Source organism: Oncorhynchus mykiss, chromosome 13 (genome assembly GCF_013265735.2).
Source record: "Oncorhynchus mykiss isolate Arlee chromosome 13, USDA_OmykA_1.1, whole genome shotgun sequence".
NCBI lineage: Eukaryota > Metazoa > Chordata > Actinopteri > Salmoniformes > Salmonidae > Oncorhynchus > Oncorhynchus mykiss.
Genome location: NC_048577.1, coordinates 7,309,530 through 7,453,708, shown reverse-complemented (window position 1 = coordinate 7,453,708; position 144,179 = coordinate 7,309,530). Strand labels below are relative to the sequence as shown.

General features: G+C 42.3%; 3 protein-coding genes and 2 long non-coding RNA genes across 8 annotated transcripts in view; all 5 read left to right on the top strand.

The window, feature by feature from the left end:
• The window catches only part of LOC118938174, a 53,164-nt gene extending 43,072 nt beyond the window's left edge, over positions 1–10,092 (top strand). Inside the window, exons 1-15 of one of the 4 annotated variants that reach the window (XM_036940075.1) lie at positions 506–791; positions 1,030–1,374; positions 1,542–1,760; positions 1,888–2,220; positions 2,964–3,206; positions 3,437–3,538; positions 3,629–3,847; positions 3,960–4,286; positions 4,381–4,668; positions 5,264–5,527; positions 5,635–5,781; positions 6,005–6,095; positions 6,270–6,324; positions 6,420–6,655; positions 9,485–10,092. In XM_036940075.1, coding sequence (XP_036795970.1) covers positions 737–791; positions 1,030–1,374; positions 1,542–1,760; positions 1,888–2,220; positions 2,964–3,206; positions 3,437–3,538; positions 3,629–3,847; positions 3,960–4,286; positions 4,381–4,668; positions 5,264–5,527; positions 5,635–5,781; positions 6,005–6,095; positions 6,270–6,324; positions 6,420–6,655; positions 9,485–9,566 — 3,006 coding nt within the window. In that variant the 5' untranslated portion in view covers positions 506–736 and the 3' untranslated portion in view covers positions 9,567–10,092. Of the gene's footprint in view, positions 1–505; positions 792–1,029; positions 1,375–1,541; positions 1,761–1,887; positions 2,221–2,963; positions 3,207–3,436; positions 3,539–3,628; positions 3,848–3,959; positions 4,287–4,380; positions 4,669–5,263; positions 5,528–5,634; positions 5,782–6,004; positions 6,096–6,269; positions 6,325–6,419; positions 6,656–9,484 lie in introns of those variants that run through there. The other 3 variants (XM_036940074.1, XM_036940077.1, XM_036940076.1) reach the window with 3 other exon arrangements.
• Positions 10,093–17,606: 7,514 nt separating this feature from the next.
• On the top strand, positions 17,607–19,223 carry LOC118938180. Its single transcript, XR_005035432.1, has 3 exons — positions 17,607–18,610; positions 18,753–18,830; positions 19,088–19,223. It is a non-coding gene; the product is annotated as an uncharacterized LOC118938180 (long non-coding RNA).
• Positions 19,224–30,681: 11,458 nt separating this feature from the next.
• LOC118938520 lies at positions 30,682–40,283 on the top strand. Its single transcript, XM_036942565.1, has 12 exons — positions 30,682–30,845; positions 31,123–31,467; positions 34,860–35,081; positions 35,219–35,551; positions 36,524–36,766; positions 36,997–37,098; positions 37,189–37,407; positions 37,520–37,852; positions 37,947–38,234; positions 39,629–39,719; positions 39,894–39,948; positions 40,044–40,283. The coding sequence occupies exons 1-12, from the start codon at positions 30,791–30,793 to the stop codon at positions 40,281–40,283; spliced, it is 2,526 nt and encodes an 841-aa protein (XP_036798460.1). The 5' UTR covers positions 30,682–30,790.
• A 9,667-nt stretch (positions 40,284–49,950) lies between these two features.
• LOC110519431 (B-cell receptor CD22) lies at positions 49,951–137,395 on the top strand. Its single transcript, XM_036940079.1, has 13 exons — positions 49,951–50,494; positions 59,887–59,964; positions 132,476–132,823; positions 133,007–133,234; positions 133,394–133,738; positions 133,849–134,058; positions 134,209–134,475; positions 134,715–134,978; positions 135,087–135,350; positions 135,517–135,607; positions 135,713–135,767; positions 135,851–136,086; positions 137,235–137,395. The coding sequence occupies exons 2-13, from the start codon at positions 59,910–59,912 to the stop codon at positions 137,338–137,340; spliced, it is 2,469 nt and encodes an 822-aa protein (XP_036795974.1). The 5' UTR covers positions 49,951–50,494; positions 59,887–59,909; the 3' UTR covers positions 137,341–137,395.
• On the top strand, positions 112,029–112,633 carry LOC118938181. The gene is made up of 3 exons (XR_005035433.1): positions 112,029–112,121; positions 112,215–112,254; positions 112,376–112,633. It is a non-coding gene; the product is annotated as an uncharacterized LOC118938181 (long non-coding RNA).
• Positions 137,396–144,179: the final 6,784 nt, after the last annotated feature.

Below are 144,179 nucleotides of genomic sequence, written 5' to 3'. Positions count from 1 at the left end.
ACTGGCTGTTTAGCCTCACAGCTTGAGGATAGGTGCTATCATTGAACCTGGTGGTCAGTCTTTAGTCACTGGCTGTTTAGCCTCACAGCTTGGGGATAGGTGCTATCATTGAACCTGGTGGTCAGTCTTTAGTCACTGGCTGTTTAGCCTCACAGCTTGGGGATAGGTGCTATCATTGAACCTGGTGGTCAGTCTTTAGTCACTGGCTGTTTAGCCTCACAGCTTGAGGATAGGTGCTGTCATTGAACCTGGTGGTCAGTCTTTAGGCTGCTGTACAGATTGATGGACTGTAGAGGTTTGAACATTTATCCTTCTATATATGGGGTTCTGAGAATAAAACAGCTTCAGAACAATCAATGTAGAAATATGTGTTTACAGTTCAATAAGTGATTGTTGTTGTTGTTGTTGTTTACAATGATGATGATGACTACTGTATATATTAGGAATTTATTTTTGCATCATGTCAGTTTAAGTAGACAGACGTAGACAGACATGCAACACATCACACACATTACAAACATACATAGTGCAGTAGACTTACAGACAGACAGTATTCACATAGACAACCATTTAGCACAATACAACACAACACAATATGAGCCTGGTTCATTTTCAGTAATGAGGCCCTGTACCCCCATTTACAGTTTATACTTCTATGTATCAGGTGGAGTTATTCACCAGCTATAGAGTGAGTTGTTGTTTATGTTTCTAAGACTGCAGAGTGGGAGATGCAACAATGGCCTTGAGAACAGCAGGAAGTGTGTTGGTGGTCCTTCTCTGGTCTGTGACAGGTATGGTCTCATTCATAACTTATATGTTTGTCAATCTACAGACATGTGTATTACATTTGCTTGTGTTCTGTTAGGCATCTCCACTTCATTTTAAATAGTTGTGTTTCACACCTCACTGAGTGATGACTATCTGTGGTTTCCAATATGGCAACAAAGTGTGGACAAACCCTACCTTCAGTGTGAGCCAGAATACCTTGTCCTAATTCTGATACCATTGTGATGTCTAACTGTGTTTCAGTGGTACTGGGTCAGGATGGCTGGAGTGTTACATACACCACTCAGAGTATCTGTACCTTGAAGGGGTCAACAGTGGAGCTGACCTGTTCTTATACATATCCCAGAGGTAAAGTCACAACAACCTTCTGGTTCACTAAAATGGAGGCTGGTATAGAACCTGAAGATCTAGGTCAGGACCCAGAGTATGCAGGTCGTCTGGAGTATCATGGGGTTAAGAAGAAAGACTGTACCCTGAGAATCACAGACCTGAGAGAGAGAGACTCAGCTACATACAGGTTCAGATTATTAACAGATCAAGAAGGAGGGAAATATTCTGGAAGTCCTGGAGTCACTCTGTCTGTCACAGGTACAGTTAGTTACATTCAATATAGTTAAACTGTTGAATTCCATTTAGTTCAGGAAAATTGTCTTGGTTTGTGTTTCTGTCTGTATAACATAGGATTTCTTCCATCTTTGTATTAGAATGATAAATCAGTGATAAAGGGATTTACAGTGATATTGTTTTTTCTCCAGGTCTTCAGGTGAAGGTGACTGGTGGACATCAGGATAAGACACTGACCTGTAGCACCACCTGTACTCTGACTGACAACCCCACCTACATCTGGTACAAGAACGGACAACATCGAGATGAGAGCACCTCCCCCCAGTACAAATACTCAGTCTCCAATGACTATGATGCCAGTTATTCCTGTGCTGTAAAAGGCCATGAGGACCTTCACTCTCCTGCAGTGTGTGAGTGTTCATTTAATACATTATACTGTGTGTTGGTTTCACTATGAGAACTTGAGAGCTTTGAGCATCTCTAGAAAGAACAGAGAACACAATCCAATTGACCTCTTGTTATGTCACTGTGTTTCAGGTGTTCAGGGTCAGAGCTGCAGCAGAGTGAATTACACCAAGAGGAGAATCTGTGTCTTGAAGGGGTCAACAGTGGACATATCCTGTACTTATGTTGGTTATGATTACATCACATCAACATTCTGGTTTAGAAGTGATAAGTCGACCCCTGAAGACCTAACCACTGACCCAGGGTATGCAGGTCGTGTGGAGTACACTGGAACATACAGAGGTCCCTTCACCCTGAGAATCACAGATCTGAGAGAGGAGGACTCAGCTGAGTATCGCTTCACTTTTAAAACATACAGCATTGAATGGGGTCATAGTTTCCCAGGAACAACTCTGACTGTCACAGGTAATACTACACTTACAGAACATGATGATATACTGGTAATACTACACTTACAGAACATGATGATATACTGGTAATACTACACTTACAGAACATTATGATATACTGGTAATACTACACTTACAGAACATTATGATATACTGGTAATACTACACTTACAGAACATTATGATATACTGTTAATACTACACTTACAGAACATTATGATATACTGGTAATACTACACTTACAGAACATTATGATATACTGGTAATACTACACTTACATAACATTATGATATACTGGTAATACTACACTTACAGAACATGATGATATACTGGTAATACTACACTTCCAGAACATTATGATATACTGGTAATACTACACTTACAGAACATTATGATATACTGGTAATACTACACTTACAGAACATGATGATATACTGGTAATACTACACTTACAGAATGTTATGATATACTGGTTATACTACACTTACAGAACATGATGATATACTGGTAATACTACACTTACAGAACATTATGATATACTGGTAATACTACACTTACAGAACATTATGACATACTGGTAATACTACACTTCCAGAACATGATGATATACTGGTAATACTACACTTACAGAACATTATGATATACTGGTAATACTACACTTACATAACATTATGATATACTGTCACTACTTTATGTCTAGTTGTAGTAGGTTGAAATGATGAGGTTTGTTTTTTTATGTTGTTATTCTCTCTTCATTCAGACCTGCAGGTGAAGGTGACTCCTGGCACAGTGACAGAAGGATCATGGGTTATACTGACGTGTAGCACCACCTGTACTCTGACTGACAACCCCAACCCCACCTACATCTGGTACAAGAATGGAGAAGAGCTATTTTCTGACTCCTCTCCCGAGTATCAATACTCAGTCAGTAGAGGAGGTTCTGACAACTACTCCTGTGCCTTAAGAGGCCATGACAAACTTAGCTCTCCTGAAGTCACAGTGGGTGAGTTACCTCCAGAGTTTTACCTCCAGAGATTTCCTCTCTTATGGTAAACAGACTTGATATTTTCAGTCAATTCAGATTACTGATTTATAAGTAACTATAGCTCATTACTATCTAACATGTTAGTCATACTGAGAATCATACAAATAAGCTAATACCATCACCTTCTTCACCATCACTGTCATGATCATCATCATCATCATCATCATGTGCTTCATCATTTGTTCCAGATACTTCTTCTCTGAACTGCTTGAGTGTGACCTACACCAGTATAAGCATCTGTTCCTTGATACCATCCGTGGACCTGCCTTGCACTGCCATATATCCCACAGGTTTGACTGTGTTATCTTTAAGTCTGGTAGAGTCATTTTGTCAACTACAGAAGGAAACCAGAAAGTGTGTTTTTATATGCTCTCATTCAGACCTGCAGGTGAAGGTGACTCCTGACACAAAGGCAGGGAAGAGGACACTGACCTGTAGCACCACCTGTACTCTGACTGACAACCCCACCTACATCTGGGACAGGAACGGACAGTGTCTTGCTTGGCTCACTTCCCAACAACACTCTGTCTGGAGTTCTGAAACAGAGAGTTACTCCTGTGCTGTTAAAGGCCATGAGGATCTCCGCTCTCCTGCAGTGTGTGAGTCTGGATTCTATTGGGATAATTTGTAGCTAACCTTTCTTTATAACAAAGTAAGGCAACTTTCTAACTTCAAGGTATATCTGAACAAAACTATTTCATGTATTTTCAGGTGTTCAGGGTCACAACTGCTGGAGGGTGACTTACACCAAGAGGAGAATCTGTGTCTTGAAGGGCTCCACAGTGGACATATCCTGCTCTTACACTCATCCCACTAGTTATATAGAACAAGGTTCATTCTGGTTTACACAGAAAGACCCTGTAGATGTCAGGTCATATCCAGAGTATGCAGGTCGTGTGGAGTACAATAGAGAGAACCACCACACCATGACAATAACACACCTGACAGAGAAGGACTCGGCTGAATACAAATTCAGATTAATAACAACAGATGAGGGGAGATTTTCTGTCCTTCCTGGTGTGATGTTGACTGTCACAGGTAATACTTCACCTACAGTTATTACTGTAATAGGACAAGTCTAATCACATGACAAGCATGTCTGGAGTCAAATATGACTGATGTTTCCTCTTAGATATCCTGTTGGAGATGGATCCTACGTCTGTGTCAGAGGGGGAGAGAGTCACACTGAGATGTAGAACCCAATGTACAGTCGGTCTCAACCCCAACTACATCTGGTACAAGAACGGACAAAGTCTGACCAACCCAATCACCAGTTATAACAGCCTGATCCTAGACCCAGTCACCAGTTATAACAGCCTGATCCTAGACCCAGTCAGCAGTGAGGATGCAGGGAACTACTCCTGTGCTGTAGAAGGCTTAGAGAGAATCCTCTCTCCAGAAGAGACTCTCACTGTCAGATGTGAGTACATGGGGTGTTGATATATCTACAGTGAAAGTCATTGATATCATCTCTGTAATATATGGTTCTACATGTCAGTGTAATATACTAATCTCTACTAATTTACATCATCGCTCTAATACATGGTTCTACATGTCAGTGTAATATACTAATCTCTACTAATTTACATCATCTCTGTAATACATGGTTCTACATGTCAGTGTAATATACTAATCTATACTAATTTACATCATCTGTGTAATACATGGTTCTACATGTCAGTGTAATATACTAATCTCTACTAATTTACATCATCTCTCTAATACATGGTTCTACATGTCAGTGTAATATACTAATCTCTACTAATTTACATCATCTCTCTAATACATGGTTCTACAGTCAGTGTAATATACTAATCTCTGCTAATTTACATCATCTCTGTAATACATTGTTCTACATGTCAGTGTAATATACTAATCTATACAATTTTACATAATCTCTGTAATACATGGTTCTACATGTCAGTGTAATATACTAATCTATACTAATTTACATAATCTCTTGCTTACTTACATGGTATATGAGTTCTTATTTGTTCTGTCATCTTCAACACCAGATGGCCCAAAGAACACCTCAGTTTCAGTCAGTCCCTCTGGTGAAATAGTGGAGGGCAGTTCAGTGACTCTGACCTGCAGCAGTGATGCCAACCCACCTGTGCAGAGTTACACCTGGTACAAGAAGAACGTAACCTCACCAAAAGCATCAGGACAGAGTTACAGCATCACTAACATCATCTCTGAGGACAGAGGAGAATATTACTGTGAGACTGGGAATAAATATGGACGTCTCAACTCTTCTTCTGTGTCTGTGGACGTTCAGTGTAAGTTCACCTAACTTCATCTTTAATCAGAGGATCACATTTAAATTCATATTTCAATAACAAGTAAAACACTATTTAATACACTGTTGTTACATATTGTCCACCAGACGGCCCAAACTTAGCCTCACCAAAAGCATCAGGACAGAGTTACAGCATCACTAACATCATCTCTGAGGACAGAGGAGAATATTACTGTGAGGCCCAGAATAGAAGAGGATCTATGAACTCTACAGCTCTGATGATCATTGTAGCAGGTAAAGTTACATCTTCAATACAAATTGACAGGTTTCAAGCTGATCTTAATCATTGTGTTTTGACTGATTACACTTTGGTTTATAATTATGTGTTGTCTTATGATGTCACAAGTTTTATAAGAACCCAAAGTATTTACACGTATTGTGTTGATATTCTATAATGGGTTCAATTTTAGATTATAAGAGCATGACATGTACTCATATCATCCATATTTTATTACAGGGAAACAAATATCAGTTCTGACTGCAGCTGTAGGAATCATTGTTGTTGTTCTGGTTCTCATCCTCTGTCTCTCTGGACTCATGTGGTTCAGGTGAGTGAGATGCCATATTTTTTTAATATAATTTCACTTTAGTCATTGTAAATTTGAATTTGTTCTTAACTGACTTGCCTAGTTAAATAAAGGTTAAATAAAAATAAATAATAGTAACTTAATTTATTAATTGATTGATTGATATCTTCATACATTCATTCATTTACAAAACAGGAAGAAGAACTCCACATCCACCTCCAACACAAGAGACACAGCAGATGATGGACAGGTGAGTCTGTTGGAATCAGAAGGTGACTGTGATGACTGTGTATTCTTTGTGGAACATTTCCACTCCTCATGTTGTCTGTTCTTTCTTTCCATCAGGGAGACACTAGTCCAGTGTATGACAATGTCTCAAACATGGCCATGACCCCTACTGCAGCACAGACAGAGTCCACATACGACCAGGATGATGTTCACTACGCCAGCGTCCACTTCTCTCACTCCAAAAACCAGGAAGTGCCTCTGTACTCCACCGTCCAGCTGCATCAACCACAGAAACAGGACCAAGATGACCAATACGCTGCTGTGAAATTCAACCTCCCCTGTTCTGCCACCCAGTGAGCATATTCTGCCATTACAGCAACATGGAGTCAATACTAGAACATTGTGAACACATAGCATTAAAGGAGAAGTTTGTTTACATCCAAATCTGGATGGGGGATGGAAAGTTGAATCTCATTTACTGCATTTCTACACAATTAAAACACTTTTAAATGGTCTTTGGAAAACAGAAAAAAAGCAAAAATGACCCCAGCCATTGGCTGATGGGGGTTATCTCACCTCAGTTCATTATCACCTTGGCTGCTGAGGGTTATCTCACCTCAGTCCATTATCACCTTGGCTGCTGAGGGTTATCTCACCTCAGTCCCATTATCACCTTGGCTGCTGAGGGTTAACTCACCTCAGTCCATTATCACCTTGGCTGCTTTAATTCACCTCAGTCCATCTACAAACACATAACCTATTAGCTATTCAGTTGTAATGTTATACACCTGAAAGGGAGGAAATATGGAAATGATTCACAGTGACACACTAATCAGAGAATAAATAAAAACATGTGACATTTTTAGAACTGTATTGTTTACATGTTGATAGTATTATAATGTAGAACTATAGGGAAGATCCCTGTGGAGACGTTTATATTGAAACATGTATTTTTTTTATGTTCCTAAAGTGTTTGATTAGATTAGTACAGATTTTCACAGGGGACCCCACATTGGGCCCTGACCCCAAGTTTGGGAACCACTGTAAAAACCTCTCTCTCTGCTTGCTTCCTCTCTCTCTCGGTCTCCTCTACTTCTACCTGCATTGCAGCCTGCCTCAGCCTCTCCACTGAGCCCCACATCACTGTCTGTCTCAGTAGCCTGTTCTCTGTAAAGGACTTAGTAGTGTATGGTTTGCTCCTGCTGAGGTAGGCTCCTTTTAAAGTAAGCGTCTTACTACATCCTTCTAGCTGGCTAACATGCTGACCATACCGGACACGTCCTTCTAGCTGGCTAACATGCTGACCAGACCGGACACGTCCTTCTAGCTGGCTAACATGCTGACCAGACCGGACACGTCCTTCTAGCTGGCTAACATGCTGACCAGACCGGACACGTCCTTCTAGCTGGCTAACATGCTGACCAGACCGGACACGTCCTTCTAGCTGGCTAACATGCTGACCAGACCGGACACGTCCTTCTAGCTGGCTAACATGCTGACCAGACCGGACACGTCCTTCTAGCTGGCTAACATGCTGACCAGACCGGACACGTCGTGTGCGCGAGCGTCACAAAATAAATGTAGAAATTCATGTTATTAAATTATAGCACCCACACTGCTCCCGCACGCCAAGGAGCATCTGCTCATTGGTTTATAGAAGCAGGTACCCACGTGCCATCTCATTGGTTATACCCACGTGGGTGATTGAAAGACAACTTTTTTGCCGGTCTTCGTGGTAATACTATGAAAGTTTAGATGCGATCACCATATAAGTTCACAGATGAAAAGGCCTGGAAGGAGGAGAGATGACTAGAAATGATTCAGTTGGCCGTTTATGTGTGGATTAATTGTCGGAGTAGAGGACCTTGTGCATTTCAGGTAAAATAACAACTCAATGTTTATATCCCAGGACAAATTATCTAGCAACAGCAAGCTAGCTAAATAGGACAATTTGGTAGCGAACGGGAAGCTCACTAGCCAAATTGCCATACACGTTTAATGCTTTTCGACCTGTCCCCAAATTATTGTCATTTGTTTTGATATTTTAACCTGCGTGTCGTGATCGCGTTTGGTGTAGGTGGAGAAAAAAAATGTATGCACGATAGCGCACGATGGCGCAAAGCCGGTTTGGGTTCCGTGTAAGTAATTTTAACCAGACCCCTTCAATGTTATTGCAATAGAAATGTCTGCTGGCAGCTATGCCCCCGACCTGACTGAGATGTCTATGAGGGACCAGTTTGTGCACTCATTCTCCGAGAGTGATGTTTTTGTTTGGTGGATGTCTGTAGAAGCGACAGGAGTTGAGAGATAGACAAAAAAAATCCCTTTTGTTCGGCATCTCGCAAACAGATTGTCAGCAGGGCTATCTGCTAGTTGGGGTATTTAGTTTCACGTCTCCCTCGGCCTGTTCAGCGAGAAGGGGAATTAGATATTTGAGAGAATGGTGAATATGCTGCTGAAAAGCAAATCAGGGAGGAAGATCCAGGGGAAGCAGGCAAACAAAACGAACGAACCACAGTTAATGATTCCTCTCGTTCACAAAGAGGCAGGAGTGATTAGTCAGATCAAGAAAATAAGCTTTGAACAACACTGGGAGCAATATTTAGATGTTCATTTCTTAATTTTCATTTATTCATAATACATTTTCTTTATTGTGTACAGTATATGTATTAGGCTATTATTATTATTTTCAAAACAAACATCAGGTGTCCTCATATGTAGTTACGGACATGTGCTCATTGGAGGAGTAGACAATGATGATGTCATCAATAATGCATAATCTGCATTAAGGTAATTCATGCCTCAACAACAGAAACAGGACCAGGATTTGCAATAAGCTGTTGTGAAATGTAACCACCTCACTGCTGCCCCCCTGTGACCATATTCTGCATTAAGGTCATTCATATGCTGCTGCTTATTGTAGGGGATGTCATCAATACGCAAAACAGTTGACCCCTAGTGACTACTAGTGATGTAATTTCCTTTATCTACCAACCCAACAATGGACATCTCAAGACAATTACCATGACATGACTATAATGAGGGAGTGATGAGTTCCAAATGGCACTCTATTCACTATTTAGTGCACTACTTTTGACTGAGCCCTATAGGCCCTGATCAAACGTAGTGCACTATAAAGGGTATAGGGTTCCTTTGTTTCATTTCTGTTTCTCTCTCCTCAGACCAGCAGCAGCACAAGCAGCTGAGGTGGATGCCTCTGAGATCTACAGTACAGTCAACAAACCCAGAACCAAGAAGACTTGAACATAACAAACCCAGAACCAAGAAGACCTGAACACAAAGGCCCAGAACCACAAACCCAGAACCAGGAAGAACTGAACACAACAATCCCAGAACCAAGAAGACCTGAACACAACAAACCCAGAACCAAGAATACCTGAACACAACAAACCCAGAACCAAGAAGACCTGAACACAAAGGCCCAGAACCACAAACCCAGAACCAGGAAGAACTGAACACAACAAAACCAGAACCAAGAAGACCTGAACACAACAAACCCAGAACCAAGAAGACATGAACACAAAGGCCCAGAACCACAAACCCAGAACCAGGAAGAACTGAACACAACAAAACCAGAACCAATAAGACCTGAACACAACAAACCCAGAAACAAGAAGACCTGAACACAACAAACCCAGAACCAAGAAGACATGAACACAAAGGCCCAGAACCACAAACCCAGAACCAGGAAGAACTGAACACAACAAAACCAGAACCAAGAAGACCTGAACACAACAAACCCAGAAACAAGAAGACATGAACACAACAAGTTTGACAAAAACCTTGTATAAATATAAATATAAATAAAACCTTGTATCGGGGGTTTGTGGTATGTGGCCAATATACCACGGCTAAGGGCTGTATCCAAGTACTCAGTGTTGCGTTGTGCATAAGAACAGCCCTTAGCCATGGTATATTGGCCATATACCACACCTCCTCAGTCCTTATTGCTTAAGTTTATAATAGCAATAACAAACTTCAGGGGTTTGTGGTATATGGACAATATACTGTACCACGGCTAAGGGCTGTTCTTGAGTGAATATGCCGTGGTATATTGACCATATACTGCAATCCCCTGAGGTACCTTATTGCTATTATAAACTGGTTACCAACATAAATTGAACAGTAAACAAGTATTTTTGCATCATACCCGTGGTATATTGTCTGATATACAGTATACACTTCTGAAATGCTGTTTCAGCCAATCAGCATCTAGGACCCAAACCACCCAGTTTATAATAGTATGTAATAATATTTTCCATCCAGCAGACACTTTTATCCAAATTCACTCAGTCATTACAGTCATGTTCAAATACATGTATGGTATGTGTACTCCCAGCAGTGTCACGCTCGTTAAAATGGACGGACCAAGGAACAGCGTGAGTTGGGTTCCACATATTTATTTGCAGTGAAACTTAAACCAAAAACAAGAAACATACAACGACTGTGAACTACGTGGTGCTGAATGCACTCACACAAAACAATATCCCACAAAGCAGGTGGAAACAGGGAACCCTTAAGTATGATCCCCAATTAGAGACAACGAACATCAGCTGCCTCTAATTTGGAACCATACTAAGAGCACCAACATATACATTAAAAGACTAGAACACCACCTAGTCATGCCCTGACCTACAACACCATAGAGAACCAAGGGCTCTCTATGGTCAGGAATTGTCAAGCAGGAATTGACCAATGCACCATGCTGTACAAACTGGCCCACACAGAACTACTCTATTCACACTTAGAGTAGGAGTTCGGATCTAGGGTCAGTTTTGCCTTTTAAACTATGATGAATAAGTAGGACCTTAACATTTTTTTAAAAATTGTAAACATTTCTGATTACAGTATCTTTTTCCCAAAATGTTGTATTTCTGAAGTAGGCAACCTCAAGGTCCAGTTGTATTCTATATAACTATATATGTTTGTATGTTATATTTCTGAAGTAGACAACCTCAAGGTCCAGTTGTATTTTATATAACTATATATGTTTGTATGTTGTATTTCTGAAGTAGACAACCTCAAGGTCCAGTTGTATTCTATATAACTATATATGTTTGTATGTTGTATTTCTGAAGTAGACAACCTCAAGGTCCAGTTGTATTCTATATAACTATATATGATTGTATGTTATATTTCTGTAGTAGACAACCTCAAGGTCCAGTTGTATTCTATATAACTATATATGTTTGTATGTTATATTTCTGAAGTAGACAACCTCAAGGTCCAGTTGTATTCTATATAACTATATATGTTTGTATGTTATATTTCTGAAGTAGACAACCTCAAGGTCCAGTTGTATTCTATATAACTATATATGTTTGTATGTTATATTTCTGAAGTAGACAACCTCAAGGTCCAGTTGTATTCTATATAACTATATATGTTTGTATGTTATATTTCTGAAGTAGACAACCTCAAGGTCCAGTTGTATTCTATATAACTATATATGTTTGTATGTTATATTTCTGAAGTAGACAACCTCAAGGTCCAGTTGTATTCTATATAACTATATATGTTTGTATGTTATATTTCTGAAGTAGACAACCTCAAGGTCCAGTTGTATTCTATATAACTATATATGTTTGTATGTTATATTTCTGAAGTAGACAACCTCAAGGTCCAGTTGTATTCTATATAACTATATATGTTTGTATGTTATATTTCTGAAGTAGACAACCTCAAGGTCCAGTTGTATTCTATATAACTATATATGTTTGTATGTTATATTTCTGAAGTAGACAACCTCAAGGTCCAGTTGTATTCTATATAACTATATATGTTTGTATGTTATATTTCTGAAGTAGACAACCTCAAGGTCCAGTTGTATTCTATATAACTATATATGATTGTATGTTATATTTCTGAAGTAGGCAACCTCAAGGTCCAGTTGTATTCTATATAACTATATATGTTTGTATGTTATATTTCTGAAGTAGACAACCTCAAGGTCCAGTTGTATTCTATATAACTATATATGTTTGTATGTTGTATTTCTGAAACAATCACCAGACTTGTGAGACTATATGCTGTATGAAGCTTAGAACCAGAACGTCATTATATCTGCTTCTATTATATTGTTTTACTTCACATGGTACTATTAGATGATACACGTAGTATAAGTTTGGTATATTTTTTTGTTTTTATGTCCAGGAAAGAGTTCTGCTTGACGCAAGGTTTCTTATCGCTTTTATCAAATGTTGTTGTTTTAAGCTGGTGTGTGAAGTGTGACTTTAATGAATAAACTTCATTGTCATTGTTTTACCTTGTCATAACATTATCTTCAATGGAGACAAAATGGAAAGCTTTCAAAATCACACCTCTTCTACTGTACAGTACATACAGTAACTACAAATAAGACATGTACATTGGTTTGGAGAGCAATAGTGGTTAATTCACCTTCATCACCATCATCATGAATGCACAAAATATACAGACACTTTCAGAAAGAGCAATAGGCGGCAGGTAGCCTAGTGGTTAGAGCATTGGACAAGTAACCGAGAGGTTGAAAGATCGAATCCCTGAGCTGACAAGATAAAAATCTGACGTTCTACCCCTGACAAGGCAGTTAACCCACTGTTCCTAGGCTGTCATTGAAAATAAGAATTTGTTCTAAACTGACATGCCTAGTTAAATAAAGGTAAAAAAATAATAATATCCGACACACAACCAGTTACATTAAATATTATTCATTGTCATTTCTAAAACACACAGACACAATATGACATAACATGAATGTTTGGAGTGTGGAGGGTAATTCAGTCAGCGAGGGCATTCCATTCCAGAACACAGAGATGGAACATTCTGGAATGTTCGATGATTGATAATAATACATCTCATAGTTAACAAATTCAGACCAAGCAGTGAGATTATTGATGCTTTAAAGACTTTTGTTCTTCGAAGAATAACAGTCCACCATTTTGTCCAACTAGTAGTTAGAGAATATAATACATCATTGTTTAGTGAGAATGGGATGTCATATAGAATGAGTGCTATGGTCTCCAACATGGCGTGGCTCTTGACCCCCTAACTGTTCACTGACCTTCCAAGGTAGGTGTCTCTCTTTGGGGACATAGAGGGTTAGAAGGGAGAATGGAGATCCCATGGAGAGGTACCTTTTATCATACTCATACCCAAATAACGTTTGTTTATTTTATTTAACCTTTATTTTAACATGGAGTACATATTGAGAACTAGGTCTCTTTTTCAAATGTGCCCTGTATAATACACCATACATATACACATTATACACTATATACAGTACCATTCAAAAGACACACTTACTCATTCCAGGGTTTTTCTTTATTTGTACTAGTTTTACATTGTAGAATAATAGTGAAGACTAACACATATGGAATCATGTAGTAACCAAAAAAGTGTTAAACAAATCAAAATATATTTAATATTTGAGATTCTTCAAAGTAGCCACCCATCAAGCGCTGTGTGTATCAAGAATGGTCCACCACCCAAAGGACAACTGTGGGAAGCATTGGAGTCAACATGTGCCAGCATCCCTGTGGAATGCTTTCGGCACCTTGTAAGTCCATGCCCTGACAAATTGAGGCTGTTCTGAGGGCAAACGTGGGGGGTGCAACTCATTATTAGGAAGGTGTCCTTAATGTTTTGTACACTCAGTGCATATACACAACATGAACAAAAGTATGTGGACACCTGCTCACAGAACATTTCATTCCAAAATCATGGGCATTAATATGGAATTGTTCCCCCCTTTGCTGCTATAACAGCCTCCAATCTTCTGGGAAGGATTTCCACTAAATGCTGGAACATTTCTGCAGAGACTTGCTTCCATTCAACCACAACAGCATTAGTGAGATTGGCGACTGATGTTGAGCGAATAGGCCTGGTGAAGCGTGATTCAGCCCTCCGGAGAGCGCGATTCCACCACTCCAACTGACGCTTAACAAGGCCTCCGCAGTCTGTAGGGTCGTAGGGAGACTGGGCAGAGGGAGGAGATGGCAGGACTTAGAGAAACGATCCACAACGACCAGGATTGTGGTGTTTCCCTGTGAGGGGAGATTGGTGATGAAATCGACCGATAGGTGCGACCATGGCTGTTGTGGAACGGGTAAGGGGTGTAGCTTACCTCTGGGCAGGTGCCTAGGAGCCTTACACTGGGTGCACACCGAGCAGGAGGAAACATAAACCCTCACGTCATTGGTCAAGGTAGGCCACCAGTACTTCCCACTCAAACAGCGCACCGTCTGACCGATGACTGGATGACCAGTGGAGGGTGACGTGTGGGCCCAGTAGATCAACCGGTCACGGAGAGCAGACAGAATGTACAGACGCCCAGTGGGACACTGGAGGGGAGCGGGCTATGCACGTAACGCCTGTTCAATGTCCGCGTCCAGATCCCATACTACCGGCGCCACCAGGCAGGAGGCCAGGAGTATGGGGGTAGGATCCATGGGCCGCTCCTCTGTGTCATACAGCCGGGACAGTGCCTCTGCCTTCACATTCTGGGAACCTGGTCTGTAGGAAAGGGTGAAAACATGGCCCACCTTGCCTGACGAGGATTCAGTCTCCATGGTGTGGTGGTCCGTCCAGATTTGAAAAGGGTGTTTAACCCCCTCAAGCCAATGTCTACATGCCTTTAACGCCTTGACAACAGCCAACAACTCCCGGTACCCCACATCATAGTTTCGCTCTGCCGGGCTGAGCTTCCTCGAGAAGAAGGCACAGGGGCGGAGCTTCGGTGGCGTGCCCGAGCGCTGAGAAAGCACGGCTCCTATACCAGCCTCGGACTCGTCCACCTCCACTGTGAACGCCAAAGAGGGATCCGGATGGGCCAGCACGGGAGCCGAGGTAAACAGAGCCCTTAGGTGACCAAAAGCCCTGTCCGCCTCAGCCAACCACTGCAAACGTACCCTTTTCTGCAGTGAGGTAATGAGAGTTGCTACCTGGCCAAATCCACAGATAAACCTCCACAGATAAACCCTAGAAACCGCTACACCTCCTTTACCGTGGTGGGAGTCGGCCAATTACGCACGGTTGAAACAAGGTCACTCTCCATCTCCGCCCCTGAGGTGGAAATGCGGTACCCTAGGAAGGAGATGGACTGCTGGAAGAATGACGCAATTTCACGTGTACAACATCTAAAGACATGCATCACTATAGACTGTTCTATTCTCAGTGTATCAGGCTGCTAGAACGGACGAGAAGCATTGTTCAAGTCTCAACAACATGGAACATGACGTTACGTAGTTCAGAATGACACCATTTCATGGGATGGGATGGGGATGCCGATTCTGTTTCATTTCTGTTTCTCTCTTCTCAGAACCACTGCAGCACAAGCAGCTGAGGAGGACTCCTCTGTTCTCTACAGTACAGTCAACAAACCCATAACCAAGAAGACCTGAACACAACAAACCCTGAACCAGGAAGACCTGAACACAACAAACCCAGAACCAAGAGGACCTGAACACAATAAACCCAGAACCAAGAAGACCTGAACACAACACCCAGAACCAAGAAGACCTGAACACAACAAACTCTAAACCAAGAAGACCTGACAAACCCAGAACCAAGAACTGAAAACAACAAACCCAGAACCAAGAAGAACTGAAAACAACAAACCCAGAACCAAGAACCAAGAACTGAAAACAACAAGCCCAGAACCAAGAACTGAAAACAACAAACCCAGAACCAAGAACTGAAAACAACAAACCCAGAACCAAGAAGAACTGAAAACAAACCCAGAACCAATAAAACCTGAACACAACAAACCCAGAACCAAGAAGAACTGAAAACAACAAACCCAGAACCAAGAACCAAGAACTGAAAACAACAAGCCCAGAACCAAGAACTGAAAACAACAAACCCAGAACCAAGAACTGAAAACAACAAACCCAGAACCAAGAAGAACTGAAAACAACAAACCCAGAACCAAGAACCAAGAAATGAAAACAACAAACCCAGAACCAAGAAGACCTGACAAACCCAGAACCAAGAACTGAAAACAAACCCAGAACCAATAAAACCTGAACACAACAAACCCAGAACCAAGAAGAACTGAAAACAACAAACCCAGAACCAAGAACCAAGAACTGAAAACAACAAGCCCAGAACCAAGAACTGAAAACAACAAACCCAGAACCAAGAACTGAAAACAACAAACCCAGAACCAAGAACTGAAAACAACAAACCCAGAACCAAGAACTAAAAACAACAAACCCAGAGCGAAGAAGACCTTGTATATCTGGACCCGTATATTATAACTAAGTGGTATAATTAAGCAATAAGGTCAGAGGCGGTGTGGTATATTGGCCTATATACTGTACCACGGCTAATGACTGTTGTTCTGCACAACGCAGAGTGCCTTGATACAGCCCTTAGCCCTTGACTTTTTCCACATTTTGTTATGTTACAGCCTTATTCTAAAATTGAATAAGTATTTTTTTCCCCCTCATCAATCTACACACAATACCCCATAATGACAAAGCAAAAACAGGTTTTTAGAAAGGTTTGCAAATGGATTAAAAATACAAAATGGAAGTATCACATTACGTAAGTATACAGACCCTTTACTCAGTACTTTGTTTAAGCACCATTGGCAGCGAGTCTTTCTTGGGTATCATGCTACCAGCTTAAAACGTTTTTTTGTAAATTTGGTTGTCTGTTACCCAAATAAATTAAATTCCTTTCTATACACTTTATATATAGTTTGCTAGATGAAAAAAAATATTTGTTTAAATGTTTTTATGACAAAGTTATAGCAAGTTTGCCTCAAAATTCAGGAAGTAGTTCTGCTTGATGCAATGTTTCTTATTACTTTTATCACAACATTACTAATGTGTGACGTGTAAACAAATCATAAAAATGCTGCTGTAATTCAGCGGCAAAGCACCGTATAGTTCACAATCCACTTTGTCCAGAGCAGCTGTGTGATGCACAAAAATGCCAGTTTATGGAAGTCACTTCACTTGAATGTCAGAGGTAACAGAGTTAACTTCTAGCTGGCTAGCTAGCTTTCGGTATCACTGAACAACATCTGCTTCATGTAGCTAACAAGCCAGCTGAGAGAGCTAGTTCACTGAATTCATATGCCAGTCCAACGTCATCTCTTAATAACACAGTATCTTTACATGGTTGGTTTATTCTGTCTACATTTCTTTACATTTTCAAATGTTATTTGACAATTTATTTTGTGTATTTTCATTTGTATCTTTATGCTGCCATTGCTGCCATCTTTTGTTTGAATCCGCCCCTGACTCCGCCCACTTCTTCCCGAAGTGGACCTGACTCCGCCCACTCCTTCCCCGAAGTATACCCGACTCCGCCCACTTCTCCCCCGAAGTAGACCTGACTCCGCCCACTTCTTCGCCGAATTAGACCTGGCTCCGCCCACTTCTTCCCCGAAGTAGACCTGACTCCGCCCACTTCTTCCCCAAAGTAGACCTGACTCCGCCCACTTCTTCCCCAAAGTAGACCTTGTGAGCATCATAGATTTGCATGTTTCGCTCTCTGATCGGATTGTCTGAATTCACTAGTTGAGTGTCAATCACAGAAGAAAAAAAACATTGATGAAAATACATTTTGAGAATATGTGAATCCCTCGTCCGATTCCCTGACCCCTGCCAAAGACATAGAATGTGTATAGGGCAAAGATTAAAGCTTTGCCTGTTCCACTGATATGGATTCAGCTAACAAATATGGAAACTCCAATGTTCACACCAGTCTCATACTTTTAAATCCATGACGGGAAGAGTGAACTTGCACACTTGGGAAAGGGTTGGGAATCGGGACCTCAGTCTCAGGCACCTTATTACCAGTTTGATATTTTGTTATTGATCCAAGTGGATGAGGACATGATTGGGACATATGAAGAGAGACTGGAGGCTGCAGTAATGTTGAGATACCAGTAGGGGGAGCTCTAGTCTAGAACACTGGAACCTTCAGTAGCACTTTGATGGAGATGATGAGGAGTGAGGGGTACATTATGCGAGGAAACACATTCAGAAACCATATAGAACAGTCAACACTTGTTATGGATCTGTATTTAAAGAAAAGACTACATTGGAAATGGGCTGCATTTAGCCCCTTTAAAACATGTAGGCCCATCTCCTCAAATGAAGAAATGTAAATAGCTATGCAGTCTTTAGCAGTACATCCAGTACATCCCTTTCTGACATGCTGTTGATGCATGTGGTTGTCTTAAATCCCTGACTAGGCTACTTTCACAATGTGTCAGTCACTAAAATCACACTTCTTCTTTCTATACACAGCTACGACGATAAGTTGACTCACTGTACAAGATCTTTCACTCTGTAAGTACAGTTGACGAGATCATTAAATATATATATATAAAAAAAATTTTGACACTTTGTGAATATGGAACCTGGACTGTTTTAATGTATCAGGTGGAGTTATTCACCAGCTATAGAGTGAGTTGTTGTTTATGTTTCTAAGAATGCAGGGTGGGAGATGCAACAATGGTCTTGAGAACAGCAGGAAGTGTGTTGGGGGTCTTTGTCTGGTCTGTAGCAGGTATGGTCTCATTCATAATGTTTTAGTAATGTTATCTTAATGTTATTCTGTTGTGTTCAGTGACATCGTCTGTTAGGGGCTTCTTATTTTCTGGAATAGTTGTCTTTTACACCTCACTGAGTAACACTTAGGTCCTTTCTGTGGTTTCCATTCACACTCAGCAAGTAGAGTACGGCAACACAGTGTGGACAAATGCTGTTAGTGTGAGGAAATGGGTCTGTAATGTATAATCACTATAATTTGTGATTGTGTTTCAGTGTTACTGGGTCAGGATAGCAGGAGTGTGACGTACATCACTCAGAGTATCTGTACCTTGAAGGGGTCAACAGTGGAGATGTCCTGCTCTTACACATATCCCAGTGGCTATACAATCACAACAACCTTCTGGTTCACTAAAATGATGATGAGGGGAATCCTGTGACTATGAGTGATGAACCAGACTACACAGGTCCGTTTCCACACCCTGACAATCAGAGATCTGAGAGAGTGTGACTCAGCTATGTACAAGTTCAGCTTTATAACAGATCAGACCGTAAGGAAATATAGTGGTGATCCTGTAGTCACTCTGACTGTCACAGGTACAGTTACATTCAATATAGTTCAACTGTTGGATTTCATTTAGTTCAGGAAAATTATATTGGTTTGTATTTATGTCTGTATAACATAGGATTTCTTCCATCAGTGTCTTAGAGGGAAAACTCAGTGATAAAGGGATTTACAGTGATATTGTTTTTTAGTCACTTTATTTGGATAGTCTGGATAGATGCTCTACAGATGGTCATTCTATCAACACACTTCCTGTTGATAAGTTACTGCTTTTATTTTTTACTGTGTCACAATAGTCTCTTTCTACTATTTTCCCTGTACCTTGACACAGCTCTCTCTCCACAGAGTGTCCATCCTGCCTCTAACTGGGACACACACACCACTGAAAATGACCAGACACTCTGGCAGTAGGTATGTTATAACATATTCATTAATGTGTTTATTTTGTATATAGTATTTGTGTTTGTTTGTGTGAGTGAGTGAGTGGGTGAGTGAGAGAAAGACAGACACAGAGGAGAGAGATGAACACAGAAAGTAGAAGTGAGAGAGAATACTATAGAGCAGTGTGTAAAGTGTTCATACTGTGTTTCCTGTGTCGCTGTCTCTCTGAGTGTGAAAATCCCCCACAGTGACACGTTCACATCTCTTCAGAGAGACGCACAGCACTTCGAATATCAGACCATCCAGGGAAGAGAACCACCACAGAACCTGGACTGATAGAACCACCACAGAACCTGGAGGGAAGAGAACCACCACAGAACCTGGAGGGAAGAGAACCACCACTGAACCTAGACTGAAGAGAATCACCACAGAACCTGGACTGAGAGAACCACCACAGAACCTGCACTAAAGAGAACCATCACAGAACATGGACTGAAGAGAACCACCACAGAACCTGCACTAAAGAGAACCATCACAGAACATGGACTGAAGAGAACCACCACAGAACATGGACTAAAGAGCTATGGCACCAAACCAAAGCCAGACCTTACACCTCTATTCTCTTACTAATATCTTGTTATCATATCTTGAAGGTTCACCCAAATTACAAAATTACACATTGGTTTCCCTTCCCTTTCAGCAGTCTATGAACATGGTGTAACATCAGTCCCTGCTTTGGTTTAGTTTCCCCTGACACTGTTTCCACTTGCTAACGTTTTAGCATTCGTGGCACAAATCCCATTCGTCATGTGACTGATAAGAGGCATTTCTCGCACATCATTTCAAAATCAATCAAAAGTTTTAAAAAATGCGTTGTGAAGCTCAACAAAGTCACTTCCAGATGATTTGAACATGATGTGAGATTGTTAATTTGTGAAATCTTAATATCAGTCCCGTGACTTGAATGAGATTTTTGTAAATGTGGGAGTGTTCGACATTGCAGCCGACTTTATAGGCGAGTCGAGATCTACAAATCACCTTGCATGATGAATAACTACTCAATATTATTTATAGATCATTCAGTCAGTCACAATTTACCCATGATACATCAGTTTTGATGTTCTCGAACACTGTCTGAGTGACTGCGGAAGGAAGCCCTCTCTGCATAAGCTTCTTGGTCCCTGACATAGAGTTGGATAGAAGGTACATCTTGACATCTTTGTCATGATGTCTTCTGTGACAGAATGAGCAGCACCATTGAGGGCTATTTCCATTTTAAAGTAGTTAATATCTTCAACTTCCATAAGTTTAATAACAGTCTTCATACCAACTGAACTGGTGTATTCAATGGCTTAGTCATGCTAAAACAGGCTTTGAAGCAAGTACGCCCTCTACTCAACTCTATTGTCCCTGACAGCTTCAAAGTTGTCAACCAGACTTCAAACCTCACACTCAGTGTCTATTTACATAGACTTCCAGTAAGTTAACTTGCAACACATTTCCCCTTCACTCTGTAAGTATGCTTGACTATATCTTAAAATATGTTTATTTTATCATTTGTTTGTATCCATGAACTTCTGTATCCTGTTATGTGCATGGCGATGCTATTGTAATATATGTTTTGTTTCTCTGTTATGTACAGTATACTCTGTAGATGTATTTCTGTGTGTTTAATCTGATACAGTATTGTACATGGGGTTGCACATATAATATTTTAGCATGGTATTTTAAGGACTCTCAAAGCAATAGATTGTTGTGGAGACTTGTTTGAAAATAGCCTAAAGTAAGATTGAGAGTAACAGAGATTAGGTGTATGCTTCGTAAGAGCTTTAGGAGTAATATTAACATGAGACACAGTGATGGTGGGTTGTGTTTAGGAGTAGTATTAACATGAGACACAGTGATGGTGGGTTGTGTTTAGGAGTAGTATTAACATGAGACACTGTGATGGTGGGTTGTGTTTAGGAGTAGTATTAACATGAGACACAGTGATGGTGGGTTGTGTTTAGGAGTAGTATTAACATGAGACACAGTGATGGTGGGTTGTGTTTAGGAGTAGTATTAACATGAGACACAGTGATGGTGGGTTGTGTTTAGGAGTAGTATTAACATGAGACACAGTGATGGTGGGTTGTGTTTAGGAGTAGTATTAACATGAGACACAGTGATGGTGGGTTGTGTTTAGGAGTAGTATTAACATGAGACACAGTGATGGTGGGTTGTGTTTAGGAGTAGAATTAACATGAGACACAGTGATGGTGGGTTGTGTTTAGGAGTAGTATTAACATGAGACACAGTGATGGTGGGTTGTGTTTAGGAGTAGTATTAACATGAGACACAGTGATGGTGGGTTGTGTTTAGGAGTAGTATTAACATGAGACACAGTGATGGTGGGTTGTGTTTAGGAGTAGTATTAACATGAGACACAGTGATGGTGGGTTGTGTTTAGGAGTTGTATTAACATGAGACACTGTGATGGTGGGTTGTGTTTAGGAGTAGTATTAACATGAGACACAGTGATGGTGGGTTGTGTTTAGGAGTAGTATTAACATGAGACACAGTGAAGGTGGGTTGTGTTTAGGAGTAGTATTAACATGAGACACAGTGATGGTGGGTTGTGTTTAGGAGTAGTATTAACATGAGACACAGTGATGGTGGGTTGTGTTTAGGAGTAGTATTAACATGAGACACAGTGATGGTGGGTTGTGTTTAGGAGTAGTATTAACATGAGACACAGTGATGGTGGGTTGTGTTTAGGAGTAGTATTAACATGAGACACAGTGATGGTGGGTTGTGTTTAGGAGTAGTATTAACATGAGACACAGTGATGGTGGGTTGTGTTTAGGAGTAGAATTAACATGAGACACAGTGATGGTGGGTTGTGTTTAGGAGTAGTATTAACATGAGACACAGTGATGGTGGGTTGTGTTTAGGAGTAGTATTAACATGAGACACAGTGATGGTGGGTTGTGTTTAGGAGTAGTATTAACATGAGACACAGTGATGGTGGGTTGTGTTTAGGAGTAGTATTAACATGAGACACAGTGATGGTGGGTTGTGTTTAGGAGTTGTATTAACATGAGACACTGTGATGGTGGGTTGTGTTTAGGAGTAGTATTAACATGAGACACAGTGATGGTGGGTTGTGTTTAGGAGTAGTATTAACATGAGACACAGTGAAGGTGGGTTGTGTTTAGGAGTAGTATTAACATGAGACACAGTGATGGTGGGTTGTGTTTAGGAGTAGTACTAACATGAGACACAGTGATGGTGGGTTGTGTTTAGGAGTAGTATTAACATGAGACACAGTGATGGTGGGTTGTGTTTAGGAGTAGTATTAACATGAGACACAGTGATGGTGGGTTGTGTTTAGGAGTAGTATTAACATGAGACACAGTGATGGTGGGTTGTGTTTAGGAGTTGTATTAACATGAGACACTGTGATGGTGGGTTGTGTTTAGGAGTAGTATTAACATGAGACAGTGATGGTGGGTTGTGTTTAGGAGTTGTATTAACATGAGACACTGTGATGGTGGGTTGTGTTTAGGAGTAGTATTAACATGAGACACAGTGATGGTGGGTTGTGTTTAGGAGTAGTATTAACATGAGACACAGTGATGGTGGGTTGTGTTTAGGAGTAGTACTAACATGAGACACAGTGATGGTGGGTTGTGTTTAGGAGTAGTACTAACATGAGACACAGTGATGGTGGGTTGTGTTTAGGAGTAGTATTAACATGAGACACAGTGATGGGGGGTTGTGTTTAGGAGTAGTATTAACATGAGACACAGTGATGGTGGGTTGTGTTTAGGAGTAGTATTAACATTAGACACAGTGATGGTGGATTGAAATGCTGACTAAACGGGTCCTTTCCAACAATGCAGAGTTAAAGATAAAAATACAGAGCATTCTGAAAGTATTCAGACCCCTTGACTTTTTCCATATTTTGTTACGTTACAGCCTTATTCTAAAATGGATTCAATTGTTTTTTCTCCCTCATCAATCTACACACAGTACTCCATAATATTTAATGCAAAAACAGTATGTTATACATTTTTGAAAATGTGTAAAAAAAACAGTTTTTGTTTTGTCTTTATGGTTAACTGCCTTGATCAAGGGCAGAACTGCAGAATGGACTACTTTTGCCAGTTCAGGAAGTCAAAACAGCAACCTTTACTGGCCCAACGCTCTTAACCGCTAGGCTACCTGCTGCCCCATAGGTAGGGGTAAAGTGACTAGGCATCAGGATAGATAATAGACGAAGCGAGCATAGAAGTAACTTACTGTAGCTCGTCAGGTGGACTTGTGTCACTGGGCAGCTCGCGGCTGGATTTCCCTTTGTAAGCATAGTAGGATTCAGCCTTAGTCCTGTATTGGCGCGTTTCCGGTTTGATTGCTCATCGGAGGTCATAGCTGAATTTCTTTAACCATCTGGATTAGTGTCCCGTTCCTTGAAAGCGGAAGCTCCAGCCTTGCAGATGTGTGCAGATGTTGCCTGTAATCTATGGCTTCTGGTTGGTACGTCTGTAGGTCACTGTGGTGACAATGTCGGCGATGCACTTATTAATGAAGTGGTGAATGACGTGATCAATTCCTCCATGTTATTGGATGAATCCCGGAATATATTCCAGTCTGTGCTAGTGAACAGTCCTGTAGCTTAGCATCCACCTGATCGGACCACTTCTGTATTGAGCGCATCACTGGTACATCCTGTTTGAGTATTTGCTTGTAGGCAGAAAGCAGGAGGATAAAGATATGTTCTTATTTGCCAAAGGGAGGGCTTTTTATGCATGTGTAGAGTATAGGTGAACAACAGTTTTGTTGCCCCTAGTTGCACAGGTGAGGTTCAAAAAGGAGGAGCACAGGTGAGGTTGAAAAAGAAGGAGCACAGGTGAGGTTGAAAAAGAAGGAGCACAGGTGAGGTTGAAAAAGGAGGAGCACAGGTGAGGTTGAAAAAGGAGGAGCACAGGTGAGGTTGAAAAAGAAGGAGCACAGGTGAGGTTGAAAAAGAAGGAGCACAGGTGAGGTTGAAAAAGGAGGAGCACAGGTGAGGTTGAAAAAGAAGGAGCACAGGTGAGGTTGAAAAGGGAGGAGCACAGGTGAGGTTGAAAAAGGAGGAGCACAGGTGAGGTTCAAAAAGAAGGAGCACAGGTGAGGTTCAAAAAGGAGGAGCACAGGTGAGGTTGAAAAAGGAGGAGCACAGGTGAGGTTGAAAAAGAAGGAGCACAGGTGAGGTTGAAAAAGAAGGAGCACAGGTGAGGTTGAAAAAGGAGGAGCACAGGTGAGGTTGAAAAAGAAGGAGCACAGGTGAGGTTGAAAAAGAAGGAGCACAGGTGAGGTTGAAAAAGGAGGAGCACAGGTGAGGTTGAAAAAGAAGGAGCACAGGTGAGGTTGAAAAGGGAGGAGCACAGGTGAGGTTGAAAAAGGAGGAGCACAGGTGAGGTTCAAAAAGAAGGAGCACAGGTGAGGTTCAAAAAGGAGGAGCACAGGTGAGGTTGAAAAAGGAGGAGCACAGGTGAGGTTGAAAAAGAAGGAGCACAGGTGAGGTTGAAAAAGAAGGAGCACAGGTGAGGTTCAAAAAGGAGGAGCACAGGTGAGGTTGAAAAAGAAGGAGCACAGGTGAGGTTGAAAAAGAAGGAGCACAGGTGAGGTTGAAAAAGAAGGAGCACAGGTGAGGTTGAAAAAGGAGGAGCACAGGTGAGGTTGAAAAAGGAGGAGCACAGGTGAGGTTGAAAAAGGAGGAGCACAGGTGAGGTTCAAAAAGGAGGAGCACAGGTGAGGTTGAAAAAGGAGGAGCACAGGTGAGGTTGAAAAAGGAGGAGCACAGGTGAGGTTGAAAAAGGAGGAGCACAGGTGAGGTTCAAAAAGAAGGAGCACAGGTGAGGTTGAAAAAGAAGGAGCACAGGTGAGGTTGAAAAAGAAGGAGCACAGGTGAGGTTGAAAAAGGAGGAGCACAGGTGAGGTTGAAAAAGGAGGAGCACAGGTGAGGTTGAAAAAGGAGGAGCACAGGTGAGGTTCAAAAAGGAGGAGCACAGGTGAGGTTGAAAAAGGAGGAGCACAGGTGAGGTTCAAAAAGGAGGAGCACAGGTGAGGTTCAAAAAGGAGGAGCACAGGTGAGGTTGAAAAAGAAGGAGCACAGGTGAGGTTCAAAAAGAAGGAGCACAGGTGAGGTTGAAAAAGAAGGAGCACAGGTGAGGTTCAAAAAGAAGGAGCACAGGTGAGGTTGAAAAAGAAGGAGCACAGGTGAGGTTGAAAAAGAAGGAGCACAGGTGAGGTTGAAAAAGGAGGAGCACAGGTGAGGTTGAAAAAGGAGGAGCACAGGTGAGGTTGAAAAAGGAGGAGCACAGGTGAGGTTCAAAAAGGAGGAGCACAGGTGAGGTTCAAAAAGAAGGAGCACAGGTGAGGTTCAAAAAGAAGGAGCACAGGTGAGGTTGAAAAAGAAGGAGCACAGGTGAGGTTGAAAAAGGAGGAGCACAGGTGAGGTTGAAAAAGGAGGAGCACAGGTGAGGTTGAAAAAGGAGGAGCACAGGTGAGGTTCAAAAAGGAGGAGCACAGGTGAGGTTCAAAAAGAAGGAGCACAGGTGAGGTTCAAAAAGGAGGAGCACAGGTGAGGTTGAAAAAGAAGGAGCACAGGTGAGGTTCAAAAAGAAGGAGCACAGGTGAGGTTGAAAAAGAAGGAGCACAGGTGAGGTTGAAAAAGAAGGAGCACAGGTGAGGTTGAAAAAGGAGGAGCACAGGTGAGGTTGAAAAAGGAGGAGCACAGGTGAGGTTGAAAAAGGAGGAGCACAGGTGAGGTTCAAAAAGGAGGAGCACAGGTGAGGTTCAAAAAGAAGGAGCACAGGTGAGGTTCAAAAAGGAGGAGCACAGGTGAGGTTGAAAAAGGAGGAGCACAGGTGAGGTTGAAAAAGGAGGAGCACAGGTGAGGTTGAAAAAGGAGGAGCACAGGTGAGGTTCAAAAAGGAGGAGCACAGGTGAGGTTCAAAAAGGAGGAGCACAGGTGAGGTTCAAAAAGGAGGAGCACAGGTGAGGTTCAAAAAGGAGGAGCACAGGTGAGGTTCAAAAAGGAGGAGCACAGGTGAGGTTGAAAAAGGAGGAGCACAGGTGAGGTTCAAAAAGGAGGAGCACAGGTGAGGTTGAAAAAGGAGGAGCACAGGTGAGGTTGAAAAAGGAGGAGCACAGGTGAGGTTCAAAAAGGAGGAGCACCCTTTTTGGTTCTAGATATAATTATTTTGGGTTCCAGGTAGAACCTTTTTGTGTTCCATGTAGAACCCTCTGTGGAAAGGGTTCTACATGGATTCCAAAAATGTTCTACCTGGAAAGATAAAGGGTTCTTCAAAGTGTTCTCCTATGTGGAGAGCCAAATAGCACCATTTGTTTTCCAAAGTTGCAGACTCGTTGAAGCAGAAATGTTCATCCAAATCAACTTTAGTGATCACTGTTCTGATGTTTAGAAGCTGTTTCGGCCACAGGAAATGATGGCAGAGACATTAAGAACTAAAAAAGTTAAGACTAGCATAAAAAACACAAAATAGTCCACTGCTGCACCATCTCCTTCTATCACCAGCCTCCTCTGCTGTACATAAGGGTCAACAGTGTAACAGAATATGATAGTGGCTAATACTACTATAGACATCAGTGTTTGTGTGCTTAAATGTGACTTGGTCAAGTACTAGCCAGTGTTGTGTTTCATTAGTTTATTATGTTGTTATTGACCCACCATTAATGAGGACATTATTATTAGGTACCAGTACTAAACACAATGGCCAACAGTGGGTGTTTCCCAAATGGCACCCTATTCCCTAAAGAGTGTACTACTTTTAACCAGGGCACATAGGGTGCCATTTGGGACACATTCAGTGTAACAGAATATCACCGTGGCATTATATTACTACCCAAATGTATAAGGACATTGTTTGAAGAGAGGATGGTGCAGTAATGTTGAGATGTCAGTAGGGAAAGCTCTTGTCTAGAACACTGGAACCTTCAGTAGCACTATGATGCAGCTGATGAGGAGTGATGGGTTTTAGTCACATTTTGCCTGTTTTAAAAATGTTGGTCCACTCCTCAACATAAGAAATAAAACTGCTGACTTTCGTCCATTTTCAATTTACACTGAAATGCTTCCTATTCACAAGAGACCTCACCACACATAGAATAATGCAATCCTAAACCACAGTCAAAGTATAGCCGTGTGTGTGTGTGTGTGTGTGTGTGTGTGTGTGTGTGTGTGTGTGTGTGTGTGTGTGTGTGTGTGTGTGTGTGTGTGTGTGTGTGTGTGTGTGTGTGTGTTTGTATGGTTTTACTATCCTTGTGTGGACCAGAAGTCCTGACAAGGACTGTAAAATAAAGTTGGACAAGTGGGTGCATTTCACAGGTCCCCACAAGTAACAAGGCTATTTTTGGTTGAGATTAGGATGAAGAGTTAGGTTTAGAGGTTAAGGTTAGGATTAAGATGAGGGTTAGTGGTTAGGTAAAACATATATTGAATGGGAATAACTGTTTTGGTCCAGGACAGTAACACAACATTTTGTCTGCGTTTGTCATTAGTTTACTCCAATTAGAGGAGAGGAGGTAGGGTAAGGGGAAAATAATAAAGATTCAGATTGTTTAATAGTCACATGCACAGGGTTGCAGGTGTAATTGCAGGGTACAGTGAACGTCTTAGACTTCAACATGCAGGACTAGTGAAATAAAATGATGAAAAATGGAAATGAAAACAACAGAAATAGAACTAGCACTATATAGATAATAACTCTGGCAGTGATGAATAATGACCATTGGGGTGGAGGCTGTAGAGGGGGTGGGGTGGAATGACCATAGGGGGAGCAGCAGCATGATCCTTGGGGTGGAGGCTGTAGAGGGGGTGGGGTGGAATGACCATAGGGGGAGCAGCAGCATGATCCTTGGGGTGGAGGCTGTAGAGGGGGTGGGGTGGAATGACCATAGGGGGAGCAGCAGCATGATCATTGGGGTGGAGGCTGTAGAGGGGGTGGGGTGGAATGACCATAGGGGGAGCAGCAGCATGATCCTTGGGGTGGAGGCTGTAGAGGGGGTGGGGTGGAATGACCATAGGGGGAGCAGCAGCATGACCATTGGGGTGGAGGCTGTAGAGGTGGTGGGGTGGAATGACCATAGGGGGAGCAGCAGCATGATCATTGGGGTGGAGGCAGAGTAAAGACTGTAGAGGGGGTGGGGTGGAATGACCATAGGGGGAGCAGCAGCATGATCCTTGGGGTGGAGGCTGTAGAGGGGGTGGGGTGGAATGACCATAGGGGGAGCAGCAGCATGATCATTGGGGTGGAGGCAGAGTAAAGACTGTAGAGGGGGTGGGGTGGAATGACCATGGGGGGAGCAGCAGCATGACCCTTGGGGTGGAGGCTGTAGAGGGGGTGGGGTGGAATGACCATAGGGGGAGCAGCAGCATGATCATTGAGTGGAAAATATATTTACAAAAAATACATATAAAAACTGAAACGGCCTCTCACTGTCAACTGCGTTTATTTTCAGCAAACTTAACATGTGTCAATATTTCTATGAAGATAACAAGATTCAACAACTGAGACATGAACTGACCAAGTTCCACAGACATGTGACTAACATAAAGGGAATAATGTGTCCCTGAACAAAGAGGGGGTCAAAATCAAAAGTAACAGTCAGTATCTGGTGTGGCCACCAGCTGCATTAAGTACTGCAGTGCATCTCCTCCACATGGACTGCACCAGATTGGCCAGATCTTGCTGTGATATGTTACTTCTCTCTTTCACCAAGGCACCTGCAAGTTCCCAGACATTTCTGGGGGGAATCGCCCTAGCCCTCACCCTTTGTGCCCATAGGCGACGCTGTTGCTGGTGATGTCTGGTGAGGACCTGCCTTACAACAGGCCTACAAGCCCTCAGTCCAGCCTCTCTCAGCCTATTGCGGACAGTCTGAGCACTGATGGAAGGATTGTGCATTCCTGGTGTAACTCGGGCAGTTGTTGTTGCCATCCTTTACCTGTCCTGCAGGTGTGATGTTCGTTTGTACCGATTCTGTTCAGGTGTTGTTACACGTGGTCTGCCACAGCGAGGATGATCAGCTGTCCATCCTGTCTTCCTGTAGCGCTGTCTTAGGCGTCTCACAGTACGGACAATGCAATTTATTGCCCTGGCCACATCTGCAGTCCTCATGCCTCCTTGCAGCATGCCTAAGGCACGTTCACGAGGATGAGCAGGGACCCTGGGCATCTTTCTTTTGGTGTTTTTCAGAGTCAGTAGAAAGGCCTCTTTAGTGTCCTAAGTTTTTGCCGATAGTATGTAAGCTGTTAGTGTCTTACCGACCGTTCCACAGGTACATGTTCATGAATTGTTTATGGTTCATTGAACAACCATAGGAAACAGTGTTGAAACCCTTTACAATGAAGATCTGTGAAGTTATTTGCATTTTTACAAAATATTTTTGGAAGACAGGGTCCTGAAAAAGGGACTTATATGACATATATGATGTATACTGTATATATATATATATATATATATATATTAATATATATTAAATATAATGTATATATATATATTTATATTTGATATATATTGTATATATTTACAAAAAATATAAATAGGGAACTGGAAAAGATTCAGACAATTACATTGATTGAAGCCACAATGTATCTGCAATATTGAAGCTGAACAACCCCCTTAAAATATGTGTTTAATGCCAAGCTTTAGTCAGATCTGTTCAATAAGAGATTGTTGTTGATGATGATGATTACTTTACTGTATCCATTAGGACATTGTTTTGCATCATACATCATGTCATCTTAAATAGACAGATGTAGACAGACATGCAACACATCACACACATTACAGACAGACAGTATTCACATAGACAACCATATAGCACAATACATCACAACACAATACGAGCCTGGTTCATTTTCAGTAATGAGGCCCTGTACCCCATTTACAGTTTATACTTCAATGTATCAGGTGGAGTTATTCACCAGCTATAGAGTGAGTTGTTGTTTATGTTTCTAAGACTGCAGGGTGGGAGATGCAACAATGGCCTTGAGAACAGCAGGAAGTGTGTTGGTGGTCTTTCTCTGGTCTGTAGCAGGTATGGTCTCATTCTTATCTTTTTGTTGCTCTGTTTATCAGTCTACAGACATTTCTAAAAGCATAACCATGTTCATGTTCTACTGTCGACACATTTGGCGTCTCCACTCCATTTTAAACAGTTGTCTTTCTCATCTCACTGAGTGAAGCTTATCTGTGGTTTCCATTCACACTCAACCAAAGAGTATCAATGTCTCAACTATGGAACAAAGTTTTAGTGTGAGTCAAAAGACCTTGAACTTAATGTAACATCCTTGTGATGTCTAACTGTGTTTCAGTGGTACTGGGTCAATATGGCTGGAGTGTTACATACACCACTCAGAGTATCTGTACCTTGAAAGGGTCAACAGTGGAGATGTCCTGCACTTACACATATCCCAGTGGTACAGTCACAACAACCTTCTGGTTCCTAAAAAATAATGCTGAGGGGAATCCTGTTAGTCTGAGTGGTGAGCCAGACTACAAAGGTCGTGTGATGTACCATAGAGATAAGAAGAATGGCCACACCCTGACAATCACAAACCTGAGAGAGAGTGACTCAGCTACGTACAAGTTCAGATTTATAACAGACCAGACCGGAGGGAGATATACTGGCAGTCCTGGAGTCACTCTGTCTGTTACAGGTAACATTCTATATACTGGCAGTCCTGGAGTCACTCTGTCTGTAACAGGTAACATTCTATATACTGGCAGTCCTGGAGTCACTCTGTCTGTAACAGGTAACATTCTATATACTGGCAGTCCTGGAGTCACTCTGTCTGTTACAGGTAACATTCTATATACTGGCAGTCCTGGAGTCACTCTGTCTGTAACAGGTAACATTCTATATACTGGCAGTCCTGGAGTCACTCTGTCTGTCACAGGTAACATTCTATATACTGGCAGTCCTGGAGTCACTCTGTCTGTAACAGGTAACATTCTATATACTGGCAGTCCTGGAGTCACTCTGTCTGTTACAGGTAACATTCTATATACTGGCAGTCCTGGAGTCACTCTGTCTGTAACAGGTAACATTCTATATACTGGCAGTCCTGGAGTCACTCTGTCTGTCACAGGTAACATTCTATATACTGGCAGTCCTGGAGTCACTCTGTCTGTAACAGGTAACATTCTATATACTGGCAGTCCTGGAGTCACTCTGTCTGTAACAGGTAACATTCTATATACTGGCAGTCCTGGAGTCACTCTGTCTGTAACAGGTAACATTCTATATACTGGCAGTCCTGGAGTCACTCTGTCTGTAACAGGTAACATTCTATATACTGGCAGTCCTGGAGTCACTCTGTCTGTAACAGGTAACATTCTATATACTGGCAGTCCTGGAGTCACTCTGTCTGTAACAGGTAACATTCAATATACTGGCAGTCCTCGAGTCACTCTGTCTGTTACAGGTAACATTCTATATACTGGCAGTCCTGGAGTCACTCTGTCTGTTACAGGTAACATTCTATATACTGGCAGTCCTGGAGTCACTCTGTCTGTTACAGGTAACATTCTATATACTGGCAGTCCTGGAGTCACTCTGTCTGTTACAGGTAACATTCTATATACTGGCAGTCCTGGAGTCACTCTGTCTGTCACAGGTAACATTCTATATACTGGCAGTCCTGGAGTCACTCTGTCTGTTACAGGTAACATTCTATATACTGGCAGTCCTGGAGTCACTCTGTCTGTCACAGGTAACATTCTATATACTGGCAGTCCTGGAGTCACTCTGTCTGTCACAGGTAACATTCTATATACTGGCAGTCCTGGAGTCACTCTGTCTGTTACAGGTAACATTCTATATACTGGCAGTCCTGGAGTCACTCTGTCTGTTACAGGTAACATTCTATATACTGGCAGTCCTGGAGTCACTATGTCTGTTACAGGTAACATTCTATATACTGGCAGTCCTGGAGTCACTCTGTCTTTAACAGGTAACATTCTATATACTGGCAGTCCTGGAGTCACTCTGTCTGTAACAGGTAACATTCTATATACTGGCAGTCCTGGAGTCACTCTGTCTGTCACAGGTAACATTCTATATACTGGCAGTCCTGGAGTCACTCTGTCTGTTACAGGTAACATTCTATATACTGGCAGTCCTGGAGTCACTCTGTCTGTAACAGGTAACATTCTATATACTGGCAGTCCTGGAGTCACTCTGTCTGTTATAGGTAACATTCTATATACTGGCAGTCCTGGAGTCACTCTGTCTGTAACAGGTAACATTCTATATACTGGCAGTCCTGGAGTCACTCTGTCTTTAACAGGTAACATTCTATATACTGGCAGTCCTGGAGTCACTCTGTCTGTAACAGGTAACATTCTATATACTGGCAGTCCTGGAGTCACTCGGTCTGTAACAGGTAACATTCTATATACTGGCAGTCCTGGAGTCACTCAGTCTTTAACAGGTAACATTCTATATACTGGCAGTCCTGGAGTCACTCTGTCTGTTACAGGTAACATTCTATATACTGGCAGTCCTGGAGTCACTCTGTCTGTAACAGGTAACATTCTATATACTGGCAGTCCTGGAGTCACTCTGTCTGTAACAGGTAACATTCTATATACTGGCAGTCCTGGAGTCACTCTGTCTGTTACAGGTAACATTCTATATACTGGCAGTCCTGGAGTCACTCTGTCTGTAACAGGTAACATTCTATATACTGGCAGTCCTGGAGTCACTCTGTCTGTAACAGGTAACATTCTATATACTGGCAGTCCTGGAGTCACTCGGTCTGTAACAGGTAACATTCTATATACTGGCAGTCCTGGAGTCACTCTGTCTGTTACAGGTAACATTCTATATACTGGCAGTCCTGGAGTCACTCTGTCTGTAACAGGTAACATTCTATATACTGGCAGTCCTGGAGTCACTCTGTCTTTAACAGGTAACATTCTATATACTGGCAGTCCTGGAGTCACTCTGTCTGTTACAGGTAACATTCTATATACTGGCAGTCCTGGAGTCTCTCTGTCTGTTACAGGTAACATTCTATATACTGGCAGTCCTGGGGTCACTCTGTCTGTAACAGGTAACATTCTATATACTGGCAGTCCTGGAGTCTCTCTGTCTGTTACAGGTAACATTCTATATACTGGCAGTCCTGGAGTCACTCGGTCTGTAACAGGTAACATTCTATATACTGGCAGTCCTGGAGTCACTCTGTCTGTTACAGGTAACATTCTATATACTGGCAGTCCTGGAGTCTCTCTGTCTGTTACAGGTAACATTCTATGTACTGGCAGTCCTGGAGTCACTCTGTCTGTTACAGGTAACATTCTATATACTGGCAGTCCTGGAGTCTCTCTGTCTGTTACAGGTAACATTCTATATGCTGGCAGTCCTGGAGTCACTCTGTCTGTTACAGGTAACATTCTACATACTGGCAGTCCTGGAGTCACTCTGTCTGTTACAGGTAACATTCTATATACTGGCAGTCCTGGAGTCACTCTGTCTGTAACAGGTAACATTCTATATACTGGCAGTCCTGGAGTCACTCTGTCTGTAACAGGTAATATTCTATATACTGGCAGACCTGGAGTCACTCTGTCTGTAACAGGTAACATTCTATATACTGGCAGTCCTGGAGTCACTCTGTCTGTTACAGGTAACATTCTATATACTGGCAGTCCTGAAGTCTCTCTGTCTGTTACAGGTAACATGCTATATACTGGCAGTCCTAGAGTCACTCTGTCTGTCACAGGTAACATTCTATTGTCTGATGTTCTGTTTAATCTTCATTAACCCTTTAGGTCTGGAAATTGTCTTGATTTGTATTAATCTAATAAAATAATGAGCTGGTGCACACCCATATGAAATTATTTAGTGTCGAGGTGCTGACTAACGGAGAATAAACTGGAAGCTGTAACAACAAAGAGAGTCACACTCCATATGTATAACCTCCCAGTCATTTGTTGCTTAAAATACACCAATGTTTCGACATCACCTTCTTCAGGGTAAATGTATTGCATCATGTGACGACACTAGACACCAGGTGATTCAGGTAGATGTTGTCTACTCCAGACCTGCAGGTGAAGGTGACTCCTTATTCACGGATGTCAACATGGAAGAGACTGACCTGTAGCACCACCAGCTGTCCTCTGACTGGTAACCCCACCTACATCTGGTACAAGAACGGACAGGTTGTAACTGAGAACACTTTACCCTACTCAGTCTACCCTAATGCTGTAGACAGCTACTTCTGTGCTGTAAAAGACCATGAGGATCTTCACTCTCCTGCAGTGTGTGAGTGTTTATTTCATTCATATTGTAATACTGTTTAACCTGTGTGTGTTTTGGTTTCACTATGAGAACTTTTAGCATTTCTAGAAAGAACTGAGAATAGAATCCAGTTGACCTCTTGTTATGTCACTGTGTTTCAGGTGTTCAGGGTCAGAGCTGCTACAGAGTGACTTACACCAAGAGGAGAATCTGTGCCCTGAAGGGGTCAACTGTGGACATATCCTGTACTTATGTTGGTTTTTATAACACCACATCATCATTCTGGTTTAGAAGTGATAAGTCGACCCCTGAAGACCTAACCACAGAACCAGGGTATGCAGGTCGTGTGGTGTACACTGGAACATACAGAGGTCCCTTCACCCTGAGAATCACAGATCTGAGAGAGGAGGACTCAGCTGAGTATCGCTTCACTTTTAAAACATACAACTTTGACTGGGGTCATAGTTTCCCAGGAACAACTCTGACTGTCACAGGTAATACTACCCTTACAGAACATTATGATATACTGGTAATACTACACTTACAGAACATTATGATATACTGGTAATACTACCCTTACAGAACATTATGATATACTGGTAATACTACACTTACAGAACATTATGATATACTGGTAATACTACACTTACTGAACATTATGATATACTGGTAATACTACACTTACTGAACATTATGATATATACTGGTAATACTACACTTACAGAACATTATGATATATACTGGTAATACTACACTTACTGAACATTATGATATACTGGTAATACTACACTTACAGAACATTATGATATATACTGGTAATACTACACTTACAGAACATTATGATATACTGGTAATACTACACTTATTGAATATTATGATATATACTGGTAATACTACACTTACAGAACATTATGATATATACTGGTAATACTACACTTACAGAACATTATGATATATACTGGTAATACTACACTTACAGAACATTATGATATATACTGGTAATACTACACTTACAGAACATTATGATATATACTGGTAATACTACACTTACAGAACATTATGATATATACTGGTAATACTACACTTACAGAACATTATGATATATACTGGTAATACTACACTTACAGAACATTATGATATACTGGTAATACTACACTTACAGAACATTATGATATACTGGTAATACTACACTTACATTATGATATATACTGGTAATACTACACTTACAGAACATTATGATATACTGGTAATACTACACTTATTGAATATTATGATATATACTGGTAATACTACACTTACAGAACATTATGATATACTGGTAATACTACACTTACAGAACATTGTGATATACTGGTAATACTACACTTACAGAACATTATGATATACTGTCACTACTTTATCTCTAGTTGTTGGAGGTTGAAATTATGAGGTTTGTTTTTTTATGTTGTTATTCTCTCTTCATTCAGACCTGCAGGTGAATTTGACTCCTGGCACAGTGACAGAAGGATCATGGGTTACACTGACATGTAGCACCACCTGTACTCTAACTGAAATCCCCAACCCCACCTACATCTGGTACATGAACGGAGAATATCTATTTTCTGACTCCTCTTCCCAGTATCAATACTCAGTCAGTAGAGGAGGTTCTGACAGCTACTCCTGTGCCTTAAGAGGCCATGACAAACTCAGCTCTCCTGAAGTCACAGTGGGTGAGTGTTGTGATTTACCTCCAGAGTTTTACCTCCAGAGATTTCATCTCTTATGGTAAACAGACTTGATATTTTCAGTCAATTCAGATTGCTGATTTATAAGTAACTATAGCTCATTACTATCTAACATGTTAGTCATACTGAGAATCATACAAATAAGCTAATATCATCACCATCTTCACCATCACCGTCAACATCATCATCATCATGTGCTTCATCATTTGTTCCAGATACTTCTTCTCTGAGCTGCTTAAGGGTGACCTACACCAGTAGAAGCATTTGTTCCTTGATACCATCCGTGGACCTGCCTTGCACTGCCATATATCCCACAGGTTAGACTGTGTTATCTTTAAGTCTGGTAGAGTCATTTTGTCAACTACAGAAGGAAACCAGAAAGTGTGTTTTTATATGCTCTCATTCAGACCTGCAGGTGAAGGTGACTCCTGACACAAAGGCATGGAAGAGGACACTGACCTGTAGCACCACCTGTACTCTGACTGACAACCCCACCTACATCTGGGACAGGAACGGACAGTCTCTTGCTTGGCTCACTTCCCAACAACACTCTGTCTGGAGTTCTGAAACAGAGAGTTACTCCTGTGCTGTTAAAGGCCATGAGGATCTCCGCTCTCCTGCAGTGTGTGAGTCTGGATTCTATTGGGATAATTTGTAGCTAACCTTTCTTTATAACAAAGTAAGGCAACTTTCTAACTTCAAGGTATATCTGAACAAAACTATTTCATGTATTTTCAGGTGTTCAGGGTCACAACTGCTGGAGGGTGACTTACACCAAGAGGAGAATCTGTGTCTTGAAGGGCTCCACAGTGAACATATCCTGCTCTTACACTCATCCCACTAGTTATATAGAACAAGGTTCATTCTGGTTTACACAGAAACACCCTGTAGATGTCAGGTCATATCCAGAGTCTGCAGGTCGTGTGGAGTACAATAGGAACACAGAGAACCACCACACCATGACAATAACACACCTGACAGAGAAGGACTCGGCTGAATACAAATTCAGATTACTAACGACAGATGAGGGGAGATTTTCTGGCCTTCCTGGTGTGATGTTGACTGTCACAGGTAATACTCCACCTACAGTTATTACTGTAATAGGACAAGTCTAATCACATGACAAGCCAGTCTGGAGTCAAATATGACTGATGTTTCCTCTTAGATATCCTGTTGGAGATGGATCCTACGTCTGTGTCAGAGGGGGAGAGAGTCACACTGAGATGTAGAACCAAATGTACAGTCGGTCTCAACCCCACCTACATCTGGTACAAGAACGGACAAAGTCTGACCAACCCAGTCACCAGTTATAACAGCCTGATCCTAGACCCAGTTACCAGTTATAACAGACTGATCCTAGACCCAGTCAGCAGTGAGGATGCAGGGAACTACTCCTGTGCTGTAGAAGGCCTAGAGAGAATCCTCTCTCCAGAAGAGACTCTCACTGTCAGATGTGAGTACATGGGATGTTGATATATCTACAGTGAAAGTCATTGATATCATCTCTCTAATACATGGTTCTACATGTCAGTGTAATATACTAATCTATACTAATTTACATCATCTCTGTAATACATTGTTCTACATGTCAGTGTAATATACTAATCTATACTAATTTACATCATCTCTGTAATACATGGTTCTACATGTCAGTATAATATACTAATCTCTACTAATTTACATCATCTCTGTAATACATGGTTCTACATGTCAGTGTAATATACTAATCTCTACTAATTTACATCATCTCTGTAATACATGGTTCTACATGTCAGTGTAATATACTAATCTATACTAATTTACATCATCTCTGTAATACATGGTTCTACATGTCAGTGTAATATACTAATCTATATTAATTTACATCATCTCTGTAATACATGGTTCTGCATGTCAGTGTAATATACTAATCTATACTAATTTACATCATCTCTTGCTTCCTTACATGTTATATGAGTTCTTATTTGTTCTGTCATCTTCAACACCAGACGGCCCAAAGAACACCTCAGTGTCAGTCAGTCCCTCTGGTGAAATAGTGGAGGGCAGTTCAGTGACTCTGACCTGCAGCAGTGATGCCAACCCACCTGTGGACAAACACACCTGGTACAAGAAGAACGTAACCTCACCAAAAGCATCAGGACAGAGTTACAGCATCACTAACATCATCTCTGAGGACAGAGGAGAATATTACTGTGAGGCTGAGAATAAATATGGACGTCTCAACTCTTCTTCTGTGTCTGTGGACGTTCAGTGTAAGTTCACCTAACCTCATCTTTTAATCAGAGGATCACATTTAAATTCATATTTCAATCACAAGTAAAACACTATTTAAAACACTGTTGTTACATATTGTCCACCAGACGGCCCAAAGAACACCTCAGTGTCAGTCAGTCCCTCTGGTGAAATAGTGGAGGGCAGTTCAGTGACTCTGACCTGCAGCAGTGATGCCAACCCACCTGTGGACAAATACACCTGGTACAAGAAGAATGTAACCTCACCAAAAGCATCAGGACAGAGTTACAGCATCACTAACATCATCTCTGAGGACAGAGGAGAATATTACTGTGAGGCCCAGAATAGAAGAGGATCTATGAACTCTACAGCTCTGATGATCATTGTAGCAGGTAAAGTTACATCTTCAATACAAATTGACAGGTTTCAAGCTGATCTTAATCATTGTGTTTTGACTGATTACACTTTGGTTTATAATTATGTTTTGGCTTATGATGTCACAAGTTTTATAAGATCCCAAAGTATTAACACCTATTGTGTTGATATTCTGTAATGTGTTAGATTTTAGATTATAAGAACATGACATGTACTCATATCATCCATATTTTATTATAGGGAAACAAATATCAGTTCTGACTGCAGCTGTAGGAATCATTGTTGTTGTTCTGGTTCTCATCCTCTGTCTCTCTGGACTCATGTGGTTCAGGTGAGTGAGATTGCATATTTTTTTAATATAATTTCACTTTAGTCATTGTAAATTTGAATTTGTTCTTAACTGACTTGCCTAGTTAAATAAAGGTTAAATAAAAATAAATAATAGTAACTTAATTTATTAATTGATTGATTGATATCTTCATACATTCATTAATTTACAAAACAGGAAGAAGAACTCCACATCCACCTCCAACACAAGAGACACAGCAGATGATGGACAGGTGAGTCTGTTGGAATCAGAATGTGACTGTGATGACTGTGTATTCTTTGTGGAACATTTCCACTCCTCATGTTGTCTGTTCTTTCTTTCCATCAGGGAGACACTAGTCCAGTGAATGACAATGTCTCAAACATGGCCATGACCCCTACTGCAGCACAGACAGAGTACACATACGACCAGGATGATGTTCACTACGCCAGCGTCCACTTCTCTCACTCCAAAAACCAGGAAGTGCCTCTGTACTCCACCGTCCAGCTGCATCAACCACAGAAACAGGACCAAGATGACCAATACGCTGCTGTGAAATTCAAACTCCCCAGTTCTGCCACCCAGTGAGCATATTCTGCCATTACAGCAACATGGAGTCAATACTAGAACATTGTGAACACATAGCATTAAAGGAGACGTTTGTTTACATCCAAATCTGGATGGGGGGGGGGGGGGGGGGGGGTGGAAAGTTGAATCTCATTTACTGCATTTCTACACAATTAAAACACTTTTAAATGGTATTTGGAAAACAGAAAAAAAGCAAAAATGACCCCAGCCATTATCACCTTGGCTGCTGAGGGTTATCTCACCTCAGTCCATTATCACCTTGGCTGCTGAGGGTTGTGTCACCTCAGTTCATTAGCACCTTGGCTGCTGAGGGTTATCTCACCTCAGTCCATTATCACCTTGGCTGCTGAGGGTTGTCTCACCTCAGTACATTATCGCCTTGGCTGCTGAGGGTTATTTCAGCTCAGTCCATTATCACCTTGGCTGCTGAGGTTTATCTCACATCAGTCCATTATCACCTTGGCTGCTGAGGGTTATCTCACATCAGTCCATTATCACCTTGGCTGCTGAGGGTTATCTCACCTCAGTCCATTATCACCTTGGCTGCTGAGGGTTATCTCACCTCAGTCCATTATCACCTTGGCTGCTGAGGGTTATCTCACCTCAGTCCATTATCACCTTGGCTGCTGAGGGTTATCTCACCTCAGTCCATTATCACCTTGGCTGCTGAGGGTTATCTCACCTCAGTCCATTATCACCTTGGCTGCTGAGGGTTATCTCACCTCAGTCCATTATCACCTTGGCTGCTGAGGGTTATCTCACCTCAGTCCATTATCACCTTGGCTGCTGAGGGTTATCTCACCTCAGTCCATTATCACCTTGGCTGCTGAGGGTTATCTCACCTCAGTCCATTATCACCTTGGCTGCTGAAGGTTAATTCACCTCAGTCCATCTACAAACACATAACCTATTAGCTACACAGTTGTAATGTTATACACCTGAAAGGGAGGAAATATGGAAATTATTCGCAATGACACACTAATCAGAGAAGAAATAAAAACGTGACATTTTTAGAACTGTATTGTATTAATTGTTGATAGTATTATAATGTAGAACTATAGGGAAGAAAGGTGCTGTGGAGATGTTCATATTGAAACATATCTTTATATATATATACAGTGCCTTGCGAAAGTATTCGGCCCCCTTGAACTTTGCGACCTTTTGCCACATTTCAGGCTTCAAACATAAAGATATAAAACTGTATTTTTTTTGTGAAGAATCAACAATAAGTGGGACACAATCATGAAGTGGAACGACATTTATTGGATATTTCAAACTTTTTTAACAAATCAAAAACTGAAATTGGGCGTGCAAAATTATTCAGCCCCCTTAAGTTAATACTTTGTAGCGCCACCTTTTGCTGCGATTACAGCTGTAAGTCGCTTGGGGTATGTCTCTATCAGTTTTGCACATCGAGAGACTGAAATTTTTTCCCATTCCTCCTTGCAAAACAGCTCGAGCTCAGTGAGGTTGGATGGAGAGCATTTGTGAACAGCAGTTTTCAGTTCTTTCCACAGATTCTCGATTGGATTCAGGTCTGGACTTTGACTTGGCCATTCTAACACCTGGATATGTTTATTTTTGAACCATTCCATTGTAGATTTTGCTTTATGTTTTGGATCATTGTCTTGTTGGAAGACAAATCTCCGTCCCAGTCTCAGGTCTTTTGCAGACTCCATCAGGTTTTCTTCCAGAATGGTCCTGTATTTGGCTCCATCCATCTTCCCATCAATTTTAACCATCTTCCCTGTCCCTGCTGAAGAAAAGCAGGCCCAAACCATGATGCTGCCACCACCATGTTTGACAGTGGGTATGGTGTGTTCAGGGTGATGAGCTGTGTTGCTTTTACACCAAACATAACGTTTTGCATTGTTGCCAAAAAGTTCAATTTTGGTTTCATCTGACCAGAGCACCTTCTTCCACATGTTTGGTGTGTCTCCCAGGTGGCTTGTGGCAAACTTTAAACAACACTTTTTATGGATATCTTTAAGAAATGGCTTTCTTCTTGCCACCCCTCCATAAAGGCCAGATTTGTGCAATATACGACTGATTGTTGTCCTATGGACAGAGTCTCCCACCTCATCTGTAGATCTCTGCAGTTCATCCAGAGTGATCATGGGCCTCTTGGCTGCATCTCTGATCAGTCTTCTCCTTGTATGAGCTGAAAGTTCAGAGGGACGGCCAGGTCTTGGTAGATTTGCAGTAGTCTGATACTCCTTCCATTTCAATATTATCGCTTGCACAGTGCTCCTTGGGATGTTTAAAGCTTGGGAAATCTTTTTGTATCCAAATCCGTCTTTAAACTTCTTCACAACAGTATCTCGGACCTACCTGGTGTGTTCCTTGTTCTTCATGATGCTCTCTGCGCTTTAAACGGACCTCTGAGACTATCACAGTGCAGGTGCATTTATACGGAGACTTGATTACACACAGGTGGATTGTATTTATCATCATTAGTCATTTAGGTCAACATTGGATCATCCAGAGATCCTCACTGAACTTCTGGAGAGAGTTTGCTGCACTGAAAGTAAAGGGGCTGAATAATTTTGCACGCCCAATTTTTCAGTTTTTGATTTGTTAAAAAAGTTTGAAATATCCAATAAATGTCGTTCCACTTCATGATTGTGCCCCACTTGTTGTTGATTCTTCACAAAAAAATACAGTTTTATATCTTTATGTTTGAAGCCTGAAATGTGGCAAAAGGTCGCAAAGTTCAAGGGGGCCGAATACTTTCGCAAGGCACTGTATCTCAAGACAATTACCATGACATGACTATAATGAGGGAGTAATGAGTTCCAAATGGCACTCTATTCCCTATTTAGTGCCCTACTTTTGACCGAGCCCTATAGGCCCTGGTCAAACGTAGTGCAATATAAAGGGTATAGAGTTCCTTTGTTTCATTTCTGTTTCTCTCTCCTCAGACTAGCAGCAGCACAAGCAGCTGAGGTGGGTGCATCTGAGATCTACAGTACAGTCAACAAACCCAGAACCAAGAAGACCTGAACACAACAAAACCAGAACCAAGAAGACCTGAACACAACAAACCCAGAAACAAGAAGACATGAACAGAACAAACCCAGAAACAAGAAGACATGAACACAACAAACCCAGAAACAAGAAGACATGAACAGAACAAGTTTGACAAAAACCTTGTATAAATATAAATAAAACCTTGTATCGGGGGTTTGTGGTATGTGGCCAATATACCACGGCTAAGGGCTGTATCCAAGTACTCAGTGTTGCATTGTGCATAAGAACAGCCCTTAGCCATGGTATATTGGCCATATACCACACCTCCTCAGGCCTTATTGCTTAAGTTTATAATAGCAATAACAAACTTCAGGGGTTTGTGGTATATGGACAATATACTGTACCACGGCTAAGGGCTGTTCTTGAGTGAATATGCCGTGGTATATTGACCATATACTGCAATCCCCTGAGGTACCTTATTGCTATTATAAACTGGTTACCAACATAAATTGAACAGTAAACAAGTATTTTTGCATCATACCCGTGGTATATTGTCTGATATACAGTATACACTTCTGAAATGCTGTTTCAGCCAATCAGCATCTAGGACCCAAACCACCCAGTTTATAATAGTATGTGATAATATTTTCCATCCAGCAGACACTTTTATCCAAATTCACTCAGTCATTACAGTCATGTTCAAATACATGTATGGTATGTGTACTCCCAGCAGTGTCACGCTCGTTAAAATGGACGGTCCAAGGCGCAGCGTGAGTTGGGTTCCACATATTTATTTGCAGTGAAACTTAAACCAAAAACAAGAAACATACAACGACTGTGAACTACGTGGTGCTGAATGCACTCACACAAAACAATATCCCACAATGCAGGTTGAAACAGGGAACCCTTAAGTATGATCCCCAATTAGAGACAACGAACATCAGCTGCCTCTAATTTGGAACCATACTAAGAGCACCAACATATACATTAAAAGACTAGAACACCACCTAGTCACGCCCTGACCTACAACACCATAGAGAACCAAGGGCTCTCTATGGTGAGGGCGTGACAAGCAGGAATTGACCCATGCACCATGCTGTACAAACTGGCCCACACAGAACTACTCTATTCACACTTAGAGTAGGAGTTCGGATCTAGGGTCAGTTTTGCCTTTTAAACTATGATGAATAAGTAGGACCTTAACATTTTTTAAAAAATTGTAAACATTTCTGATTACAGTATCTTTTTCCCAAAATGTTGTATTTCTGAAGTAGGCAACCTCAAGGTCCAGTTGTATTCTATATAACTATATATGTTTGTATGTTATATTTCTGAAGTAGACAACCTCAAGGTCCAGTTGTATTCTATATAACTATATATGTTTGTATGTTATATTTCTGAAGTAGACAACCTCAAGGTCCAGTTGTATTCTATATAACTATATATGATTGTATGTTATATTTCTGAAGTAGACAACCTCAAGGTCCAGTTGTATTCTATATAACTATATATGTTTGTATGTTATATTTCTGAAGTAGACAACCTCAAGGTCCAGTTGTATTCTATATAACTATATATGTTTGTATGTTATATTTCTGAAGTAGACAACCTCAAGGTCCAGTTGTATTCTATATAACTATATATGTTTGTATGTTATATTTCTGAAGTAGACAACCTCAAGGTCCAGTTGTATTCTATATAACTATATATGTTTGTATGTTATATTTCTGAAGTAGACAACCTCAAGGTCCAGTTGTATTCTATATAACTATATATGTTTGTATGTTGTATTTCTGAAGTAGACAACCTCAAGGTCCAGTTGTATTCTATATAACTATATATGTTTGTATGTTATATTTCTGAAGTAGACAACCTCAAGGTCCAGTTGTATTCTATATAACTATATATGTTTGTATGTTGTATTTCTGAAGTAGACAACCTCAAGGTCCAGTTGTATTCTATATAACTATATATGTTTGTATGTTATATTTCTGAAGTAGACAACCTCAAGGTCCAGTTGTATTCTATATAACTATATATGTTTGTATGTTATATTTCTGAAACAATCACCAGACTTGTGAGACTATATGCTGTATGAAGCTTAGAACCAGAACGTCATTATATCTGCTTCTATTATATTGTTTTACTTCACATGGTACTATTAGATGATACACGTAGTATAAGTTTGGTAAATTTTTTAGTTTTTATGTCCAGGAAAGAGTTCTGCTTGATGCAAGGTTTCTTATTGCTTTTATCAAATGTTGTTGTTGTTTTAAGCTGGTGTGTGAAGTGTGACTTTAATGAATAAACTTCATCGTCATTGTTTTAACTGTCATGTATTGTCATGTTGTGTCTTGTTTCTGTCCTTTCCCTTCACCCTGTCTCCCTCTGCTGGTCGTTATTAGGTTACCTTTTCTCCCCCTCTTTCCCCCAGCTGTTCCTTGTCTCCTCCTAACTACCTCGTCACCCCTTTTCCCACCTGTTCCCTTTTTCCCTCTGATTAGTCCTCTATATCTCTCTCTGTTTCTGCTCCTGTCTTTGTCGGATTCTTGTTTGTGTTATTCATGCCTGAACCAGACTATCGTCATGTTTGCTGCAACCTTGTCCTGTCCTGTCGGAATCTGCCGGTCCATCTGAGCCTACGTATGTTTTGTTATTAAAGAAGCTCTGTTTTCGTTAATTCGCTTTTGGGTCCTCATTCACGCACCGTAACATTACCTTGTCATAACATTATCTTCAATGGAGACTAAATGGAAAGCTTTCAAAATCACACCTCTTCTACTGTACAGTACATACAGTAACTACAAATAAGAAATGTACATTGGTTTGGAGAGCAATAGTGGTTAATTCACCTTCATCACCGTCATCATGAATGCACAAAATATACACTTTCAGAAGGAGCAATAGGCGACAGGTAGCCTAGTGGTTAGAGCATTGGACCAGTAACCGAGAGGTTGAAAGATCAAATCCCTGAGCTGACAAGATAAAAATCTGACGTTCTACCCCTGACAAGGCAGTTAACCCACTGTTCCTAGGCTGTCATTGAAAGTAAGAATTTGTTCTAAACTGACATGCCTAGTTAAATAAAGGTTAAATAAAAAAATATCCAGCACCTAGACACACAACCAGTTACATTAAATATTATTCATTGTCATTTCTAAAACACACAGACACAATATGACATAACATGGATGTTTGGAGTGTGGAGGGTAATTCAGTCAGCGAGGGCATTCCATTCCAGAACACAGAGATGGAACATTCTGGAATGTTCGATGATTGATAATAATACATCTCACAGTTAACAAATTCAGAACAAGCAGTGAGATTATTGATGGTTTAAAGGCTTTTGTTCTTCGAAGAATAACAGTCCACCATTTTGTCCAACTAGTAGTTAGAGAATATAATACATCATTGTTTAGTGAGAATGAAATACATTGGGATGTCATATGAAATGAGTGCTATGGTCTCCAACATGGCGTAGCTCTTGACCCCCTAACTGTTCACTGACCTTCCAAGGTAGGTGTCTCTCTTTGGGGACATAGAGGGTTAGAAGGGAGAATGGAGATCCCATGGAGAGGTACCTTTTATCATACTCATACCCAAATAACGTTTGTTTATTTTATTTAACCTTTATTTTAACATGGAGTACATATTGAGAACTAGGTCTCTTTTTCAAATGTGCCCTGTATAATACACCATAAATATACACATTATACACTATATACAGTACCATTCAAAAGTTTGGACACACTTACTCATTCCAGGGTTTTTCTTTATTTGTACTAGTTTTACATTGTAGAATAATAGTGAAGACTAACACATATGGAATCATGTAGTAACCAAAAAAGTGTTAAACAAATCAAAATATATTTAATATTTGAGATTCTTCAAAGTAGCCACCCATCAAGCGCTGTGTATATCAAGAATGGTCCACCACCCAAAGGACAACTGTGGGAAGCATTGGAGTCAACATGGGCCAGCATCCCTGTGGAACGCTTTCGGCACCTTGTAAGTCCATGCCCTGACAAATTGAGGCTGTTCTGAGGGCAAAAGTGGGGGGTGCAACTCATTATTAGGAAGGTGTCCTTAATGTTTTGTACACTCAGTATATATACACAACATGAACAAAAGTATGTGGATACCTGCTCACATAACATTTAATTCCAAAATCATGGGCATTAATATGGAGTTGGTCCCCCCTTTGCTGCTATAACAGCCTCCAATCTTCTGGGAAGGATTTCCACTAAATTCTGGAACATTTCTGCAGGGACTTGCTTCCATTCAACCACAACAGCATTAGTGAGATTGACGACTGATGTTGAGCGATTAGGTCTGGTGAAGCGTGATTCAGCCCTCCAGAGAGCGCGATTCAACCACTCCAACTGACGCTTAACAAGGCCTTCGGAGTCTGTAGGGCCGTAGGGAGAATGGGCAGAGGGAGGAGATGGCAGGACTTAGAGAAACAATCCACAACGACCAGGATCGTGGTGTTTCCCTGTGAGGAGGCGAGATTGGTGATGAAATTGACCGACAGGTGCGACCATGGCCGTTGTGGAACGGGTAAGGGGTGTAGCTTACCTCTGGGCAGGTGCCTAGGAGCCTTACACTGGGTTCACCGAGCAGGAGGAAACATAAACCCTCACATCATTGGCCAAGGTAGGCCACCAGTACTTCCCACTCAAACAGCGCATCAAACAACGATTCCTGGATGACCAGAGGAGGGTAGGAGGCCCAGTAGATCAACCGGTCACGGACAGCAGACGGAATGTACAGACGCCCAGCGGGACACTGGAGGGGAGCGGGCTATGCACGTAACGCCTGTTCAATGCCCGCGTCCAGATCCCATACTACCGGCGCCACCAGGCAGGAGGCCAGGAGTATGGGGGTAGGATCCATGGGCCGCTCCTCTGTGTCATACAGCCGGGACAGTGCTTCTGCCTTCACATTCTGGGAACTTGGCCTGTAGGAAAGGGTGAAAACAAAACGGGTAAAAACATGGCCCACCTTGCCTGATGAAGATTCAGTCTCCTCGCTGCCCGGATGAACTCCATGGTGCGGTGGTCCATCCAGATTTGAAAAGGGTGTTTAGCCCCCTCAAGCCAATGTCTCCACGCCTTCAACGCCTTGACAACAGCCAACAACTCCCGGTAGCCCACATCATAGTTTCGCTCTGCCGGGCTGAGCTTCCTCGAGAAGAAGGCACAGGGGCGGAGCTTCGGTGGCGTGCCCGAGCGCTGAGAGAGCACGGCTCCTATACCAGCCTCGGACTCGTCCACCTCCACTGTGAACGCCAAAGAGGGATCCGGATGGGCCAGCACGGGAGCTGAGGTAAACAGAGCCCTTAGGTGACCAAAAGCCCTGTCCGCCTCAGCCAACCACTGCAAACGTACCCATTTCAGCAGTGAGGTAATGGGAGTTGCTACCTGACCAAAACCACAGATAAACCTCCGGTAGTAATTGGAAACCCTAGAAACCGCTGCACCTCCTTTACCGTGGTGGGAGTCGGCCAATTACACACAGCTGAAATCAGGTCACTCTCCTTCTCCACCCCTGAGGTGGAAATGCGGTACCCTAGGAAGGAAACTGACTGCTGGAAGATCGAGCATTTCTCAATTCAGGCAGAGGAAAAACAGCCGGAAGCAACTGCGTCTCAACACTCCTGCCCAAGGGAAAAAAGCAATAGGGCACAAATACACAAAAGGTACAAAATACAGAACCACGGGTACAACAATACCCGGCGCACAACCAGCCTGTAGCGTCACACACGTGACATGGGGGGAACAGACATGGAGGGAACAGAGGATAATATACACTTGGAGTAATAAGGGGATGCAAACCAGGTGTGCGGGAAAACAAGACAAAACAAATGGAGTCGGCAGTCGTGACATCCCCAGTGATACAGACCCTCAGAGAGAGGCTCAACCCTCCAATTATGAGAACTGAAGAGATCCTGGACTGAACAAAACCACAACCGAAATTGGACTGAAGATAACCAAAACAAAACCTGGACTGAAGAGAACCATCACAGAACCTGGACTGAAGAGAACCAAAACAGAATTGGACTGAAGAGCTACAGCATCAAACCAAAGCTAGGCCTCACACCTTTATTCTCATGCTATCATATTGTTACCATATCCAGAACGTTTTCCATAGTTTTAACATTTGAGTTCAGTTGTTCAGTTGCATTAACTTTCCTTGTATTGATAATTATGTAAATTGATGATAAATATATTTTGCTTCTGCTCTTTTTCTGTGCGGTTTTGTCATTTAGATATTTTTTTATTACACAATGTGCTTTTCTCAGTGACTGATACTGATAACATTGACAACAGCTTTTTAATGTGTAAAGTCTTGGACCAAGTTTATCTTGATGTGTTGAAATGATGTACTTGTATTGCTGTCAGACATTATTGAGCAATGGCATTAATGAGAAGGAATATTAATACCGTAATCACACTTTTTTTACATAAAATTATGAATTTCTACCTACTTTAGATAAAGTATGATTCAGTGTAATTTATGCATCATGTTGTAAATAAGCTCAAAGTTTAAGACAATTCATTCAAAATGTTTTTTTTTAAATATTACAGTTTAGCCTGTCATTCTTAAAAATAAGAAAAAGATTTTAAATGTATTCCACAGTTATTATAATATTGTATGACATAATGGCTGTCAAGCATGTAAATGTGTCCGTGTTCGACATTGCAGCCGACTTTAAAGGCGAGTCAAGACTGACTGACCTATGAGTAATCTAAGGTAATTATTTATCATGCAAGCCGATTTGTAGATCAGTCAGTCAGTCAGAATTTACCCGTCACACGTCACAGTTTTGATGCTCTTGAACACAGCGTTGTGTGAATGAGGAAGGAAGCTCTCTCTGAATCAGCATCTTGGTCCCTGACATAGAGTTGGATAGAGGGCACGGCTTTGCATCTTTTCATGATGGGTTCTGTGACAATACCGGCAGCTTAACTGACGGCTCTCTCTATTTTAAAGTAGTACATTTCTTCTTCTTCAACCTCCATGATTTTAATGACAGTCGATAAACAAACTGAAAGGATGCAAACAATGTTATGCCCATGTGCTTAAACAGCCTTGGTAGCTAGTGTGCCTTTTATCCAACTCTATGGTCTTTCACAACTTCCAAGTTGTGTCAACCACAGACCTCATACCTCACAGTCAGTGTCTGTTTCCTCAGACTGACAGATAGTTCATTACAAGACCTCTCTCCCCTTCACCCTGTAAGTATGCTTGACAATATCTTAAAATATGTATAATTTATTATTTGTCTATAGCCATGAACCATAATCCTCTGTTATGGGCATGGCGATGCTATAGGAAATGATGTTGTTTTTGTTTTTCTGTTATGTACAGTTTACTCTGTAGATGTATTTTTGCATATGAATCTGATTGGGAGATATACTGTATAAGTGGTTTCATGTATCAGACTTTTGCATGTTCTTGTGAGGGTTCTGAGAGTAGTAGACTGTGGTGGAGAGGTTTGCATGTTCTTGTGAGGGTTCTGAGAGTAGTAGACTGTGGTGGAGAGGTTTGCATGTTCTTGTGAGGGTTCTGAGAGTAGTAGACTGTGGTGGAGAGGTTTGCATGTTCTTGTGAGGGTTCTGAGAGTGGTAGACTGTGGTGGAGAGGTTTGCATGTTCTTGTGAGGGTTCTGAGAGTGGTAGACTGTGGTGGAGAGGTTTGCATGTTCTTGTGAGGGTTCTAAGAGTAGTAGACTGTGGTGGAGAGGTTTGCATGTTCTTGTGAGGGTTCTGAGAGTGGTAGACTGTGGTGGAGAGGTTTGCATGTTATTTTAAGGGCTCAGACAGTGGTAGATAGTGGATACTTTTTTGAACATTTGATTGAGAGATATATCCTGTACATGTTGCTTATACAGTAATATTTTTGCCTGCAAAATGTGAGCCTAATAAGGTAAGATTCTCACATACACGTGTCGGTTTGAGAAGAGTACATTATAGTGGGGACTGTAAGAGTGATTGAGTGAATGTTTTGTAAAAGGTTTAGGAGTAGAATTAATATGAGACACAGTGATGGTGGGTTGTGTTTAGGAGTAGTATTAACATGAGACAGTGATGGTGGGCTGTGTTTAGGAGTAGTATTAACATGAGACATAATGATAGGTTGTGTTTAGGAGTAGTATTAACATGAGACAGTGATGGTGGGTTGTGTTTAGGAGTAGTATTAACATGAGACACAGTGATGGTGGGTTGTGTTTAGGAGTAGTATTAACATGAGACACAGTGATGGTGGGTTGTGTTTAGGAGTAGTATTAACATGAGACAGTGATGGTGGGTTGTGTTTAGGAGTAGTATTAACATGAGACACAATGATAGTGGGTTGTGTTTAGGAGTAGTATTAACATGAGACAGTGATGGTGGGTTGTGTTTAGGAGTAGTATTAACATGAGACACAGTGATGGTGTAACGGTTTTCTTCGTGAGAAGGAGAGTCGGACCAAAATGCAGCGTGTAGATTGCGATCCATGTTTTAATGAACAAACGTAAAACACGAATCAATACAAACACTACAAAATAAAGAACGTGATGAACGTAACGAAAACCTAAACAGCCTATCTGGTGAAAACACATAGACAGGAACAATCACCCACAAACACACAGTGAAACCCAGGCTACCTAAATATGGTTCCCAATCAGAGACAATGACGAACACCTGCCTCTGATTGAGAACCATATCAGGCCGAACATAGAACTAGACCAAAACATAGAAAAACAAACATAGACTGCCCACCCAACTCACGCCCTGACCATACTAAATAAATACAAAAACAAAGGAAATAGAGGTCAGAACGTGACAGTACCCCCCCCCCAAAGGTGCGGACTCCGGCCGCAAAACCTTGACCTATAGGGGAGGGTCTGGGTGGGCGTCTGTCCGCGGTGGCGGCTCTGGCGCGGGACGCGGACCCCACTTCGCCATTGTCTCAGTCCGCCTTATTGTCCGCCTCCGTGGCTTACTCACCATGCCCACCCCTCTCAATGACCCCACTGGACAGAGGGGCTGCTTGGGACAGAGGGGCAGCTTCTCGGGACAGAGGGACAGCTGCTCGGGACAGAGGGACAGCTGCTCGGGACAGAGGGACAGCTGCTCGGGACAGAGGGACAGCTGCTCGGGACAGAGGGACAGCTGCTCGGGACAGAGGGACAGCTGCTCGGGACAGAGGGACAGCTGCTCCGGGCGGAGGGGCTCTAGCGGCCCCTGGCTGACTGGCGGCACTGGCGGCCCCTGGTTGACTGGCGGCGCTGGCGCTGGGCTGACTGGCGGCACTGGTGGCCCCTGGTTGACTGGCGGCACTGGCGGCCCCTGGCTGACGGGCGGCATTGGCGGCTCCTGGCAGACGGGCGGCGCTGGCGGCGCTGGGCAGACGGGCGGCGCTGGCGGCGCTGGGCAGACGGGCGGCGCTGGCGGCGCTGGGCAGACGGGCGGCGCTGGCGGCGCTGGGCAGACGGGCGGCGCTGGCGGCGCTGGGCAGACGGGCGGCGCTGGCGGCGCTGGGCAGACGGGCGGCGCTGGCGGCGCTGGGCAGACGGGCGGCGCTGGCGGCGCTGGGCAGACGGGCGGCGCTGGGCAGACGGGCGGCGCTGGGCAGACGGGCGGCGCTGGCGGCGCTGGGCAGACGGGCGGCGCTGGCGGCGCTGGGCAGACGGGCGGCGCTGGGCAGACGGGAGGCTCCGATGGCGCCGGGCAGACGCGAAGCTCTGGCAGAGGCGCCGGGCAGACGGGAAGCTCCGGCAGAGGCGCCGGGCAGGCGGGAGGCTCCGGCAGAGGCGCCGGACAGGCGGGAGGCTCCGGGAGGCGGAGAGGCAGAGGCGCTGGGCAGACGGGCGGCGCTGGCGGCGCTGGGCAGACGGGCGGCGCTGGCGGCGCTGGGCAGACGGGCGGCGCTGGCGGCGCTGGGCAGACGGGCGGCGCTGGCGGCGCTGGGCAGACGGGCGGCGCTGGCGGCGCTGGGCAGACGGGCGGCGCTGGGCAGACGGGCGGCGCTGGCGGCGCTGGGCAGACGGGCGGCGCTGGCGGCGCTGGGCAGACGGGCGGCGCTGGCGGCGCTGGGCAGACGGGAGGCTCCGATGGCGCCGGGCAGACGCGAAGCTCTGGCAGAGGCGCCGGGCAGACGGGAAGCTCCGGCAGAGGCGCCGGGCAGGCGGGAGGCTCCGGCAGAGGCGCCGGACAGGCGGGAGGCTCCGGCAGAGGCGCCGGACAGGCGGGAGGCTCCGGCAGAGGCGCCGGACAGGCGGGAGGCTCCGGCAGAGGCGCCGGACAGGCGGGAGGCTCCGGCAGAGGCGCCGGACAGGCGGGAGGCTCCGGCAGCGGCGCCGGACAGGCGGGAGGCTCCGGCAGAGGCGCCGGACAGGCGGGAGGCTCCGGCAGAGGCGCCGGACAGGCGGGAGGCTCCGGCAGAGCTGGAGAGGAGGAAGGCTCTGGACGGATGGGCCGGAGAGACAGCCTGGTACGGGGAGCTGCCACCGGAGGGCGTGACGGATAGACCGGGCCGTGCAGGCGCACTGGAGCTCTTGAGCACCGAGCCTGCCCAACCTTACCCGGTTGAATGGTCCCGGTCGCCCTGCCAGTGCGGCGAGGTGGAATAGCCCGCACTGGGCTATGCAGGCGAACCGGGGACACCGTGCGCAAGGCTGGTGCCATGTAAGCCGGCCCAAGGAGACGCACTGGAGACCAGATGCGTAGAGCCGGCTTCATGGCACTTGGCTCGATGCCCACTCTAGCCCGGCCGATACGCGGAGCTGGAATGTACCGCACCGGGCTGTGCACCCGCACTGGGGACACCGTGCGCTCCACAGCATAACACGGTGCCTGCCCGGTCTCTCTAGCCCCCCGGTAACCACAGGAAGTTGGCTCAGGTCTCCTACCTGGCGTAGCCATACTCCCTGTTAGCCCCCCCCCCAAGAAATTTTTGGGGCTGACTCCCGGGCTTCCATCCACGACGCCGCGCTGCCTCCTCGTACCAGCGCCTCTCCGCTTTCGCCGCCTCCCGTTCTTCCTTGGGGCGGCGATATTCTCCTGGCTGAGCCCAAGGTCCTTTACCGTCTAATTCGTCCTCCCATGTCCATACCTCCTCGCGCTGCTCCTGCTGCTGCTTTCTCCTTTGCCCATTACCACACCGCTTGGTCCTGTTGTGGTGGGTGATTCTGTAACGGTTTTCTTCGTGAGAAGGAGAGTCGGACCAAAATGCAGCGTGTAGATTGCGATCCATGTTTTAATGAACAAACGTAAAACACGAATCAATACAAACACTACAAAATAAAGAACGTGATGAACGTAACGAAAACCTAAACAGCCTATCTGGTGAAAACACATAGACAGGAACAATCACCCACAAACACACAGTGAAACCCAGGCTACCTAAATATGGTTCCCAATCAGAGACAATGACGAACACCTGCCTCTGATTGAGAACCATATCAGGCCGAACATAGAACTAGACCAAAACATAGAAAAACAAACATAGACTGCCCACCCAACTCACGCCCTGACCATACTAAATAAATACAAAAACAAAGGAAATAGAGGTCAGAACGTGACAGATGGTGGGTTGTGTTTAGGAGTAGTATTAACATGAGACACAGTGATGGTGGGTTGTGTTTAGGAGTAGTATTAACATGAGACACAGTGGTAGTGGGATGTGGTTTTGTTGGTAGAGAACACTCAGCATCACATTCCTGTTTTACCTTCCTGTCCTAGATAGACCTATTACAGGCCTCCTGAATCATTAAAATAGTTCTTTACACAGAGATCCTATTAATTTACTAGTTATTTGTTCTAATATGTAAATGCTTCTTTATATGGACATGATAAGCACTTTATATGCACTTTACAGTATCTGGCTAAATTAGACTATATATGGATAACAGGCTTGTCACAACCTGACCATAGTTTGCTTTGTATGTTTCTATGTTTTGGTTGGTCAGGGTGTGATCTGAGTGGGCATTCTATGTTGTGTGTCTAGTTTGTCTGTTTCTGTGTTTGGCCTGATATGGTTCTCAATCAGAGGCAGGTTTTAGTCATTGTCTCTGATTGGGAACCATATTTAGGTCGCCTGTTTGTAGGTTGGGTTTTGTGGGTGATTGTTTCCTGTCTTTGTTGTACAAGATAGGGCTGTTTCGGTTTTTCCACGTCTATTGTTTTGTAGTTTATTCATGTATCGTTTCATTATTAAAGAACCATGAATTATAACCACGCTGCATTTTGGTCCGCCTCTCCTTCCCAGGAGGAATCCCGTAACAAGGCTACATTAGACTATATATGGATAACAGGCTAAATTAGACTATACATGGATAACAGGCTACATTAGACTATATATGGATAACAGGCTACATTAGAATATATATGGATTACAGGCTACACTAGACTATATATGGATAACAGGCTAAATTAGACTATATATATGGATAACAGGCTACATTAGACTATATATGCATAACAGGCTACATTAGAATATATATGGATTACAGGCTACACTAGACTATATATGTATAACAGGCTACATTAGACTATATATGGATAACAGGTTACATTAGACTATATATGGATTACAGGCTACATTAGACTGTAATCTTAGTCGGGCACCACAAAACTGTATTTACAGTGAGGCAAAAAAGTATCATCATAGGTACACTTCAACTATGACAGACAAAATGAGAAAAAAAATCCAGAAAATCACATTGTAGGATTTATAATGAATTAATTTGCAAATTATGGTGGAAAATAAGTATTTGGTCAATAACAAATGTTTATCTCAATACTTTGTTATATACCCTTTATTGGCAATGACAGAGGTCAAACGTTTTCTGTAAGTCTTCACAAGGTTTTCACACACTGTTGCTGGTATTTTGGCCCATTCCTCCATGCAGATCTCCCCTAGAGCAGTGATGTTTTGGGTCTGTTGCAGGGCAACACGGACTTTCAACTCCCTCCAAAGATTTTCTATGGGTTGAGATCTGGAGACTGGCTAGGCCACTCCAGGACCTTGAAATGCTTCTTACGAAGCCACTCCTTCGTTGCCCAGGCGGTGTGTTTGGGATCATTGTCATGCTGAAAGACCCAGCCATATTTCATTTTCGGTGCCCTTGCTAATGGAAGGAGGTTTTCACTCAAATTCTCACAATACATGGCCCCATTCATTCTTTCCTTTACACGGATCAGTCGTCCTGGTCCCTTTGCAGAAAAACAGCCCCAAAGCATGATGTTTCCACCCCCATGCTTCACAGTAGGTATGGTGTTCTTTGGATGCAACTCAGCATTCTTTGTCCTTCAAACACGACGAGTTGAGTTTTTACCAAAGAGTTCTATTTTGGTTTCATCTGACCATATGACATTCTCCCCATCTACTTCTGGATAATCCAAATGCTCTCTAGCAAACTTCAGACGGGCCTGGACATGTACTGGCTTAAGCAGGGGGACACGTCTGGCACTGCAGGATTTGAGTCCCTGGCGGCGGAGTGTGTTACTGATGGTAGGCTTTGTTACTTTGGTCCCAGCTCTCTGCAGGTCATTCCCTAGGTCCCCCCATGTGGTTCTGAGATTTTTGCTCACCGTTCTTGTGATCATTTTGACCCCACGGGGTGAGATCTTGCGTGGAGCCCCAGATCGAGGGAGATTATCAGTGGTCTTGTATGTCTTCCATTTCCTAATAATTGCTCCCACAGTTGATTTCTTCAAATCAAGCTGCTTACCTATTGCAGATTCAGTCTTCCCAGCCTGGTGCAGGTCTACAATTTTGTTTCTGGTGTCCTTTGACAGCGCTTTGGTCTTGGCCATAGTGGAGTTTGGAGTGTGACTGTTTGAGGTTGTGGACAGGTGTCTTTTATACTGATAACAAGTTCAAACAGGTGCCATTAATACAGGTAACGAGTGGAGGACAGAGGAGCCTCTTAAAGAAGAAGTTACAGGTCTGTGAGAGCCAGAAATCTTGCTTGTTTGTAGGTGACCAAATACTTATTTTCCACCATAATTTGCAAATAAATTCATTAAAAATTCTACAATGTGATTTTCAGGATTTTTTTCCCTCATTTTGTCTGTCAGAGTTGAAGTGTACCTATGATGAAAATTACAGGCCTCTCATCTTTTTAAGTGGGAGAACTTGCACAATTGGTGGCTGACTAAATACTTTTTTGCCCCACTGTATAGAGCTGTTATCTTCTGAATAAACTCTTAAAGACCTAGTAATATTTTACATCAATAGCAGTCAATAATAATCGTTCACTTAATTCAGTCTCATCTGAAAGTTGTAAATTCTTGGTTATCTTCACGAACCCTGGCTAAAAAGTTGAATCAGCAATACAAAATTGGGTTTAATTATTTATTTACTAAATACCTAACTAATCACACAGAATTACATATACACATAATGAATCATACCTTGATTACAAATGACGTCATGAAGGAAAACGTCCCTAGCGGGCGGAACAGATATGACAGCTGGTTACACAAAAGACAAGGGCTGGGTTTGAGTGAAAGAGCGGGAAGACTGAGGGACAAAGGTAGAAGCTGTGCTATCGTAAATACAGTATCTTATGCATTCTAAATTATCGCCCATTTGGAAAAGGAAACTGCAATAAATATTTACTCTGAGCTGCACTTCGGTAGGTCGGTGGTAGAAGGAAGGCCGTGTTGCCAAACCGAGTCCTTTGAAGAATGTCTCTGGTGGTCAATTGAATATGTTGTAGTAACATCGTTGTGTGATAGACGAGATACTCTGTCTGTTCCTTCCTAACCCTCGTTTGCAGCTGCGGTTGCTAACTCAACGGCTAGGAGGTATCATTTCTGTAGTGACTAAGAGTTCGCAACCAAAGCTTACACTGGGGTAGGCTTAGTTCTGTAGTTGATATGTTCGTCCTTTTAACGCAGAGGCTGCAGACCTCACGTACTTGGAACAGGAGGTTACATTTTCGTCAAGGGCTTATATAGTGGAGGGAGAAAAGGGGTGTGTTTCATAGTTTACAACCTATGTCTCTTCAAGTGGGCGGGCCACTGAGTCGGGCCTAATTCACTAATGAAAACCCAATTCTGACATTTTAGAAGATAAAATCACATTTCATCCCATCACGAATAGTTTCATATTCAAACATTTAAATTGAACAACAATTCCATGTGAATCCGATAACTCCGATAACTCTGATGTGTAGACTTTCCACTGTAGAGTTTATGTCATCTGATCATTGATGAGAATGTCTCAGATGACAACCGAACTGACATCATATTCATTAAGTACCACCGCATATGTTCAATTGGTCGGATTACCAGAATATAGTTCATTTCCCCCCACCTACTGATGTTCCCAGAATCTCAATGTTAACTAAGTGTTTTCAAATGTAACATCAGTAGGGTAGAGAGGAAAAAGGGGGGAAGAGGTTTTTATGACTGTCATAAACCTACCCCCAGGCAAACGTCATGACAACAGGCTACATTAGACTATTGATGGATATCAGGCTACATTAGACTATACAGTATATGGACAGCAGCAGTCAATACAGCAGACTATGGTAATGATCATACTGATGTCTCTGCTAACTAATGCTACTACCAGTACTGTACACAAGGGTCAACAGTGTAACATAATATGATAGAGGCATGTTGTACTACAGACATCAGTGTTTGTGTGCTTCTATGTGCTTCTATGTGACTTAGTCAAGTAGCCAGTGTTGTGTTTCACCATTCTATCTGATTCCTTTCCAGTTTGTAATGTTGTTATTAGCCCAACATTATTGATGACATTATTATTAGGATGGTGCAGTAATGTTGAGATGCCAGTAGGAGGAGCTCAACTCTAGAACACTGGAACCTTCAGTACCACTTTGATGCAGCTGATGAGGAGTGTAAATCGAATGGGTTTGTAGAATACATCATGGAACTGACCAAATGTAAATGGAACTTTGACCTGTTCCATGTAGTACTCAGAGGGACAAGACAACACATTCTAAGATATTATAAACATTCCATATAGAATAGTCAACATATTGTTAACATGGTTCTGTATTTATATAAAAGTGGAAATGGGGGACATTTTGTCCATTATAGAAATGTAGGACCCAATCTAATACAGTAATCTTCCTTTTCCGATATACTGGTCTGATCGTCTGTCAGTGTGTGTGTGTGTGTGTGTGTGTGTGTGTGTGTGTGTGTGTGTGTGCGTGCATGATAGGAGCTATCATTGAGCCTGGTGATCAGTCTTGGTACAGCTTGACTGACCTGAGGATTGAACATTTTTCCTCCTATTTCAGTGGATCTGATCGGATATGTGTTTACAATACTACAGATCTGTTCAATAAGTTGTTGTTGTTGTTGATGATGATGACTTTACCGTATCCATTAGATAAATGGTTTTCTGCCTCATACATGTCATCTTAAATAGACAGACGTAGACAGACATGCAACACATCACACACATTACATACATAGTGCAATAGACTTACAGACAGACAGTATTCACATAGACAACCATTTAGCACAATACAACACAACACAATATGAGCCTGATTCATTTTCAGTAATGAGGCCCTGTACCCCATTTACAGTTTATACTTCAATGTATTAGGTGGAGTTATTCACCAGCTATAGAGTGAGTTGTTGTTCATGTTTCTAAGACTGCAGGGTGGGAGATGCAACAATGGCCTTGAGAACAGCAGGAAGTGTGTTGGTGGTCTTTCTCTGGTCTGTGACAGGTATGGTCTCATTCATATCTTACATGTTTGTCAATCTACAGACATTTGTAAAATGTTAAAATGACATTTCCGTTTTATTGTTCTGGTGTGTTCTGTTAGGCATCTCAACTTCCCTTTAAATAGTTATCTTTCACAACTCACTGAGTGACGCTTATCTATGGTTTCCATTCATAACTATGGCAACAAAATATTGATTTTATGTAATACCCTTGTGTGACTGTGTTTCAGTGGTACTGGGTCAGAAAGGATGGAGTGTGACTTACACCCCTCAGAGTATCTGTACCTTGAAGGGGTCAACAGTGGAGCTGACCTGCTCTTACACATATCCCAGTGGTAAAGTCAAAACAACACTCTGGTTCACTGAATGGGGGACTGGTAAAGAACCTAACAATCTAGTCCAAGACCCAAAGTATGAAGGTCGCGTGGAGTATCATGGGGATAAGAAGAAAGACTGTACCCTGAAAATCACAGACCTGAGAGAGAGAGACTCAGCTACATACAGGTTCAGATTATTAACAGATCAAGAAGGAGGGAAATATTCTGGAAGTCCTGGAGTCACTCTGTCTGTCACAGGTACAGTAACATTCAATAAAGCGATACTGTTGAATTCCATTTAGTTCAGGAAAAATGGTTTGTATTTATGTCTGTATAACATAGGATTTCTTCCATCTTTGTATTAGAGTGATAAGTCAGTGATAAAAGGATTTACAGTGATATTGTTTTTTCTCCAGGTATTCAGGTGAAGGTGACTGGTGGACATCAGGATAAGACACTGACCTGTAGCACCACCTGTACTCTGACTGACAACCCCACCTACATCTGGTACAAGAACGGACACAAAGTAAAGGAGGACACTTCCAGCCTGTACTCAGGCTCCTTTAGTGATGCAGACAGTTACTCCTGTGCTGTAAAAGGCCATGAGGATCTCCTCTCTCCTGCAGTGTGTGAGTGTGGACTTTTTTATACAAATTTCATATGAATACAGTGTTGTTTCAGGTTGTGAGACTAATGTCCATAAATCCTTGAAACGTTCATCTTCAATAAGAGCGTAAATCTAAAAGTTATTTTGTGGAAAAGTACAATTGTGGAACATGTATGTAATATTTACAACTTACCTAATTTGTTCTCTTTTTAAATCCACTGTCTTTTACATCAGATGGACCAAGGAACACCTCAGTGTCAGTCAGTCCCTCTGGTGAAATAGTGGAGGGCAGTTCAGTGACTCTGACCTGCAGCAGTGATGCCAACCCACCTGTCCAGAGTTACACCTGGTTGTACAGGAAGAATGGAGGTCACTATCAGAGTATCTCCAATCAGAACACAGTACCACATCATGTCTTCAATCAAATCAAGTCATCTGACACTGGAGAGTACTACTGTGAGGCCTGGAATGGGATGAAGACAGGGAGGGCTGAGACTATCAACATCGATGTGAAATTTGAGTAAAATACAGCTCAGTATAGGAATGCTAACGTTGCAAAAACGTAGTATTGAAAAAAAGTAGGCCAGCATCTCCAAATGTGTTATTGTTGATGTTTAGTTCTAGATAGTTCTTAGAGAATTTCATTTTGACATGACATGTGATGTGAAGTTGTAATATAATATAACTACTGTTTTAATGCTCTGGCAAATTTTATTTTACCAGATGGCTCAAAGAACACCTCAGTGTCAGTCAGTCCCTCTGGTGAAATAGTGGAGGGCAGTTCAGTGACTCTGACCTGCAGCAGTGATGCCAACCCACCTGTGGACAAATACACCTGGTACAAGAAGAACGTAACCTCACCAAAAGCATCAGGACAGAGTTACAGCATCACTAACATCATCTCTGAGGACAGAGGAGAATACTACTGTGAGGCCCAGAATACAATAGCATCTAATAACTCTACAACTCTGATGATCATTGTAGCAGGTAAAGTTATATCTTCAATACAAAGCTACATGTTTCAATCTAATCTTAATCAATATACTTTGGATTATTACACCTTAGTTTATATATATGGGGTTATAAGATTCCTTTAACAAGTATTGCATTAATGTCCTGTATTTAAGTATATTTTTAGTATATTATATCATGCAATGTACTCATATCATCTATATTATATTATAGGGAAACAAACCTCAGTTCTGACTGCAGCTGTAGGAATCATAGTTGTTGTTCTGGTTCTCATCCTCTGTTTCTCTGGACTCATGTGGTTCAGGTGAGTGAAAATGCACATTTTTATGTTGTTCATTATTTAAATGTAGCACTCTGTTTTTTTGTTAACTTCATTAATTAATTCATTTATTAATAAATTAATGTGCAAAACAGGAAGAAGGCCTCCAAATCCACCTCTGACACAAGAGACACAGCAGACGATAGACAGGTGAGTCTGTTGGAATCAGAAGATGACTGTGTATTCTTTGTGGAACATATTCTTCCTCATGTTGTCTGTCCACTCTTCCCATCAGGGAGACTCTAGTCCAGTGTATGACAACGTCTCAATCATGGCTATGAGCCCTACAGACAACCCAACAGACAACCAGGATGACATTCACTATGCCAGCGTCCACTTCTCTCACTCCAAAAACCAGGAAGTGCCTCTGTACTCCACCGTCCAACTGTCTCAATCCCAGAAACAGGAAGAAGATGTCCAGTACTCTGCTGTGAAATTCAACCTCCCCAGTGCTGCCACCTGGTGACCATATTCTGCATTAAGGTCATTCATATGCTGCTGCTTATTGTAGGAGATGTCATCAATACGCAAAACAGTTGACCCCTAGTGACTACTAGTGATGTCATTTCCTAACACTTGTCTATTCCCAAAAATACCAACCCAGCAATGGACATCTCAATACAATTACATGTCTATAATGAGGGAGTGATTTGATGATGGTTTTAAGGAAATGTTCCTTGTGTTCCAAATGGCAGCCTATTCCCTATTTAGTGAGCCCCACAGTTCCTTGTCAAAGTAGTGCACTTTAAAAGGTATAGGGTGCCACCATTTGGGACGCAGACTTTGTTTCATTTCTGTTTCTCTGCTTCAGACCCACAGCAACACAAGCATCTGAGTAGAACCCATCTGTTCTCTACAGCACAGTCAACAATTCCAGAACCATGAAGACCGGAACATTACAGAACCAAGAAAACCTGAACAGAACTAACCCCGAACCAAAAAGACCTGAACAGAATTAACCCAGAACCAAGAAGACCTGAATACAACCAACCCAGAACCAAGAAGACCTGAACATTACAAACCCAGAACCAAGAAAACCTGAACAGAACTAACCCGGAACCAAGAAAACCTAAACACAACAAGTTTAACACAAACCTTGTATATCTGGACCCGTATTTTAAAACTAAGTGCTATAATTAAGCAATAAGGTCAGAGGGGGTGTGGTATATTGGCCTATATACTGTACCACGGCTAAGGACTGTTCTTAAGCACGACACAACGCAGAGTTCCTGGATACAGCCCTTAGCTGTGGTATATTGGCCTATATACTGTACCACGGCTAAGGACTGTTCTTAAGCACGACACAACGCAGAGTTCCTGGATACAGCCGTTAGCTGTGGTATATTGGCCTATATACTGTACAACAGCTAAGGACTGTTCTTAAGCACGACACAACGCAGAGTTCCTGGATACAGCCCTTAGCTGTGGTATATTGGCCTATATACTGTACCACGGCTAAGGACTGTTCTTAAGCACGACACAATGCAGAGTTCCTGGATACAGCCCTTAGCTGTGGTATATTGGCCTATATACTGTACCACGGTTAAGGACTGTTCTTAAGCACGACACAACGCAGAGTTCCTGGATAGAGCCCTTAGCTGTGGTATATTGGCCTATATACTGTACCACGGCTAAGGACTGTTCTTAAGCACGACACAACGCAGAGTTCCTGGATACAGCCCTTAGCTGTGGTATATTGGCCTATATACTGTACCACGGTTAAGGACTGTTCTTAAGTACGACACAACACAGAGTTCCTGGATACAGCCATTAGCGGTGGTATATTGGCCATAAACCACAAACCCCCGAGGTGCCTTATTGCTATTATAAACTGGCTACCAACATCAATAGAAAAGTAAAAAAGTAATTTTGCGTCATACCCGTGCTTTATTGTCTGATATACCAACACAATCTCACACTCAATTTGTGCAAATATGAACAAAAACTATTTCAGCAGATTTCATATGTTTTTTTGCGTTTTTGTGTGGATTCATTCATGTGAAAAGACACTCCTTTTTTAGCGATTTAATTTTTAGGAAAATACACACATTTTGTGCGACTTCATTCATAGGAAAATACATTTTTGGCGGCAAACTTTTCAAAATGATCAGAGCAATTGTCACGACTTCTACCGAAGGTAACTCCTCTCCCCAACAATCCATTTTTCCTTTTCTGTTTGTTTTGTCTTTGGTTCTTTTTCACACCTGGTTTCATTTGCGTTAATTTCTGTGTGTATAAGGGTAACCTGTTGCCTGCCTAAGTTTGTGCGGGATTAGTCTTTTTATGTGATGTGCTCGGTGTTATTTGTTTTCACGGTTACGTAAGTGTATATAGTGTCAGAACTGTGTTTGTTCCTCCGTGCGTTTGCACGGGTTCTCTGTTACGAGGGCGTTGTCCTTTTCGATTGTGCCATTCCAGTGTTGGTGGACTGTCTTATTAAAACATGCTTCTCAGGCATTCCTGCTCTCCTGCGCCTGACTCCTACACCTATCACCTAGACGCACCTTATCACAGCAATGCATGATGAGCAATGGTGTTCTACACTGCCTTTTTTTGTCTGATATACAGTACACACTTCTGAAATGTTGTTTCAACCAATCGGCATCCAGGAACCAAACTACCCAGGATCATATCGGTAGTCCCAGCAGTTGGTAGAGCCATGCTAGGGTAGAGTCGTAAATTAGAGTAGGAGTGCTGATCTAGGGTCGGTTTTGCCTTTGAAACTATGATGAACATGAAAAGGAGCTTAAAAAATATATATTTTTCAAGTTAATTATCAAAAAATATATTTACAGCAAACACAATCTGAGTAGAGTAATCTTTGACAATGAAATACTTGAAATATTAAACTTAATTGTTGTTGTTTTTAACTTGTTTTAACAGTATCTGTAGTTGAGAGAAAAAGAAAGCTTTTAAAAAATATCTTTTTTAAATCAACGACCAAAACAATGTGTAAACTACAGAGCCCTGGAGGTGACATTGACTGAGATTTTTATTTTAAACACAAGAAATATAACGTGCTTATGATTTATAAAACGAGTTCACAAATTAATAAACATGCTCCAAAAATATTAAAACGTGTGCGTGAATTTATATGAAACGTGCACATGACTCTGCTAGTTTCTCATGTCTGAAGCAATTCTGGATACGTTTGATGAATGTAGGATAATACAACACATTAGATCTGGTAAAAGATAGTTCAAAGAATGTTTTTTTTGTAATTTTATGTACCATCATCTTTGAAATGCAAGTGAAAGGCCATAATGTATTATTCCAGCCCAGGATCAATTTATGTTTTGGCCACTAGATGGTAGCAATGTATGTGCAAAGTTTTAGACTGGGCAAATGAATCATTGCATTTATCTTCAAATGTTGTATCAAGACTGCCCAAATGTGCCTAACTTGTTTATTAATAACTTATTAAGTTCAAAACTGTGCACTCTCCTCAAACAATAGCATGGTATTATTTCACTGTAATAGCTACTGTAAATTGGACAGTGCAGATAGCTTTCTGCCAATATCAGATATGTCTGTGTCCTGGGAAATGTTCTCATTACCTTCAATCTCATGCTAATCGCATTAGCCTACTTTAGCTCAATCGACCCACCGATCCTGAAGAAGTTTTAAAGCCATCATCAACAGCAGCGTGGAAGAATGGAAGAACAGTCTAGCTTACTACTGTACAGATCCCATTCATTTGCTCTACTAAGTGGAGAGTGACAGTGGTGGCACCTTTCCATCCCTTTCCTGCTCCTTCAGTCATCAAGGTATTTATCTTAGGTCTACTAGCTACATGGCCTGGTTTTGTGGTTGTGTCCATTTGTGTGGCTCTCACTAACTCCATGGTGTTGAATCCACTCAATGGGTAAGTTGTGTCTGTGTGTGTACTGCTTCTGCAAACTTTACATTATGACCATCCAGGCATCCAGCTTAGGATGCTCCTCCATTGTTCATTAATTCACTCACAAACACACAAACACTCAACGTGTACATGGTCATCCACCTGAACTCAACCCTGTTGGTGCTGTCCTCTATTGAGTTGAACATGTCTTTTATTGAAGCTGGGTTGTGTTCATTAGTGCACACATCATAACAAAATGTGTTGCAACGAAGGGAAAAATAAGCGTTTAATATTGCACAAGTTCAGATAGTTTTCTACTTTCTGTTTCTCAGTGTTTCTTCTGTGTTGTGCCTTATGAACATTACCCTGTCCTTTACTGACTTCTTCTCTGTAGTGGCCTGTTGTTGTTATTGTTGTATTGACCATGTTGTCTTCTGTTGATATTTCCCCAGCGGCCTGGCTGCTTTGGGCCGGGCTGTGAGGTGGTGGTGGTGGTCTCTGGGGGCTGGTCTAGGCGGAGAGGTAGAGGCAGGAGGAGCCTGCAGTGGCTGTGGGTGTTGCCCATGTCAAGCCACGCCCGGGGCCTGGCGAGGGCTGAGTAAATAACAGCTGAGCTGGACTGCTCTGCCCTCCCTACAGACTCTGGTAGGAGGCAGCCCAGCAATGGCAACAGACCCAGGAACAGGTGAAGAATGGATGAAGGGGGACGACACACAGAGAGACACACACATGGCTGGGGTACAGTACTGTACAACAAGCAGACTTAACATCCCCTAACTAAACACACACATGGCTGGGGTACAGTACTGTACAACAACAAGCAGACTTAACATCCCCTAACTAAACACACACATGGCTGGGGTACAGTACTGTACAACAACAAGCAGACTTAACATTCCCTAACTAAACACACACATGGCTGGGGTACAGTACTGTTCTACAACAAGCAGACTTAACATCCCCTAACTAAACACACACATGGCTGGGGTACAGTACTGTACAACAACAAGCAGACTTAACATCCCCTAACTAAACACACACATGGCTGGGGTACAGTACTGTACAACAACAAGCAGACTTAACATCCCCTCCCCAAACACACACATGGCTGGGGTACAGTACTGTACAACAACAAGCAGACTTAACATCCCCTAACTAAACACACACATGGCTGGGGTACAGTACTGTACAACAACAAGCAGACTTAACATCCCCTAACTAAACACACACATGGCTGAGGTACAGTACTGTCCAACAACAAGCAGACTTAACATCCCCTAACTAAACACACACATGGCTGGGGTACAGTACTGTACAACAACAAGCAGACTTAACATCCCCTAACTAAACACACACATGGCTGAGGTACAGTACTGTACAACAACAAGCAGACTTAACATCCCCTAACTAAACACACACATGGCTGAGGTACAGTACTGTACAACAACAAGCAGACTTAACATCCCCTAACTAAACACACACATGGCTGGGGTACAGTACTGTACAACAAGCAGACTTAACATCCCCTAACTAAACACACACATGGCTGGGGTACAGTACTGTACAACAACAAGCAGACTTAACATCCCCTCCCCAAACACACACATGGCTGGGGTACAGTACTGTACAACAACAAGCAGACTTAACATCCCCTAACTAAACACACACATGGCTGGGGTACAGTACTGTACAACAACAAGCAGACTTAACATCCCCTAACTAAACACACACATGGCTGAGGTACAGTACTGTCCAACAACAAGCAGACTTAACATCCCCTAACTAAACACACACATGGCTGGGGTACAGTACTGTACAACAACAAGCAGACTTAACATCCCCTAACTAAACACACACATGGCTGAGGTACAGTACTGTACAACAACAAGCAGACTTAACATCCCCTAACTAAACACACACATGGCTGGGGTACAGTACTGTACAACAACAAGCGGACTTAACATCCCCTAACTAAACACACACATGGCTGGGGTACAGTACTGTACAACAACAAGCAGACTTAACATCCCCTAACTAAACACACACATACTTGACTTATTTACACAAGGCTCCATGGGAAATTAAATGTGTAGGCCTATTTGATCAGACCCCCTTTTGAGAAACATGTTAAAGTTGACTATCAGTCTGCAACTACCACAAGACAGTCATATCTTCTCCCTTCCTGTCCTGACTGTGATGTAAGATACCTGCCTTTCAGTCTTCTCTCCCATCTTCTCTACCTTCTCTACCTCTAACCTAATAGAGGTTAGATTAGTAACTGAAGGGGAGTAGAAATGTAATTACACTGTAACAAGCATTGCAGTTCATTGTAATAACTCATAGTTACACAGTAATAACAACATGTAACTGGTGGTAATTGCAGTCTGTAAATACAGAGGTGTAACAATGAATGGTTGTGACCATGCTTGTTTCAAATGTTCAAGTTTGCACTAAATGCACTAATATATTTATTTTTTATATTACTTTATTAAACTTTTATTTAACTAGGCAAGTCAGTTAAGAATACATTATTATTTACAATGATGGCCTACCCCGGCCCAACCCGGGCAAATTCTGCTCGCCCTATGGGATTTCCCAAACACTGCCAGTTGTGTTCAGCCTGGAATCGAAACAGGGTTAGTGCTTCTAGTACTGAGATGCAGTGACTTAGACTCCTGCACCACTCGGGGGCCCCACATTTAGTGTTTTGTTTCTTCTCAGCTTCATTTGATTAAGTAATAACTATCACAAGGTTGTAATCTCTCGTGGACTGATGCGGTGGGTGTCCTGAGATTAGATAGGCTCTAATTACCTACCCGTGAACACACACTCTTCAAAAGTTCCACTCAATGTTGTTGTTAGCACTTGCACCCAAAAAGTGTACCATCTGGGTTAACAGATCAGATACAGTATAAGTCAACCTCACTGACTGGCGTCTACCATGCCATAGTTAGCTAGTTAGCTAGTGTTTAGCTACATTCAGAAGGAACTAATGTATGCTGACATAAGTATATAGCTAGCTAACTAAGGTTAACATGCTAGGTGTGTCTTACATAATACCATTGAGGTACCGATACCCTGTGAACAAGGTTCAGGGAAGATTAGACCATTGAGGCCAGCTAGCTTTAGAGTAGTCATTACAGCATAGCTATTTGCCAGCTTAGGTAGCTAGCTAGTCAATGTAAGAAAACTAGCTAGCTAGCTAGCTAGCTTGATAGCTAATTTCCAAGAACTCAACAGATTGCATGGGAAAGTCTATTCTGTAGATGGTAACTAGCTAGCTAGCATAGTTGGTAGTTGGAAGGGACAAACAGCATAACAGGTAAGAAGCAATTGGAGAGAAGTTTTTAACAGTACAATGGCAGGTTCTTAAAGTAACTGTCCAGTGAAACTCTCACTTTTAAAAGTTAATATTCTGTTAATATTCTGTTTACTGACAATACACTCATACCCAAATCATTTTGTTGACTCATACAATGCTCGTATTTGCGGCTAAACTATATTTTTAAACTCACATCAAACAGACTGTTTAAAAAATGCTTGCTATTTCCTAATAGAATATGATGAAATACTCCTGAGGAGTATGAGCTGGCCAATAAGTGATCTAGAGGAGTATGAGCTGGCCAATAAGTGATCTAGAGGAGTATGAGCTGGCCAATAAGTGGTCTACTGTGATCTAGAGGAGTATGAGCTGGCCAATAAGTGGTCTAGAGGAGTATGAGCTGGCCAATAAGTGGTCTACTGTGATCTAGAGGAGTATGAGCTGGCCGATAAGTGGTCTACTGTGATCTAGAGGAGTATGAGCTGGCCAATAAGTGGTCTACTGTAACTATTCTGTCAGCTAAATAGCCCTCACAGTTAGCATAACTGTAATACAGGATGACAGAACAATTTTACAGGCTGCATAACAAGGCTGCACTACCAGATCCCACCACAGGGACATAGTATTGACAGGCTGCACTACCAGACCCCACCACAGGGACATAGTATAGACAGGCTGCACTACCAGACCCCACCACAGGGACATAGTATAAATGGCCTCCAATACCAGACCCCACCACAGAGGTCATAGTATAGACAGCCTGCACTACCAGACCCCACCACAGGGACATAGTATAGACAGGCTGCAATACCAGACCCCACCACAGGGACATAGTATAGACAGGCTGCACTACCAGACCCCACCACAGGGACATAGTATAAATGGCCTCCAATACCAGACTCCAACACAGAGGTCATAGTATAGACAGGCTGCACTACCAGGCCCCACCACAGGGACATAGTATAGACAGGCTGCACTATCAGACCCCTCCACTGGGACATAGTATAGACAGGCTGCACTACCAGACCCCGCCACAGGGACATAGTTTAGACAGGCTGCACTACCAGACCCCACCACAGGGACATAGTATAGACAGGCTGCACTATCAGACCCCTCCACTGGGACATAGTATAGACAGGCTGCACTACCAGACCCCACCACAGGGACATAGTATAGACAGGCTGCACTACCAGACCCCACCACAGGGACATAGTATATACAGGCTGCACTATCAGACCCCTCCACTGGGACATAGTATAGAGAGGCTGCACTACCAGACCCCACCACAGGGACATAGTATAGACAGGCTGCACTATCAGACCCCTCCACTGGGACATAGTATAGAGAGGCTGCACTACCAGACCCCACCACAGGGACATAGTATAGACAGGCTGCACTACCAGACCCCACCACAGAGGTCATAGTATAGACAGGCTGCACTACCAGACCCCACCACAGGGACATAGTATAGACAGATTGCACTTACCAGACCCCAGCACAGAGGTCATAGTATAGACAGGCTGCACTATCAGACCCCTCCACTGGGACATAGTTTAGACAGGCTGCACTATCAGACCCCACCACAGGGACATAGTATAGACAGGCTGCACTATCAGACCCCTCCACTGGGACATAGTATAGACAGGCTGCAGTACCAGACCCCACCACAGGGACATTGTATAGGCAGGCTGCACTACCAGACCCCACTCCAAGGTGGCATAGCCATTGACTATAGAGGAGTTTGATTTATGATTTACCCAAAATACTACAACAATATAGAAATACATATTGTACATCTAACATTGATTTATTTTGAAGATTAGCTACAACGTAGTTTAGCTCCAAAAATTGTAAATTCGAACGACTCTCTGTTTTTACAAATAATGAGTGAACCTTTTCTTGTAGTTTTGGGACAAATCTATTGGTTTCATTGGACTTTTGGATAATGCTTTTGGCTCATTGTACTTTTGGGACTATGCTATTGGTTCCATTGTAAGTATTTTGGCTGTTCCTGTTGTTTGTCCTGCTGTCCAAAGGGTGGAGCTGGAGAGCACCAGGCTGGTGATCAGGTACCCAGACCGCTAGATGCAGAGAACCCCTCACTCTCCTCAGAGGACCAACCCTATAGGCCTCAACACCTCCTTAGCCTCCCAGTACACCTCCACAGGGTAAGGACATCTGTCCATCTGTCAAAACGTCAACTATCATTTATAAACATATATAAGCATTTATAATGGGTTAATTATGAGTCATTCTGAAGTTTTACCAATCAACTCATATCATACATTTTGATACAGAAAAATGACAGACAAATGACGGATTGTGCCGACGGGAGCAAAGGCATGCGGGTGCAGGTGTTTTCATATGTCCTCCATAGAGATAGATAGAGGACTTTAGTTCCCAAAAAGCCCTTTTTAGCATGGGCAGCGCCATTGAGGACTCTCAGTTTCAAGTGGGACTTCCTATGTGTTAAGGAAGGATCACATAATTCCATCCGGATCATCAGGAGGGATCAGCCAATTAATTATACTCATGAGTAAACATTCCATAACTGCAGGTGGCAGTAAATCACCAACCTTGGCTTTATACCTGTTCAAACAACACACTCCAGGTGGCAGGATGCACCCTTTTAGTTCGTTTACCCACTCATAGAAGTAGTAGAAGAAGAAAATGGACTACTTCAAAATGGAGATGGCCTCAATGGCACTGCTTAGTTCAAACTGCCCGTGAGCTCACTGAAGCAAAAATGGGACAGATACAAAGAGTTCTCTATCATTCTCTATGGTGACATAATGTAGACTATCATCCCTTCTGTACGTGTAATGTTTACTGTTGATTTTTATTGTTTATTTCACTTTTGTATATTATCTACCCCACTTTCTTTGGCAATGTTAACACATGTTTCCCATGCCAATAAAGCCCCTTGAATTGAATTGTAGACCTCTCTCTCTCTCTCTCTCTCTCCCCCCCTCTCTCTCTCTCTCTCTCTCTCTCTCTCTGTCTCTGCCTCTGTCTCTGTCTCTCTCTCTCTGTCTCTCAAGCCTGACCAGAGAAGCCGAGACATGACACCATTGCAACCCTGACCACCGTGCATCAAGGGAGTAAGAGCAGTATGAGGAAGAGCCGAATCATTCATTTTGAAGAAGAGGATGAGGGACTGTGTGATGAGGATAAGGGACAGGAGGCTTGGATAGATGTTGGGTTGTATCACCCCTTTTGTAGTCCTCTGACACACAGACAGAACACTGGACATACAGTATGAGTGTGTGAAGTGTCAGTCAAAATGAAGAGGAGTGCACCTCTGATTTCCGTCCCCCTCTCCCTCGACCTGAGCTGTGAAACATGTTGTCATTGATGTCACATGATCAACATCATCTTTAGACCATATTGTGGACACTGTCTGACCGGCTAATTTACTGACAATTCAAACTTCTGCCTGGACAAGACAATTCAAACTTCTGCCTGGACAAGACAATTCAAACTTCTGCCTGGACAAGAAAATTCAAACTTCTGCCTGGACATGACAATTCAAACTTCTGCCTGGACAAGACAATTCAAACTTCTGCCTGGACATGACAATTCAAACTTCTGCCTGGACATGATCATTCAAACTTCTGCAGGGCAAAACAATGGTTTTATATTGCTGTTTTGTTTGTTTGTTAACCAAGACATACATACAGTTTGTTTGTCTGTTAGCCTAGACATACATAATGTAGACCAACATACAGTTTGTTTGTCTGTTAGCCTAGACATACATAATGTAGACCAACATACAGTTTGTTTGTCTGTTAGCCTAGACATACATAATGTAGACATACATAGAGAATTTGAGTGTGAATTATGTTTTGCATGTGAATCTATGTGTAATATATTTGGATGGTGTTTCATTTATTTAGGGTTAATAATTTTATTTAGGGTTACATGCAGTTTTAAGTGCAGAAAAACAGAATGGGCAGTGCCATTGAGGTCTGTCTCCATTTAAAGTAATTAATTGACTCTTCTCAAATCAAATAAAATCAAATTTTATTTGTCACATACACATGGTTAGCAGATGTTAATGTGAGTGTAGCGAAATGCTTGTGCTTCTAGTTCCGACAATGCAGTAATAACCAACAAGTAATCTAACTAACAATTCCAAAACTACTGTCTTGTACACAGTGTAAGGGGATAAAGAATATGTACATAAGGATATATGAATGAGTGATGGTACAGAGCAGCATAGGCAAGATACAGTAGATGGTATCGAGTACAGTATATACATATGAGATGAGTATGTAAACAAAGTGGCATAGTTAAAGTGGCTAGTGATACATGTATTACATAAGGATACAGTCGATGGTATAGAGTACAGTATATACGTATGCATATGCGATGAATAATGTAGTGTAAGTAACATTATATAAGGTAGCATTGTTTAAAGTGGCTAGTGATATATTTACATCATTTCCCATCAATTCCCATTATTAAAGTGGCTGGAGTTGAGTCAGTGTCAGTGTGTTGGCAGCAGCCACTCAATGTTAGTGGTGGCTGTTTAACAGTCTGATGGCCTTGAGATAGAAGCTGTTTTTCAGTCTCTCGGTCCCAGCTTTGATGCACCTGTACTGACCTCGCCTTCTGGATGATAGCGGGGTGAACAGGCAGTGGCTCGGGTGGTTGATGTCCTTGATGATCTTTATGGCCTTCCTGTGACATCGGGTGGTGTAGGTGTCCTGGAGGGCAGGTAGTTTGCCCCCGGTGATGCGTTGTGCAGACCTCACTACCCTCTGGAGAGCCTTACGGTTGAGGGCGGAGCAGTTGCCGTACCAGGCGGTGATACAGCCCGCCAGGATGCTCTCGATTGTGCATCTGTAGAAGTTTGTGAGTGCTTTTGGTGACAAGCCGAATTTCTTCAGCCTCCTGAGGTTGAAGAGGCGCTGCTGTGCCTTCTTCACAATGCTGTCTGTGTGAGTGGACCAATTCAGTTTGTCTGTGATGTGTATGCCGAGGAACTTAAAACTTGCTACCCTCTCCACTACTGTTCCATCGATGTGGATAGGGGGGTGTTCCCTCTGCTGTTTCCTGAAGTCCACAATCATCTCCTTAGTTTTGTTGACGTTGAGTGTGAGGTTATTTTCCTGACACCACACTCCGAGGGCCCTCACCTCCTCCCTGTAGGCCGTCTCGTCGTTGTTGGTAATCAAGCCTACCACTGTTGTGTCGTCCGCAAACTTGATGATTTAGTTGGAGGCGTGCGTGGCCACGCAGTCGTGGGTGAACAGGGAGTACAGGAGAGGGCTCAGAACGCACCCTTGTGGGGCCCCAGTGTTGAGGATCAGCGGGGAGGAGATGTTGTTGCCTACCCTCACCACCTGGGGGCGGCCCGTCAGGAAGTCCAGTACCCAGTTGCACAGGGCGGGGTCGAGACCCAGGGTCTCGAGCTTGATGACGAGCTTGGAAGGTACTATGGTGTTGAATGCCGAGCTGTAGTCGATGAACAGCATTCTCACATAGGTATTCCTCTTGTCCAGATGGGTTAGGGCAGTGTGCAGTGTGGTTGAGATTGCATCGTCTGTGGACCTATTTGGGCGGTAAGCAAATTGGAGTGGGTCTAGGGTGTCAGGTAGGGTGGAGGTGATATGGTCCTTGACTAGTCTCTCAAAGCACTTCATGATGACGGAAGTGAGTGCTACGGGGCGGTAGTCGTTTAGCTCAGTTACCTTATTTTTCTTGGGAACAGGAACAATGGTGGCCCTCTTGAAGCATGTGGGAACAGCAGACTGGTATAGGGATTGATTGAATATGTCCGTAAACACACCGGCCAGCTGGTCTGCGCATGCTCTGAGGGTGCGGCTGGGGATGCCGTCTGGGCCTGCAGCCTTGCGAGGGTTAACACGTTTAAATGTCTTACTCACCTCGGCTGCAGTGAAGGAGAGACCGCATGTTTTCGTTGCAGGCCGTGTCAGTGGCACTGTATTGTCCTCAAAGCGGGCAAAAAAGTGATTTAGTCTGCCTGGGAGCAGGACATCCTGGTCCGAGACTGGGCTGGATTTCTTCCTGTAGTCCGTGATTGACTGTAGACCCTGCCACATGCCTCTTGTGTCTGAGCCGTTGAATTGAGATTCTACTTTGTCTCTGTACTGACGCTTAGCTTGTTTGATAGCCTTGCGGAGGGAATAGCTGCACTGTTTGTATTCGGTCATGTTACCAGACACCTTGCCCTGATTAAAAGCAGTGGTTCGCGCTTTCAGTTTCACGCGAATGCTGCCATCAATCCACGGTTTCTGGTTAGGGAATGTTTTAATCGTTGCTATGGGAACGACATCTTCAACGCACGTTCTAATGAACTCGCACACCGAATCAGCGTATTCGTCAATGTTGTTATCTGACGCAATACGAAACATCTCCCAGTCCACGTGATGGAAGCAGTCTTGGAGTGTGGAGTCAGCTTGGTCGGACCAGCGTTGGACAGACCTCAGCGTGGGAGCCTCTTGTTTTAGTTTCTGTCTGTAGGCAGGGATCAACAAAATGGAGTCGTGGTCAGCTTTTCCAAAAGGGGGGCGGGGCAGGGCCTTATATGCGTCGCGGAAGTTAGAGTAACAATGATCCAAGATCTTTCCACCCCTGGTTGCGCAATCGATATGCTGATAAAATTTAGGGAGTCTTGTTTTCAGATTAGCCTTGTTAAAATCCCCAGCTACAATGAATGCAGCCTCCGGATAAATCGTTTCCAGTTTGCAGAGAGTTAAATAAAGTTTGTTCAGAGCCATCGATGTGTCTGCTTGGGGGGGGATATATACGGCTGTGATTATAATCGAAGAGAATTCTCTTGGTAGATAATGCGGTCTACATTTGATTGTGAGGAATTCTAAATCAGGTGAACAGAAGGATTTGAGTTCCTGTATGTTTCTTTCATCACACCATGTCACGTTGGCCATGAGGCATACGCCTCCGCCCCTCTTCTTACCAGAAAGATGTTTGTTTCTGTCAGCGAGATGTGTGGAGAAACCCGTTGGCTGCACCGCTTCGGATAGAGTCTCTCCAGTGAGCCATGTTTCAGTGAAGCAACGGACATTACAGTCTCTGATGTCCCTCTGGAATGCTACCCTTGCTCGGATTTCATCAACCTTGTTGTCAAGAGACTGGACATTGGCAAGAAGAATGCTAGGGAGTGGTGCACGGTGTGCCCGTCTCCGGAGTCTGACCAGAAGACCGCCTTGTTTCCCTCTCTTTCGGAGTCGTTTTTTTGGGTCGCTGTATAGGATCCACTCCGTTGTCCTGTTTGTAAGGCAGAACACAGGATCCGCGTCGCGAAAAACATATTCTTGGTCGTACTGATGGTGAGTTGACGCTGATCTTATATTCAGTAGTTCTTCTCGACTGTATGTAATGAAACCTAAGATGACCTGGGGTACTAATGTAAGAAATAACACGTAAAAAAACTAAAAACTGCATAGTTTCCTAGGAACGCGAAGCGAGGCGGCCATCTCTGTCGGCGCCGGAAGTAGCACATATGCTGCAGTTTATTGTAGGAGATGTCATCAATAAGCAAAACAGTTGACCCTTTGTGACCACTATGAAGCCAAACTATGAACCCAACAATGGACATCTCAGGACATTTACTATGACATGTCTATAATGAAGGAGTGACGTGATGATGGTTTTGAGGAACTGTTCTTCTGTTCAAAATGGCACCCTATTCCCTATTTAGTGCACTACTTTAGACATAGGGTGCCACCATTTGGGACGCTGTCTTTGTTTCATTGTTGTTTCTCTCTTCAGACCCGCAGCAGCACAAGCAGCTGAGGAGGACTCCTCTGTTCTCTACAGTACAGTCAATAAACCCTGATCCAAGAAGACCCAACACAACAAACCCAAAACCAAGAAGATCTGAACACAACAAACCCAGAACCAAGAAGACCTGAACAGAAGAAGTTTGACAATAACCTTGTGACTCAGGACCTGTATATTTAAACTAAGTGATAAAATGCCTGTGGAGGTGTGGAATATTGACCATTATAAACTGGGTGGTTTGAGCCGTGAAAGCTGATTGGCTGACCGGCGTGGTATACCAGACCGTATACCATGGGTATTAAAATTTGTATTTACTGGTCTAAGGACATTGGTAACCAGTTTAAAATAAGGCACCTCTATGTTTGTGGTGCATCCAAGCACTCCGAGTTGCATTGTGCATAAGAACAGCCCTGAGCGGTAGTATATTGGCCATATACCACACCTCCTCGGGCCTTATTGCTTAAGTTTATAATGGCAACTTCAGGCACTTCAGGGGTTTGTGTTATATGACCAACATACTGTTCCACGGCTTATTTTAAACTGGTTAACAACATAAATAGAACAGTAAACAAGTCTTTTAACGTCATACCCGTGGTATATTGTCTGATATACAGTATAGACTTCTGAAATGCTGTTTCAGCCAATCAGCATCCAGGGCCAAAACTACCCAGTTTATAACAGTATTTAATAATATATGCCATCTAGTAGACACTTTTATCCAAATTCACACAGTCATTACAGTCATGTTTGAAAACACTTTTCGTATGGGAAGTCCCAGCAGGAATGGAACCCATGGTCCATGCTGTACCAACTGAGCTACAGGACGACTCTATTCACACTTAGAGTAGGAGTTCTGATCTAGGGTCAGTTATGACTTTGAAACAATTATGATTTAGAAAGGGACCTTAACATTTTTTATACTTATTTTTACATTGAAAAATGTTGTATTTCTGACGTAGGAAACCTTGAGTTCCAGTTATATGTTACAGTGCATTCAGAAAGTATTCAGACCCCTTGACTTTTTCCACATGTTGTGATGTTTCAAACTTTTTCTCAAATTGATGAAATAATTCTCTCCTCATCAATCTACACACAAAGCCCCATAATGCTAAAGCAAAAAAGGTTTTTAGACAATTTTGCAAATGTATAAATACAAAAAACTACAATATCACATTTACATAAGTATTCAGATGCTTTAATCAGTACTTTGTCGAAGCACCTTTGGCAGCGATTACAGCCTCGAGTCTTCTTGGGTATGACGCTACAAGCTTGGCACACCTGTTTTTGGGGAGTTTCTCCCATTCTTATCTGCAGATGCTCTCAAGCTTGGTCATGTTGGATGGGGAACGTCACTGAACAGATATATTTAGGTCTCTCCAGAGATGTTCGATCAGGTTCAAGTCCGGGCTCTGGCTGGGCCACTCAAGGACATTGAGATTTCTCCCGAAGCCACTCCTGCTTTGTCTTGGCTGTGTGCTTGTGGTCCTTGTCCTATTGGAAGGTTGAACTGTCACCCCAGTCTGAGGCCCTGAGCCCTCTGGAGCTGGTTTTCCTCAAGGATCTCGCTGCACTTTTCTCCAGTCATATTTCCCTCGATCCTGACTAGTCTCCCAGTCCCTGCCTCTGAAAAATATCCCCTCAGCCTAATGCTGCCAACACCATGCATCACCGTAGGGATGGTGACAGGTTTCCTCCAGACGTGACGCTTGGCATTCAGGCCAAAGAGTTCAATCTTGGTTGCATCAGACCAGATAATCTTGTTTCTCATGGTCTTAGGGTCTTTAGGTAACTTTTGACAAACTCCACGCAGGCTTTCATGTGCCATTGGCTTCATCTGGCCACTCTACCATAAAGGCCTGATTGGTGGAGTGCTGCAGAGATGGCTGTCCTTCTTGAAGGCTCTCCCATACAGTAACTACAAATAAGAGATTTGGGCAATAGTGGTTTATTAATCTTCGTCATCATCATCATCATGTCTGTACAAAATATATACAGACACTTTCAGAAGGAGCGATGTCCAGCACCTAGACACACAACCAGTTACATTAAATATTATTCATTGTCATTTCTAAAACACACAGACACAATATGACATAACATGGATGTTTGGAGTGTGGAGGGTAATTCAGTCAGCGAGGGCATTACATTCTGGAACACTGAGAGATGGAACATTCTGGAATGTCGATGATTGACAATAATACATCTCACAGAATAGATTACATCATTGTTCAGTGAGAATGTGATGTCATATAGAATGAGTGCTCTGGTCTACAACATGGCGTGGCTCTTGACCCCCTAACTGTTGACTGACCTTCCCAGGTACGTTCTCTCTCTTTGGGGACAGAGAGAGCCTATGAGTGGAGGGGAGAGTGGAGATCCCATGGAGAGATCCCTTTAACGCCCCTGACAGCACCACTGAATGTTTTTGGGATAGAACTAGGAGCAGGGGCAGTGGGGGTAAATATGTGTGTCCCTTCTGTTAGGCCACACCCACAGGAAGTGTCACTAAATGACGTTGTTGAACAGATGCATGGACCCTTACAAAGGATAAGAAGCAGTTGGAGAGAAGGTTTAACAGAATAACAGAAGCAGGTCCTGTTGCGACTCTAGAGGCAGTATTTTCATTTTTGGGAAAAAAACGTTCCCGTTTTAAACGGGATATTTTGTCAGGACAAGATGCTAGAATATGCACATAACTGAGAGCTTTGGATAGAAAACACTCTAACGTTTCCAAAACGGTAAAGAGATTGTCTGTGAGTATAACAGAACTGATGTTGCAGGCGAAAGCCTGAGAAAAATCCAATCCGGAAGTGCCTCATATTTTGAAAGCCCTGCGTTCCAATGAGTCCCTATTGAGCTGTGAATGTGCTATCAACCAGCTTACGCTTTCTCCGTATTCCCCAAGGTGTCTACAGCATTGTGACGTAGTTTTACGCATTTATGTTGAAGAATAGCCGTAGCCTACATTGTGTAAGTGGTCACCTGATGGCTCCCAGGGTGACTCTCGAGTAAAATACAGAGGTAGCCATTATTCCAATCGGTCCTACTGAAAAACGAATTGTCCCGACGGATATATTATCGAATAGATATTTGAAAAACACCTTGAGGATTGATTATAAACAACGTTTGCCATGTTTCTGTCGATATTGTGGAGCTAATTTGGAATATTTTTCGCCGTTTTCGTGACGGGCAATTTCTCAGCCAAACGTGAAGAACAAACGGAGCTATTTCGCCTACAAAAAAAATATTTTGGGAAAAAATGAACTTTGGCTATCTACCTGGGAGTCTCGTGAGTGAAAACATCCGAAGTTCATCAAAGGTAAACGATTTAATTTGATTGCTTTTCTGATTTTCGTGACAAGGTTGCCTGCTGCTAGCAGGGCATAATGCTATGCTAGTCTATCAATAAACTTACACAAATGCTTCTCTAGCTTTGGCTGTAAAGGATATTTTGAAAATCTGAGATGACAGGGTGATTAACAAAAGGCAGAGCTGTGTTCCAATATATTTCACTTGTGATTTTCATGAATAGGAATATTTTCTAGGAAGATTTATGTCCGTTGTGTTATGCTAATTAGTGTCAGGCGATGATTACGCTCCCAGACCCGGGATGGGGAGTCACAAGAAGTAGTAACTGTCCAATGAAAATCTCACTTTTAAAACCTGATATTAAAGTACATATTTTACACTATATACTGTATGTATACACACATTAAAATATCCTGTTATCCATACATAGTCTAATGTAGCCTGTTATCCATATATAGTCTAATATAGTCTGTTACCCATATATAGTCTAATGTAGCCTGTTATCCATATATAGTCTAATGTAGCCTGTTATCCATATATAGTCTAATGTAGCCTGTTATCCATATATAGTCTAATGTAGCCTGATATCCATATATAGTCTAATGTAACATGTTATCCATGTTCAGTCAAAAAATGATTTACTTTTATCCCCCAGTTTCGTGCCCTCCAATTGGCAGTTACAGTCTTGTCTCATCGCTGATTTTACACATGATGGCGCCTTTGAACCAGGTGGCCAATGAGTGGCTAGTCTGTAGGCTCGTCAGACCTGCTACATTACTGTCAGGAGATAAACTGTCATAGAAAAAAAAACACTCATCACTCAGACACAAATACAGTAGGACACACAGACTAGGTTATATGGATGTCAGGGTTCACTTTGAGTCCGTTGTTCTGAAGATCAGTGAGCTGAAGACATCTATTTCACACAAGAACACAGTGGATATACAGAGCAGCTTGCCTTGGCCCGGGCATAATGACAGCTCACTGTTGTCTGTTGTTTCTAGCTAGCTAATGTTGATAGCTAAATGACAGGTAACTAACTAGCTCGCAAGCTAACTATGGGGTCTTGCTGTAATTAAGTGGCAGCGCATCATATTGTTCACAATCCAGTACATTCAGAGTAGCTGTGTGATGCACAAAAATGGTTGTTTATCGCTGAATAACATTGACATTTTCTACCTTGTATTTTGTATATTTTCATCAGACTAGTAGTAACATATGAAGCCTGGAGGCTGCAGTAATGTTGAGATGTCAGTAGGGAGAGCTCTAGTCTAGAACACTGGAACCAAAGATACTCCCCTTTCATCTGTTCTGGAACCTTCAGTACCAGCTGATGAGGAGTGATGGGAATGGGTCACATTATGTCTCTTGTAAAACATGTAGGTCCACTCCTCAAATAAAGAAATGTAACTACAGTATTCTGACTTTAGACCATTTTCTATTTAGATACAGTAACATCCCTTATGTGACATGCTGTTCCTGCATGTTAATGCCCTGACTAGGCTACTTTAAAATGTATCAACCACAGAACTCACACATAGGCTATGCCTGCTTCTACTAACACTTGTTTCCACGCAGTTACAGTAAGTTGACTGACTGTTCAAGACCTCTCCTCTTCACTTCACTCTGTAAGTACACTTGACAATAACTTGAAATATAGTTTTAGTTTTTATGTTTTTAGCCAAACATCAAATGACTTCCTGTATCTTTGTACTTGTTGATTTATTTTGAACTGTGTTTTGGTTGTTACATCAGGGCCTGTATTCATAAAGTGTCTCAGATGGTCCATATAATTATGATCTAAAAGGCTAAACTGATCCCAGATCAGCTCTCCTACTCTGATACACTTTGTGAATACTGACCCTGGACTGTGGTTTCATGTGTTTGGTTTAGATCAGTTTATTCATTTACATGTTTAAAACATGATCAGTAGAGTTTACCAGTAACACCCAGATCTCCATTCAATAGGGTCATGTTCACTGTCATAGTATAACATGGTCAAGTATAACTGTGTGTGTGTGTGTGTGTGTGTGTGTGTGTGTGTGTGTGTGTGTGTGTACGTGTGTGTGTGTGTGTGTACGTGTGTGTTTGTGTGTGTGTAGGTGTGTGTGTGTGTACGTGTGTGTGTGTGTACGTGTGTTAGTGTGTACGTGTGTGTGTGTACGTGTGTGTGTGTGTACATGTGTGTGTGTGTACGTGTGTGTGTGTGTGTGTGTGAGTGTGTGTGTGTGTGCGTGTGTGTACGTGTGTGTACGTGTGTGTGTGAGTGTGTGTGTGTGTGTGCGTGTGTGTGTACGTGTGTGTGTGTGTGTGTGTACGTGTGTGTGTGTGTACGTGTGTGTGTCTGTACGTGTGTGTGTGTGTGTAGGCGTGTGTGTGTGTGTGTACGTGTGTGTGTGTGTGTGTACGCGTGTTAGTGTGTACGTGTGTGTGTGTGTGTGTACGTGTGTGTGTGTGTGTGTGTGTACATGTGTGTGTGTGTACGTGTGTGTGTGTGTGTGTGTGTGAGTGTGTGTGTGTGCGGTGTGTGTGTGTGTGTGTATACGTGTGTGTGTGTGTGTACGTGTGTGTGTGTGTACGTGTGTGTGTGTGTGTGTGTGCACGTGTGTGTGTGTGTGTGTGTACGTGTGTGTGTGAGTGTGTGTGTGTGTGTGTACGTGTGTGTACGTGTGTGTGAGTGTGAGTGTGTGTGTGTACGTGTGTGTGTGTGTACGTGTGTGAGTGTGTACGTGTGTGTACGTGTGTGTACGTGTGTGTGTGTGTGTGTGTGTACGTGTGTGTGTGTACGGGTGTGTGTTCGTGTGTGTGTGTGTGAGTGTGTGTGTGTGTGTACGTGTGTGTGTGTGAGTGTGTGCGTGCATGTGTGTGTGTACGTGTGTGAGTGTGTGTGTGTGTGTGTGTGTACGTGCGTGCATGCGTGTGCGTGTGTGTGTGTGTGTGTGTGTGTGTGTGTACGTGTGCGTGTGCGAGTGTGTGTGTGCGAGTGTGTGTGTGTGTGTGTGTGTGCGTGCGTGCGTGCGTGCGTGTGTGTGTGTGTGTGTGTGTGTGTGTGTGCGCATGCTGGCGTGTGTGTGTGTGTGTGTAAATGTATTTTTACATATTAATCAGATTGTGGGATATAGAATCATGACAAACATTTTTGGCACATGACAAGTACTGAGCTTTATTGTCTGCTACAAAAGTTGGGATGTATGTTGTACATGTGGTTTCACATAAAGACTTGTGCATGCTATTTTAAGAGCTACCAGAGCAACAGATTGTTGTGGAGACATTTTGAAAATGGCCTAAAGTAAGAGTTATGAGTGATTGAATGAATGCTTCGTAAGAGCTTTAGGAGTAGTATAGACACAGTGATGGTGGTTTGTGTTTAGGAGTAGTATTAACATGAGACACAGTGATGGTGGGTTGTGTTTAGGAGTAGTATTAACATGAGACACAGTGAAGGTGGGTTGTGTTTAGGAGTAGTATTAACATGAGACACAGTGAAGGTGGGTTGTGTTTAGGAGTAGTATTAACATGAGACACAGTGATGGTGGGTTGTGTATAGGAGTAGTATTAAAATGAGACACAGTGATGGTGGGTTGTGTTTAGGAGTAGTATTAACATGAGACACAGTGGTGGTGGGTTGTGTTTAGGAGTAGTATTAACATGAGACACAGTGATGGTGGGTTGTGTTTAGGAGTAGTATTAACATGAGACACAGTGGTGGTGGGTTGTGTTTAGGAGTAGTATTAACATGAGACACAGTGGTGGTGGCTTAATAATTAGCCACATTGATTAGTCACATGAATCAGGACTAATTAAGTTGATACAATGGCTTGTTTTACAAACGATGGACCTACCAAATGGATGGGCATTCATAAAATTCCATTCTGGTCCGACGTGGTAGAAAACAGCCCCGTAAGCACAGGATGACATCTTTTTTGGTCATGTCCGAACTGGACATTTTTTTTGTGTTTTACAAATGGTAGACCTACAACATAGATGGCATTCCTAAAATTACATTTCAGACAACACGGTACTTACCTCAGTAAGCATCGTCCAACACTGACACCTTTTGGATGGTGTTTTTGTGCATTCCAGACCGGCCCTGATTTCCACGTTCACGGAAGTTGGTTTTTGGTCTGGTCCGGACCAAATCTGAACCAATCATAGACGTCTGTGTTTGTTTGAGATTTTGCCCGGTCTGGACCAGCTTTCATTTGGCCCAAACAAAGATGTCTATAAATCACCTCTTTTCATCTTTCATTCAGAACCTAAAGTAACTTCAACACCTGGAAAAATAATTATTTTAAAACCACGACCTAGAGAACTAAGCACGCTGAAAATAAACAGAACTTCTGCAGAGTTGCACACACTGTGGTCCAACCAACAGCTCCACACAGAGAGCCAGAAGAGCTTTATTTCCTCCTTCCTGACTGCTGATGTGCTCTTAAAGTGGCAGCGCACGGTGAAGGCTCTGTGCAGGATTTCACCACAACATTAAACTATATATGTATAACAGGCTACATTAGACTATATATGGATAACAGGCTACATTATACATGTATAACAGGCTACATTAGACTATATAAGGATAACAGGCTACATTAGACTATATATGTTATGGAGAGTGAATGAGGACCCAAAAGCGAATTAACTTAAACAGAGCTTCTTTAATTACCAAAAATAGGTAGGCTCAGACGGACCGGCAGATTCCGACAGGACAAGACAAGGTTACAGCAAACATGACGACAGTCTGGTTCAGGCATGAAACACAACAAACAAGAATCCGACAAGGACAGGAACAAAAACAGAGAGAGATATAGGGGACTAATCAGAGGGAAAAAGGGAACAGGTGGGAAAAGGGGTGACGAGGTGGTTAGGAGGAGACAAGGCACAGCTGGGGGAAAGAGGGGGTGGAAAGGTAACCTAACAACGACCAGCAGAGGGAGACAGGGTGAAGGGAAAGGACAGAGACAAGACACAACATGACAGTACATGACAATATATGGATAACAGGCTACATTAGACTATATATGGATAACAGGCTACATTAGACTATATATGGATAACAGGCTACATTAGACTATATAAGAATAACAGGCTACATTAGACTATATAAGGATAACAGGCTACATTAGACTATATATGGATAACAGGCTACATTCGACTATATATGGATAACAGGCTACATTAGACTATATAAGGATAACAGGCTACATTAGACTATATATGGATAACAGGCTACATTAGACTATATATGGATAACAGGCTACATTAGACTATATAAGGATAACAGGCTACATTAGACTATATAAGGATAACAGGCTACATTAGACTATATATGGATAACAGGCTACATTAGACTATATATGGATAACAGGCTACATTAGACTATATATGGATAACAGGCTACATTAGACTATATATGGATAACAGGCTACATTAGACTATATATGGATAACAGGCTACATCAGACTATATATGGATAACACGCTACATTAGACTATATATGGATAACAGGCTACATTAGACTATATATGGATAACAGGCTACATTAGACTATACAGTATATGGACAGCAGCAGTCAATACAGCAGACTATGGTGATGATGATACTGATTCCTCTGCTAACTAATGCTACTACCAGTACTGTACACAAGGGTCAACAGTGTAACATAATATGAAAGTGGCATGGTGTACTACTACAGACATCAGTGTTTGTGTGCTTCTATGTGACTTAGTCAAGTAGCCAGTGTTGTGTTTCACCATTCTATCTGATGTATTGTCAGTTTGTTATGTTGTTATTAGTCCAACATTGAGGACATTATTATTAGGATGGTGCAGTAACGTTGAGATGCCAGTAGGAGGAGCTCTAGTCTAGAACACTGGAACCTTCAGTACCACACTGATACAGCTGATGAGGAGAGTAAATTGATGTGTTTGTAGAATAGAATGAATGACATCATGGAACTGACCAAATGTAAATGGGACTTTGACCTGTTCCATGTATAACTCAGAGGGACAAGACAACACATTCTAATATATTATAAATATTCCATATAGAATAGTCAACATATTGTTAACATGGTTCTGTATTTATTGAAAGTGGAAATGGGGGACATTTTGTCCATTATAGAATTGTAGGGCCCATTTTAATACAGTAACCTCCCTTTTCTGATGTGCTGGTCTGGTCGTCATGCATGTTAATGTCTTAAAGAGGAAGAAAGGACTGTTCTGCATCAGCTACTTGTGTTCTGACTACATAAATATGTATCAACCACAGAACTGACACTTACTAGCAGTTCCCACTCACTACCAGTCAGTTAACTCACTGTACCAGACCTCTCCCCTTCACTTCACTCTGCAGGTACTCTAGACAACATCTTGAAATATAGTTTTGGGTTATTTGTTTTTAGTAATAAGTCATATACTTGAGGGTAATGTATCATTTTACTTGTTGTTATGTTTTGAGCTGTGTTTTGGTTGTTACATCAGGGCCAGTATTCATAAAGTGTCTCAGTGTAGGAGTGTTGATCTACATAGAGATGAGATGATTAACCAGGGTAAAAAAAGACATGCAAAATAACAATTTAACAGTGCAGTATGTGTGTGTGTGTTGTGTGTGTGTGTGTGTGTGTGTGTGTGTGTGTGTGTGTGTGTGTGTGTGTGTGTGTGTGTGTGTGTGTGTGTGTGTGTGTGTGTGTGTGTGTGTGTGTGTGTGTGTTGTGTGTGTGTGTGTGTGTGTGTGTGTGTGTGTGTGTGTGTGTGTGTGTGTGTGTGTGTGTGTGTGTGTGTGTGTGTGTGCGCGGGGGATTTGTACACTGCTAGACATGACCACCTTGTTAACCTGATAGCCAGCCAGGTGAGACAAGTATTCTCACCAACAGCACACATGCATAAACATTATTTTGCAAAGGGACACCTCGTTAGCGCTGGAGAAGATGGCTGCCGTTTTATGGGATCTTAAAAACTTATTTGGGATAGGGGGCAGTATTCTGAAATTTTAATGAATGAGGTGCCCAAAGTAAACTGCCTGTTACTCAGGCCCAGAAACTAGCATATGCATATACAGTGGGGAGAATCATTATTTGATACAATGCTGATTTTGCAGGTTTACCTACTTACAACGCATGTAGAGGTCTGTAATTTTTATCATAGGTACACTTCAACTGTGAGAGACGGAATCTAAAACAAAAAAACAGAAAATCACATTGTATGATTTATAAGTAATTCATTTGCATTTTATTGCATGACATAAGTATTTGATCACCTACCAACCAGTAAGAATTCCGGCTCTCACAGACCTGTTAGTTTTTCTTTAAGAAGCCCTCCTGTTCTCCACTCATTACCTGTATTAACTGCACCTGTTTGAACTCAATCAAACAGACTCCAACCTCTCCACAATGGCCAAGACCAGAGAGTCTTGTGGTGGTGAGTTGTGTTTAGGAGAAGAATTAACATGAGACACAGTGATGGTGGATTGTGTTTAGGAGTAGTATTCACATGAGACACAGTGATGGTGGGTTGTGTTTAGGAGTAGTATTTACATGAGACACAGTGATGGTGGGTTGTGTTTAGGAGTAGTATTTACATGAGACACAGTGATGGTGGGTTGTGTTTAGGAGTAGTATTAACATGAGACACAGTGATGGTGGGTTGTGTTTAGGAGTAGTATTTACATGAGACACAGTGATGGTGGGTTGTGTTTAGGAGTAGTATTAACATGAGACAGTGATGGTGGGTTGTGTTTAGGAGTAGTGTTTCCATGAGACACAGTGATGGTGGGTTGTGTTTAGGAGTAGTATTAACATGAGACACAGTGATGGTGGGTTGTGTTTAGGAGTAGTTTTAACATGAGACACAGTGATGGTGGGTTGTGTTTAGGAGTAGTTTTAACATGAGACACAGTGATGGTGGGTTGTGATTAGGAGTAGTATTAACATGAGACACAGTGATGGTGGGTTGTGTTTAGGAGTAGTTTTAACATGAGACACAGTGATGGTGGGTTGTGTTTAGGAGTAGTATTAATAACATGAGACACAGTGATGGTGGGTTGTGTTTAGGAGTAGGATTAACATGTGACACAGTGATGGTGGGTTGTGTTTAGGAGTAGTATTAACATGAGACACAGTGATGGTGGGTTGTGTTTAGGAGTAGTATTAACATGAGACACAGTGATGGTGGGTTGCGTTTAGGAGTAGTATTAACATGAGACCACCTGGAAAAATGGCTACCTCAGTATTTTACGCAAGATTTTCTGCGGGAGACACCATGTGACCACTACATATGGTCCCTTACGGCCATTCTTCAATGGAAATGCCTAAAAAGACGCCGCAATGTTGTAGACACCTTGGGGAATACGTGAAAAACGTAAGTTCATTCGTAGCGCATTCACAGCCATATAAGGAGTCATTGGCATGAGGCGGTTTCAAAAAATGTGGCACTTCCTGGTTGGATTTTTTTCTGGGTTTCGCCTGTAACATCAATTCTGTGGCACTCACAGACAATATCTTTGCAGTTTTGGAAACGTCAGAGTGTTTTCTTTCCAAAGCTGTAAATTATATGCATAGTCGAGCATCTTTTCGTGACAAAATATCTTGTTTAAAACGGGAACGTTTTTCATCCAAACATTTTAATAGCGCCCCCTAATGCATAACTGGTTTTAATGTTATAAATAGTTTAGTCAACACATTGTTTACATGATTCTGTATGTAGTATAAAAGACCACAGTGAAAATTGACACATTTTTAAAAATAAAATAAATATATGCCCAGACTTGTCTTTTTCACAATTTCTGTTCTATTACAGTAACAGCCCTTTTCTGGCGTGTTGGTCTGGTTGTCGTGGATGTTAATGTCTTTACTAAACAGGAAGGACAGTTCTGCATCCACTACTTGTGTTCCGACTGCTTTTATAAGGTTTCAACTCTTACTTCTTGTTTTCACTCACTACCAGACAGTTGACTCACTGTACAAGACCTCTCCCCTTCACTTCACTCTGTAAGTACTGTGTGTGTGTGTGTGTGTGTGTGTGTGTGTGTGTGTGTGTGTGTGTGTGTGTGTGTGTGTGTGTGTGTGTGTGTGTGTGTGTGTGTGCGTGTGTGTGTGTGTGTGTGTGTGAGAGAGAGAAAGAGAGTGAGAGAGTGAAAGTCACTGGCTGTTTAGCCTCACAGCTTGAGGATAGGTGCTATCATTGAACCTGGTGGTCAGTCTTTAGTCACTGGCTGTTTAGCCTCACAGCTTGCGGATAGGTGCTATCATTGAACCTGGTGGTCAGTCTTTAGTCACTGGCTGTTTAGCCTCACAGCTTGAGGATAGGAGCTATCATTGAACCTGGTGGTCAGTCTTTAGGCTGCTGTACAGATTGACAGACTGTAGAGGCTTGAACATTTATCCTTCTATATATGGGGTTCTGAGAATAAAACAGCTTCAGAAAAATCAATGTAGAAATATGTGTTTACAGTTCAATAAGTGATTGTTGTTGTTGTTGTTTACAATGATGATGATGACTACTGTATATATTAGGAATTTATTTTTGCATCATGTCAGTTTAAGTAGACAGACGTAGACAGACATGCAACACATCACACACATTACATACATAGTGCAGTAGACTTACAGACAGACAGTATTCACATAGACAACCATTTAGCACAATACAACACAACACAATATGAGCCTGGTTCATTTTCAGTAATGAGGCCCTGTACCCCATTTACAGTTTATACTTCTATGTATCAGGTGGAGTTATTCACCAGCTATAGAGTGAGTTGTTGTTTATGTTTCTAAGACTGCAGAGTGGGAGATGCAACAATGGCCTTGAGAACAGCAGGAAGTGTGTTGGTGGTCCTACTCTGGTCTGTGACAGGTATGGTCTCATTCATAACTTATATGTTTGTCAATCTACAGACATGTGTATTACATTTGCTTGTGTTCTGTTAGGCATCTCCACTTCATTTTAAATAGTTGTGTTTCACACCTCACTGAGTGATGACTATCTGTGGTTTCCAATATGGCAACAAAGTGTGGACAAACCCTACCTTCAGTGTGAGCCAAATACCTTGTCCTAATTCTGATACCATTGTGATGTCTAACTGTGTTTCAGTGGTACTGGGTCAGGATGGCTGGAGTGTTACATACACCACTCAGAGTATCTGTACCTTGAAGGGGTCAACAGTGGAGCTGACCTGTTCTTATACATATCCCAGAGGTTATACAGTCACAACAACCTTCTGGTTCACTAAAATGGAGGCTGCTATAGAACCTGAAGATCTAGGTCAGGACCCAGAGTATGCAGGTCGTCTGGAGTATCATGGAGATAAGAAGAAAGACTGTACCCTGAAAATCACAGACCTGAGAGAGAGAGACTCAGCTACATACAGGTTCAGATTATTAACAGATCAAGAAGGAGGGAAATTTTCTGGAAGTCCTGGAGTCACTCTGTCTGTCACAGGTACAGTTAGTTACATTCAATATAGTTAAACTGTTGAATTCCATTTAGTTCAGGAAAATTGTCTTGGTTTGTGTTTATGTCTGTATAACATAGGATTTCTTCCATCTTTGTATTAGAATGATAAGTCAGTGATAAAGGGATTTACAGTGATATTGTTTTTTCTCCAGGTCTTCAGGTGAAGGTGACTGGTGGACATCAGGATAAGACACTGACCTGTAGCACCACCTGTACTCTGACTGACAACCCCACCTACATCTGGTACAAGAACGGACAACATCGAGATGAGAGCACCTCCCCCCAGTACAAATACTCAGTCTCCAATGACTATGTAGACAGTTACTCCTGTGCTGTAAAAGGCCATGAGGATCTCCACTCTCCTGCAGTGTGTGAGTGTTCATTTAATACATTATACTGTGTGTTGGTTTCACTATGAGAACTTGAGAGCTTTGAGCATCTCTAGAAAGAACAGAGAACACAATCCAATTGACCTCTTGTTATGTCACTGTGTTTCAGGTGTTCAGGGTCAGAGCTGCAACAGAGTGACTTACACCAAGAGAAGAAACTGTGTCTTGAAGGGGTCAACAGTGGACATATCCTGTACTTATGTTGGTTATTATTCCACCACATCATCATTCTGGTTTAGAAGTGATACGTTGACCCCTGAAGACCTAACCACAGACCCAGGGTATGCAGGTCGTGTGAAGTACCCTGACAAAGAGACAAGGAGAAACGAAGGTCCCTTCACCCTGATAATCACAGATTTGAGAGAGGAGGACTCGCTTCACTTTTAAAGTATCGCTTCACTTTTAAAACAAACAACTTTGAATGGGGTCATAGTTTCCCAGGAACAACTCTGTCTGTCACAGGTAATACTACCCTGTATGATACAACTGTAAATCATATTGAATTACAGGAGAAAATAAATTAACCATCCTGTTAACACAGAGGTGTATGTGGTTTTATACATATTGTTTCAGGTCTGCAGGTGAAGGTGACTCCTGCTGCAGAGGGACAGAAGAAACTGACCTGTATCACCACCTGTACTCTGACTGACAACCCCACCTACATCTGGTACAAGAACGGACAACATCTAGATGAGAGCACCTCCCCCCAGTACAAATACTCAGTCTCCAGTAACTATGAAGACAGCTACTCCTGTGCTGCAAAAGGCCATGAGGATCTCCACTCTCCTGCAGTTTGTGAGTGTTTATTTATTAAGGGACAGATTGAAATTTACTGGGGGACGGGACAGGACTGGTCTTCAAAGTTTAAAATATTTTCACATGACCCTCCCCTTTTACTGTAAAATAAATTGAACACCCTCCCCCTCATAGAATTAACTCAAAGTAATGTTTACTACCACAAATAAGAATAACTGTAGCGACCTGCATTTATAAACGTGAATACCGACTTTGCCACTCCAGCCTGCTTTTGTGGCCTGATCGATGCCACGCAGGGCTACGGGCCAGAAGGTTGAGGGTTCCCGACCACCACAGACAAGCTCACCCTGCCTGTTCTATTACACTGCCATCATATACAAAATATATGCAACACATTTTCCACCAACAGGTTTCTGTGCCAATGCAGCACACAACCAATAAACAAAGCATACTGACTTCAGACACTTCAATGTCATGGTTTGTGTTTTCAACACCACAATAAATAGACAATGTAAATCTGGACAAACAGAGAATACATCCCTCCCTACCTTGTAGTCTTACCCAGTATTGAAGACTTGACAATCTCTGAATGTCATTCAACTTTTTGGTGTTTTGTAACAAATGTCTCTTTCCGTTCATCAAATGGCTGCTGATCAGTTTGGATTGACTGATTGATTTTATTTGTCAGTTAAAAGAATACATATATAAACAATATTATTTTAAGTAAACAGGATTGTTGTTTTAAAGGATTGCACAATAAAGTTGGGGACTTATTTTCATTGTAGTCCCTATGTTTTACATAAATACATATACAATTATACTGAACAAAAATATAAACGCAACATGCAACAATTTCAACCATTTTACTGAGTTACAGTTCATATAAGTGTAACGGATGTGAAACGGCTAGCTTAGTTAGCAGTGTGCGCTAAATAGCGTTCCAATCGGTGACGTCACTTGCTCTGAGACCTTGAAGTAGTAGTTCCCCTTGCTCTGCAAGGGCCGTGACTTTTGTGGAGCCATGGGTAACGATGCTTCGTGGGTGACTATTGTTGATGTGGGCAGAGGGTCTCTGGTTCGCGAGGGGACGGTCTAAAGTTATACTGTTACATAAGGTAATCAGTCAGATGAAATACTGTATATTCATTAGGTCCTAATCTATGGATTTCACATGACTGGGCAGGGTCACAACCATGGGTGGGCTTGGGAGGGCATAGGCCCACCCACTGGGGAGCCAGGCCCAGCCAATCAGACTGAGGTTTTCCCAACAAAAGGGCTTTATCACAGACAGAATTACTCCTCAGTTTCATAAGCTGTCTGGGTGGCTGTTCTCAGATGATCCCGCAGGTGAAGAAGCCGGATGTGGAAATCCTGGGCTGAATGTAAAAAAACACACAATCCTCCCTATAATATGAGAACTGTCAGCATTTCTAGATAGAACTGAGAATACAATCTGTTGACCTCTTGTTATGTCACTGTGTTTCAGGTGTTCAGGGTCAGAGGTGCACCAGAGTGACTTACACCAAGAGGAGAATCTGTGTCTTGAAGGGGTCAACAGTGTACATATCCTGTACTTATGTTGGTTATTATTATTCCATCACATCATCATTCTGGTTTAGAAGTGATAAGTCGACCCCTGAAGACCTAACCACAGACCCAGGGTATGCAGGTCGTGTGAAGTACACTGACAAAAAGAGATGGAGATTTGAAGGTCCCTTCACCCTGAGAATCACAGATCTGAGAGAGGAGGACTCAGCTGAGTATCGCTTCACTTTTAAAACAGACAACTTTGAATGGGGTCATAGTTTCCCAGGAACAACTCTGTCTGTCACAGGTAATAAATACTACACTGTATGATACAACTGTAAATCATATTGAATTACAGGAGAAAATATATGAACCATCCTGTTAACACAGAGGTGTATGTGGTTTTATACATATTGTTTCAGGTCTGCAGGTGAAGGTGACTCCTGCTGCAGAGGGACAGAAGACACTGACCTGTATCACCACCTGTACTCTGACTGACAACCCCACCTACCTCTGGTACAAGAACGGACAACGTCTAGATGAGCCCACTTCCCAACAATACTCTAGTAATACCCTAGTAGTGTTGGGTCATTCTGCAGACAGTTACTCCTGTGCTGTAGAACACCATGAGGACCTCCACTCTCCTGCAGTGTGTAAGTATGAATTAAACTACTATTCTACTTAGAAAGCATCAAAAATGTTATATCAATGAGAAGGGTATTACTGCTTTATCTATCAATATTCATCATTACATAGAAATTACAGACAATGTCATAGATGTATGCATGTCTATAGTTAGAATGTTCAGTACCTCAGACACTTGAAGAATAGTTTAGTAGACACTCAAGTCCTAAAGTATCTCTAAATGTATTATTGTTCATGTTTTGTGTAAGTGATAGTTTTAGATAGTCCTCTGAGTTTATGTAACAGTATAAATTTAGACCGTCCCCTCGCCCATACCCGGGCGCGAACCAGGGACCTTCTGCACACATCAACAACAGTCACCCATGAAGCATCGTTACCCATCGCTCCACAAAAGCCGCGGCCCTTGCAGAGCAAGGGGAACTACTACTTCAAGGTCTCAGAGCAAGTGACGTCACTGATTGAAACGCTATTTAGCGCCCACGCTAACTAAGCTAGCCGTTTCACATTCGTTACACTCACCCCCCTTTTGACATTCCTCCTTTTTCCGCAGCAACCAGTAATCCGGGTCACGGCACCAATGTAACAGTATAAATTTAGACCGTCCCCTCGCCCATACCCGGGCGCGAACCAGGGACCTTCTGCACACATCAACAACAGTCACCCACGAAGCTTTATTTTTAGACATGATGTCATTTGAGGTAGTATACTACTGTCCTACCCCTCTGACAAATTCTCCTTTACCAGATGGCCCAAAGAACACCTCAGTGTCAGTCAGTCCCTCTGGTGAAATAGTGGAGGGCAGTTCAGTGACTCTGACCTGCAGCAGTGATGCCAACCCACCTGTGGACAAATACACCTGGTATAAGAAGAATGTAACCTCACCAAAAGCATCAGGACAGAGTTACAACATCACTAACATCATCTCTGAGGACAGAGGAGAATATTACTGTGAGGCCCAGAATGGAAGAGGATCTATGAACTCTACAGTCAGAGATCACCAAGCGCAACATAGCTTCTGCGTGTAAATCAGCTAGAAAGATGTGTCGGCATCGAGTAATTGTCTCTGGCTCCCTCCCAGTTAGGGGGAGTGATGAGCTCTACAGCAGAGTCTCACAACTCAATCGCTGGTTGAAAACTGTTTTCTGCCCCTCCCAAAAGATAGAATTTGTAGATAATTGGCCCTCTTTCTGGGACTCGCCCACAAACAGGACCAAGCCTGACCTGCTGAGGAGTGACGGACTCCATCCTAGCTGGAGGGGTGCTCTCATTTTATCTACCAACATAGACAGGGCTCTAACTCCTCTAGCTCCACAATGAAATAGGGTGCAGGCCAGGCAGCAGGCTGTTAGCCAGCCTGCCAGCATAGTGGAGTCTGCCACTAGCACAGTCAGTGTAGTCAGCTCAGCTATCACCATTGAGATACCACTGTGCCTCGACCTAGGTTGGGCAAAACTAAACATGGCGGTGTTCGCCTTAGCAATCTCACTAGGATAAAGACCACCTCCATTCCTGTCATTATTGAAAGAGATCATGATACCTCACATCTCAAAATAGGGCTACTTAATGTTAGATCCCTTACTTCAAAGGCAATTATAGTCAATGAACTAATCACTGATCATAATCTTGATGTGATTGGCCTGACTGAAACATGGCTTAAGCCTGATGAATTTACTGTGTTAAATGAGGCCTCACCTCCTGGCTACACTAGTGACCATATCCCCCGTGCATCCCGCAAAGGCGGAGGTGTTGCTAACATTTACGATAGCAAATTTCAATTTACAAAAAAAAAAAATGACGTTTTCGTCTTTTGAGCTTCTAGTCATGAAATCTATGCAGCCTACTCAATCACTTTTTATAGCTACTGTTTACAGGCCTCCTGGGCCATATACAGCGTTCCTCACTGAGTTCCCTGAATTCCTATCGGACCTTGTAGTCATAGCGGATAATATTCTAATCTTTGGTGACTTTAATATTCACATGGAAAAGTCCACAGACCCACTCCAAAAGGCTTTCGGAGCCATCATCGACTCAGTGGGTTTTGTCCAACATGTCTCTGGACCCACTCACTGTCACAGTCATACGCTGGACCTAGTTTTGTCCCATGGAATAAATGTTGTGGATCTTAATGTTTTTCCTCATAATCCTGGACTATCGGACCACCATTTTATTACGTTTGCAATTGCAACAAATAATCTGCTCAGACCCCAACCAAGGATCATCAAAAGTCGTGCTATAAATTCACAGACAACACAAAGATTCCTTGATGTCCTTCCAGACTCCTTCTGCCTACCCAAGGACGCCAGAGGACAAAAATCAGTTAACCACCTAACTGAGGAACTCAACTTAACCTTGCGCAATACCCTAGATGCAGTTGCACCCCTAAAAACTAAAAACATTTCTCATAAGAAACTAGCTCCCTGGTACACAGAAAATACCCGAGCTCTGAAGCAAGCTTCCAGAAAATTGGAACGGAAATGGCGCCACACCAAACTGGAAGTCTTCCGACTAGCTTGGAAAGACAGTACTGTGCAGTACCGAAGAGCCCTTACTGCTGCTCGATCATCCTATTTTTCTAACTTAATTGAGGAAAATAAGAACAATCCGAAATTCCTTTTTGATACTGTCGCAAAGCTAACTAAAAAGCAGCATTCCCCAAGAGAGGATGACTTTCACTTTAGCAGTGATAAATTCATGAACTTCTTTGAGGAAAAGATTATGATTATTAGAAAGCAAATTACGGACTCTTCCTTAAATCTGCGTATTCCTTCAAAGCTCAGTTGTCCTGAGTCTGCACAACTCTGCCAGGACCTAGGATCAAGAGAGACACTCAAGTGTTTTAGTACTATATCTCTTGACACAATGATGAAAATAATCATGGCCTCTAAACCTTCAAGCTGCATACTGGACCCTATTCCAACTAAACTCCTGAAAGAGCTGCTTCCTGTGCTTGGCCCTACTATGTTGAACATAATAAACGGCTCTCTATCCACCGGATGTGTACCAAACTCACTAAAAGTGGCAGTAATAAAGCCTCTCTTGAAAAAGCCAAACCTTGACCCAGAAAATATAAAAAACTATCGGCCTATATCGAATCTTCCATTCCTCTCAAAAATTTTAGAAAAGGCTGTTGCGCAACAACTCACTGCCTTCCTGAAGACAAACAATGTATACGAAATGCTTCAGTCTGGTTTTAGACCCCATCATAGCACTGAGACGGCACTTGTGAAGGTGGTAAATGACATTTTAATGGCATCGGACCGAGGCTCTGCATCTGTCCTCGTGCTCCTAGACCTTAGTGCTGCTTTTGATACCATCGATCACCACATTCTTTTGGAGAGATTGGAAACCCAAATTGGTCTACACGGACAAGTTCTGGCCTGGTTTAGATCTTATCTGTCGGAAAGATATCAGTTTGTCTCTGTGAATGGTCTGTCCTCTGACAAATCAACTGTAAATTTCGGTGTTCCTCAAGGTTCCGTTTTAGGACCACTATTGTTTTCACTATATATTTTACCTCTTGGGGATGTTATTCGAAAACATAATGTTAACTTTCACTGCTATGCAGATGACACACAGCTGTACATTTCAATTAAACATGGTGAAGCCCCAAAATTGCCCTTGCTAGAAGAATGTGTTTCAGACATAAGGAAGTGGATGGCTGCAAACTTTCTACTTTTAAACTCGGACAAAACAGAGATGCTTGTTCTAGGTCCCAAGAAACAAAGAGATCTTCTGTTGAATCTGACAATTAATCTTAATGGTTGTACAGTCGTCTCAAATAAAACTGTGAAGGACCTCGGCGTTACTCTGGACCCTGATCTCTCTTTTGAAGAACATATCAAGACCATTTCAAGGACAGCTTTTTTCCATCTACGTAACATTGCAAAAATCAGGAACTTTCTGTCCAAAAATGATGCAGAAAAATTAATCCATGCTTTTGTCACTTCCAGGTTAGACTACTGCAATGCTCTACTTTCCGGCTACCCGGATAAAGCACTAAATAAACTTCAGTTAGTGCTAAATACGGCTGCTAGAATCCTGACTAGAACCAAAAAATTTGATCATATTACTCCAGTGCTAGCCTCTCTACACTGGCTTCCTGTCAAAGCAAGGGCTGATTTCAAGGTTTTACTGCTAACCTACAAAGCATTACATGGGCTTGCTCCTATCTATCTCTCTGATTTGGTCCTGCCGTACATACCTACACGTACGCTACGGTCACAAGACGCAGGCCTCCTAATTGTCCCTAGAATTTTTAAGCAAACAGCTGGAGGCAGGGCTTTCTCCTATAGAGCTCCATTTTTATGGAACGGTCTGCCTACCCATGTCAGAGACGCAAACTCGGTCTCAACCTTTAAGTCTCTACTGAAGACTCATCTCTTCAGTGGGTCATATGATTGAGTGTAGTCTGGCCCAGGAGTGGGAGGGTGAACGGAAAGGCTCTGGAGCAACGAACCACCCTTGCTGTCTCTGCCTGGCCGGTTCCCCTCTTTCCACTGGGATTCTCTGCCTCTAACCCTATTACAGGGGCTGAGTCACTGGCTTTACTGGGGCTCTCTCATGCCGTCCCTGGAGGAGGTGCGTCACCTGAGTGGGTTGAGTCACTGATGTGGTCATCCTGTCTGGGTTGGCGCCCCCCCCCCCCCCCCCTTAAGTTGTGCCGTGGCGGAGGTCTTGTGGGCTATACTCAGCCTTGTCTCAGGATGGTAAGTTGGTGGTTGAAGATATCCCTCTAGTGGTGTGGGGGCTGTGCTTTGGCAAAGTGGGTGGGGTTATATCCTTCCTGTTTGGCCCTGTCCGGGGGTGTCCTCGGAGTGGGCCACAGTGTCTCCTGACCCCTCCTGTCTCAGCCTCCAGTATTTATGCTGCAGTAGTTTATGTGTCGGGGGGCTAGGGTCAGTTTGTTATATCTGGAGTACTTCTCCTGTCCTATTCGGTGTCCTGTGTGAATCTAAGTGTGCGTTCTCTAATTCTCTCCTTCTCTCTTTCTCTCTCTCGGAGGACCTGAGCCCTAGGACCATGCCCCAGGACTACCTGACATGATGACTCCTTGCTGTCCCCAGTCCACCTGGCTGTGCTGCTGCTCCAGTTTCAACTGTTCTGCCTTATTATTATTCGACCATGCTGATCATTTATGAACATTTGAACATCTTGGCCATGTTCTGTTATAATCTCCACCCGGCACAGCCAGAAGAGGACTGGCCATCCCACATATGCTCTCTCTAATTCTCTCTTTCTTTCTCTCTCTCGGAGGACCTGAGCCCTAGGACCATGCCCCAGGAATACCTGACATGATGACTCCTTGCTGTCCCCAGTCCACCTGACTGTGCTGCTGCTCCAGTTTCAACTATTCTGCCTTATTATTATTCGACCATGCTGGTCATTTATGAACATTTGAACATCTTGACCATGTTTTGTTATAATCTCCACCCGGCACAGCCAGAAGAGGACTGGCCACCCCACATAGCCTGGTTCCTCTCTAGGTTTCTTCCTAGGTTTTGGCCTTTCTAGGGAGTTTTTCCTAGCCACCGTGCTTCTTCACCTGCATTGCTTGCTGTTTGGGGTTTTAGGCTGGGTTTCTGTACAGCACTTTGAGATATCAGCTGATGTACGAAGGGCTATATAAAATAAATTTGATTGATTGAAATTTGATACAGCTCTGATGATCATTGTAGCAGGTAAAGTTACATCTTCAATACTTCAATACAAAATGATGTTCAATAAGAAATTATGTTTCAAGGTATCTTCTTCTAGTTTGCCTCATTACACTTTGGTTTATAACTATACATAGGCTTCTATATACAAGTATTACATGAATTTCCTGTTTTGCTGTATATTCATTTTCACTTCATAATAACATGTTCTCATATGATCTGTATTATATTACAGGGAAACAAACATCAGTTATGACTGCAGCTGTAGGAATCATAGTGGTTGTTCTGATTCTCATCCTCTTTCTCTCTGGATTCATGTGGTTCAGGTGAGTGAAAATTGTCACGATCGTCGTAGTGAGGAGACCAAAGTGCAGCGTGCTGTGAATGCATACTTTACTGAAAGGACAAAAAACACGAAGTACACTAAACAAAACAAACAAACTAACAAGACGACCGTGACCCCTATAGAAACACTGTGCTAACATGAAACATCACAAAGACAATAACCCACAAACCACAATACAACACAGGCTACCTAAATATGGTTCCCAATCAGAGACAACGACAAACACCTGCCACTGACTGAGAACCATATCAGGCCAAAACACATAGAAATAGACCAACTAGACATACAACATAGAATGCCCACTCCTATCACACCCTGACCAAACAAAACATAGAAACAAACAGCGCAAATCATGGTCAGAGTGTGACAGAAAATAGATATTTGTATTATTCTTTCACCTTAGCACACTGATTAGTTATTAACTCATTAAGGTATAGGCCCAATGCCCTTAACCACTAGGCCACCTGGCGCGGCAGGTAGCTTAGTGGTTAGAGTGTTGAACTTGCAACCAAGATTGAATCTTTGAGATGAAAATATACAAATCTGTCGTTCTGCCTCTGAACAAGGCAGTTAACCCACTGTTCCTAGAATGTCATTGTAAATGAGAGTTTGTTCTTAACTGACTTGCCTAGTTAAATAAAGGTAAAAAAAACCTGTTAAAATGTATTTGTAATATATCAACTTACTTACTTACAGAGCAGAACTCACTCTGTCCATCTTTACAGGAGATCCACAGGAGGAAGTGATGCCACAGCAGACACACAGGTGATTCTATTAGTTGCAACAGGGTTTCAGCTGTGTCGTGCTGGGCAAAAAACTAAATGTTCACCCAGGGGGTTACAACTCCATTTTCATTCATTTACGGTGACATGACAGTCTCTTTCATACTATTTTCATTGTTACCTCTCTCTCTGTCTCTCTGTCTCTCTCCCTCTCTCTCTCTCTCTCTCTCTCTCTCTCTCTCTCTCTCTCTCTCTCTCTCTCTCTCTCTCTCTCTCTCTCTCTCTCTCTCTCTCTCTCTCTCTCTCTCTCTCTCTCTCTCTCTCTCTCTCTCTCTCTCTCTCTCTCTCTCTCTCTCTCTCTCTCTCTCTCTCTCTGTCTCTCTCCCTCTCTCTCTCTCTCTCTCTCTCTCTCTCGCTCCCTCTCCCTCTCCCTATCCCCCCCCTCTCTCTCTCTCTACAGAGTATCCGTCCTGACTGTAACAGTGACACGTACACAGCTCTGAACATGAGGACCATGTCCCCTGACTACGACACTCTGAGAGTAAGTCTCTTTTAATGAATTTGGTTTGCTTATGAGTGTGTGTTTTATACAGTACTTGAATGTGTTTAGAGTAAATTATGGAAAGACTGGTGTTTCAAAGAACTCATGCATTTCCTCTCTCCCACCCTCTCCTTCTCTCCCTTCTCTCTCTTTCTCGCTCTCTCTCTTTCTGTTCACAGAGTGTCCATCCTGACCCTAACAGTGATACGTACACACCTCTGAACATGAAGACCAGGTCACCAGAGTATGACACCCTGGCAGTAAGTGTGTGTGTGTGTGTGTGTGTGTGTTTGTGCGCGCATGCGTGTGTGTGTGTGTGTGTGTGTGTGTGTGTGTGTGTGTGTGTGTGTGTGTGTGTGTGTGTGTGTGTGTGTGTGTGTGTGTGTGTGTGTGTGTGTGTGTTTGTGCGTATACAATGTTTAGTGGGAGTGCTACTTCAGTATGTCTTTTTTCAGAATGTGAGGGGAATCTCCCACTGAAGAGAAGCACCACAGAACCTGGACTGAAGAGAACAATCACAGATCCTGGACTGAAGAGAATCACCACAGAACCTGGACTGAAGAGAACCACCAACATTGAACCTGGACTGAAGAGAACAACCAACACTGAACCTGGACTGAAGAGAACAACCAACATTGAACCTGGACTGAAGAGAAGCATCACAGATCCTGGACTGAAGAGAACCACCAACATTGAACCTGGACTGAAGAGAAGCACCACAGATCCTGGACTGAAGAGAACCACCAACATTGAACCTGGACTGAAGAGAAGCACCACAGAACCTGGACTGAAGAGAACAATCACAGATCCTGGACTGAAGAGAATCACCACAGAACCTGGACTGAAGAGAACCACCAACATTGAACCTGGACTGAAGAGAACAACCAACACTGAACCTGGACTGAAGAGAACAACCAACATTGAACCTGGACTGAAGAGAAGCATCACAGATCCTGGACTGAAGAGAACCACTAACATTGAACCTGGACTGAAGAGAAGCACCACAGATCCTGGACTGAAGAGAACCACCACAGATCCTGGACTGAAGAGAACCACCACAGATCCTGGACTGAAGAGAACCACCAACATTGAACCTGGACTGAAAATGATCACCACACAACCTGGACCGAATGTTCCAATACAAAACGAGGCCTTACACCTCTATTCTATTGCTGCCATATCTGAAAGTTTTTACACACCATGAACTTTAACTTTTCAGTAAATACAGGAATATATATTTTGGAATGGAATATATTGATGATAAATGAGATGGGTTATATTTTGATGTAAATCTGTTTACTATCTTTAGTTTTAATTCTGATCTTTTGATGGGATTTTGTCATATACAGATGTTTTATAACATCAATAGTCCTACTTTCCTCAGCAACTAACATTAATAATACTGATAACAGCTTTTTAATATTTTTAGCTTTTGGGCCAAGTTTCTCCTGATGTGTTTAATAATTAACTTTGTATTGCTGTCAGATATTATTACTAATTTTATATTACGTAATACAATATTGTTCCGTCATGATATATTTTTTATTTTAAAATAAATGTAATCAGTCCGTTATTATAATTTCCAACATTTTGGTAGGCTATTTGTTAGTCAACTTGTCTATCATTTCTAAAGACATGCAGTGGCGACACGTCATTCAAGGCAGCTGAGGCAGAGCTAAATCTGTTTTCAGCCCCATGGTTAGCTTTTTCTGTTGCTTGTTTTGCATGTTTTGAAATTAATACGTGAAACATATCAGTTTGCAAATAAAGTTAATAAATAAATAAAGCATTGAGTTAATAAAGTCGCATTCAAACATGGTCTCTTTTTTTCCTTTCTTTAGTTAAGGCAGCTCCAAAATGCAGGTGTTGCAGCCTAGCTTAGTGCTTTCTGTGGTGGTGGGGCAGCCAGCATAAAATACGGGTTGGTAATGTTCTCTAGTTGTGCTGTGATTGGCTCAGTGTTCTGTCACTCATGGGGACACTACGTCACTGCAAAATCTAAGGGTAGAGCTTGAAATGTCAAGCCCCTTGGGTGCTGCCATAGAATTACATTAGAAATGCCCATCCAACAAGGCTCAAGGTCATTGGCTTAGACAAAATTACGTCAAATCGCGTTAAATCTACCGTAGCTTTGATTGGACTGATTGGACAAACTTTAAAAATCTTAGCTGGCAAGCTAGACAAGCAGTCATCATCATGCATCAAGTCGGCAATCTACTGACAAATCCTTATCAATCCTTGTCATATGAAATTATAGATAAAACGTATCAGTGCTCATTGGCCATTGGACATAAACATTACAAAACAAGTTGGAACAAATCACAAATTCAACAATTAGTGCTAAGGCAGCACTGCAGGCCCGGGTTTGATCCCGGACTGTTACAACCGGCTGTGACCGGGAGACCTATGAGGCGGAGCACAATTGTCCCAGGGTCATCTGGGTTAGGGGAGGGTTTAGCCGGCCAGGATGTCCTTGTCTCATCATGCTCTAGTAACTCCTTGTGGCCTGGCGCCTGCAAGAATGACGTCGGTCGTCAGTTAAACAGTGTTTCCTGCGACACATTGGTGCCTGCTGTTTGTCCTCCTGTCCAAGGGGTGGAGCTGGAGAGCACCAGGCTGGTGATCAGGTACCCAGACCGCTGGATGCAGAGAACCCCTCACTCTCCTCAGAAGACCAACCCTATAGGCCTCAACAACTCCTCAGCCTCCCAGTACGCCTCCACATGGTAAGGACATCCGGCTTTGAGGAGAATATTACTGTGAGGCTGAGAATACAATTGCATCTATGAACTCTGCAGCTCTGATGATCATTGTAGGAAGTAAAGTTTCATCCTTAAAATATATAATAATATAATAATATAATATAATTTCAAGATAAATCTTAATAATTATACTTTGGATTAGTACACTTTTGTTAATAATTACAGGTTTGTTTATAAAATCCCCAAGTATTAACAAGTATTACATTGATATTCTGTTTTCTTATCATAATAATATTCAGTTCATTAGAACATAATGTGTTCTCATATCATCCATATTTTATTTTAGGGAAACAGACCTCAGTTCTGACTGCAGCTGTAGGAATCACAGTGGCTCTGGGTCTCATCCTCTGTCACTCTGGCTTCAGGTGCGTTTTGAGGATGAGGATGTCCACTACGCTGCTGTGAAATTCAAACTCCCCAGTGCTGCCACCCAGTGAGCATATTCTGTATTAAGGTCATTCATATGCTGCTGTTTATTGTAGGAGATGTCATCAATAAGAAAAACAGTTGACCCTTTGAGACCACTATGAACCCAAACTATGAACCCAACAATGGACATCTCAGGACAGTTACTATGACATGTCTAAAATGGGGGAGTGACGTGATGATGGGTTTGAGGAACTGTTTTCTGTTCCAAATGGCACCCTATTCCCTATTTAGTGCACTACTTTAGACAGAGCCCTATAGGGTGCCACCATTTGGGACAATGTCTTTGTTTCATTATTGCTTCTCTCTCTTCAGCAGCACAAGCAGCTGAGGAGGACTCCTCTGTTCTCTACAGTACAGTCAACAAACCCAGAACCAAGAAGATCTGAATGCAACAAACCCAGAACCAAGAAGACCTGAACACAACAAACCCAGAACCAAGAAGACCTGAACACAACAAACACAGAAATAAGAAGACCTGAACAGAACAAGTTTAATTTGTTTATATGGGCTATAAGTAAAGGAGTGTTAATTGCTTTTGCAGTATTTTTTCCCCCCGAAAAATTATGGATATTTTTTTTCAAAAAAGGGGAAGTGAAATTTAAAATCAAATAGCTAAATGGTCCACGGTATGACCACCTTAAAACAATTCCATATGTCAACTAGTAGAATAACCCTCCAAACCCCCCCAGACTTTTAGAGGTTCAGAAACCCAGTGTCAGAGGGAGCAATGACCAGCACCTAAACACATACATCAAATCAAATCTAATTGTATTTGTCAAGTTTGAAATGGTTAAGGACACGCTCTTAAGCAACAATGCAGTTGTTTATATGTAAGAAAATATTAGATTTCTTTAAATAAAAAATGCTAAAAAATAACTATATAAATCACACAATAACATTTCAATAACGAAGCAGCAATAAACATTTACATGAAAGATTCAATGGGACACAATAATCCCAGACAGACAGACAGACAGACAGACAGACAGACAGACTTAGCTATATGCATGTCAGGGTCCACTTTGGGTCCATTGCTCTGAAGATCAGTGAGCTGAAAACATCTCTTTCACACAAGCACACACTGGAAGCTCAGAGCAGCTTGCCTTGGCATAATGACAGCTCACTGTTGTCTGTTGTTTCTAGCTAGCTAATGTTGATAGCTAAATCTTAGCTAGCTAGCTAGCTCACAAGCTAACTATGGGGTCTTGCTGTAATTCAGAGGCAGCGCATCATATTGTTCACAATCCAGTACATTCAGAGTAGCTGTGTGATGCACAAAAATACTTGTTTATCGCTGAATAACAGCATCTTCATGTAGCTAACAAGCTAGTTGAGATCACTAGTTCACTCAATACAACCGCCAGTTCAACATAAGTCCCAATAACAGTATTTTTACGTGCGTGACTGTTTTATTCTATATATATTTTTGACATTTTCTACCTTCTATTTTAGATATTTTCATCCGACTAGTAGGGACATATGAAGCCTGGAGGCTGCAGTAATGTTGAGATGTCAGTAGGGAGAGCTCTAGTCTAGAACACTGGTACCAAAGATACTCCCCTTTCATCTGTTCTGGAATCTTCAGTACCATCTGATGAGGAGTGATGGGAATGGGTCACATTTTGTCTCTTGTAAAACATGTAGGTCCACTCCTCAAATAAAGAAATGTAACTACAGTATTCTGACTTTAGCACATTTTCTATTTAGATACAGTAACATCCCTTATGTGACATGTTGTTCCTGCATGTTAATGCCCTGACTAGGCTACTTTAAAATGTGTCAACCACAGAATTCACACCGGCTACGCCTGCTTCTACTAACACTTACAGTAGATTACTTCTTGTTTCCACACAGTGACAGTAAGTTGACTAACTGTACAAGACCTCTCCTCTTCACTTCACTCTGTAAGTACACTTGACAATATCTTGAAATATAGTTTTAGTTTTGATGTTTTTAGCCAAACATCACATGACTTCCTGTATCTTTGTACTTGTTGGTTTATTTTGAATTGTGTTTTGGTTGTTACATCAGGGCCTGTATTCATAAAGTGTCTCAGATGGTCCATATAATTATGATCTAAAAGGATAAACTGATCCCAGATCAGCTCTCCTACTCTGATACACTTTGTGAATACTGACCCTGGACTGTGGTTTCATGTGTTTAGTTCAGTTTATTCATTTACATGTTTACAACATGATCAGTAGAGTTTACCAGTAACACCCAGATCTCCATTCAATAGGGTCATGTTCACTGTCATAGTATAACAGGGTCAAGTAAAACTGTGTGTGTGTGTGTGTGTGTGTGTGTGTGTACGTGTGTACGTGTGTACGTGTGTGTGTGTGTACGTGTGTGTGTGTACGTGTGTACGTGTGTACGTGTGTACGTGTGTGTGTGTGTGTGTGTGTGTGTGTGTGTGTGTGTGTGTGTGTTAAAATGCATTTTGACATATTAATCTGATTGGTGGATTTACAGTCACAATCAATATGATTGGCCCCCTTGACAAATACTGAGCTATATTGTATGCTACAAAAGATGGGAAGTCCATTGTACATGTTGTTTCACATGAAGACTTTATGCTATTTTAAGAGCTCTGAGAGCAACAGAGGGACAGTAAGAGTGAGAGTGATGAGTTGATATACTTATTTTCCACCATAATTTGCAAATAAATTCATAAAAAATCCTACAATGTGATTTTCTGGATTTTGTTTCTCATTTTGTCTGTCATAGTTGAAGTGTACCTATGATGACAATTACAGGCCTCTCTCATCTTTTTAAGTGGGAGAACTTGCACAATTGGTGGCTGACTAAATACTTTTTTGCCCCACTGTATGGATAACAGGCTACATTAGACTATATATTGATAACAGGCTACATTAGACTATATATTGATAACAGGTTACATTAGACTATATATGGATAACAGGCTACATTAGACTATATATGGATAACAGGCTACATTAGACTATATATGGATAACAGGCTACATTAGACTATATATGGATAACAGGCTACATTAGACTATATATGGATAACAGGTTACATTAGACTATATATGGATAACAGGCTACATCAGACTATATATTGATAACAGGCTACATTATACTATATATGGATAACAGGCTACATTAGACTATATATGGATAACATGCTACATTAGACTATATATGGATAACAGGCTGCATTAGACTATATATGGATAACATGCTATATTAGACTATATATGGATATCAGGCTACATTAGACTATATATGGATAACAGGTTACATTAGAATATATATGGATAACAGGCTACATTAGACTATATATGGATAACAGGCTATATTAGACTATATATGGATAACAGGCTACATTAGACTGTATATGGATAGTCTGATTATTTTACAGTTTGTGATGTTGATATTAGCCCAACAGTATTAAGGTCATTATTATTAGGATGGTGCAGTAATGTTGAGATGCCAGTAGGAGGAGCTCTAGTCTAGAACACTGGAACCTTCAGTACCACATTGATGCAGCTGATGAGGAGAGTAAATTGAATGTGTTTGTAGAATATAATGAATGACATCATGGAACTGACCAAATGTAAATGGGACTTTGACCTGTTCCATGTAGAACTCAGAGGGACAAGGCAACACATTCTAAGATATTATAAACATTCCATATAGAATAGTCAACATATTGTTAACATGTTTCTTTATTTATATACACGTGGAAATGGGGGACATTTTGTCCATTATAGAAATGTTGGGCCCATTTTAATACAGTAACCTCCCTTTTCTGATGTACTGTTCTGGTCTTCATGCATGTTAAGGACTTAAAGAGTAAAGGAAAGGACTTTTCTGTATCATCTACTTTAAATATGTATCAACCACAGAACTGACACTTACTAGCAGTTCCCACTCAATACCAGTAAGTTAACTCACTGTACAAGACCTCTCCCCTTCACTTCACTCTGTAAGTACTCTTGACAATATCTGTCACGTTCTGACCTTTATTTCCTTTGTTTTGTCATTATTTAGTATGGTCAGGGCGTGAGTTGGGGTTGTCAGGGCGTGAGTTGTGGTGGTCAGGGCGTGAGTTGGGGTGATCAGGGCGTGAGTTGGGGTGGTCAGGGCGTGAGTTGGGGTGTTCTGGGCGTGAGTTGGGGTGGTCAGGATGTGAGTTGGGGTGGTCAGGGCGTGAGTTGGGGTGGTCAGGATGTGAGTTGGGGTGGTCAGGGCGTGAGTTGGGGTGGTCAGGATGTGAGTTGGGGTGGTCAGGGCGTGAGTTGGGGTGGTCAGGGCGTGAGTTGGGGTGGGCAGTCTATGTTTGTTTTTCTATGATTTTGGGGATTTCTATGTTTCGGCCTAGTATGGTTCTCAATCAGAGGCAGGTGTCAGTAGTTGTCTCTGTTTGAGAATCATACTTAGGTAGCCTGGGTTTCACTGTTTGTTTGTGGGTGATTGTCTATGTTAGTTGCTTGTGTCAGCACAGTTCTTATGATAGCGTCACGGTTGTTATTTGTTTATTGTTTTAGTACAGTTTACTTTGTGCTTTTTGTCATCTATTAAATGATGCATTCACACCACGCTGCGCTTTGGTCCACTTCTTACGACGATCGTGACATATCTTGAAATATAGTTTATTTGTTTTTAGTCATATAGTGCTGTGTGTCTGTGCGTGCGTCATTGCTGTTTATCCTCACAGCTTGGGGATAGGTACTATGATTGAACCTGGTTGTCACGTCATCTAGGAGTAGTGGGTTTGGAGTCAGAGAGCAGAGGCTTCGGACAATCGGATTTTAGTCCGGTACAAACGGTCAAAACACAGGACCCAAACACAGGGCCCAAACACAGGACCCAAACACAGGACCCAAACACAGGACCCAAACACAGGACCCAAACACAGGGCCCAAACACAGGACCCAAACACAGGGCCCAAACACAGGACCCAAACACAGGGCCCAAACACAGGACCCAAACACAGGACCAAAACACAGGACCCAAACACAGGACCCAAACACAGGACCCAAACACAGGGCCCAAACACAGGACCCAAACACAGGGCCCAAACACAGGGCCCAAACACAGGACCCAAACACAGGGCCCAAACACAGGGCCCAAACACAGGACCCAAACAGTCTGGAGAAAATAAAGTACAAATGCACAAACTAACAGAGGATCCCGCACAAACATAGTCGGGCCTAACAGCCTTAAATAGACATAAATCAAGAAACAAAATAAGAGACAGGTGCAACCAATAAGACCAAACAAACAGAAAGGAAAAGGGGATCGGTGACGGCTAGTAGACCGGCGACGACGAACGCTGAGCGCCGCCCGAACAGGCAGGGGAGCCACCTTCAGTGGGAGTCGTGACCCTGGTGGTCAGTCTTTAGTCACTGGCTGTTGAGCCGCACAGCTTGGGGATAGGTGCTTGAGGATAGGTGCTATCATTGAACCTGGTGGTCATTCTTTAGGCTGCTGTACAGCTTGAGGATAGGTGCTATCATTGAACCTGGTGGTCATTCTTTAGTCACTGGCTGTTTAGCCTCAGCTTGAGGATAGGTGCTATCATTGAACCTGGTGGTCAGTCTTTAGGCTGCTGTACAGCTTGACGGACCGTAGAGGATTGAACATTTATCCTCCTATCCTCCTATATTTGGGGTTCTGAGAATAAAACAGTAATGAGGCCCTGTACCCCATTTACAGTTTATACTTCAATGTATCAGGTGGAGTTATTCACCAGCTATAGAGTGAGTTGTTGTTTATGTTTCTAATACTGCAGGGTGGGAGATGCAACAATGGCCTTGAGAACAGCAGGAAGTGTGTTGGTGGTCTTTCTCTGGTCTGTAGCAGGTATGGTCTCATTCTTATCTTTTGGTTGCTCTGTTTATCAGTCTACAGACATTTCTAAAAGCATAACCATTTTTATGTTCTACTGTCGACACATTCGGCATCTCCACTTCACTTTAAACAGTTATCTTTCACACCTCACTGAATGATGCTTATCTGTGGTTTCCATTCACACTCAACTCAGCAACTATGGAAACAAAGTGTTAGTGTGAGTCACAAGACCTTGAACTTAATGTAACATCCTTGTGATGTCTAACTGTGTTTCAGTTGTACTGGGGCAGAATGTCTGGAGTGTTACATACACCACTCAGAGTATCTGCACCTTGAAGGGGTCAACAGTGGAGCTGTCCTGCTCTTACACATATCCCAGTGGTACAGTCACAACAACCTTGTGGTTCACTAAAGTTTATGATGTGGAGAATTATGTGAGTCTGTTAGATGACCCAGACTACAAAGGACGTGTGACGTACCGTAGTGATAGGACGAATGGCCACACCCTGACAATCACAAACCTGAGAGAGAGTGACTCAGCTACATACAAGTTCAGATTATTAACAGATCAAACAAGAGGGAAATATTTTGGGAGCCCTGGAGTTACTTTGTCTGTTACAGGTACAGTGATATTATATATATAATGCTAATCTGTTTAATTGGTTCTGGAAAATTGTGTTGATTTGTATTGAAATAATATAATTAATATGTAAGTATGTGTAAAATAGGAATGTCTGAATTAATAATTTGAGAACGTCCACTCCTGCCTCATTTGAACTAGACAACAGGTCATTGATGGATTTAATGTTGTTATCTACTCCAGACCTGCAGGTGAAGGTGATCACTACATTGTTGTCAACGACACTGACCTGTAGCACCACCTGTACTATGACTGACAACCCCACCTACATCTGGTACAGGAACAGTAAGATTGTACAAGAGGACTCCTCCCCCTCGTACTCAGTCTACTTTAAAACTGAAGACAGCTTCTACTGTGCTGTAAAAGGCATCAATTCTCCTGCAGTGTGTGAGTGTGACTAAATACACTTTTAAAGTCAAAATCATCCAATACATCATTGGTCAGTGTTGATGTTTAGTGAAACAGACATGAGATAGAGCTACTATTCCATTTAGATTAATGGTGGTTGATTTTACAGTTCTAAATACTGACACCATTTCATAATGAGAAGACTAACTTTCACGATGTTATCCAGACGGCCCAAAGAACACCTCAGTGTCAGTCAGTCCCTCTGGTGAAATAGTGGAGGGCAGTTCAGTGACTCTGACCTGCAGCAGTGATGCCAACCCACCTGTGGACAAATACACCTGGTACAAGATAACATATAAGAAAATGTCAATGAGACATTCTGGACAGAGTTACACCATCCATAACATCAGCTCTGAGGACAGAGAGGGATACTACTGTGAGGCTCTGAACATTATAGGGAGAGAACATATCCCTGTCCATATTAATGTTACATGTAAGTATGACACATTCTGTCCATTGTTGGTGCTCTGTCATTTTACAGATTTCATTCTGACATCATGCATTAATTAACCCATGACCCTGCAGCAGTGTTCCCCTGGGTTCCTGTGGTGGGGGTGGGGGCTGTCCTGACTGCTGGAGCTCTGCTACTCACCATCTACTGCACTCTGAAGAGGTGACTCTTTCATTTACATATACTGTATTAGTAACATATCAACTTCCACTAGAGGTCAGAAGAGAGCAGAACTCACTCTGTCCCTCATTACAGGAGATCCACAGGAGGAAGTGATACCACAGCAGACACACAGGTAATAATGTCAACAACCAAAGTTATTTCAATCCTAATACCATTGACAGTAAGCAAATTAATTTACATAAAAATGTTGGAGGAAGGGGTTCGTAAAGTGCTCATTCATTGTCTTCTTTCAGAATGTGAGAGACTCTCCCAGTGACACAGCCCCTCAGATAGATGCTGAGCCCTCCGATTATGAGAACTGGAGCAAACCACCACAGGACCTGGACAGTGACACAGACCCTCAAATAGATGCTGAGCCCTCTGATTATGAGAACTGGAGAGAACCACAAAAGAACCTGGACTGAAGAGAACCATAAAAGAACCTGGACTGAAGAGAACCACCACAGAATTTGGACTGAAGAGAACCAAAACAGAACCTGGACTGAAGAGAACCACCGTAGAAACTGGACTGAAGAGAACCACCACAGAACCTGGACTGAAGAGAACCACCACAGAACTTGGACTGAAGAGACCCACCACAGAACCTGGACTGAAGAGAACCAAAACAGAACCTGGACTGAAGAGAACCACCACAGAACCTGGACTGAAGAGAACCACCACAGAACCTGGACTGAAGAGAACCAAAACAGAACCTGGACTGAAGAGAACCAAAACAGAACCTGGACTGAAGAGAACCAAAACAGAACCTGGACTGAAGAGCAACAGCATCAAACCAAAGCTAGGCCTCACAATGTTATTCTCTTACTATCATAATGCTTTATAGTCTAGAAGGTTTGAGACAATGACCTTTAACTTCTGAGTAAATGCTGGAATTTAGATTGTTCTCCTAATGATAAATACAGTATGTGTCTAGATGATCAATACAGTATGTGTCTAGATGATCAATACAGTATGTATATCGATGATCAATACAGTATGTATATCGATGATCAATACAGTATGTATATAGATTATCAATACAGTATGTGTCTAGATGATCAATACAGTATGTGTCTAGATGATCAATACAGTATGTGTCTAGATGATCAATACAGTATGTGTCTAGATGATCAATACAGTATGTATATCGATGATCAATACAGTATGTGTCTAGATGATCAATACAGTATGTATATAGATGATCAATACAGTATGTGTATAGATGATCAATACAGTATGTATCTAGATGATCAATGGGATAGATTGTGCTTCGGCTATTTTTCTATGAGATTTTTCATTTCCAGATTTGATTACATTTCACATAGAACTACTTGTAACTCTTTATTAGCAAATGAATAGTGTGAGTCTTGGCGATATAGGCTCTGCTCCTTCAGGGTAGCAGTAAACTATACCACTCCTACAGCAGGAACACAGAACCTAACAGGTGGAGGCTGGGGTGGGAGGAGCTACTCTCCTGCTCATGATCAGAAAACATTGCTTCTCACTCACTGTATAGCCACATGGTTGAGGCTACTTCCTCCTTGTATGGATGAGGGAGAATTCTCCATGATGGTTCACGGAGCGCACTGACTCAGCTCAAAAGCTGATATTGGGAACAAACAAGTAGGCAGTATGATAGGTTACTCTCGATGCTATTTCTACTTTGCTAGTTTGTAGCCGGCTATTGACTGACAACAGAGCAGCAACATCGTTGATCCTCACAACCAATCACATCACCGCAGCAGCCAAACATTGTAACATGAGCATATTGAACAATGCGGGTGAGGTTCAAACACAGCTAGCGAGCACTTACAAAGAACACATTATATCAGACATCAGCAGCATAGTGAGAAACAGCTAGTGAGCACTTACAAAGAACACATTATATCAGACATCAGCAGCATAGTGAGAAACAGCTAGTGAGCACTTACAAAGAACACATTATATCAGACATCAGCAGCATAGTGAGAAACAGCTAGTGAGCACTTACAAAGAACACATTATATCAGACATCAGCAGCATAGTGAGAAACAGCTAGTGAGCACTTACAAAGAACACATTATATCAGACATCAGCAGCATAGTGAGAAACAGCTAGTGAGCACTTACAAAGAACACATTATATCAGACATCAGCAGCATAGTGAGAAACAGCTAGTGAGCACTTACAAAGAACACATTATATCAGACATCAGCAGCATAGTGAGAAACAGCTAGTGAGCACTTACAAAGAACACATTATATCAGACATCAGCAGCATAGTGAGAAACAGCTAGCGAGCACTTACAAAGAACACATTATATCAGACATCAGCAGCATAGTGAGAAACAGCTAGTGAGCACTTACAAAGAACACATTATATCAGACATCAGCAGCATAGTGAGAAACAGCTAGTGAGCACTTACAAAGAACACATTATATCAGACATCAGCAGCATAGTGAGAAACAGCTAGTGAGCACTTACAAAGAACACATTATATCAGACATCAGCAGCATAGTGAGAAACAGCTAGTGAGCACTTACAAAGAACACATTATATCAGACATCAGCAGCATAGTGAGAAACAGCTAGCGAGCACTTACAAAGAACACATTATATCAGACATCAGCAGCATAGTGAGAAACAGCTAGTGAGCACTTACAAAGAACACATTATATCAGACATCAGCAGCATAGTGAGAAACAGCTAGTGAGCACTTACAAAGAACACATTATATCAGACATCAGCAGCATAGTGAGAAACAGCTAGTGAGCACTTACAAAGAACGCATTATATCAGACATCAGCAGCATAGTGAGAAACAGCTAGTGAGCACTTACAAAGAACACATTATATCAGACATCAGCAGCATAGTGAGAAACAGCTAGTGAGCACTTACAAAGAACACATTATATCAGACATCAGCAGCATAGTGAGAAACAGCTAGTGAGCACTTACAAAGAACACATTATATCAGACATCAGCAGCATAGTGAGAAACAGCTAGTGAGCACTTACAAAGAACGCATTATATCAGACATCAGCAGCATAGTGAGAAACAGCTAGCGAGCACTTACAAAGAACACATTATATCAGACATCAGCAGCATAGTGAGAAACAGCTAGCGAGCACTTACAAAGAACACATTATATCAGACATCAGCAGCATAGTGAGAAACAGCTAGCGAGCACTTACAAAGAACACATTATATCAGACATCAGCAGCATAGTGAGAAACAGCTAGTGAGCACTTACAAAGAACACATTATATCAGACATCAGCAGCATAGTGAGAAACAGCTAGCGAGCACTTACAAAGAACACATTATATCAGACATCAGCAGCATAGTGAGAAACAGCTAGTGAGCACTTACAAAGAACACATTATATCAGACATCAGCAGCATAGTGAGAAACAGCTAGTTACAGCAGCAGAGTCAACAGAGGACAAGAAGCCAGAGTAGAGTAACAGTAACAGAGTCAACGGAGGACAAGAAGCCAGAGTAGAGTAACAGTAACAGCAGCAGAGTCAACAGAGGACAAGAAGCCAGAGTAGAGTAACAGTAGCAGAGTCAACGGAGGACAAGAAGCCAGAGTAGAGTAACAGTAGCAGAGTCAACGGAGGACAAGAAGCCAGAGTAGAGTAACAGTAGCAGAGTCAACGGAGGACAAGAAGCCAGAGTAGAGTAACAGTAACAGCAGCAGAGTCAACAGAGGACAAGAAGCCAGAGTAGAGTAACAGTAGCAGAGTCAACGGAGGACAAGAAGCCAGAGTAGAGTAACAGTAACAGCAGCAGAGTCAACAGAGGACAAGAAGCCAGAGTAGAGTAACAGTAGCAGAGTCAACGGAGGACAAGAAGCCAGAGTAGAGTAACAGTAGCAGAGTCAACGGAGGACAAGAAGCCAGAGTAGAGTAACAGTAACAGCAGCAGAGTCAACAGAGGACAAGAAGCCAGAGTAGAGTAACAGTAGCAGCAGCAGAGTCAACGGAGGACAAGAAGCCAGAGTAGAGTAACAGTAGCAGAGTCAACGGAGGACAAGAAGCCAGAGTAGAGTAACAGTAGCAGAGTCAACGGAGGACAAGAAGCCATAGTAGAGTAACAGTAACAGAGTCAACAGAGGACAAGAAGCCAGAGTAGAGTAACAGCAGCAGAGTCAACAGAGGACAAGAAGCCAGAGTAGAGTAACAGTAGCAGAGTCAACAGAGGACAAGAAGCCATAGTAGAGTAACAGTAACAGAGTCAACGGAGGACAAGAAGCCAGAGTAGAGTAACAGTAACAGAGTCAACAGAGGACAAGAAGCCAGAGTAGAGTAACAGCAGCAGAGTCAATGGAGGACAAGAAGCCAGAGTAGAGTAACAGTAGCAGAGTCAACAGAGGACAAGAAGCCAGAGTAGAGTAACAGTAGCAGAGTCAACAGAGGACAAGAAGCCAGAGTAGAGTAACAGTAGCAGAGTCAACGGAGGACAAGAAGCCAGAGTAGAGTAACAGTAGCAGAGTCAACGGAGGACAAGAAGCCAGAGTAGAGTAACAGTAGCAGAGTCAACGGAGGACAAGAAGCCAGAGTAGAGTAACAGTAGCAGAGTCAACAGAGGACAAGAAGCCAGAGTAGAGTAACAGTAGCAGAGTCAACGGAGGACAAGAAGCCAGAGTAGAGTAACAGTAGCAGCAGCAGAGTCAACGGAGGACAAGAAGCCAGAGTAGAGTAACAGTAGCAGCAGCAGAGTCAACGGAGGACAAGAAGCCAGAGTAGAGTAACAGTAGCAGAGTCAACAGAGGACAAGAAGCCAGAGTAGAGTAACAGTAGCAGAGTCAACGGAGGACAAGAAGCCAGAGTAGAGTAACAGTAGCAGAGTCAACGGAGGACAAGAAGCCAGAGTAGAGTAACAATAGCAGCAGCAGCAGAATGATGTGAGATCAGACCCGGTCAGTTTAATAGACCACAGAATAAGATGGTGGTGAATGATACTAGTCTCTAATTGGACACTCAGGTTTCCTTCCTGAACTGGCCTACTGTTCTTGTGTACTTATCTGTTTACTATCTGTAGATTGTATTGCTTATCTTTTCTATTGGATTTTGCCAAATCCTGATTTTTTTAACATATAAAGTATTGTCTTGTCTTAGTGACACAAAAATGAATAATATTGACAAGAGATTTTAAATATTTGTATCTCTGGAGTTGTTCCTGATGTGTTAAAATATGTTTTACTTTGTATTGCTGTCAGTCATTACTGGTCATTTTATATTTTATATTATGTAATACCATATTGTTCAGTGTCATGATATTGCTTGTTTCATTATCACATAATTAATAATGACGTATTTTAGATACATTGAACACAGTATAAGCATCATGTTGTAAATAAGCTCAAAGGTAGACAATAAAAAGACAACAAATAAATGGATAATTTTGTTAATTTACATCTATTCATAACTACATCCATTCAGCTTGTTTCTTGTATTTCTGCCCATTGGGACACACACACACACACACACACACACACACACACACACACACACACACACACACACACACACACACACACACACACACACACACACACACACACACACACACACACACACACACACACACACACACACACACACACACACACACACACACACGTCTAGATCTTGCCAGATTCTTTCCCAGTAGTTCAGACATTGTATGGGTGTGTTCTTGTTTCTTGTGGATGCCTATGTGTGTGATAGGGGTATGTTGCTCCCTAGACTATTGAATGAGAACTCAAATGTAAGTTGTCAAACAGATTTTCTAGGTGGCAAAAGATCTGGACTATTTCTCCTTTGATCTCATTTCTTGTATTTCTTTGGGAATGGTTTGTCCTCCTAATGGTGTCTGGAGCTCTACCCCTCTGCCCTATCAGATGCTCAGAAGTCCATCCAGCTCTCTACTGTGAAAATGGAAATTGCTGCGTGTGTGTGTGTGTGTGTGTATGTGTGTGTCTGTCGGTGAAATCTGACTCTCAATCTCTTTGCTCTCTCCCCACTCATCTTATCTCCCCTCTCTCCCCCCTCCTCCCATCCCTCCCCTCTACCTCCTCTCACCCCCCCTCCTCCCATCCCTCCCCTCTTCCAGCTGTATGGTGAGGCAGAAAGGGCCATGGATCAGGTGTTAAAGCTAGATCAGGACTGAGATGAGTCCTCCACTGAGGTCTTCAACTGCAAGGTCCTGCAGATCATGATGAGGGGAGACAGGGGTCAGGCTCCGGCCTAATGGAGTTGGTGGTAGTAGAGTTGGATAACTCAATGTGTCCGAAGTTGAGGTTTGGTTTTCTGTCTCTCCTCCCTCTCAGGACTCCAGTGGTGGACCTCTCCTCTCCTTCCCACTGGACTCCAGTGGTGGACCTCTCCTCTCCTTCCCACTGGACTCCAGTGGTGGACCTCTCCTCTCCTTCCCACTGGACTCCAGTGGTGGACCTCTCCTCCCCTCATGACTCCAGTGGTGGACCTCTCCTCTCCTCATGACTCCAGTGGTGGACTCACCTCTCCTCTGGACTCCAGTGGTGGACCTCTCCTCTCCTTCCCACTGGACTCCAGTGGTGGACCTCTCCTCCCCTCATGACTCCAGTGGTGGACCTCTCCTCCCCTCAGGACTCCAGTGGTGGATCTCTCCTCCCCTCATGACTCCAGTGGTGGACCTCTCCTCCCCCAAGGACTCTAGTGGTGGACCTCTCCTCCCCTCAGGACTCCAGTGGTGGACCTCTCCTCCCCCTCAGGACTCCAGTGGTGGATCTCTCCTCTCCTCAGGACTCCAGTGGGGGACCTCTCCTCCCCTCAGGACTCCAGTGGTGGACCTCTCCTCCCCTCAGGACTCCAGCGGGGGACCTCTCCTCCCCTCTGGACTCCAGTGGTGGACCTCTCCTCCCCTCTGGACTCCAGTGGGGGACCTCTCCTCCCCTCAGGACTCCAGTGGGGGACCTCTCCTCCCCTCAGGACTCCAGTGGTGGACCTCTGCTCCCCTCAGGACTCCAGTGGTGGACCTCTCCTCCCCTCAGGACTCCAGTGGTGGACCTCTCCTCCCCCAAGGACTCTAGTGGTGGACCTCTCCTCCCCTCAGGACTCCAGTGGTGGACCTCTCCTCCCCTCTGGACTCCAGTGGGGGACCTCTCCTCCCCTCATGACTCCAGTGGTGGACCTCTCCTCCCCTCACGACTCTACTGGGTGAGTATGTTTAAGTCTGGTTATCATACCTGGGTCTAGACCATGCTAGCTCACTGAGCTAAAGTCTATGCATTAGCCCTGAGAGCTAAAATTAATCTCCAGGTCTCAGACAAGGTTATCTCATTATTACAGACCAGTTTGGTTCACTGAGACCAACTCCACTCTGTTGTTTGGTTATTCCACATCTAAATTATGCATGATTTAATATGAGTATACATAGCTATGTTTATAGATTATATAGACAGTCCCAAATAGAACCATATTCCTATATAGTACACTACTTTCAACCGGAGCCCTATGGGCCATTTAGAACCGTAATGTGTTGTTATAAGGTTGCTTTAATGGATTTATTCTGACCATGGTCCTTCCCTCCTTCTACTCTCATCCTCAGGTCCCCTTGTCCCTCTCACTGGATGGGGAACGTCACCATGGACCTCACTGAGAAACACATATGGGACCTCTTCAAAACGTATGACCACCACACTCATCTGTTTTAGTTCTGGATCTGCATCTCTAACTACAAATTATTAGTCATTTAACAGCCGCTCTTATCCAGAGTGACGTACAGGAGAAAGTAGAGTTAAGTGCCTTGCTCGAGTGCAGTTTTTTCACCTATTTGGCTCAGGGATTTGAACCAGCAACCTTTCTGTTACTGGCCCTACACTCATAACCGCTAGGCTACCTGCATGTCCACTGCTTGGCTTCTCTTGCTGTGAGTTTCTTTGTTTCTGACATGGTGTGTGGTGATAATCATCAAGTAACATAACATTAATACTTTAAATGGTTCACTCAAAATGGCCGCCGGTCCACCATTCTAATACTATTACATTTATCTCTGTCTGCTGAGTTGGAATGAGAATCATCATTATTGTACATTCTAATACTATGACATTTACTGTAGGTGTTGGGAGATGGAGTATCATTGTTCTGCATGAGAGATTATGTGCCTTTGTCAACATCAAGAATACCAACATGGCCGCTGTCGCCTTGGAGAGGCTCCAGGTGAGAGGTGGGATGAAACATAATGCTGTCTAAATGCCTTCAACTATGTGAGACGTGCTTTCAATTATTTAGCTTAATCTTTAGGAGTTTGTACTTTTGGGAATGTGCTATTGGTTCCATTGTACTTTTGGGACTACGCTTATTAGTCCTATTATTTGTGGATCACACTCCCACTCCCACTCCACTCAATAGCAGGCTGGTTATTGCTTTGCAGCGCTTGCAGTTATCCACTGATTCCTTTTAAACCACTCATAGTTGAATTTGTGATTTCCAACTTGTTGTGTAATGTTCATGTCCATTGGCCGATGCTTGCTAGCTAAGATTTTGAAGTTGTGATGTTGACATGATCAGTCAAATCAAAGCGAAGGTAGATATAATGTGATTTGACATCATTTTATCTGTGGCCAATGACCTTCAGCCTACTTGGATGGGCACTTCTAATGTAAATCGATGGCAGCACCCAAGGGGCTTGAATTTTCGAGATCTCCCTGTAGATTTTGTGGTGACGTAGTGTCCCCATGAGTGACAGAACACTGAGCCAATCTCGGCGCAACTAGAGATCTACAGAACAAACCCAGATTTGTCCGTCGGACTGCCAGATGGTGAAACATGATTTATCAATCCAGAGAACACGTTTCTACTGCTCCAGAGTCCAATGTCTGCTTTACACCACTGCAGCTGACGCCTGGCATTGAACATGGTGGTCTTAGGCTTGAGTGTGGCTGCTCGGCCATGGAAACCCATTTCCTGAAGCGCCGGACTAACAGTTCCTGTGCTGAAGTTGCTTCCAGAGGCAGTTTGGAACTCTGAAGTGAGTGTTGCAACCGAGGACAGAAAATTGTTACGAGCTTCAGTACACTGCCTGTTCTGTGAACTTGTGTGGCCTACCACTTCGAGGCAGAGCTGTTGTTGCTCCTATTTGTTTCCACTTCACAATAACAGCACTTACAGTTGACCGGAGCAGCTCTACCACTGAAGAAATGTGATGAACTGACTTGTTGGAAAGGTGCTATTCTATGACGGTGCCACGTTGAAAGTCACTGAGCTCTTCAGTAAGGCCATTCTACTGGCAATGTTTGTTTACAGAGATTGCATGGCTGTGTGCTCGATTTTATACACCTGTCAGCAACAGGTGTGGCTGAAATAGCCTAAACCACTAATTTGAATTGGGTGTTCACATACATAGTGTTTGTGTCCTAAGAAACACACATATTTCCTGAGCTTTGTTATATCTCCTAGATATAGGACAGTCACTTCAAAACCTTAGTCCTGAAGATACATGTTTTCACTTCCTTTTTTGCCAATAATGAAAGTGTTACTTAATGTTTTGAAATGGGCTATAGCACTAAAGGCCAAATTCATATTCATTTTTTTATACCTAAAGGGGTACTAAAATTCTAAATCAAATAGGTAAATGATCCATGGTATGACCACCACTTCTTGTGACTCTCAAACCCGGGTCCGGGAGCGTAATCATCGCCTGACACCAATTAGCATAACGCAACGGACATAAATCTTCCTAGAAAATCTTCCTATTCATGGAAAATCACAAGTGAAATATATTGGAACACAGCTTAGCCTTTTGTTAATCACCCTGTCATCTCAGATTTTCAAAATATGCTTTACAGCCAACGCTAGACAAGCATTTGTGTAAGTTTATCAATAGCCTAGCATAGCATTATGGCTTGCTAGCAGCAGGCAACCTTATCACGAAAATCAGAAAAGCAATCAAATTAAATCGTTTACCTTTGATGAACTTCAGATGTTATCACTCACGAGACTCCCAGGTAGATAGCCAAAGTTCATTTTTTCCAAAAAATATTATTTTTGTAGGCGAAATAGCTCCGTTTGTTCTTCACGTTTGGTTGTGAAATTGACCGGAAATTGAGGTCACGACAACGCCGAGAAATATTCCAAATTAGCTCCATAATATCGACAGAAACATGGAATCAATCCTCAAGGTGTTTTTCAAATATCTATTTGATAATATATCAACCGGAACAATTGGTTTCTTAGTAGAAGAGATTGGAATAATGACACCTTTGTACAGTAGATTTTCTCCGGGAGCCATCATGTGACCACTTGCGCAATGTAGCCCCCTACGTGTATTATTCAACATAAATGTGTAAAACTACGTCACAATGCTGTAGACACCTTGGGGAATACGTAGAAAGCGTAAGCTGGTTCATAGCACATTCACAGCTCAATAGGGACTCATTGGAACGCAGCGCTTTCAAAATATGGGGCACTTCCGGATTGGATATATGCATATTCTAGCATCTTGTCCTGACAAAATATCCTGTTTAAAACAGGAACGTTTTTTTTTTCAAAAAATGTAAATACTGCCCCTAGAGTCGCAACAGGTTAAAACAATTCCATATGTCAGCAAGTAGAACACCCCCCCCCCCCCCCCCCCCCCCAAACGGCTCAGACTTTTAGAGGTTCAGAATCCCAGTGTCAGAGGGAGTGTCCAGCACCTAAACACACAAAGCAATTGTCAGCACCAAAACACACAAATCAAATCAAACCTAATTGTATTTGTCACATGCGCTGAATACAACGGGTGTATTTGACCTTACTGTGAAACTCTTACTGACAAGCACTTAACCAACAATTCTGTTTTTATGTAAGAAAATATATTTTTATTATAAAACGCAAAAAAACATATAAATTAAAATAACAATAATGAAGCAATAACCCATTGCATTAAATATTATTCATTGTCGTTTAAAAAACACGCATCATGCAGACACAATAGGACAATAATCCCAGACAGAAAGACAGACTTAGTTATATGGATGTCAGGGTTCACTTTGGGTCCGTTGTTCTGAAGATCAGTGAGCTGAAGACATCTCTTTCACACAAGAACACACACTGGAAATTCAGAGCAGCTTGCCTTGGCCTTGGCATAATGACAGCTCACTGTTGTCTGTTGTTTCTAGCTAACTAATGTTGATAGCTAAATGTCAGCTAACTATCTAGCTCACTAGCTAACTATAGGGTCTTGCTGTAATTCAGAGGCAGCGCATCATATTGTTCACAATCCAGTCCATTCAGAGTAACTGTGTGATGCACAAAAATGCTTGTTTATCACTGAATAACAACATCTTTATGTTGCTAACAAGCTAGCTGAGTTCACATGTTCGCTCAATTCAAACGCCAGTTCAATATAAGTCCCAATAACAGTATTTTTACGTGCGTGACTGTTTTATTCTATATATATATTTTGTATATTTTCTACCTTGTATTTTGTATATTTTCATCAGACTAGTAGTAACATATGAAGCCTGGAAGTTGCAGTAATGTTGAGATGTCAGTAGGGAGAGCTCTAGTCTAGAACACTGGAACCAAAGATACTCCCCTTTCATCTGTTCTGGAACCTTCAGTACCAGCTGATGAGGAGTGATGGGAATGGGTCACATTTTGCCTCTTGTAAAACATGTAGGTCCACTCCTCAAATAAAGAAATGTAACTACAGTATTCTGACTTTAGACCATTTTCTATTTAGATACAGTAACATCGCTTATGTGACATGCTGTTCCTGCATGTTAATGCCCTGACTAGGCTACTTTTAAAATGTGTCAACCACAGAACTCACACTTAGGCTACGCCTGCTTCTACTAATACTTACAGTGTTACAGAACTTCTTGTTCCCACGCAGTGACAGTAAGTTGACTGACAGTACAAGACCTCTCCCCTTCACTTCACTCTGTAAGTACACTTGACAATATCTTGAAATATAGTTTTAGTTTTGATTTTTTTAGCCAAACATCACATGACTTCCTGTATCTTTGTACTTGTTGGTTTATTTTGAACTGTGTTTTGGTTGTTACATCAGGGCCTGTATTCATAAAGTGTCTCAGATGGTCCATATAATTATGATCTAAAAGGCTAAACTGATCCCAGATCAGCTCTCCTACTCTGATACACTTTGTGAATACTGACCCTGGACTGTGGTTTCATGTGTTTAGTTTAGATCAGTTTATTCATTTACATGTTTACAACATGATCAGTAGAGTTTACCAGTAACACCCAGATCTCCATTCAATAGGGTCATGTTCACTGTCAAAGTATAACAGGGTCAAGTATAACTGTGTGTGTGTGTGTGTGTGTGTGTGTGTGTGTGTGTGTGTGTGTGTGTGTGTGTGTGTGTGTGTGTGTGTGACATTTTGAAAGTGGCCTAAAGTAAGAGTTGATGAGTTGAAGAGAGTGAATGAATGAATGCTTCCTAAGAGCTTTAGGAGTAGTATAAACCTAGTATTTACATGAGACACAGTGATGGTGGGTTGTGTTTAGGAGTAGTATTAACATGAAACACAGTGATGGTGGGTTGTGTTTAGGAGTAGTGTTAACATGAGACACAGTGATGGTGGGTTGTGTTTAGGAGTAGTATTAACATGAGACACAGTGATGGTGGGTTGTGTTTAGGAGTAGTATTAACATGAGACACAGTGATGGTGGGTTGTGTTTAGGAGTAGTATTAACATGAGACACAGTGATGGTGGGTTGTGTTTAGGAGTAGTATTAACATGAGACACAGTGATGGTGGGTTGTGTTTAGGAGTAGTATTAACATGAGACACAGTGATGGTGGGTTGTGATTAGGAGTAGTATTAACATGAGACACAGTGATGGTGGGTTGTGTTTAGGAGTAGTATTAACATGTGACACAGTGATGGTGGGTTGTGTTTAGGAGTAGTATTAACATGAGACACAGTGATGGTGGGTTGTGATTAGGAGTAGTATTAACATGAGACACAGTGATGGTGGGTTGTGATTAGGAGTAGTATTAACATGAGACACAGTGATGGTGGGTTGTGTTTAGGAGTAGTATTAACATGAGACACAGTGATGGTGGGTTGTGTTTAGGAGTAGTATTAACATGAGACAGTGATGGTGGGTTGTGTTTAGGAGTAGTACTAACATGAGACACAGTGATGGTGGGTTGTGTTTAGGAGTAGTACTAACATGAGACACAGTGATGGTGGGTTGTGTTTAGGAGTAGTATTAACATGAGACACAGTGATGGTGGGTTGTGTTTAGGAGTAGTATTAACATGAGACACAGTGATGGTGGGTTGTGTATAGGGGTAGTATTAACATGAGACAGTGATGGTGGGTTGTGTTTAGGAGTAGTATTAACATGAGACACAGTGATGGTGGGTTGTGTTTAGGAGTAGTATTAATTAACATAAGACACAGTGATGGTGGGTTGTGTTTAGGAGTAGTATTAACATGAGACACAGTGATGGTGGGTTGTGTTTAGGAGTAGTATTAACATGAGACACAGTGATGGTGGGTTGTGTTTAGGAGTAGTATTAACATAAGACACAGTGATGGTGGGTTGTGTTTAGGAGTAGTATTAACATGAGACACAGTGATGGTGGGTTGTGTATAGGGGTAGTATTAACATGAGACAGTGATGGTGGGTTGTGTTTAGGAGTAGTATTAACATGAGACACAGTGATGGTGGGTTGTGTTTAGGAGTAGTATTAACATGAGACACAGTGATGGTGGGTTGTGTTTAGGAGTAGTATTAATTAACATAAGACACAGTGATGGTGGGTTGTGTTTAGGAGTAGTATTAACATGAGACACAGTGATGGTGGGTTGTGTTTAGGAGTTGTATTCACATGAGACACAGTGATGGTGGGTTGTGTTTAGGAGTAGTATTAACATGAGACACAGTGATGGTGGGTTGTGTTTAGGAGTAGTATTAACATGAGACACAGTGATGGTGGGTTGTGTTTAGGAGTAGTATTAACATGAAACACAGTGATGGTGGGTTGTGTTTAGGAGTAGTATTAACATGAGACACAGTGATTGTGGGTTGTGTTTAGGAGCAGTATTAACATGAGACACAGTGATGGAGGGTTGTGTTTAGGAGTAGTATTAACAAAAGACAGTGATGGTGGGTTGTGTTTAGGAGTAGGAGTTGGGTGGCTGATATTCAGAGCTTAATAATTAGCCAAATTGATTAGTCACATGAATCAGGACTAATTAAGTTGATACAACGGCCTGTTTTACAAATGGTAGACCTACAACATAGATGGGCATTCCTAAAATTACATTTCAGACAACACGGTACTTACCTCAGTAAGCATCGTCCAACACGGACACCTTTTGGATGGTTTTTTGTGCATTCCAGACCGGCCCTGATTTCCACGTTCACGGACGTTGGTTTTTGGTCTGGTCCGGACCAAATCTGAACCAATCACAGACGTCTGTGTTTGTTTGAGATTTTGCCCGGTCTGGACCAGCTTTCATTTGGCCCAAACAAAGATGTCTATGAATCACCTCTTTTCATCTTTCATTCAGAACCTAACAGGACATGTCAAAGTAAAATAGACCATATGTGATGGACAACCAGGATAGTCACTGCTGTCCAGGAGATTCACCCTGTTGGCTAAATTGTCATGATCAGTGGTTGTAAGTTTGTATCCTTCAATTCTTTTACAAGGCTGATAATAGCGAAAAATAATAATATTTCTGGATTTGTTGCTGTGTAAACACATTGGAAATAGGCTCAGGATAACTCCTCCTGATGAAGTTGGGTGTCTGATATTAAGAGCTTAGAACAGTAAGAACACCCCCGTAAGAACAGGTCTACATGGTAGAATACACCCCCATAAGAACAGGTCTACATGTTAGAATACACCCCCGTAAGAACAGGTCTACATGGTAGAAAACACCCCCGTAAGAACAGGTCTACATGGTAGAAAACACCCCCGTAAGAACAGGTCTACATGGTAGAAAACACCCCCATAAGAACAGGTCTACATGGTAGAAAACACCCCCGTAAGAACAGGTCTACATGGTAGAAAACACCCCCGTAAGAACAGGTCTACATGGTAGAAAACACCCCCATAAGAACAGGTCTACATGGTAGAAAACACCCCCGTAAGAACAGGTCTACATGGTAGAAAACACCCCCATAAGAACAGGTCTACATGGTAGAATACACCCCTATAAGAACAGGTCTACATGGTAGAAAACACCCCATAAGAACAGGTCTACATTGTAGAATACACCCCCGTAAGAACAGGTCTACATGGTAGAATACACCCCCGTAAGAACAGGTCTACATGGTAGAATACACCCCCGTAAGAACAGGTCTACATGTTAGAAAACACCCCCATAAGAACAGGTCTACATGGTAGAAAACACCCCCATAAGAACAGGTCTACATGGTAGAAAACACCCCCATAAGAACAGGTCTACATGGTAGAAAACACCCCCATAAGAACAGGTCTACATGGTAGAAAACACGCCTCATAAGAACAGGTCGACATGGTAGAATACACCCCCATAAGAACAGGTCGACATGGTAGAAAACACCCCCATAAGAACAGGTCGACATGGTAGAAAACACCCCCATAAGAACAGGTCTACATGGTAGAAAACACCCCTCATAAGAACAGGTCGACATGGTAGAAAACACCCCCGTAAGAACAGGTCTACATGGTAGAAAACACCCCTCATAAGAACAGGTCTACATGGTAGAAAACACGCCTCATAAGAACAGGTCGACATGGTAGAATACACCCCCATAAGAACAGGTCTACATGGTAGAAAACACCCCTCATAGGAACAGGTCGACATGGTAGAATACACCCCCATAAGAACAGAAAACACCCCTCATAAGAACAGGTCGACATGGTAGAATACACCCCCGTAAGAACAGGTCTACATGGTAGAATACACCCCCATAAGAACAGGTCTACATGGTAGAATACACCCCCATAAGAACAGGTCTACATGGTAGAAAACACCCCTCATAAGAACAGGTCGACATGGTAGAATACACCCCCATAAGAACAGAAAACACCCCTCATAAGAACAGGTCTACATGGTAGAATACACCCCCGTAAGAACAGGTCTACATGGTAGAATACACCCCCATAAGAACAGGTCTACATGGTAGAAAACACCCCCCCGTAAGAACAGGTCGACATGGTAGAATACACCCCCATAAGAACAGAAAACACCCCTCATAAGAACAGGTCTACATGGTAGAATACACCCCCATAAGAACAGGTCTACATGGTAGAAAACACCCCCATAAGAACAGGCTGACATGGTAGAATACACCCCCTTAAGAACAGGTCTACATGGTAGAATACACCCCCATAAGAACAGGTCTACATGGTAGAATACACCCCCATAAGAACAGGTCTACATGGTAGAATACACCCCCATAAGAACAGGTCTACATGGTAGAATACACCCCCATAAGAACAGGTCTACATGGTAGAATACACCCCCATAAGAACAGGTCTACATGGTAGAATACACCCCCATAAGAACAGGTCTACATGGTAGAAAACACCCCCATAAGAACAGGTCTACATGGTAGAATACACCCCCATAAGAACAGGTCTACATGGTAGAATACACCCCCATAAGAACAGGTCTACATGGTAGAAAACACCCCCGTAAGAACAGGTCTACATGGTAGAATACACCCCCATAAGAACAGGTCTACATGGTAGAATACACCCCCATAAGAACAGGTCTACATGGTAGAAAACACCCCCATAAGAACAGGCTGACATGGTAGAATACACCCCCATAAGAACAGGTCTACATGGTAGAATACACCCCCATAAGAACAGGTCTACATGGTAGAAAACACCCCCATAAGAACAGGCCGACATCTTTTGGACATATTTTTTGGTCATGTCTGAACTGGCTTTACCTCAGTAAGCACCGTCCAACACGGACACCTTTTGGACATATAATTTGGTCATGTCTGAACTGGCTTTACCTCAGTAAGCATCGTCCAACACGGACACCTTTTGGATGGTGTTTTTGTGCATTCCAGACCGGCCCTGATTTCCACGTTCACGGACGTTGGTTTTTGGTCTGGTCCGGACCAAATCTGAACCAATCATAGACGTCTGTGTTTCGCCAGCTTTCATTCGGCCCAAACACAGACATCCATAAATCACATATTTTCATATTTTCATCTCTCTTTAAGAACCTAAGGTGAACCTAACTTCAACGTCATGAAAAACAAGCATTTTAAAACCACGACCTAGAGAGGTAACACCGGCCATCAACTAAACACTTTACAACTAAACACGCTGAAAATAAACAGGACTTCTGCTTCTTCTTGCACACACTGTGGTCCAACCAACAGCTCCACACAGAGAGCCAGAAGAGCCTTATTTCCTCCTTCCTGACTGCTGATGTGCTCTTAAAGTGGCAGCGCACGTTGAAGGCTCTGTGCAGGATTTCACCACAACATTAAACTATATATGGATATCAGGCTACATTAGACTATATATGGATAACAGGCTACATTAGACTATATATGGATATCAGGCTACATTAGACTATATATGGATAACACGCTACATTAGACTATATATGGATAACAGGCTACATTAGACTATATATGGATAACATGCTACATTAGACTATATATGGATAACAGGCTACATTAGACTATATATGATAACAGGCTACATTAGACTATATATGGATAACAGGCTACATTAGACTATATATATGGATAACAGGCTACATTAGACTATATATGGATATCAGGCTACATTAGACTATATATATGGATAACAGGCTACATTAAACTATATATGGATATCAGGCTACATTAGACTATATATGGATAACAGGTTACATTAGACTATATATGATAACAGGCTACATTAGACTATATATGGATAACAGGCTACATTAGACTATATATATGGATAACAGGCTACATTAGACTATATATGGATAACATGCTACATTAGAATATATATGGATAACAGGCTACATTAGACTATATATGGATAACAGGCTACATTAGACTATATATATGGATAACAGGCTACATTAAACTATATATGGATAACAGGCTACATTAGACTATATATGGATATCAGGCTACATTAGACTATATATATGGATAACAGGCTACATTAAACTATATATGGATATCAGGCTACATTAGACTATATATGGATAACAGGTTACATTAGACTATATATGATAACAGGCTACATTAGACTATATATGGATAACAGGCTACATTAGACTATATATATGGATAACAGGCTACATTAGACTATATATGGATAACATGCTACATTAGAATATATATGGATAACAGGCTACATTAGACTATATATGGATAACAGGCTACATTAGACTATATATAGATAACAGGCTACATTAGACTATATATGGATAACAGGATACATTAGACTATATATGGATAACAGGCTACATTAGACTATACAGTATATGGACAGCAGCAGTCAATACAGCAGACTATGGTGATGATGATACTGATTCGTCTGCTAACTAATGCTACTACCAGTCCTGTACACAAGGGTCAACAGTGTAACATAATATGAACGTGGCATGGTGTACTACTACAGACATCAGTGTTTGTGTGATTAAATGGGACTTTGTCAAGTAGTCAGTGTTGTGTTTCACCATTCTATCTGATGTATTGTCAGTTTGGAATGTTGTTATTAGCCCAACATTATTGAGGGCATTATTATTAGGATGGTGCAGTAATGTTGAGATGCCAGTAGGAGGAGCTCTAGTCTAGAACACTGGAACCTTCAGTACCACTTTGATGCAGCTGATGAGGAGAGTAAATTGAATGTGTTTGTAGAATAGAATGAATGACATCATGGAACTGACCAAATGTAAATGGAACTTTGACCTGTTCCATGTAGAACTCAGAGGGACAAGGCAACACATTCTAAGATATTATAAACGTTCCATATAGAATAGTCAACATATTGTTAACATGGTTCTGTATTTATTGAAAGTGGAAATGGGGGACATTTTGTCTATTATAGAAATGTAGGGCCCACTCTAATACAGTAACCTCCCTTCTCTGACATGCTGTTCTGATTATCATGCATGTTAATGTCTTAAAAGAGGAAGGAAAGGACTGTTCTGCATCAGCTACTTGTGTTCTGACTACTTTAAATATGTTTCAACCACAAAACTGACACTTACTAGCAGTTCCCACTCAATACCAGTCAGTTGACTCACTGTACAAGACCTCTCCCCTTCAGTCTGTAAGTACTCTTGAGATCTTGAAATATAGTTTTTTGTTTGTAGCCGTAAGTCATGTCATGTCATGTCATGTCAAGGGTCTCAGACATGGAGTGCTGATCTAGGATCAGGTCCTCCTGGTCAATATAATTATGATCTAAATGGAAAACTAATCCTAGATCCTACTCTGGGACACTTGGTGAATACGAACACTATCATATAATGATGATATAAAAGGTATGTGTGACTTGTTGTTTATCCTCACAGCTTGGGGATAGGAGTTCTCATTCAAGCTGGTGGTAACTGCCTTGCTCAAATTGGCAGAGGTTTCCACCTTGCCAGGTCTGGGATTTGAACCAGTAATGTTTCAGTTACTGGCCCAACGTTCATAACCGCTATTATGATGAATGTGATTTACACACCATCCTCTCAAGGCTGTGATGATGATGTGTTGTTATTCTGCATCCCAAATGACACCATATTCCCTATAGAGTGCACTACTTTTGACTAGAGCCCTACCTGCTGCCCCCCTGATGGTATGTATGTAGTTAGTCACCAGCTATAGAGTGCATTACTTTTGACTAGAGCCCTACCTGCTGCCCCCCTGATGGTATGTATGTAGTTATTCACCAGCTATAGAGTGCACTACTTTTGACTAGAGCCCTACCGGCTGCCCCCCTGAGGGTATGTGTGTAGTTATTCACCAGCTATAGAGTGCACTACTTTTGACTAGAGCCCTACCGGCTGCCCCTCATGGTATGTATGTAGTTATTCACCAGCTATAGAGTGAGTTGTTGTTTATGTTTCTAAGACTGCAGGGTGGGAGATGCAACAATGGCCTTGAGAACAGCAGGAAGTGTGTTGGTGGTCTTTCTCTGGTCTGTAGCAGGTATGGTCTCATTCTTATTTTTTAGTTGCCCGTTTTATCAATCTACAGATATTTATAAAAGGATAAGAATCATAATGTTATTCTGGTGTGTTCTGTTAGGTGTCTCCACTTCACTTTAAATAGTTATCTTTCACACCTCACTGAGTGATGCTTATCTGTGGTTTCCATTCACACTCAACTCAGGAACTATGGCAACAAAATGTGAACAAACCCTACAGTCAGTGTGAGCCAATAGTCCTCGTTCTCATTCTTATACCATTGTGTTGTGTGATTGTGTTTCAGTGGTACTGGGTCAGGATGGCTGGAGTGTTACATACACCACTCAGAGTATCTGTACCTTGAAGGGGTCATCAGTGGATCTGTTCTGCTCTTACACATATCCCAGTGGTTATACAGTCACAACAACCTTCTGGTTCACTGAATGGGGGACTGGTATAGAACCTGAAGATCTAGGTCAGGACCCAGAGTATGCAGATCGTCTGGAGTATCATGGAGATAAGAAGAAAGACTGTACCCTGAAAATCACAGACCTGAGAGAGAGAGACTCAGCTACGTACAATTTCAGATTCATAACAGATCAGACCAGAGGGAAATATTATGGAGATCCTGGAGTCACTCTGTCTGTAACAGGTACAGTAACATGCTTTATACTGCTAGTCTGTTGAATTCATATCTACTGTCCATTTAGATCTAGAAATTGGATTTGTATATATGAAACAGATTTGAGAATTAAATGAGTTTGAGAATGTCTTGCATCATGTGATTAAACTATAGAACAGGTGATTCAGGGTTTAATGTTGTGATCAACTCCAGCTCTGCAGGTGAAGGTGACTTATTCAAGTTGGCCAAATTGGGTGACAATTACCTGTAGCACCACCTGTACTCTGAGTAACCCCAACCCCACTTACATCTGGTATAAGAATGGACAACATCTAGATGAGAGCACCTCCCCCCAGTACAAATACTCAGTCTCCAGTAACTATGAAGACAGTTACTCCTGTGCTGTAAAAGGCCATGAGGATCTCCACTCTCCTGCAGTGTGTGAGTGAGAATTGAACTCAGTATTCTAGTATAACTTTTCAGATATAATTATTCTGTCTGCTAAACAGCTTCAGAGTTGTCTAGCAAAACTGTATCACACGATTACTGAAGCTCAATATTCTACTGTGTAAATCACGCCCTCTTGTCATTATGTTTCAGGTGTTCAGGGTCAGCGCTGCAACAGAGTGAATTACAATAAGATGAGAATCTGTGTCTTGAAGTGGTCAACAGTGGACATATCCTGTACTTATGTTGGTTATTATGACACCACATCATCATTCTGGTTTAGAAGTGATAAGTCAACCCCTGAAGACCTAACCAGAGACCCAGGGTATGTAGGTCGTGTGAAGTACACTGACAAAGAGAGATGGAGATATGAAGGTCCCTTCACCCTGAGAATCACAGATCTGAGAGAGGAGGACTCAGCTGAGTATCGCTTCACTTTTAAAACAGACAACATTGAATGGGGTCATAGTTTCCCAGGAACAACTCTGTCTGTCACAGGTAATACTACCCTGTATGATACAACTGTAAATCATAATGAATTTCAGGATAAATATATTAACCATCCTGTTAACACAGAGGTGTATGTGGTTTTATACATATTGTTTCAGGTCTGCAGGTGAAGGTGACTCCTGCTGCAGAGGGACAGAAGACACTGACCTGTATCACCACCTGTACTCTGACTGACAACCCCACCTACATCTGGTACAAGAATGGACAGAATGTACAAGGTGTCTCCTCCCCCATGTACTTCATCAGCAGTGAGGATGCAGACAGCTACTCCTGTACTGTAAAAGGCCGTCTCAGCTCTCCTGCAGTGTGTGAGTACATTACAATAGTACAGAATTCTACTTAGCAAGTATCATGTAAATTCAGGTAAATGAGACTTTATCAATCATTTTAGAACAAAAATATATTTTTTTACTAATTGCTAATTTTACTTTGATAAAATGTTTGGTATTTTACATCAGATAAACCAAAGACCTCAGTGTCAGTCAGTCCCTCTGGTGAAATAGTGGAGGGCAGTTCAGTGACTCTGACCTGCAGCAGTGATGCCAACCCACCTGTGCAGAGTTACACCTGGTGGTACAAGAAGAATGGAGGTGACTATCAGAGTATGACAGGACCACAACATGTCTTCAATCAAATCCAGTCATCTGACACTGGAGAGTACTACTGTGTGTCCCAGAATGAGATGGGGACAAACAGGTCTAGGACCATCAACATGGATGTGAAGTGTGAGTAAAGTACAGAACAGTGTTTGAATGAGAAGGTAGAAAAACAATTATAACTAAATGAAGTAGTCCTGAAGCATAACATCTCAAAATGTGTATTTGTTAACAATTTGTGTAAGTTAGAGTTTTAGATAGTTCTCTGACTTAACAGATCATTTATTTTTGACATGACATTTCATTTGTAAATATACTACTGTCATAAATATGCTACTGTCCGTCGGACAAATTCTCCTTTACATCAGATAAACCAAAGAACACCTCAGTGTCAGTCAGTACCTCTGGTGAAATAGTGGAGGGCAGTTCAGTGACTCTGACCTGCAGCAGTGATGCCAACCCACCTGTGGACAAATACACCTGGTACAAGAAGAACGTAACTTCACCAAAAGCATCAGGACAGAGTTACAGCATCACTAACATCATCTCTGAGGACAGAGGAGAATATTACTGTGAGGCTGAGAATAAATATGGACGTCTCAACTCTTCTTCTGTGTCTGTGGACGTTCAGTGTAAGTTCACCTAACCTCATCTTTTAATCAGAGGATCACATTTAAATTCATATTTCAATCACAAGTAAAACACTATTTAATACACTGTTGTTACATATTGTCCACCAGACGGCCCAAAGAACACCTCAGTGTCAGTCAATACCTCTGGTGAAATAGTGGAGGGCAGTTCAGTGACTCTGACCTGCAGCAGTGATGCCAACCCACCTGTGGACAAATACACCTGGTACTTTCAAAATGAGACTTTTCTAAATGGATGTGGACAGATGTACAACATCAGTAACTTCAAGTCTAAGGACAGTGGACATTACCACTGTGAGGCCTGGAATAGAAGAGGATCTAGGAACTCTACAGCTCTGATGATCATTTTACCAGGTGAAGTTCCATCTTATATATTTCAACACAAAATGATGTTTCAAACTAATATTAATAATTATACTTTAGATTATAAAACGTTGTTTTATAATTATATATACATTCAGATTAGATCAGTTAACAAATATTGTACTATTGTACTCATATCATCCATATTTTATTGTAGGGAAACAAACCTCAGTTGTGACTGCAGCTGTAGGAATCACTGTTGTTGTTCTGGTTCTCATCCTCTGTTTCTCTGGACTCATGTGGTTCAGGTGAGAAATTATTTTAAAGATTATTTCACTCCAACTCTTTTTTATTAACTTACTTTGTTCATTGATTCGTTCAATAATACATTTATTAATTAATGTGTAAACCAGGAAGAAGGCCTCCAAATCCACCTCTGACACAAGAGACACATCAGAGAATGTACAGGTGAGTCTGTTAGAATCAGATTATGTGTATTCTTGTGGAGCATCTCTACTCATCATGTTGTCTGTCCTCTCTCTCTCCATCAGGGAGACTCTAGTCCAGTGTATGAAAACGTCTCAAACATGGCCGTGACCCCTACTGCAGCACAGACAGCAGCCACAGTCGACCAGGACGATGTCCACTATGCCAGCGTCCACTTCTCTCGTTCCAAAAACCAGGAAGTGCCTCTGTACTCCACCGTCCAAGTGCCTCAGCCCCAGAAAGAGGATGAGGATGTCCAGTACGATGCTGTGAAATTCAACCTCCCCAGTGCTGCCAACCAGTGAGAATATTCTGCCATTAAAATAACATAGAGCCAATTATAGAGCATTGTGAATACACCAAATTAAAGCAGAAGTTGGCTTTTTTACAACAACATTTCATTTTGTTATGTAAATGCCCTGTTATAGAATAGTCCAGACACCTTTTTTTGCAATTTCCCTTGTTTTAGAGAAACTTCCCCCAACCAGAAATTCACTTCCTCATCCTCGTTGTGCAGTACAGAGGCTCTGAAAAAACATGAACAAACGCTCCAAAAACCCCCTAAGATGTCCTTTTAGAAACAGAAATATCTCAGTATAGTGATGCAGGTCTTTAGATGTAACAGTTGTACACATGACATTGTGTCATTCTGAACTTTATCCTTTTAGAAACAGAAATATCTCAGTATAGTGATGCAGGTCTTTAGACGTAACAGTTGTACACATGACATTGTGTCATTCTGAACTTTATCCACAACGTTATATTCCGTTTTGTGTGACTCCTGCTGTTTCTCCGTCCAACTGTTCTATTCTCCGAGTATCAGGCTGCTAGAACGGACGAGAAGCATCGTTCAAGTCTCAACAACATGGAACATGACGTTACGGAGTTCAGAATGACACCATTTCATGTGTTCAACATCTAAAGACATGCATCACTACAGACTTCTTAGAGTTTCTTAGTTCCTAAAAGGATGTTTTGGGGTGTTTTTGGAGCCCACTGACTGAACAACGAGGATGAGGAAGTGAATAGATGATTGGGGATAGTTTCTCAAAAACGAGTGAATTCGCCCAAAGAAAATCTGACCCTCCTATAACATTCCAGTTACATATGTTTCTAGATTTGGTTGTAAACAAGCTTTATTCTTGATTACAGCTCATTCATATGCTGCTGCTTATTGGACGAGAAGACCATGATGTCATCAATAAGCAAAAGAGTTGACCCCTAGTGGCCACTAGTGATGTCATTTCCTTACAAACCCAACAATATAATGAGAGAGTGGTGGTTTTGAGGAACTGTACTGTGTTCCAAATGGAACCCTATTCCCAATTTAGTGCACTACTTTTCACCAGAGCCATATAGGCCTTGGTCAAAGTAATGCACTATAAAGAGTATATGAAGGTTTTTTAGGGGGATGCAGATTCTGTTAAATTTCTGTTTCTCTCTCTTCAGACCCACAGCAGCACAAGCAGCTGAGGAGGACTCTTCTGAGATCTATAGTAGAGTCAACAAACCCAGAAGACCTGAACACAACAAACCCAGAACCAAGAAGACCTGAACGCAACAAACCCAGAACCAAGAGTATCTGAACACAACAAACCCTGAACAAGGAGGACCTGAACTCACCAAACCCAGAACCAAGAGTACCTGAACACAACAAAGACCTGAACACAACAAACCCAGAACCAAGAAGACCTGAACACAACAAACCCAGAAAGAAGAAGACTTGAACAGAATAAGTCTGACAATAACCTTGTGTATCTGGACCTGTATGTCTAAACTAAGTGATATAATGCCTGTGGAGGTGTGGAATATTGACCATTATAAACTGGGTGGTTTGAGCCATGAAAGCTGATTGGCTGACAGGCGTGGTATACCAGACCGTATACCATGGGTATTAACATTTGTATTTACTGGTCTAAGTACATTGGTAACCAGTTTAAAATAAGGTACCTCTGGGTTTGTGGTGCATCCAAGCACTCCGCGTTGCATTGTGCATAAGAAAAGCCCTTAGCGGTAGTATATTGGCCATATACCACACCTCCTCAGGCCTTATTGCTTAAGTTTATAATGGCAACAAGGTACTTCAGGGGTTTGTGGTATGTGACCAACATACTGTTCCACGGCTTATTTTAAACTGGTTAACAACATAAATAGAACAGTAAACAAGTCTTTTTACGTCATACCCGTGGTATATTGTCTGATATACAGTATAGACTTCTGAAATGCTGTTTCAGCCAATCAGCATCCAGGGCCAAAACTAACCAGTTTATAGTAGTATTTAATAATATATGCCATCTAGTAGACAATTTTATCCAAGTCATTACAGTCATGTTTGAAAACACTTTTCATATGGGGAGTCCCAGCAGGAATGGAACCCATGCTCCATGCTGTACCAACTGAGCCAAATCAAATAAAATCATATTGTATTTGTCACATACACATGGTTAGCAGATGTTAATGCGAGTGTAGCGAAATGCTTGTGCTTCTAGTTCCGACAATGTAGTAATAACCAACAAGTAATCTAGCTAACAATTCCAAAACTACTACCTTATAGACACAAGTGTGAGGGGATAAAGAATATGTACATAAAGATATATGAATGAGTGATGGTACAGAGCGGCACAGGCAAGATACAGTAGATGGTATTGAGTGCAGTATATACATATGAGATGAGTATGTAAACAAAGTGGCATAGTTAAAGTGGCTAGTGATACATGTATTACATAAAGATGCAGTAGATGATATAGAGTACAGTATATACATATACATATGAGATGAATAATGTAGGGTATGTAAACATTATATTAGGTAGCATTGTTTAAAGTGGCTAGTGATATATTTTACATCATTTCCCATCAATTCCCATTATTAAAGTGGCTGGAGTTGAGTCAGTGTGTTGGCAGCAGCCACTCAATGTTAGTGGTGGCTGTTTAACAGTCTGATGGCCTTGAGATAGAAGCTGTTTTTCAGTCTCTCGGTCCCAGCTTTGATGCACCTGTACTGACCTCGCCTTCTGGATGATAGCGGGGTGAACAGGCAGTGGCTTGGGTGGTTGTTGTCCTTGATGATCTTTATGGCCTTCCTGTGACATCGGGTGGTGTAGGTGTCCTGGAGGGCAGGTAGTTTGCCCCCGGTGATGCATTGTGCAGACCTCACTACCCTCTGGAGAGCCTTACGGTTGTGGGCGGAGCAGTTGCCGTACCAGGCGGTGATACAGCCCGACAGGATGCTCTCGATTGTGCATCTGTAGAAGTTTGTGAGTGCTTTTGGTGACAAGCCGAAATTCTTCAGCCTCCTGAGGTTGAAGAGGCGCTGCTGCGCCTTCTTCACGATGCTGTCTGTGTGGGTGGACCAATTCAGTTTGTCTGTGATGTGTACGCCGAGGAACTTAAAACTTACTACCCTCTCCACTACTGTTCCATCGATGTGGATAGGGGGGTGTTCCCGCTGCTGTTTCCTGAAGTCCACAATCATCTCCTTAGTTTTGTTGACGTTGAGTGTGAGGTTATTTTCCTGACACCACACTCCGAGGGCCTTCACCTCCTCCCTGTAGGCCGTCTCATCGTTGTTGGTAATCAAGCCTACCACTGTTGTGTCGTCCGCAAACTTGATGATTGAGTTGGAGGCGTGCGTGGCCACGCAGTCGTGGGTGAACAGGGAGTACAGGAGAGGGCTCAGAACGCACCCTTGTGGGGCCCCAGTGTTGACGATCAGCGGGGTGGAAAAGTTGTTGCCTACCCTCACCACCTGGGGGCGGCCCGTCAGGAAGTCCAGTACCCAGTTGCACAGGGCGGGGTCGAGACCCAGGGTCTCGAGCTTGATGACGAGCTTGGAGGGCACTATGATGTTAAATGCCGAGCTGTAGTCGATGAACAGCATTCGCACATAGGTATTCCTCTTGTCCAGATGGGTTAGGGCAGTGTGCAGTGTGGTTGAGATTGCATCGTCTGTGGACCTATTTGGGCGGTAAGCAAATTGGAGTGGGTCTAGGGTGTCAGATAGGGTGGAGGTGATGTGGTCCTTGACTAGTCTCTCAAAGCACTTCATGATGACGGAAGTGAGTGCTACGGGGCGGTAGTCGTTTAGCTCAGTTACCTTAGCTTTCTTGGGAACAGGAACAATGGTGGCCCTCTTGAAGCATGTGGGAACAACAGACTGGGATAGGGATTGATTGAATATGTTCGTAAACACACCAGCCAGCTGGTCTGCGCATGTTCTTAGGGCGCGGCTGGGGATGCCGTCTGGGCCTGCAGCCTTGCGAGGATTGACACGTTTAAATGTTTTCCTCACGTCGGCTGCAGTGAAGGAGATTTAGTCTGCCTGGGAGCAAGACATCCTGGTCCGTGACGGGGCTTGTTTTCTTTTTGTAATCCGTGATTGACTGTAGACCCTGCCACATACCTCTTGTGTCTGAGCCGTTTAATTGAGATTCTACTTTGTCTCTATACTGACGCTTAGCTTGTTTGATTGCCTTGCGGAGGGAATAGTTACACTGTTTGTATTCGGTCATGTTTCCGGTCACCTTGCCCTGATTAAAAGCAGTGGTTCGGGCTTTCAGTTTCACGCGAATGCTGCCATCAATCCACGGTTTCTGGTTTGGGAATGTTTTAATCGTTGCTATGGGAACGACATCTTCAACGCACGTTCTAATGAACTCGCTCACCGAATCAGCGTATTCGTCAATGTTGTTTTCTGACGCAATACGAAACATATCCCAGTCCACGTGATGGAAGCAGTCTTGGAGTGTGGAATCAGATTGGTCGGACCAGCGTTGAACAGACCTCAGCGTGGGAGCTTCTTGTTTTAGTTTCTGTCTGTAGGCAGGGATCAACAAAATGGAGTCGTGGTCAGCTTTTTTACGAAAGGAGGGTGGGGCAGGGCCTTATATGCATCGCGGAAGTTAGAATAGCAGTGATCCAAGGTTTTTCCAGCCCTGGTTGCGCAATCGATATGCTAATAAAATTTAGGGAGTCTTGTTTTCAGATTAGCCTTGTTAAAATCCCCAGCTACAATGAATGCAGCCTCCGGATAAATGGATTCCAGTTTGTAAAGAGTCAAATAAAGTTTGTTCAGAGCCATCGATGTGTCTGCTTGGGGGGGAATATATACGGCTGTGATTATAATCGAAGAGAATTCCCTTGGTAGATAATGCGGTCGACATTTGATTGTGAGGAATTCTAAATCAGGTGAACAGAAGGACTTGAGTACCTGTATGTTGTTACAGTGTTAGCTTGAATAATTTTGCACGCCCAATTTTTCAGTTTTTGATTTGTTAAAAAAGTTTGAAATATCCAATAAATGTCGTTCCACTTCGTGATTGTGTCCCACTTGTTGTTGATTCTTCACAAAAAAATACAGTTTTATATCTTTATGTTTGAAGCCTGAAATGTGGCAAAAGGTCGCAAAGTTCAAGGGGGCCGAATACTTTCGCAAGGCACTGTATGATCACACCACGTCACGTTAACCATGAATCATACGCCCCCGCCCCTCTTCTTACCAGAAAGATGTTTGTTTCTGTCTGTTGGCTGCACCGACTCCGATAGCGTCTCTCCAGTGAGCCATATTTCCGTGAAGCAAAGAACGTTACAGTCTCTGATGTCCCTCTGGAATGCTACCCTTGCTCGGATTTCATCAACCTTGTTGTCAAGAGACTGGACATTGGCGAGAAGAATGCTAGGGAGTGGTGCACGATGTGCCCGTCTCCGGAGTTTGACCAGAAGACCGCTCCGTTTCCCACTTTTACGAAGTTGTTTATTTGGGTCGCCGGCTGGGATCCATTCCGTTGTCCTGGGTGAAAGGCAGAACACAGGATCGGCTTCGCGAAAGTCATATTCTTGGTCGTACTGATGGTGAGTTGACGCTACTCTTATATTCAGTAGTTCTTCTCGACTGTATGTAATGAAACCTAAGATGACCTGGGGTACTAATGTAAGAAATAACACGAAAAAAAACAAAAAACTGCATAGTTTCCTAGGAACGCGAAGCGAGACGGCCATCTCTGTCGGCAGGACGACTCTATTCACACTTAGAGTAGGAGTTCTGATCTAGGGTCAGTTATGACTTTGAAACAATTATGAATTAGAAAGGGACCTTAACATCTTTTATACATATTTTTACATTGAAAAATGTTGTATTTCTGAAGTAGGAAACCTTGAGTTCCAGTTATATCTTACAGAGCATTCAGAAAGTATTCAGACCCCTTGACTTTTTCCACATGTTGTGATGTTTCAAACTTTTTCTTAAATTGATGAAATAATTCTCTCCTCATCAATCTACACACAAAGCCCCATAATGCTAAAGCAAAAAAGGTTTTTAGACAATTTTGCAAATGTATAAATACAAAAAAAATATAACATCACATTTACATAAGTATTCAGACCCTTTAATCAGTACTTTGTCGAAGCACCTTTGGCAGCGATTACAGCCTCGAGTCTTCTTGGGTATGACGCTACAAGCTCGCTGACCAAGGCCCTTCTCCCCCGATTGATCAGTTTGGCCAGGCGGCCAGCTCTAGGAAGAGTCTTGGTGGTTCCAAACGTCTTCTATTTAAGAATGATGGAGGCCACTGTTTTCTTGGACATTAAAAAATACAGAAATGTTTTGGTACCCTTCAGCACAATCCTGTCTCGGAGTTCTAGAGACAAATCCTTCGACCTCATTATTTTTGCTCTGACATGCATTGCAAACTGTGGGACCTTGTAGACAGGTGTGTGCCTTTCCAAATCATGTCCAATTAATTGAATTTACTACAGGTGGACTCCAATTAAGTTGTAGAAACATCTCAAGGATGATAAATAGAAACAGGATGCAGCTGAGTTCAATTTCGAGTCTCATTGCAAAAGGCCTGAATACTTAAAACAAGGTATTTCTGTTTTTTAGTTTTAATACATTTGCAAACGTTTTTGTTTTGTCATTATGGGTAAGTGTGGTATATTTTTATTTAACCTATTTTAGAACAAGGCTGTAACGTAACACAATTTGAAAAAAGTCAAGGGGTCTGAATACTTTCCCAATGCATTGTATATAATTCTATATTTTTCATGTTTCATGTTTCTGAAACAAACTTGTGAGACTTTTGCCTCAACGTTCAGGAAAGAGTTCTGATTGATGCAACGTTTCTTAATGCTTTTATCAAATCTTTTTTTTTTGTAAACTGTGTTGTGACTTTTTTTTAACTAAACTTTTAAGAATAAACTTCATTGTCATTGTTTTTAACTTGTTATAACAGAATCTTCAGTAGAGAGAAAATGGAACACTTTCAAAATCACACCTCTTGTACTTTACAGTACATACAGTAACTACAAATAAGACATTTACATTGGTTTGGAGAGTAATAGTGGTTCATTCATCTTCATCATCATCATCATGTCTGTACAAAATATACACAGACACTTTCAGAAGGAGCAATGTCCAGCACCTAGACACACAACCAGTTACATTAAATATTATTAATTGTCATTTTTAAAACACTCAACATGACATAACATCTATGTTTGGAGTGTGGAGGGTAATTCAGTCAGAGAGGGCATTCCATTCTGGAACACTGAGAGATGGAACATTCTGGAATGTTTGATGATTGATAATAATACATTTCACAGTTAAAGAGTTCAGACCAGGCAGTGAGAATATTGCCTGATATAAGAATGACAGTTCCCCATTTTGTCCAACTAGTAGTTAGAGAATACATTACATCATTGTTAAGTGAGAATGTGATGTCATATAGAATGAGTGTTATGGTCTCCAACATCGCATGGCTCTTGACCCCCTAACTGTTGACCAACCTTCCCAGGTAGGTTGTCTCTCTTTGGGGACAGAGAGGGCCAAGGAGTGGAGGGGAGAGTGGAGATCCCATGGAGAGATACCTTTTACGTCCCTGACAGCACCACTGAGTGTTTTGGGATAGAGCTCGGGGCAGGGGCAGTGGGGGTAAATATGTGTCCCATCTGTTAGGCCACACCCACAGGAAGTGTCATTAAATTATGTTGTCGAAAAGATGCATGGACTGCATGATGTTCTAATCTTGGAAGGGAGGCAGGAAGGGACAAAAAGCACAAAGGGTAAGAAGCAGTTGGAGAGAAGGTTTAATAAAATAACAGAAGCAGGTCCTTAAAGTAACTGTCCAATGAAAATCTCTTTTAAAACCTGATATTAAAGTACATTTTATACACTATCTACTGTATGTTTACACACATTAAAATATCCTGTTGTCCATACATAGTCTAATGTAGCCTGTTATCCATATATATTCTAATGTAGCCTGTTATCCATATATAGTCTAAAGTAGCCTGTTTCCCATATATAGTCCATATATATTCTAATATAGCCTGTTATCCATACATAGTCTAATGTAGCCTGTTATCCATATATATTCTAATGTAGCCTGTTATCCATATA

What these genes read in the sequence shown, in the direction of transcription:
- LOC118938520 (XM_036942565.1), top strand. Translation starts at nt 30,791, where the DNA reads ATGGCCTTGAGAACAGCAGGAAGTGTGTTGGTGGTCTTTCTCTGGTCT. An exon ending in TGTGATGTTGACTGTCACAG is followed by an intron (nt 37,853 to 37,946) that starts GTAATACTCCAC and finishes GTTTCCTCTTAG; the next exon opens with ATATCCTGTTGGAGATGGAT. An exon ending in TCTGGACTCATGTGGTTCAG is followed by an intron (nt 39,720 to 39,893) that starts GTGAGTGAGATT and finishes TTTACAAAACAG; the next exon opens with GAAGAAGAACTCCACATCCA.
- LOC110519431 (XM_036940079.1), top strand. Translation starts at nt 59,910, where the DNA reads ATGGCCTTGAGAACAGCAGGAAGTGTGTTGGTGGTCTTTCTCTGGTCT. An exon ending in TCTCAGCTCTCCTGCAGTGT is followed by an intron (nt 134,059 to 134,208) that starts GTGAGTACATTA and finishes ATTTTACATCAG; the next exon opens with ATAAACCAAAGACCTCAGTG. An exon ending in CTCCCCAGTGCTGCCAACCA is followed by an intron (nt 136,087 to 137,234) that starts GTGAGAATATTC and finishes CTCTCTCTTCAG; the next exon opens with ACCCACAGCAGCACAAGCAG.